The sequence below is a fragment of the Medicago truncatula genome, chromosome 8, assembly GCF_003473485.1.
Source record: "Medicago truncatula cultivar Jemalong A17 chromosome 8, MtrunA17r5.0-ANR, whole genome shotgun sequence".
In the NCBI taxonomy this organism is placed as follows: domain Eukaryota; kingdom Viridiplantae; phylum Streptophyta; class Magnoliopsida; order Fabales; family Fabaceae; genus Medicago; species Medicago truncatula.
The window spans coordinates 19091471-19235649 of record NC_053049.1 but is presented as its reverse complement, the minus strand read 5'-3'; the positions used below and the strand labels follow the sequence as shown (position 1 = coordinate 19235649).

The following is a 144179-nucleotide window of genomic DNA, read 5'->3' as shown; positions in this document are numbered from 1 at the left end:
ATAACTAAATCTAATATATGTTGTAGTGTAAGTCTGTTTAGTTAAAAGGAAGAAGTTATTACTTTAATATACAGTAATTTTATAATTCTCTCTTATTAGCATACCAAGTTAAACTGAATGATACTTGATCACATGCAGGCATGTTAACGGTAAAAAGTTGCAGTTCGATATTTTTTTTCAAAAAAACTTTCAAGATTGTATTGGTGAACAAAGAACAATGCTGGACACTTAACAGAATAATAATGTCTAAAATTTCTTAGTGCTTTATCATGGATGCTTTTTCATATGATGCTGCTGAAAAATTGGACATAACCAAGGCTTTTGGAAATTAAGAGTTGTTAAAGGTGTATGCTTCAATTTCCCTTTTGCACTTATAAGGGAAAATGAATATAATGTATTAAAAAGTGTTGTGAGAATATGTGATAAATAATGTATTAAAAAGATTTATCTTTGGCCACCAGATAAGGGGGCAAGTTCCACACACCGTGAAGAAGATAATCAGAGACAGTCATATCTAAACTGTGAATAATAGAATCAGGCAGATTCCAATAGTCAGCTTTGGTTTGTTAGCTTATTAAGTTAAACTGATTGATACTTGATTACATTCATGCATGTTAATTGCAAAAGTAGCGGTTCAATATTTTCTGCAAGAAAAACTTTCAGTCTTGTAGTGGTGAACAAGTGAAACAATGTTGTAAACTTCACAGAATATTGGAGCAATGTGACGAATACATAATAATGTCTAAAGCTACCTTGGATACTTTTACATAGGATGCTGCTGAAAAAATTGGACATGACCTAGGCTTTTGCACATGCTTCAAATTCCCATTTGCACTTATATTAATTTCATCTTGATAGAGATCCAAGTGAGAGCTTATAAGAAGTGGTGTGCGAATATGTGATAAATAATGAGTGGGGGATACCTTGGACGTTTTTTAAGGATTGGTTGTATAATTTGTTAGAGAGCCTTCTCCATCTATGAGGAGCTTGGCTATGAGGCAGTTTATTTTCTTCATCTATTGAATATTCAGATTTTGAAATTCTTGGTTCCCATCATATCTATTTGCAAAGAGTAGTAAAATGCTTGTAATATTATGCAAGTTGTTTTAAGAAAAAACCATCTATTTTCTCTGCTATTAATTCTCATTATACTTTTCATATAATATTCTGCGCATTTCATTTGCTTATAACTACAATGCATAACATAATTGTTCAAATACAGAGAAATTAATACAATGAAACAAATATGCCTTTCTGTTTCAGTTACACCACTAACATGTAATCTTGGATATAGGATGGTAATACACTAAGAATTATTTTTCAATCCATTTTCGAAGAGTCGTACATTATACTAAGAATTATTATTTCTCTGATATCATATTACTATCCCTGATAGAAGTCATTAAAAATAGAAAACTAGAGAAAAGTAAAGTGGAAGTAATATTAACTGAGTTAATATGAATTACATTAAGAACATTATCAAATTTGCTTTGTTAACTAACAGGCCTTCGGTTAGTTAACTAACATCTTTTTTTGTATGAGCTTTTCAATATTTTTAGTTAACTAAAAACCATTCTGTGTAAATTCTTGGTTGAGGAACAAATTCTGTCAATATAGGTCATGTCTTATGCTTCCATTTTCAGAGGCCTATCGATTTCAGGAACAAATTACTTCCCACTTGTTCTGTTGTAACATGTCATAAGCAAATGCTGTCCAATGTCCTCCTCTTCCATTATTTCCAAATAGTCCAATTTTCCAGCAGAAAAGGATGGATTATCCAATATTATCTCTGAATGTTGTCTTAAGAAAACGTATGTCAATTTTGATATAAGTGATATTTCATCAGAAGCTGTTGTAACATGATAGTCATGAAGCAGACGTTGTGCAATGTCTTCGTCCTCCCGTATTATCACACTGGATGAGCTTTTCAATATGCTTAGTTAACTCACACTTGTTGTAGATATTAGAAAAAATGTTACTGCCTAAAATTAAAAAAAATAAAATACAATCACATTCTTGTAAGTAAAATAGCTACTGAATGGTATCCACTAACTTTTTTATCTCCAACAGGTACACCAATTTTAAGTACTTCAGTTACCAACTTCTCATTATAAAATTCCTCAAAAGCTATAGGCCAAGTAATCATAGGTACTCCAGCAGCCACACTTTCCAAAGTTAAGTTCCATCCACAATGAGTCACAAATGCTCCAATAGCTTTATGTTGAAAAATCAAAAGTTGAAGAGGCCAACCTCTTATAATTAGTCCTTTTCCTTTCATTATTTTCTCAAATTCTGGTAGACCTTTTTCTCTATCTTCTCTCTTTTTCTTCACCACCAAAACTAAATCTTTCCACGATGCTTTGAGTCCCATAGAAATTTCTTTAAGCTGAGAGTTAAGGAAGTGATTTGTACTTCCAAAGCACACATAAACAACTAAGTTGATATCTTTTGTGTCAAGCCACTTTAGACACTTGTGTTTATTGATAGAGGGTTCTTTTCCGCGGTATGATGTATCCATATCTCTGTTGTAAACTGAGAATAGACCTATATGCCATTCTTTTTTTCCAATAAACTCTCTATAATAATCAGCATAAACACCGTCAAGCTCATAGAAGCTATTGATAATAACGCCATAACTCCTCACCTCTGATTCCCTGATTTCTGCATATAATTTCACGATGTTTTGGGTTATTGCATCAATTTTGGTGCATCAATTTTGGTGAATATATTTGGCAGCTGCAACCTTGTCATATTGATATTCCCAGTAGCATGGAATACAATCGTAGGAATACCAACTTTTGCTGCAGAATCAGTTGCCCGTGGAAAGAACATATCAGCAACAATGCAATGTGGTTTTTGTTGAAGCAGTAGTTCTTCAAAGGGTTGTTAAAGCAATGTAGTAGCAGTAAAGAATGTAGGAACCAGGGAAACTGTAGGGATTGCATTAACATTTTCACAGCCATAAGGTAAACCACCCTCTACACAAGGGAACTTGATGGTTTGGATATCGATGTTATTAAAATGGATTTTGAATTGTTCTATGGATCTTGAAATTGAAGGTTTGTTGAGGAGTGTGGTTTCTATTGTTGAGGGCATAGATGTTTACCTATCATTCTTATTGTCACACTGGATGAGCTTTTCAATATGCTTAGTTAAGTCACAGTCGTTGTGGATGTTGCAAAAAATGTTACTGCCTAAAATTAAAAAATACAAAATAAAATCACGTTCTTGTAAGAATAAGAGGAAAACTTACACACTAAAGCACATTGAAAATAACAAGCACGAAGTAAAATAGCTACTGAGTGGTATCCACTAATAAATCGACATACGTTGTAATTGTCATTTTGGTTTTTGGGACTAAAAGATGAGATCTAAAATGAAAATGAACCATTCATGAATATATCAAAATATACTGTAATTATGAGGTTAAATATTTATAACAGAACAACAAAAACCTATTGCATTGCACCAGTCATGGTCTAATATTTGTACCCTAAAACTGGCCTCTCGATTTTAGGAATAAATTACCTCCCACAGAGCAAGGACCAAAGAGCATCACAATCCTGGGTCAATGTCATGAAGAAATCTGCAACATATACTGATACGCAACATGGGACAGGTAGTGCTCGATGGATTAATCAAGGAAATCACACTTGTTGATGAAAAATATAATTTAAGAAATAAAATCATTCTTGCCGCTGTATCCCTATAGCTGGAGATTAATAAAAAACAAAAAATCAACGATTGAAGGAATGAACGAAAGGTTATAGAAAATTAAATCTCAGCTATATTATATATAGTTGTGTACTTAAACAAACTCACAACATCATCACAGCATCATATATTTGAGAATTGAGGGACTGAACGATTGAGTTGAGAATTGAGAGATTTTGTGACAGTAGAATAACGTGAATCATTGGAAATGGTTGATGAGCAGCTGCGGCTAGAGATCTCAAAGTCCCTATGAATGTGAGAGAAAGTTTGACAGAGGTTAGGGTTTCACAAGACTTCGAGAGCATTTATAACTAGAGTTGTCAATAAACCCCAAGTCACAAAGCCCAAACAAATAAGCCCCCACCAAGCTCACTAGATCACAAAAAATTGCTCTTTAGACTGCCAAGTTTTCTCTCAGACACCCGATATTACCTTTTTACCTGCAATGGTAGTTAACTCACATGTTACATTGTTCAGGCAACTTTCTTCCTCCTACACTGTTCACTCACCAACTTTGTTAGATTCTTTGCTATCTCCCTATCTATAATAAAAGTAGTTTTTTTTTTTTTTTTATTGCTAAATCTTTGTCCCAAATCATTGAAGAATGAATGTTAGAATATTTATACACATTTCACGTCAAGAAACAGATGTTGCATCTTTTAAACTATTTACATTTCTACCAAAAAAAAACCATTTACGTTATTGCTTTTTTCTTCCATATTTTTGTTGGTTCTTACGTGAAATTGTAAAGGTAGTTAACTACCATATAGATATATTTCTTTGTAATTATGTTTGATTAATTATATTGAAATTATATTTTTAGAGAACTTTGATAATGAATTAATCTTTTGAAAAAAATTTGAAAGAATAAATATATTAGAAGATTTAAAAGGACACAATTTTATTGTTTCGCACAGGGTATTAAAAATCTTAAAACCGGCCATGTTAACTACAATCGGTAACAGCGACAGTTATTAGTCATTGGAACAAAATATTTGGCCTTTTGCACTTTTTCTTTCATTTTGTTGCATTTAATGATTAAATTAAATTTTGATACTTATTTTTTTTATTTTTTACAATTATTGGATGTTTATTGATAGTTATGGTTGAAAATGCGGTTGATAATTCAGATGAGTCAAAATCAACTAATGTCGAGTCTTCCGTCGAATCAAGACCGTCTACGGTTGAAGCTTTCGTTGATGTGAAACCATATATTCTTAAAACTTTCGTTAATGTGAAACTTTATCTTGTTGGTTTTGTTGATGTTAAACCTCTTGTTGGTTTCACTAATGTGAAACCTTCTCTTGTTGGTTCCTATGCTTCCAAACTTCGTGATAATGAAATAAACACGACACCGTACTTTTTCTCTGTTGATACAATGGAAAGTTTGATATGATATATGATTAATTGGGTTCGTGGACAAGCAATAAAGGCGAAGTTTTCTTTCATTATATATATATATATAGATAAATCTAATTTAAAGAAACAAATGTTAGTGTTGGCTTGTAAAGGTAGTGGAGACTACAAAGCACCCCATGAAGAATTTGAAGCTTGAAGACACGGACTCAAGCAAATATGGGTGTCATATTAGGTGGAAACGGACCCATGAATTTTAAGTAGTTTTTACTATATATATAACATTTATTTTCAAAAAGTATAAATATACATTATAATTGTTCTGTATAGTTTTTTCATATTCTTGAAACATTGATGATTTTCAAATTTGCAATGTCAATAAAAACATCACTCACTATAAGTAATCTAACAATTTTCAGTTGTTACGGTTCTCACATTTAATATCAGAGACAACTCTAAAAACAAATATACCAACAAAAAAATAAGCACTATCCAAATTAATAACATAAATTCACTCAAATAAACACTACCAAAATAATTATATATATGTTGGGTTGTTAAATTATTAAAATAAATATTAATTCTATCCCTTACCCCTCTCTCTTTGTCGTGCCTTTTGTGTATATATTAATCTATATCCTTAAATTATAATATAGATTATAATGAAGGAAAAAAAAATCAGTAAAACATGCTTTACTTAGGAAAAGCATCATATGCTGCAGCATCTCTCCATAAGCTGACAATTCAATTCATTCAATTTATTCAATTTATTGGCAAATTGATGATATAGCATAATGCAAAAATTGAGCTATAAATGGATCTTTCTTGTAATAATGCTATCATAAATTAGAAGTGTGTAAAATGGCATCACTCAAAGCTGAGAAATCTGGTAGCTCTCAACCATGAAAGAGCCTGCTTGCACTTATCTAAATGAAAACATTATCAAATTTTTCTTGCAAACACTTCATAAGTCTCCAGCACACCATCTATTATATCATCCCAGTTTGATTGGAAGAGAGGAGTTAGTAGTAATACAAGCAAGAAACAAAAATGTATAAAATTAAAGCAAGTGGAAGACAAAATGAACCAACAAGTTATTCTTTTGTTACAATCACATTTATACATTTTGCAGCTAACATACTCTACAAAATAGTTTTTATATCTCATCACATTTAAACAAGTTGCAACTAACATAATTCCTATCAATGATGGATAACATGCTACACTGCACAGAAGATATTCATGCTCAAATTTGCACACATTGGAAAAGCACAGTTTTAATCTCCAATTAATTAACACAAATACAAGATAGTAATCTCCAGTAGCCATAACTTGTAATGCTAAGTGAAAAAAATATTATAAAATGCATTTGTACAAGTCTAATATAGTAGCGATTAACTTGTAATGTCATCTCTACAAGTCTCGACCAGTAGCCATAAACTGGTTATACCAAATAGGTAACCAAAAACTGATCTAACTGAAATTTACTGTAAACATGAATCACAAGCTATGACACCTCAACAAAGTGATTATGTTGTTTGATATACAGTTCCTACCAAGGTTTTGCAACTCGAGAGTTTACCTCAACTTGTTTTGTCTAGGTAAACTTGACTCGAGAACTCGCACGAGTTTACCTAAAATTAAAATTATATAAAATTTATTATGTGCAAGACATATATAAGCTAATATAATATTGTAAATAGGTCAATAGTGTAAAACATGACTAAATTACAAAGGAAAATTATACCAAACTACCATAATAAAACATTTTGCTCAACTTAGCATCAAAATACAAAAATTAGCACACAAAATCATAAGTCTCTAAGTTTCATATGTTGTTTGATATATAGTTCCTACATTTTCTGCTAAAGAGAGATTAAATGAATCGAAAGCTAAACCAACCAGATCTTATAAAGAATGCAAGATACATAATCAAATAAAAATATGGCAACAAATATTAAGCTCAAGTGTTACCAACCAGATCTCATTTGAAGCCTATTATATAGAAACCCGTTCAGTCACTGCAATTTTAATAAAATAGTTAAGATAATAGTTCAATAAATCACGAGCCTTAAAACAAACAAGAGATTTACCACTTGTGTTTATTCCAACATGTAAGATAACCTTGTACTGCGCCAACATATATCATGTACAAATGGAGAAAATTCTGCTTATAAACATCTCCTTTTCATTATATATTGTTAATTATGATGGACCAAAACAAATATTGTTACTTATAATGCTGCCTATTTAATGAATTAATATTTATAAGCAGAAAGTTTAGATTAGATTTCATGAACAATTTTGCTATGTTACTTAAAGAAGAATGAATATCCTCTGATGCTGAGATGGAATTGGAACATATTAATGTGAATTATACACTCATTGAAGGAAATCTGTTAAACGTTAATAATCACTCCAGTAAAAAACTGCATATAAAACAGTTACAATTTTTATGACCAAGATGCGATATAAAAAACTTTGTGGTCATAAACCAAGAAGTCACAAATTTATCAGTATTCTCATATTGCAACACAAGTCATGCATTTACTCTACCAATGGAAGACAACGAAATAAGTTCTTACAGTAAGTCCATTTAATTAAAAGGAAGGAGTTATTAGTGAAATAGACGGTAATTGTATGATTCTTTTATTAGCTTACTAAGTTAAAAAGCTTATCAGAATAATAATGTATAAAATTCTTAGTGCTTTATCATGGATGCTTTTTCATAGAATGCTGCTGAAAAATTTTGGCATAACCAATGCTTTTGGAAATTATAAGTTGTTATAGGTGTATCGTGTATGCTTCAATTTCCCTTTTGCACTTAGGGAATATGGATATAATGTATCACTACTAGAAACTCACGAGTTTCCTGCGGAATTTCCAGCGGCTTATACTTAAATTTCCGTAGGAAACCTGTTTTCTGCGGATTTTTCCAAGGATAGGTATTACCTTCGTGGGTAATTGTTTCCTGAGGATTTTAGGAACCGCAGGAAACTCACCTTCTGCTTATATTAAAAAGTGATGTAAGAATATGTGATAAATAATGAGAGAGTCTTCTCCGTCTAGGACGAACTTGGTTGTGAGGAAGTTTAGGATTCATCCTCTTTTACAAGTGTTTTTTCTTCATTTGTTGAATACAATCTATTTGCAGAGAGTAGTAAAAATCAGGTTGTTATAAGAAAAGAAAAAAAAGATATTTTTGAACCAAAAAAAAAACAAAAATATATTGATTCCTCTGCTCTAAATTCTCATACTTTTCATATATTTTTCAGCGGTGTTCATTACTTATAACTACAATGCCTAACATAATGCAAGGAAGCTAATATGCCTTTTTGTTTCACTTACACCACTAGCTTCCATGTAAACATGGATACAAAATGATTACTACGTTTATATCCATTTTCAACGTGCTTTGCCTTATTGTTCTCGGTAAACTTAAACACATAAGTTGTACTTGATGGTTCTTTCATCCAAATGAAGATCGATGCAGATAAAGTCATTACGGTGATTACAAAGTCTTAAATTAGCGAACTGTCACGACCCAAAACACTAATCGTGACCGGCGCACGAACTAGAACATTCTAGCTCGGCAAGCCTATTGATTCAACTTGACAAACTATAAAATAAAAACAATTCCAATTCGGTTTTCACTTCAATAAAAATATTTACTGAAACTTCGACAGAGTTTCCCCTGTAAATTCAACATTTCCAAGAATCAATCCTGTTTTAAAAACCTGTTTCATCATCCAGTATCTCAAATAACATTTTTCTCATACTTGTACAACTCAGAATAACACATCCTAGACTACCAAATAGCTGCAGATACATCAATGGACACTGAAATATAAATATACAAAGAGAAGCCAACCAAGAGGGCCTACCAAAGGTGACACTGCGAAAACTTTGAATCTGCTAGCAGCTTTCTACTTAGCTGCTTAGGAATCTGAAGAAAAAAATAATAGAAAATAAAAGAGTAAGTCACGAGGACTTAGTGAGAGACAACAACCACTACCAACTAGAAGGGAAACACCCAAGGGCACGATTATTTATTTTTCTCAAATCGAATTTTTAACTTACAAGGCTAGTAACTATATAAAAATATAATAAGTTCACAATCAAGTGTACCATGGAAATTCATAAAACTTTGTAATTTTATCAAACCAAATAAGACTATGTCAAAATTTCAATGTCGTCAAGAGGTGAAACCCAATCCACAACTTTAAAGAAAATATATAAATCGATTATAATGAAAAGGAATCGAGATAATCAAATCCAATAGAATATAAAAATCGGGCTTAATGAAATGGAATCAAAATAATCACTTCAAAGAAAATATAAAATCATATTCAATTTCATAATACCAAAATAATAAACTTTAAATAAAGTATAGAAATCTAACTTTGGTGAAAATAATCAAATGGGTGAATCGAGAACTAGCTCCATCTCGTTGATAGCCCTCTCCTCCTAATGGTGGCCTTTCCATGGGGCGGCTCCATCTAACGGATAGCTCTTTTCTCTCGACTCAAAACAAAGTGTAAAGCATTTTCAATTAGGGAGCTTACCTCTCATTGATAGCCCTCTCCTCCTAATGGCGGCCTTTCCATAGGGGCGGCTCCATCTAACGGGGTAATTCTACCTAATTGAAATCACATACTAGGTGCACCTAGGTCGTCGTCATTATAACCGTAATCTTCAAAACACCATTCTTAAAACACATGTCTAAAAGCATATTTCGGAACATAACGAAACTTATGTCAATATACGTTCACCAAAACTCAATCAAAAATCTACTACTTATCATCATAAGTAAATCCGAATTCAAATCCAAATCCAAATCGCGTACATATTAATTTCAATTCCTTTCAAAAGCGCATACTTTAAACCATGTTTTACAACATCGAAAACTAGTGCCAAGATACATGAAATAAATTTCAATTCTTAAATCCACTACTTTATAAATCATAAGACATAGGTCAATTGAAAACTCAAATCCAAATGGAGTGTATAATAGTACCAAAATAATTTTCAAACCAATAACATATTTCTCAAAACCGTATTTCTCCATATCTCAAAACTCACATCATAGTAGATGTAACCAAATATCGATTGCAAAACATTTGCTCAATAAATCACAGACAAGTTCAAAACAGAGACCATAATAATATTCATGACCTTAAACATCAATTTCAACGATGAGAAAAATGTTCAAAGGGTGTGCTTCCCGTTTTGAGAAATACTTTAACTTATAAAATCACCAAAATATCAATAATAGCGATAATTAAAATAAGTGATAATGATCATCATCAACTCACATCTATGTCGAATCAACCACATTTTCTCTCCAACTGCTCCCGTAGTAGCAAGCAAAGTATCAACTATCCAATCTGAGCATCAGTAATAATTTCAAGATTAAAATGAGTATTCTAAAACTTTTCTAACCATATGCAGTCCTAGATTCCTTTAATACCTACTCTAAACTCTAAAATAAGTTTCTAAATCAAATTACCCATGACTAGAGATGCCTTAATTGAGTTATGGGTTGTGTATTTACCTCAAAGAGTCTTACTTAATAAACGACTTTCAAATGATGGGTACTCTTCTCCTTCCATGAAGCAATAACCTAAATCCCAAAATTCTATCGTGTAATTGTAGAGATAGAGGTAAAATTCCTTTAATAGAGTTTGATTTGTGAATGGAATCATAACTTAAAATGAGAAGATGAATAGAAAGAGGATGAGAAAGAAGAAGGGAAGGATACGCTGGAAAAGAGAAATGTGAAAGGGGAAAGAGAAATATCTAGGAGGTTCAGTGGGTTTTCTTTTATATAAATAGTTATATATTTTATATTTGCTGATTTATTTATCTATTTTTTTTTTATTTTTTTTTTAAAAAAAAAATCTTAAAACGGTGGGTTTCACGAACGATTGTTGCGAAATTATTATCTCTCTGATTACACATAAGACTAATATACAAAATCAGAAGAACAACTAACTAGCATTTAAATAAAGGATTAATGCTAGTATCCTGTTTTGACATAAGTGATATTTCCCACTTGTTCTACGGGTAAATCCAATCCAAGTGATACAAATTTGATGATCTTCAATCATAATCTCCTAGAGAGAGGCAGAGGCTGATGATGTCTAGATACAACAAAACCGGAGCCCAAGTGGACCCATTATAGTAGAACCTCTTGATATGGTTTTCTGTGTGATATACTACACAGCCGCAAAATGTAATAGAAGTAAAGAACCCAGGGATTATATGTGACCCCTAACCTAATGGAAACGAAACATGTAAAAAAGGATCACTGTTACAAGAATAATTTGCATGTTAATAATTAAGCACTAAACATAGGTGTCTTAGTATCAAAATACCTGAATGAGACTTGAGAGGATAAGAACTAACAAAGCTCCAAACAAGAATGGACGTAGAAAGATGAATTAAAAAGTTATCTTGCACAAGTACATTCAAAGGTATACATTTGAGGGGAGAAAAATAGTTTTTCTCAGTCGACTATGCATTTGCAAACAAAACACTATTTTTTTCTGTCTAAAATTGGATCCACGATATAAATATTTAAGTTAATGCACATTGTAGCAAATCCTATGACGATATTCTCATGAATCAGGAATTGTATAGGATAATAATATCAACATCCACACATGTTAATTACATAGAATCTATAGTCACAATTCAAATGAATTCACCAATTTTGTACTTCATACACATTCACAGCAAGTACCCATATTTGGAAAAGATAATGTATGAACATTGTAATTGAAAATAAGAAAGGTGTATGTTCAATCCAACTTCCTTAATAAATATGCAACTTGAACTTCTTTTGTCAATGGCATGATCCAGTCACTATTATATAAATCAGCAACCTAGATTGGATTGATTTTGTACACAGACTCAGTTTTTTGAACCACTTCTTGTCCATAAGTCTTCATCGCCAAGAATTTGAATTTGATTATTTCACTGAACTACTGGAAAAAGATTATGGAACTCTAAGTGACCTACTGATTAATCAAGGAAATCACACTTGTTGATGAAAAATATAATATAATAGAAAAAGCCATTAGTTGCGGCTGAAATCCTAGAGGTGGAGATAAATAAAAAAACAAAAAATAAAATCAACAGATAATGGAAAGAACGAAAGGTTATGCAAAACCACATCTGATTACGAAGTGAAAAGGCAGGTTAAATGAACAAACTCATGGCATCTTAAATTTTAGAATTAAGAAACTGAATGGCTTCTTAAAACTTGAGAGTTAAGAGATTGAATGACTTGAGTTGAGAATTAAGAAAGTTTGATGAGCAGCCGCAATGATTTCAAAACCCTATGAATTAGGGTTCTGGTATTTCCCATGACTTGTGCTAGAGCATATATACTAGTATAATTCTGGGCTCTTTTATTTATTTGAGGGAAGAATTTGGGCCCTTAAAAAATACGCTAAAGTGCACTTTTCCCCCCCTAACTTTCAACAACTTGCAATTTTGGCCCCCTAAATATAAAAACTACAATTTTGGCCCCTTATGATTTAGCCCATTTGCAACTTTGATCCTTTTTGCCAATTTTGACAGGTCAATGCCTACATGACTGCCATGTGTGTAATTATTAAATTAAAAAAACCATAAAATCATTTTTAAATTAAATAAATGAAAAATTAAATTTAAAAAATAGAAAAAAGATTAAAAATAAAATTCAAATCTTCATTTTCATTTCATCTTATCATTCCAAATCCAATCCAGATCCTGTTTGCATACTTGGTATTGAACTATATGAGTTATGGTTCTCATTATTTGTTTTTTGTTCTCTTTGTTGATCAGAGAAGTTAATTACTACTGCAGGTGACACTTCCAATTGCCTTTTAGTATACCTGCATGAATGGAACACCGTTTCAGTGATAAGCATGCAAAATCTTCCAATTTTTGAAGTTAAAAGAGCAATTTTCTACAGTATTTTTTAGGTTTAATAGCACTTTTCCCCCCTAACTTTCAAAATCTTTCAACTGAGCAAGGAAGTCATAGAGACCACAAGTACAAAATTCATACACTTGATAGCTTCATCCTTATCATGTTCTGAAGTTCTTCAAACTCATCACTAAGAGTACAACAATTTTTAACTACACTGAAAGGAAAAAATTAGAATAAAAAGGGATTTAACAATTATCGCTTGAACGCTGAAGTATTAGAATGCATAAGGGTGTGCCTTTTCTTCGGTGAGATCCTTCTCAGATAGTAGTTAACTTCCTTTTCTATTTTTTTTTTCAAATTTTGTGATTTTTTTAATTTTCTAATTTATTTAATTTAGAAAATGATTATTTGGATTTTTTTATGCTGAATCTGGATTGGATTTCGAATGATAAGATGAAATGAAGATGAAGACTAAGATTCGAATTTTTTTTCTGATTTTTTTTTTAATTTAATTTTTCATTTATTCAATTTAAAAATGAATTTATGGTTTTTTTATTTTTTTAATTTAATAATTAGACACGTGGCGTGCCACGTAGGCATTGACCCGTCAAAATTGGAAAAAAGGATCAAAGTTGCAAAGGGGCTAAATCTTAAGGGGCCAAAATTGTAGTTTTTGTACTTAGGGGGCCAAAATTGAAAGATTTTGAAAGTTAGGGGGGAAAAGTGCTATTAAACCTAAAAAATACTGTAGAAAATTGCTCTTTTAACTTCAAAAATTGGAAGACTTTGCATGCTTATCACTGAAACGGTGTTCCATTCATGCAGGTATACTAAAAGGCAATTGGAAGCGTCACCTGCAGTAGTGTACTTGCAGAAAAAGTACGGTAAGGATTCTAGGGTTAAGAATCGTAGACTAGGGTTCTAATCTAGGGTTTTTTAGACTGAGTAATGGATCCTTTTAGAATGACCCCAAGGGGGTTATTTATAGCCTGCTAATGGGCTTTTTCCTGCGTGACTTAAGCTTTAAGAAAGCAGGGTTTTTAGTCTTTTTAGCTCACTTAGGCGGTTTAGGGCGACTTCTAGAGGTTTCTAGAAGCCGAGGTGGGCGGCGTCCTGAGGAGGGCGCGCCCAGACCTCCATCGTCCCTTCTATAGGGCGCCTAAACCCTTCTAGAAGGCTTTTAACCCTTAGGAATATTTATGACGGTCCACAGCCCCCCAAGCACGAGGCTTCGAACAAGGCGAAGTGATTAATAACGTGGATTTGGCCCTTCTGGAGGGCTTTAACCCTTAGGAATATTTATGACGGTCCACAACCCCCCAAGCACGAGGCTTGGAACAAGGCGAAGTGATTAATAACGTGGATTTGGCCCTTCTGGAGGGCTTTAACCCTTAGGAATATTTATGACGGTCCACAGCCCCCCAAGCACGAGGCTTGGAACAAGGCGTGGTGCTTTTAAAGCTGAAGAGTTCTTTAAAAATAGATTCAGGAAAGTTCTGAGGGTCTAAGTCCAACAGCTTTTGGAGAACCCTTTTAGGTCCTTTACAAAGGGCGTTTAGGATCCTTCCGAGGGTCTCTAAACTCTTTAGGAATATAATGACGGTCCATAGCCCCCAAGCACAAGTCTTGGTACAAGGCGTGGTGCTTTTGATTCTTTATGCGGTCTGGACGCTTTAATACGTTTGGGCGGGACGGTTCTGTTTATGAGAAGACTATCGTTTGTTCCCCGATTGGGCGTCCTTAACTTATAAGGGTTGATGAAGTTTAATCTTTATGGGCAATTTGTTCATACCATAAACGTTCGTTGGTTTCTTTTTATGAATTATCTTCTTTTCTCCCTTTCATGAATTTGCTGAATTAGAGCTCTTTATAAAGTTTTTAACCTTTTATAGGCGCTCTGTTGATGTTAAAATATCAGTCGCCTTTAAAAAGGTCGAACTTGTTGATTGAATATCAGTCGCCTTTAAGAAGGTCGGACAACTGTACTAATTTTTAAGTCTCAGCAGCCTTTAAGAAGGTCATACTGGCCGGGATTTTTAGTCGCCTTTAAGAAGGTCGTACTAATTTTTAAGTCTCAGCAGCCTTTAAGAAGGTCATACTGGCCGGGAATTTTAGTCGCCTTTAAGAAGGTCGTACTAATTTTTAAGTCTCAGCAGCCTTTAAGAAGGTCATACTGGCCGGGATTTTTAGTCGCCTTTAAGAAGGTCGTACTAATTTTTAAGTCTCAGCAGCCTTTAAGAAGGTCATACTGGCCGGGAATTTTAGTCGCCTTTAAGAAGGTCGGACTGTCGATACTTCCTCTTATAAAAAACCTGCAAAACAAATCTCAAATCGAAACTTCCTCTTATAAAAAACCTGCAAAACAAATCTCAAAGGTCGAAAAGGTTATTTTAGAATATAACTCCGCGTTTCATCTTTATGTTTTCCATGGCGGGACTATTGCATCCATGCTCATAACTCCGCGTTTCATCTTTATGTTTTCCATGGCGGGACTATTGCATCCATGCTCGTTTAATTATGGCGAGTTCTCTCCTTTTATTCATCTAGCCCTTGGCGGGCTTGTTAGTATCCCAAACTTGATTTATCTGAAATATAACAATTCTTCCAAACTTCCAAAGTAATCAGTATCATGAATAAACGAGTCCTTTAATCATATGCAATCATATTTAATAGAAACTAACTATTATTTAATTTGTTTTCTTTTATTTAGCTCGCCTCTACTTTTTATTAGATTGGAACTAAACATCCATTCCCGGTCGTTGCTTGTTGATGTTATCTTGGCCGTAACTTTGCCATCGGTAAAACTGATTGTCTACATATTATGCCAAAAAACTAGTCGAAAGATAAATGATATTCATTAAATTCTACTACCAAATTTCTCCACCAATTTGCGTATATAGCATTCTAGTATATCGAATTATAACAATGTCACCTGGATTGTGAGAATATTAATTTTGAAAATTGAGGAGGCACGCCACGTTCCATTTGACTTCTTCTTATGCGCTGATCTTTGTCTGGGATTGTTGGCCTTGAGAGAAAAAACAACAAACTCCTCTCTACTTACTTTATCATTGATTATTCAAATTCGTTACGATCCTGTATAATTCCTTGTCGTTAGCTTTCTTCTGAACGATGTTGCTCTGGCTATTCGGTTCTCGTTGTTTTGAGCATTTGTCTAGGCTCATTCCTCGTGGTGTGATTGTATATAATCTGACAGTTAAGTTCTTCGATCTGCTGCTTTATATATAAGTTGTGTTGACCTGAAACAAAACATAATATATCTTTTAGCCGGATTCGACTACTACCGAAGTGAATAGTTACAAAAATTTGAAAGTTTCCTTGTGAGTAGCTAGCATATATGCCTCGGCATTTTTGTAATCATTAAATATCCCTAATTATATTTATCACAATCAGCAGCCCGGATTATATCAGGGCTTATTCTATTCCAAATTGGACTTATTGCATGTTAATCATAATCTTTATAAGAATTCATTTGTTAAAGCCAGATTAAACAAATGAAGTCATGAATAAAAAACTTATAAAGAAGTAACATGCAGAGAAGTAGATTTTCATCAACTTTTAAAGTAATGATGTCCAAAAAACAGGCTAATGAAAGAAAGCAAAATCTGAATATATGGAAAATCTAAGTCCAATGTTCCTTCTCAAGCTAATAAAGCACATATAATGGGAAATTACTCAAAACCAGTACTAGAAATCCATAAAGAATCAATTTTGAATAAACATGTTTCTCTGAATAAACATGAGTCTATTTTCATAACAGTTGATTGTGTATGATTATACATATATTTGATTAAACCGGTGCAATATTTAAATAATAGAGGAACTTTTATCATATATATATGCTAATGTCTCCAAAATGTGAACGCATTTATTTTGAAGCTTTCCAAACATCAATGAACGACAATCATGATAATGAAGCGAAAACTTATCTGGTCTTTGAGTTTGATTGCTTGCGGCTTTCTTTCTAGCAGCGGCGATGATAATTATGAAACATACATCATATAGCATCAGTCTACACCTGTTCTTTCTAATTTATTTAGAAACTAAAAAACTAAATCATGAACCAGATTACAGCTGCATTAACAAGAACTGCTCAATATGCACCTATGCTTTCATTTTTGAAAAGCTGTCATGAACCAGTTAAAACATATGATCGTGATGCTATGTGTGGGATCCTCTTAAATTTTATGCAATAAAGACGTCAATGATTGTGCCTGGTGTTGTTTTATATAATACATCTCTCATGATCGTACAATACCCGTGCTGTAGTAGTAGTAATAGAATCAAGGATGAAAGTCCAACCTATTGTCTCCAAAATATCCATTATCATACTAGATTATTTCCAAAAAAACTATAAGCCTAGTGCATATATATATCCACCGAAAAACCAATGCAGATATGAAAACTAGTATTAGATTAAATATTGGGCATTGTATATCACGTAAATAATAATCTTGCTTTAGTTGAGCGAGTTAAAAACTAGTAGCGTAACTTAAACTTTATGACACATGTGCAATTAAAAAACCCAAGCATGCGATGAATAAATTACGAAAGCATCTGTATATGCATATAGTCAAATAAATGCCAGAGAACACTATGTTTATCAATTAAGAATTCCACCCCAAAAGAGGGACAAGAAAGTCTAATATGAATACGGCAATATCCATATGTTGGGAAATAGAAGTTAGAAACAAGTAATAGCACGGATCTTACTGATATTTATGGAGCCAATCGTAATTAACTAGCTTATTAACACTCATGGTATATCTATAATAGCACGGTTCTTACTGTTATGGATTGTAACAAGGATTAAATAACTAAAGATACAAATCTCCATATATATCAAACCGAATCGCATCACAGAAAACAATGTTTGAGTCACGTATCTCGAAGCTAGCCAAATTATATACATGTAGCACAAACGACGGACATAAAGTACGTGACTCAAATAATATAGGTCAGGAGCCAATCATAATCTTACGTTAATTTAAGAATTGCAACAAAAGGATGAACGGAGAGTAACAAAGTTACAAAGTAACAACCTGACACGGTATTACTGATATTTAGGCGACTTACGACAAGGCTGCCTTTCCTATCTATCTCGGCGGCGTCGACGGAGCAGGAAGGCCATGAAGCAGGGTTGGTGGCGTGATGGTAAACTTGAAAGTTGAAAGGAGGCGTGGTGAAACCTATGACGGTGGAGGAAAAATAACTTATCGGAGAGATGGCGGGGTTGGGTTCCTAAATCACCATGAGAGATGCGATTTAGGTTTTTAGGTTAAGGGTTTCCAAATCACGATTTTTCTTTAGAAACGTGGTCGAGGCTAGTTTTACCTCTTCCCACAGACGGCGCCAACTGTACTTGCAGAAAAAGTACGGTAAGGATTCTAGGGTTAAGAATCGTAGACTAGGGTTCTAATCTAGGGTTTTTTAGACTGAGTAATGGATCCTTTTAGAATGACCCCAAGGGGGTTATTTATAGCCTGCTAATGGGCTTTTTCCTGCGTGACTTAAGCTTTAAGAAAGCAGGGTTTTTTGTCTTTTTAGCTCACTTAGGCGGTTTAGGGCGACTTCTAGAGGTTTCTAGAAGCCGAGGTGGGCGGCGTCCTGAGGAGGGCGCGCCCAGACCTCCATCGTCCCTTCTATAGGGCGCCTAAACCCTTCTAGAGGGCTTTTAACCCTTAGGAATATTTATGACGGTCCACAGCCTCCCAAGCACGAGGCTTGGAACAAGGCGAAGTGATTAATAACGTGGATTTGGCCCTTCTGGAGGGCTTTAACCCTTAGGAATATTTATGATGGTCCACAGCCCCCCAAGCACGAGGCTTGGAACAAGGCGAAGTGATTAATAACGTAGATTTGGCCCTTCTGGAGGGCTTTAACCCTTAGGAATATTTATGACGGTCCAAGTAGTAATTAACTTCTCTGATCAACAAAGAGAACAAAAAATAAATAATGAGAACCATAACTCATATAGGATAGATCTATAGTTAGAATAGAATATATAACTATTAGATTCTATAATCTATATAGAATCTATATTCTATATAGAATATATATACTATATATCTTTCTATTCTAAATATACCTTATTTGTTTATATATCTATATATTGGTATATTGTTAATTTTTTTTTTGATATATTGTATTGTATCTATAATATAGATCTATATATTAATTAAATTAATAAAAAAAGTAGAATTACAGATTTCTAAGATATAAAAAATAAATTCAAATATATTCCCCTAGATAATAGGAATCCTATATTTTTCTATTTTCTTATTTTGACCCCTCCCATTAATAATAATGTTTTAGTTTTCTTTATTTGTGGGGTCTTATATATTCCATTTTCATTTTAATGTGCCTCACAACCCGAAAGAATTCGGGGGGGAGGGGTCATTTCGTTTTTTAATCTAGAATGAAAAGTTTCAAGAGATGAGAGAATTAAGAATACCCACTAGAAATACTAATCCAATCCATAATGATGTACCGGAAAATACAACATTTTTATTACTTGACCAACCATCAGGAGAAGCAAATACAACAGGTACACCAATCAATAAAATGGATGAAGTAACAATTAATGCAAAAACAGCTAATTGAAAAGCAATAGTCATGTTTCTAATCCTCCAATTTACCAACAAAAGAACTATACCATTTGATCCCCCAATCCCTTTTGACCCCTTAAAAAAAGAAAAAACGCATTATGGAGGGTTTTATCATTAATCCATTGATTTTAGATGACACCCCTTTTGAGGCGTGGATCGAGGGGTAGTTTTTTTTACTTCACAAAAGAGCATGCTGGATCATGCATATATATATACGGAGAGAGAGAACTAGACCAATTAAGTCACTTTATCATACATAGATAAAAAGGGGTATTAATTCGTATGGTCATGTTCTCTTGAGTGGAATAAAGATAAAATAGAAATTAGCTTTTGGAGAGATGGCTGAGTGGTTGATAGCTCCGGTCTTGAAAACTGGTATAGTTCGAAAGAACTATCGAGGGTTCGAATCCCCCTCTCTCCTTTTTCTTAGCGAATGTATTTTTGAATTTTATTGATTTAGGTTAGCTCGGTTTTTTCGGGCTCGACTATATCACCACTTAGCCGAGCCCGAAAAAAGATTAGATATTACATATAAATGAATTGAAAAAAAAAAAAAAAAATTTCAATATCATCTGCTCGACTCAACCCAATATGTATACTAAAACCAAAGTGATTCTTACGTCAAGCATTGTATTTCATGTCTCAATTAAGAGGAGTCATGAAAAGAACAGGCTCCGAATCTCGATCAATTCCTTTTTCAAATCCTGCGGCAGCTGCACGAGCTCTTCCCGCGTGTCATAAATGACCTACGAATAGGAAGAATCCTAGAACAAAATGAGAAGTAGCTAACCAGCTTCTAGGAGAGACATAATTGACTGCATTAATCTCTGTAGCTACGCCACCCACGGAATTTAAAGAACCTAAAGGAGCATGAGTCATATATTCCGCAGAACATACCAAGTATGCAAACAGAATCTGGATTGGATTTGGAATGATAAGATGAAATGAAAATGAAGATTTGAATTTTATTTTTAATCTTTTTTCTATTTTTTTAAATTTAATTTTTCATTTATTTAATTTAAAAATGATTTTATGGTTTTTTTAATTTAATAATTACACACATGGCAGTCATGTAGGCATTGACCGGTCAAAATTGGCAAAAAGGACCAAAGTTGCAAAGGGGTTAAATCTTCAGGGGTCAAAATTGTAGTTTTTGTACTTAGGGGGCCAAAATTGAAAGATTTTGAAAGTTAGGGGGGAAAAGTGCTATTAAACCTAAAAAAATACTATAGAAAATTGTTTTTTAACACCCCAAAAATATCAAAATACCCACCGCAATAGTTAATTGTCCTTCGCCTTCAACGACAGTTTACTGCCGTTGCATAAGCTGCCGTTAACTTTCGTTGGAAGCAGCGACACAATTTCTGTTTTTTATCACCAATACTTTCATTCAATCATTCACACATTCATTCAATTTATTCTCTAATTATGAAAATTATTGTTCAGTAAAAACACAATTTTGCTAATCTTAATAATTTGATACCTATGTAACCAAAAAAAAAATCATTTGATACCTGAACATATACTTACCATTTTGTCTTTTGTAACGAAAAAAATCCTATTTTGATAAGAAAAAAATAAACTGTCAAAAGATTGATGTGTTTTTGTAACAAAATATTTCATTTATGTTGCTGTATCTAACCATACTAAATTATTTGAAAAAAATTTGATTTTACTACCATAAACAAACTCAAAATAGATTTTGATTTTATAGAAACTCTCAACAAAAAAATAGTCCCCAAATTATTAAATGTCAAAATAAATTTTATTTTACTATGTAACAAACGGGCTCTATGAGGTTTGTTAAAAAAATCAGTTAACGAATATTGTATCTGTTTGTTATAGATTTTTAAACGATATGGATCAACGACAAAAATCTAAAAACAACTTCAAATGAAAAGATTTTATACCTAGTAGCTTTTCAAAAATATGTATAAGATCTATCCAATTTAAATTTGACACGACCATTGGAGAGAGAGAGAGAGCGAGCAAGGTAGAGAGAGAGAGAGAGAGAGAGAGAGAGAGAGAGAGAGGCGGTGGCCCTAAGCACCACTCAGGGCAACCGTGTCGGTATTATTTTTTGTCTGAAGAGAGGTACATCAAAAGGGAAGGGGTCCAAGAAGGGTTCATCTTTTATAGTTGTATCCAAACAAATTAAAATAATTTTTAAATAAGTGATTGTTATTACAATAAACAAACACCAAATCGATTATGCTTTTTAATAAAATCTCTAAACAATTACCTCTAAATTATTGAATGTCAAAATCATTTTTTTATGTTATATGAAAAATGAACCATATATTTAACTTACATTTATTAAAAATATGTATTACGATGATCATGGGCTTCTATCTCACACAGAGTCTATTTGATGCAATTTACTCAAATTGTTAACTTTCGTTGAAACCAACGACAATTAACTTTCATTGTGGTAGAACAACATCTTCATCATGATTTTTGTTTTTTTATCATCAACACTTTCATTCAATCATTTACAAATTAATTCAATATATTGTATAAAAAAAACACATCTTTTATAGTTGTATTCAAACAAATTAAAACAATTTTTTAAATAAGTGATTGTTATTACAATAAACAAACACAATCGATTATGCTATTTCATAAAATCTCTAAAAAATAATCTCTAAATTATTGAATGTCAAAATCATTTTTTTTTGTTATATAAAAAATGAACCATATATTTAACTTACATTTATTAAAAATAAGTACTAGGATGATCATGTGTTTCTATCTCACACTGAGTCTATTTGATGCAATACATCTACTTTTCAAAAATTTCATTTTTTAAGAATGTTTCTTTGTAAAAATAATTTGTCTCTGTCTTTTGCAATACATGGAGTCCATTACGATGATCATGTCTTTTTATCTCACACTGAGTCTATTTGATGCTATTCACCTCCAATGGAGGATTCCCTTGCAAGAGAGGATATTATCAAACACACGCTTTGAAATTCATTTTTGCAACCACCATCATTTTCTTCATCTTCTTCTTTGTTCAATTATTTGGCGCAGTCTCCCAACACAAATTCCAACATTACTAAATTACGGATTTCCAAGTCTAAAATAATCCACAACAAAGACAATATTTGAGATACAAACAACTTATGAAATAGAGAATCACCAATAAATAACTAGGCATCCTGGTGACGATTTCCAAGCCACTCATGATATTTCACATGTATTTGAACCCAAGCTATCTTGAGAACTAAATTTGTTCTCATTGTTGAACACAAACTTTAGATTTCAGAAGTGGTCTCTCCCATGTGTTCTTCAACATGTGAAGGCAATGCTAGAAGGCTTCTTTTTTTTGAAAACAGGGCCATAATGAATTATGTGCATTGCTTAAGGAAAGCTCATCTTTGGAAGACATCCTTGATGCTTCCATTATGACTAAATTCTTGGCACTTATTTTATCATGAGATGCAGCATCGATACTTTAGATTGAAAGTGTGTAAGTGTTGGTGGATTCAACTTGAATGTGTGGTTACATTCAATGACATCTATTTTCTCAAACCGGTACTAGTATTGATGTGTTCGGTGCATGTGTCAGTGCTTAAGTGACTTCTACTAGTTTCTTAACATAATTAAGTGAATTCTTCAAAGATCATTTCCACCATTAGGAAGAGAGACAAAGATAACATCAACCCCTCGCTCCACCTGCGCCAACCACTCCTTGTCTCTATCTACTTCCACCACCACTACATCGGGTGCTGCTACTACTTTCTCCATCACTCTTTGGGTTTGCTTACCACTGTATCCCGCTACTAAGTTGTGGTCTGATATGATCTAACACTAGTGAAATTGGCACGTAAGAACTGATATTGGTATTGGTCATTTTTGTAAGAACTGGATCCTGTGTATGAGGGTATGCATTGATTGTAAGCATCTCAAAACTTCAGTGATATATCCTTTATATTCTACATGTGCAGGAAAAACATAGACACTCAGATTAACATTAATACATTTGATGTTTTAATTATGTAACACAGATACTAAAATTGTTTGAAGTATTCTAATAGTATAAAAATAATGACAATTAATGTGCAAGCAAATAAGACACTTTATTTAATTGAAAATCAATTTTAGGTACCTCATATATTTCTGCAAATCAAGTTATAGAACCTTTTGACGGAATAATCTAGTTATAGAACCTTTTGCAATCATATAGAAAACCGTTCAATCACTGCAATTTTCAAAAAAAATCACCAGTGTTTATTCCAACTTGTAAGCATGTAACCTTTCCCATTTGATTCCAATGGTTTTTATTTTCAGCCATTAAGCACACATGGATCAGAGGCTTTGTTCAAACGTCTCCTTTTTGTTTTATACTGCTAATTACCATGTAACCAAAAAATAGATTGTTACTTATCTTAATGCTTCATGGTTAATGACTTAATCTTGACTAACCAAAATACACCGAAAGGGTTGGATGTGTATAATATTAATCTTTTAAGGGAATACTATGAAAGTGTTTTTAGACATTTTTAAGCAGAGATTGTAGATTAGATTTCATCGGTATTTCTGCTATGTTTTTAGCAAATCCAATTAATGAGAAGTATACACTCATTAGAGGAAATCAATTAACCGTTAATACTCGCTGCAATTAAAAACTGCATATAAAACAGTTACAATTTTTACTACCACAATGCCATATAAAAAATTTGTGGTCACAAACCAAGATAAACTCATTTAAACACATAACTTGTAGAAGATCGATGATCTAGATAAAGTCATTACAGTGATTACAAAGCCTTCAATTGGAGAAAGATTGTAGCGAAATTATTATATCTATAATATCATATTACTATTCCTCATAGAGTTAAATTGAAAATTATATTAATTATGAAATAATATGAATTACATGAAGGAATACACATAAGACTAATAAAACAAATCAGAAGAACAACTAACTAGCATTTAAATAAAGGATTAATGCTAGTATCCTATTTTGACATAAGTGATATTTCATCAGAAGCTGTTGTAACATGATCGTCATTAAGCAGATGTTGTGCAATGTCCTCCTCCATTGTTTTTGGATAGTCCAATTTTCCAGTAACAAATATTAGCTCTTGATAGACACGTGTCACAAACTGTTCAAACTGTATCACACGTGCTTACTAGTAGATAATCTGAAATAAGTGAATCCAAACAAGTTCTAAGTTCACACAAGGATATGCCAACAATTTCACATTTCTGACTGTGAAGGTATATACATAGAAAAATGTAATACTCAATTCTATAAATTACTTTATATTTTCTTGGTCTTGATACTATTTCTTAATATTTATGCAGCGATCTAGACATACTGTTCCAGAATATAAACCACAGGAAGCGTTGCACTTTTACCAACAATTTATAAATGAGCTGCCTATATAGGAACGCTGACATAATGACATCTTCTTTTCGACCAAGATGTGTATGAGAATCAAGCTTGACACAGCCAAATAGTCAATATTGTCTTCAACGAAGGAAATGCCTCGTGGACTCTTCAATCAAATTGGCAGAACCCGTTTGAAGAAAATACTGGAAAATCTCCAAACTGGATTGGAACTTTACAAAAAAAATTACTTTTGAACTTAAATCTCATTATTCCATTGAACTACTGGAAATTGAATATGGGACTCCAAACGACCGGCCGATTAATCAAGGAAATCACACTTGTTTGAAAAATATAATCTAAGAAATAAAATCATGAGCCGACAATATTTCTAAAGGTAGAGATAAAAAGCAGGTTATATAGGTATTTATATTTGTAGTTAAATATACAAACTCACGGCATCACAAATTTGAGAATTGAGGGACTGGACAAGTTGAGTTGAGAATTGAGAGATTGTGTGACAGCAGCAGAACATGAATCTTTGGTAAAGGTTGATTAGCAGACGTAGTTAGCGATCTCAAAACCCTATGAATGAGAGAAAGAATTTGAGAAAGGTTAGGGTTGTGGTACAATAGAATAATATTGGACCCTCATATTTTTTTTTTTAGGAAAGACTATGGTCCCTTAAATTTTTTTTAGGAAATGACTGCTCATGGTCTTATTTATAGGAGAAGGAAGCCAAAGCTGCCTTACATGCATGAAGACATTTGTCATTTTCCTTTCATGCAAATCACCAACTGTCCCTTGCAATGCATGCACCACACCAAGTGTCCCTTGCATGCACCAAAACATGTGTCACTCATACACTACACCATGTGTACACCATGCATCTTGCTACTTGTCATCACATACTACGTTCCATTTTGTCAAATACATGTTGGCCATGTGACAATGGCTGGACCCACAATAATTTCTCTCAAAAAACAAAATTTCAAAATTTTCTCTTTTAACACTCAATCACTACTACAATTTTAGTTATTTATAGTGCCACTTTAATAGCGCTTTCAATAACATGATCCTAGTAAAAAAAAATTGAATTTTTTGTTTATTGTTACAACTGGGTTTTATTTCTGTATGTTTAAAATTTACAATATTTCTTACCAGGTTGATAATACTAGCCATTCAATTGGTAGCTTAATGTCGGGATTAAATATCTATATATATGAAAATTGCTAGTTGTTTTTAAATACTAGTTATTCCTAAGTTTGTTTTGTTTTTGGATGGTAGCTTCTCTTGGTCATATGTGAGTATCATTTGGATAGAAATTATTTGTGTGGATGATATGTCCTATGAATTTAATTGATTTTTTATTTAGAGTATAAAAAGACTCCAGAGAGAAAGAGAGGTTCATAGTGGAAATTTGCTTGATTATAATTCATTGCATTTTCTTTTATTCAAGATGGCTACTTAAAGAGCCTTGATTTTCTACAATATCAGATCCTTCAATCTAGCTAAGAAACAAAACAAGAGGATTATATTTTGTAGCGGTAACTACAGCTACCATGAGAGCTGCTACTATGAGCTGTCATCCCATCATTTTGTAGAATATCCTTCCAACCAATTTGACATAATATTTTTGCAAGGTTAGTCCGATGTTCACCTAGTCAAATGTTTCAAGGAATTATATTTTTGCATAATTATTGCCACATATGTTTGCTAGCTTTGTTGTCAAAAGCGGTTGCGCCGGCCGCTATAGCGGAAAAATCTAGACCACCGCGCTAGGCCGCGTCGGTGCGTGCCAGAAGGGGAAAGCGGTCAAAGCGGACCTATTAATAGTAAAACAATAACTTGTACTAGTTGTGTATTTATAACTGGTATTAGCGATTTTCTATTTTGCTAACTTTTTTTATTTCATATTATGATTATTTTATGAAATTTGGAGTAATGTTGAAGGTATTTTTAGTATTTCTTTTTGAATAGTATGATATTAAGTATTAATTTATTAGCGGCCGTACCACCGAAATAACACCTGATACATGCCCTCCTCCCGCACCGTGCCAATTTTTAGGTTGGCTGCGCCGCGCCACATTTCCGCATCGACAACAAAGTATTTTAGTCTATTTAAGTCAGGCCAGCTAACAATCAGATCTAGCCTTTTGAACTTGTCTAGATTCTGATATTTTCCCCTTTTGGAAGACATGTTAGTGAGTGTTTGGTAAATAAGTGGGTTACCGCCACTTCACGTTTAAAGCTCTTTCCACGCAGTAACGTGACTTTTGAAAAAATTAAACAAGTACTTAAGAAATTAGTACTGATTCCTAAAATCGATAAATTATTGTAGATTATGTGAAAATTGTATGGCTTACCTTTCTTATGATAAGCTATAATACTAAAGAAATTATCCCACAATTTGAGGCTGTAGAATTATCCCACAATTGTGTATGACCACGTCCACTTTATTTGGTGAATCTCTGATATGCTATGAAGCACAGACACTCCTCGGATAAGGCGTGTCTCCGTGTTAGACAGGTGTCGTGTTCAACGCCGACACGACACACCGACACATATAATTACATTGAATTATGTGATTTTCTAAAAAAATTAGTTGTCTTGACGTGTCAGTGTCAGTGTCCGTGTCGTGTCTGGTGTCCGTGTCCGTATCTGTGCTACATAGCTGATATGTAATTCTTTAGACCACAAGAGTTAGTCTTTTAGGGATCAAAGACTACGGACAATTCATCCATTACATTCAAAGTAGGAGAGTCGTCGTAGGGAGTATACTTAGTCTTGCAAGTAATCAATATGAACACTTTATGGATTAACATTGTTAGTAATTTATTATTTAAGGACCTCGTTAGAAAATTCTTGAAATATGGTAAATTATGAACCCAATTAGACAACATGAATAGCAAGGAATAGAAATATACATGCTTTTTAGCTTCTGAACATGCTTAGTTTCATATGTTGGTCTCCTTCATGAAGTGCACATGCATTTGTTTCTTTGTTAACCTTTCACTTTGTGTCACGTGGAGAATTCTTCACTATATATGAATATTATATTGCTTAAGCATAACTAAACTTTAAGCTTTGGTTCATATTGTTATAGTCATTGTAATCAGAATTGAGATTCTAAGTAGGATCGGTAGGCCGGTGAAGGATGTAAACATGAGGAACGTAACAGCGGGAGGATTGGCTGGGTTTTGCCGACCACAGTTAACTATTACGAAGGCAGTCGAGGAACATTACAACTTAAGTCAATCTAACAACGACTGCATCAAGAAGGGAACCGGGAGTTTATGTGCTTATTATCCTAATTCTGAACTGCAACATGGCTGGTGTTTTACCTCTAACGTTGAAGCAGAACACTACTTTGAGGTTCTATCCAACCCTGCAATAAACAACTTCCTCAAGAATATCTCTTACTCCAATGGAAAAGGATTTTTGAAGATGCCTGTGGAGATTGCCACTTAATCTTGATATGTTCAAGAAACAAAATATCAACCATGCATTATATCATGCAGCTACATACTACTTTAATAAACAATATCTTTCTTTCCAACTAATCAGTTGGCTTTTAGATATCCTTCGTGAATTTCAATAAATGTAGCATGTGCATGGGGTTAAGTAATATTATGATTCTCGTTTCTCTTTTTATAATTCTTCTGGTATATATTTACTTTACTCTATGTTTTTAATTCAATTTAATTTCAATTCTATATGTTGTGAAACAATGATTTGAAGTGCATATTTGTATTACATACAACGAAAGAGGTCATGGAATTGAGAGAACATAAATGGTAGTTTTTTTTTTAACAAGCAAAAATGTCACATAATAAAACGCCGCAAGTGGCCTACCCTCCACAAGTTGTGCTAAAGTAGGTGCAAACAGTTAATACAAAAGTCGCAAGGTCATAAAAATAGCACAACAAACCAACCAACATGTAAGAATATAACCTTTCCTATTGAAAGCAGATTTGCATTTAATATAGAATAGTGCTGGATCAAGCGAATTATTTATCCCGAGGTTATCCCGAATACATTCCTATTGGCTACCCACCCGTGTTTTGTGCCCAATTCCTTTGATAACCGCCTCATGTATTTTCACAACCAACTCTCAGTGTGACATGTTGCTTTCGTGATTTCTCGGGACGGTTTTTGTCGTGGTGTATATAGTACTGTTTAATATATATCTAGCTCATGGTTGATGCCCCAAAATGCGAAGGACATCTATTAAACGTTAATAATCACTCCAATTAACTGCTGAAAATTTGGACATAACCAAGGATTTTGGAAATCATGAGTTGTTATTGGTGTATTCTTTAATTTCCCTTTTGCACTTATTTTAATTTCATCTTGATAGAGACCCAAGCGAGGACTGATGACTTATAAGGGAAACCGGATATAATGTAATAAAGAGTGTTGTGAGAAACTAATATGCCATTCTGTTTCAGTTACACCAGTAACATATACCAAAATGAGTTTCCATGTAAAAATGGATAAAACATGATGATACATTAAATTACTTTTACAACTCTTTTCGATGAGTCTCACTCTATCCTGGTTATCATAGTAATATCTTAATAGCAATACTTTCTTAATCCACAAGTCTAAATTGAAAGATTGTAGCGAAATTATTATCTCTTTGATATCGTACTACTATTCCTAACAAAAGTAAATTGACCTAGAAAGGATAAGAACTAACAAAGCTCCGAACAAGAATGGACCTAGAAAGCTGAATTAAAAAGTTATCCTGCACAAGCTGAATTAAATATTTTTTCTCAGTCCCACTATGCATTTTCAAACAAAACAATATTTTTTCTGTGTAAAAGTATATTTCCAAAATCATATGCGTTGTAAAAAATTGTGGGACGAGTAAAATTGGATCCACGATATAAATATTTGAGTTACTACACATTGTAGGGATTCCTATGCATCCTCACATGTTAATTGCATAACATGTGAATCATGAATTGAATAAGATAATAATATCAACATCCTCACATGTTAATTACATAAAATCTACAGTCACAGTTCAAATCAAATCACCAATTGTGTACTTCATATACATTCACAGCAAGTACCATTATTTGGAAAAGTTAATGTATGAACATTGTAATTGAAAATAAGAAAGGTGTATGTTCAATCCAGCTTCCTTAATAAATATGCAACTTGAACTTCTTTTGTCAATGGCATGATCCAGTCACTATATAAATCAGCAACCAAGCTTGGATTGATTTTGTACACAGGATCAGTTTTTTGATCCTTCAGATTTATAGCCACTCTTCTCTTAATTGATTCTTCAACTTCAGGATATGTTAGCAATTCCATCAATCTATCCTTGTCCTGCAAAATCATTGCAGCAAAAGAAAGTTCATCATGCAAAAAAATTCAGGTTACAACCATATATCACAAAAATGAAACCAGAAACAGTGTTATAGCTGCTGTCTGACGACATATTGTCCTAGGTAATGTACTAAATTTCGTGAATGTAGAAAAAATAAAAGGAATTCAATTTAAGCATGGCTCTGAGAGGTATTTGTACCTGTGCTACAATAGCAGCTTTGTATGAATCAGGAGCAGCTTGGCTCGGCTCTAAGTGACCTACTTATTAATCAAAGAAATCACACTTGTTGATGAAAAATATAATATAAAAGAAAAACTCATTCGTTGTCGCTGAATTCCTAGAGGTGGAGATAAATAAAAAAAACAAAAAACCAAAGGTTATGCAAAATCTTAAATCTGATTAAGTTTGATGAGCAGCAGTGATTTCAAAACCTTATGAATTAGGGTTCTGTTATTTCCCATGACTTGTGCTAGAGCATATATACTAGTATTTTGGGCTTTTTAATTTATTTGAGGAAAGAATTTGGGCCCTTAAAATATACTTCAGAAAATTGCTCTTTTAACTTCAAAAATTGTTTTCTAACACTCGAAAAATATCAAAATATCCACCGCGACAGTTAACTGTCGTTCACCTTCAATGATAGTTTACTGCCGTTGTATAATCTGCAGTTAACTTTCGTTGGAAGCAGCGACATAAGTACTGTTTTTTATCACTAATACTTTCATTCAATCATTCACACATTCATTCAATTTATTCTCTAATTATGAAAATTGTTGATCACTACAAACACAATTTTGGTCATCTTAATCATTCAATACCTGAACATATACTTACCGTTTTATGTCTTTTGTAACAAAAAAAAAAATATATCCTATTTTGATAAGAGAAAAAATAACTGTCAAAAGATTGATGTGATTTTATAACAAAAAATTTCATTTATGTTTTTGTATCTAAACAAACTAAATTATTCAAAAACAAATTGATTTTACAACAATAAAAAAACTCATAATGGATTTTGATTTTCTATAAAATCTCAACAACAAAAAAAGTCTCTAAATTATTAAATGTCAAAATAATTTTTATTTTACTACGTAACGAACGGGCTCTATGAGGTTTGTTACAACCTTTTTAAAAAATGACTTTAATGAATAAGGTATCTCTTTGTTATAGATTTTGAAAAGATATGGATCAACAAAAAAAATTTAAAAATAACTTCGAATGAAAAGATATTAAAGCTATTAGCTTTTCAAAAATATATATAAGATATATCTAACTTTAAATTTGACACGAGTATTGGAGAGAGAGAGAGAGAGAGGCGGTGGCTCTAAGAACCACTTAGAACAACCGCGTCAGTATTCTTTTTTGTCAGAAAAGAGGTAATGATGATGCCAATTTAACCATCAACCACCTTTCTGCTCTTTCCCTTGCTTCTCACTACATCATGTAGCTCCAGAAGTTTCCACCCAACTGATGTGTAAAATCCGTAAATGCACGGTTTACCGTTGTAGTAACAAAGAGTATCGTTCCGACAGAGAGTTATGAATTCAATTAACTTTAAATAATGATTAGATGAGAGTTTAAGATTAGAAAGTTTGGATTTTTAATTGAATGAAAATATTAATAATAAAAGCGTCTTGGGATTATTGGTTCATCTTGAAGACTGCTAAGTTATGTATTTCAACTTCTTCTTCTCTTTCCTTTCCCGTTACATAATCATCCAAATAGTTAGGATTCTTTCTTAATCTTGCAGGAGGTGTCTCATCATTATCATATGTCTCATTACTTTCCTCATTATCATGTTCATTACTTCAGGATTCACTACTGCTATTTTCAGCTATTTCAACATTCTCTTCATTGTTTTCACCATTTTCATCATCACCTTCAATTGTTATAACTTATGTATTGGATTTCACATCCCATTTTAAACCTCTATAGATTCTTCAAATACTACATCTCTGCTCACAATTATATTTTCTTCAACTGGATCATAAAGCTTATATGCTTTAGATTCTTCACTCATACCATGATGAACACACTTTATACTCTTATTATCCAGCTTTTTTCTATGCACATAAGCAATGCATACGATAAGTAAAAATTGATTCATTCAATAAATGATGTATGTGCTCTTTAATATTTACCACGTACATCAATTATTGAATGAACCTAAAATGTTAAATTTTACTTATAACTGTGACTGGAGGATGTAACTTTTTTTTTTTTTTGCGGTGCCCGGGTTTGAACCTCGAACCTTGCATATATTATGCATTATCCCTAACAATTGAGTTAAGCTCGAGAGGATATTGGAGGGTGTAACTAATAAGAAGAAAGTAGTATGATTCTATGCATTATTAATAATCTCAATGATCAATTTATAATTAATTTGAGAGTATCTTAAGGGGGATGTATTGGATTAGGATTCTATGAGATTTTAAAAGACTTTTTAATTATGAAAAAGTCTTGTAGTATTCAATCAAGACTTTTTGCAATTTAAAAAAAGTCTTGTGGTATTCAATCAAGACTCTTTATCATTTTAAAAAAGTCTTGAGGTATTCAATCAAGACTTTTCATCATTTAAAAAAAGTCTTGTGGTATTCAAAATCATTCAAATTTCGAAGGATTGTTTAATAAATTGGATTTTAATGGATTTTGTGGGATTTTGTAGTGTAATTTTAACAAGAAAAAGTCTTTCATGAAAAGATTAGATTTTTTGAGATTGTTTTTGTTTTAAAAGTTACTCTCTCTCTCCCCCCTTCCTATTCTCTCCTTTCTCTCTTCGTTTCTCTATCTCTCCATTATCTCTCTCTCTCTCTCGCTCTCTCTCTCTCTCTCTCTCATCTCTCATCCCCCCTCTCTCCCTCACTCTATCTCATAAAAAAAATAAAAAATCGTATTGAGAATATTATGATAGAGAGTATGTCGTAATCAATGTTCCGCAAATCGAGTGTTAACTCTCCGAGATTACCGAGTTTACATTTTTAGGTACAAAAATCGTGTTAACTCTGAGGTAAAATTGGTTTCTGGTAAAATTGGAAGGTTTAACAAGATTGACTGAGTTAACACTCGGTAAACTCGTGTAACTCGACCGATTTGTAATGGTTGACACAATATTTTTTTTTAAACATTTGTAAGTACTGGCATAATTTTAAATATGTACAATTGAATTTTGTGGGAATAACATTTTTAACAAATAAAAAATGTGTATTGAGAATAATGTGTTAGAGTGTTTTTTAGTCCCTTAAAATCTTATAAAATCCATAAAATTCTTAAAATTTGAAAATCAATAGTCAAAGAATTTTTTATTGGTTTTATTTTTCTTTATTCAAACGCTGGAATTTATTTGTTCATTATTTTTATCATTCACACTTGTAAGTTTGTTCTTTTTCCCCTAAAATTCATTGAATCCTTTGAAATTTTAAAATCATATAAAATCCTTTGAAATCCTTAAAAGTCTATATGATAAATCCTTTAAAATCTTGAGTGTATAAAGTCTTTTACATAAAAATTCTTTTAAAATCTCACAGAATCAATACAATCTCACACAGTCTTTTAAAATCTTAAAGACTTTTTTTATTAAAATAGTCTTTTAAAATCCTAATCCAATACACCCCCTAAATTTATACATATTTTTTAATAGTATCTTAAATTTATATTTATATAACTTATAATTATTATTTTTATTACGATAGATTTTTTTGTTTTTTTTTATAGAATAAGATTTATTATTTGTTAACTTAAGATTCGGTTCTGATTTTGATAGAATCGATATGTTTTTATTTACTTAAGATTTGGATTTGATTTATGTTTTAGTCTATACAATAAATAAAAAATTAGTATTCTCAGTCTTTAATTTATTTGTTGATCAATAGTTTAGTGGTAAAAAATTCATCTTTTTAAGGTGAATAAGTCACGTGTTTGAGATTCAAACTTCTACCCTTTAATATATTGGTACTATTATCACATCAATTTGGTTTTTTCTAGATTACCCTCTCTTATTTAGAGGGTATTTTACCCTCTCATGATATCAATCAATCAAAATGTAATATACATTGGCAACATTAAATATCATAAATGAGTTAATTTTTTCTAAAAAAATAATCAATTATAATCATAAGGTAACTTTTAATACTTTTAATTTTTATTTAATTATAGACATGATTACATTAGAGATCTTTTATCTTATTTATTTGTTACACTTGGGTCATTTATCTTTATTTTTTTCCGCTTAGGTCTTTTATCTCTTATAAAAGCACATATACATCATTTTTCTCATTTTTTTATTAAAAAAAATACATAATTTTATTTTTTAATATATCCTTTTATTAAAAATGAAACAAATCCAGAAATATGATGAAGATGTTCATCATCTTCATCTTATTCCTTTGAATCTTCATCATCTTCATTGAATCAAAAAAAATTCTACACAAATATATCTCCAAATATCATGAATTAATGTTATATTCACCTCAAATCTTCTTTTAAACACAAAAATCAAACCCCTATAGAGAAAGAGATTTAGTTTCATCACAAAAAAAAAAAAAAAAAATTAGTTATATAAATTGTCACGCTGTATATTATTATTTTTATTTTTATTTTCTAACTCAATATTCAATCCCGACATAAAAATAACCCCAAAATTGATAGCAGCTTTGCACATCAATTTTGTTGTTTTCAGAACAATCTTAACTTTCGTAAAGCCTAACCCTTCCGTCAGTGACTAAGCCTCCACCATCCACCTTGCAACATTTGTGAAATTAAGGTTTTGATTTTTGTGTTTAAAATAAGATTTGAGGTGAATATAACATTAATTCACGATATTTGGAGATATATTTTAGTAGAATTTTTTTTATTTTTGAATTTTTTTTCAGTTTTAATAAAAATATATATTTTTAAAAATAAAATTATGTATTTTTTAATAAAAAAAATGTATACGTGCTTTTAAGAGAAATAAAGGACCTAAACAGGAAAAAATAAACACAAAGGACCAAAGTTTTACAAATAAATAAGATAAAGGACCCATAATGTAATATTGCGTTAATTATATTTTGGTGTTCAATCTTAATTAATTTACACGACAAGACTGACTTAGAACAATTAAAATTTCACATCAAATTTCTTTCATCTGAATGTCCTTAAATTTATCAGTTATATTCATAAAATTTATTCCTCCCATTTTGATTGTTCAATTTTGTTGTTCCCAACTGCTGCATTTTTCAATTTTCGTGGAATCGTCATGATTTCAAATATCGTGAGAATTGTCGTTATTTTCCAGTACAACGTCAAGTATGATGACTTGTTTTTTCTTTTTGATTTGATTTTTCTTGGTTGTGAGGTAGTTAATTATAACAATTGAGTAAATCATCTGTTGTACTTTGAGCGCTGCTAGTAGGTGTTGCCGTTGTGATGTTGTGGGGGTTTGCTAGCATTTTTTTGGTTGTTGCTGAAATGGTTATGTGATGAGGCTTTTGTTCTTTTATTTGGACTTAAAGGCTTTTGCTGATAGTGAGACAGGTCTATGCGTGTTAACAGATTTTATTAGGTTGGCTGCTTAAATAAAAAAAGGGTCATGCTAACCGGTGCCCCCGGGGCATGGGTTAAGCATACAAAAAAAAAAAAAATTCTTACCATAAAAGGAAGTTTTGTTGACTTATTTATGGATTAATTAAACAATTTTCAATGCAATAATTAACATATAATTTCCCTTTTTATTATCATTAACCAGTGCCACGGGGGCATCGGTTAGCATTTCCCATAAAAAAAATTAAAAAAAAAGTCACGATACCTGACGCGGTTCTAGAAACAACGACAATTCTCACGATAATTGAAAATTGCGGCAATTTGGAACGACAAAATTGAACAATCAAAATGGGAAGAAGAATGAAAAAGAAACAAAAATTGATCAATATAGAAGAATAAAGAAGAAGAAATTTGAAAGAAGGAGATGTTTTTGTTCTCACTTTCGGGGTTCTGGAATAGAAGAAATTTTATGAATGTAAATGATGAATTCAAGGACATTCAGATGAAAGAAATTTGATGTAAAATTTTATTTGTTATAAGTCTTGTAGTGTAAATTAATTAAGATTGAAAACCTTAATATAAAAAAAAAAAAAACAAAATCATTTGTTGTTTCAAAAAAAATATTAAATAAAATTTAAAAGTATTAAAAATTAACTTATGATTAAGATTAACTCTCCTTAAAAAAAAAAATTAAGATTAACTCTTTTATTTTTAGAAAAAATCTACTCATTTATTTGACATTTAATGTTACCTATGTATAGTACATTTTGATTGGTTGATATCATGAGAGGATAAATTACCCTCTAAGCAAGAGAGTGTAACTTAGGCCTCACCGTTTTATTCAGTTTTGATTTGGTTTTGATTTATGTTTGAGTTGTATATCTATAAATAAATCTGCTGTTCTCATTCTCCTAAAAAAACTTGGTATTCTCGTTAAAATCTTCGTTACCAATTTTCCAATTATGTCTGCTTCTCCTCAAATAACCGTCACTTTGGTTGCCCTAATTCTACTCCAATACCTAACAGGTTCTTATTCCACAACATTCACAATTGCTAACAACTGTAAATACACAGTTTGGCCAGGAATTTTATCCGGTGCCGACACAACACCCTTCTCCACCACCGGCTTTGCTCTTCAACCCGGCGAGTCGAACACCCTCGCCGTACCCCCCAAGTGGTCCGGCCGTCTATGGGGCCGAACCCTATGCTCTCAAGATTCCACCGGAAAATTCTCATGTGTTACTGGCGACTGTGCTTCCTCCACCATAGAATGTGTTGGAGGAAACGCTCAACCGCCAGCAACATTAGCAGAGTTTACACTTAACGGCGCAGGTGGACTTGATTTCTTCGACGTTAGTCTCGTTGACGGTTACAACCTCCCGTTGTTGATCAAACCACGTGGAGCAACCGGGGGTGGAAACTGCATGACAACAGGTTGCATGGTGGATTTGAACACGGCGTGTCCAACCGAGTTGAAAGTGATGAGTAACGGAAGCAGTGTAGCGTGTAAAAGCGCGTGTGAAGCGTTTGGAGATCTGCAATATTGTTGTAATGGCGCTTACGCTACTCCAGATACATGCAAGCCAAGTTCGTACTCACAATTCTTTAAGAGTGCATGTCCACGTGCTTATAGTTATGCTTATGATGATGGAACAAGCACTTTCGCTTGTGCTTCTGCAGATTATACCATCACTTTTTGTCCCACAATTTCGAGCAACGCTAGGAAAATTAATTAGTAACTAGAAACAGAATTATGCAGGTAGCAGATTACATCAGCTCAAAAATTTTCTCTTATCATTAGATTTTATATTACTTATATGATTATTCCTTGATTTAGCTTTTTGTATCGCGTCGTGATGAAAATAACAAACAATTTCAAATAATAATTTAGGCACTTATATATTTTAGCAGAATTACTCCTTTAACTTACATAACAATATTAACGAAGTTTACTTCTTTTTTTTATAACTTCAGTCCAACTTAAAAAAAAATATAAAAAAATAATTATGTGGCTATTTGATTCAATGTAATCAATATTTTGAAGATCTATCAATTAGAAGTTAAAATCTGATTTATTACGCTCTGTTGTAAAAGTGATGGTATTTTTTTTTTAGATATGAATTGATCGTAAGTTGTAACTTGATAGTTTGTCATTGATAAACTTTGATCCAACTGCCACGGTTTTTTTGGTTTTCACAACAGTTTTTTCAACGTTTTCGTAGGGTGCAAATGTTGTAGTGGTCCAATGTTGAATAAAAAATTGGATTATGAGCAACAAAAAATTAATAAAACTCATATTTAAGTCTTCCATTTTTCGATGAAGATTTGGTATCATTCTCGCTTGTGTGGTTTCTCTATCTACAATGTGTTGAATCACATCAATGTTGACTCCCTAGAAGGCCCAACGGTGGTATCGTATCCCGGTTCAACATTGGGTGGGGGGAGAGAGTGCTTCCTGGTTGTGGATCACAGACACGGAGATTCTATTAATGGAGAAAGGTTGTTAATGTGTCAACTGTGAATTAAAATTTGACATTGGATGCAAGAGTAGATGTTGAAAAACATTTGAGGGAGATTATTCAAAAACTTAATGCTTTAGGACTTTGGGTGAAGAAGTGATATCGATCTCACTTGTATTGTTGCTCTTTGACCAATGATGATACAACCCATGTAGTTCCCATAGAAATCACAACATTATAATAATTTGTTTTGTTAGCTTTTGAATGTCATTTTTTTATTTTTTTTATCTTAAATCTTAGCCGAGGATGTCATTCCCTTTAATGCATATTTGTTATTCAATATCTGTTATTTCAAATTCCTTAACTTTAGTCTTTCGTATGACCAGACAGTAGAACAATGTAGACTTGTTTTGCTTAGTTGACAAAATACATGTTTATTAGACATTTTAATTTGATGTGACATTTTTTGATTGAGTCTGTTATTTTGGTGGCATGATTATCCAATAAATTCTATCTCCTTCACAAATTCATAAATTATCGGCAGCTCGTTCTATTAATTATTTTGTTAGAGTAAAAATACATTCTCCTTTCCTTAGTTTTTCTTCTTATCATTCCTCTCATGTTCAAATTCCTTTTTCAGCTTCTTTCTTTTTCTAATTTACTTTCTATATTCTCATCAAAGAAAGGAACAAAGACAACCCTCTATGAAATAGTCACTAAAAATATTGGCACGGTAGGGGAGCTGGGCGTGTATCGGGTGTTATTTCGGTGGTGCCGCCGCTAAAAAAATAATACTTAATACCATACTATTCAAAAAGAAATACTAAAAATACCTAAAACATTACTCCAAATTTCATAAAACATTCATAATATGAAATAAAAAAGATAGCAAAATCGAAAATTGCTAATACCAGTTATACACAACTAGTACAAGTTATTCTTTTACTATTGATAGGTCCGCTTTGACCGCTTTCCCCTTCTGACACGCGCCGACGCGGCCTAGCGTGGTGGTCTAGATTTTTCCGCTATAGCGGCCGACGCTGCCGCTTTTGACAACAAAGCTAGCTAATATATGTGGCAATAATTATTCAAAAATATAATTCCCTGAAACATTTGACTAGGTGAACATCGGACTAACATTGCAAAAATATTATGTACAAAATGGTTAGAAGGATATTCTACAAAATGATGGGATGACAGCTCATAGTAGCAGCTCTCATGGTACCTGTAGTTACTGTTACCATCAAGACCTTTAGGTAGCCATCTTAAATTCTTTCAAAAAAAAAAAACAATGAATTATAATCAAGCAATCTCTCTTTCTCTCTGGAGTCTTGTTATACTCTAAATAACAAATCAATTAAATTCCTTGGACATATCATCCACACAAATAATTCATATCCAAATGAGATTCACATTTGACCATGAGAAGCTACCATCCAAAAACAACAAACTTAAGAATAATTAGTATTTAAACACAACTAGCAATTTTCATATATATAGATATTTAATCCCGACATTAAGCTACCAATTGCATGGCTAGTATTATCAACCTTGTATGAAATATTGTAAATTTTAAACAAAAAAATCAATTTTTTTTACTAGGATCATGTTATTGAAAGGGCTATTAAAGTGGCACTATAAATAACTAAAATTGTAGTAGTGATTGAGAGTGTTAAAAGAGAAATTTTTGAAATTTTACTTTTTGAGAGAAATTATTATGGGTCCAGCCATTGCCACATGACCAACATACATTTGACAAAATGGAAGGTTGCATGTGATGAAAAGTAGCAAGATGCATGGTGTACACATGGTGTAGTGTATGAGTGACACATGTTGTGGTGCATGTAAGGGACACTTGGTGTGGTGCATGCATTGCAAGGGACAATTGGTGATTTGCATGAAAGGAAAATGACAAGTGTTCTCATGCATGTAAGGCAGCTTTGGCTTGTTTCTCCTATAAATAAGACCATAAGCAAGCATTCACGACAAACCACAAGAGAAGAACAACAAAAATCAAGAGAGAAAAAGAGTCTTGTTTAAGAGAAAAGTCATCCTCGTAGAGAGTTTTCTCTTGAGGGAAATAATGAGCCAATTTGTGAGAGTGTTCCTTACAAATTGAGAGATAAATTATAGTGAGATCAACCTAAGGGTGAAGTTGTTGTATTCCCATTATCATTATAGTGGAAGTTTTAAGAAGCCCAAAGGTCTCGTGGTTTTTTCCCTTTCTCACATTGAGAAGGTTTTCCATGCTAAAATTCTGTGTCATTACGCTTATATTTCATGTTTCCGCTAGTGCCTATTTTGAGTTCACGGAGGAGGCAAATTATGCAGGCATTTCCTAAAAAAATTTTAAGGGCCCATAGTCTTTCCTAAAAAAAAATAAGAGGGCCCAAAATTATTCTAGTGTACCACAACCCTAACCTTTCTCAAATTCTTTCTCACATTCATAGGGTCTTGAGATCGCTAACTACGTCTGCTAATCAACCTTTTCCAAAGATTCACGTTCTGCTGTTGTCACAAGATCTCTCAATTCTCAACTCAACTTGTCCAGTCCCTCAATTTTCTCAAATTTATGATGTCGTGAGTTTGTTCATTTAACTACACATATAAATACCTATATAACCTGTTTTTTATCTCCAACATTAGAAATATTGTCGGTTCATGATTTTATTTCTTAGATTATATTTTTCAAACAAGTGTAATTTCCTTGATTAATCGGCCGGTCGTTTAGAGTCCCATATTCAATTTCCAGTAGTTCAATGGAATAAGGAGAATTAAGTTCAAAAGTAAATATTTATGTATATACCTTCACAGTCAGAAATGTGAAATTGTTGGCATATCCTTGTGTGAACTTAGAACTTGTTTGGATTCACTTATTCAGATTATCTACTAGTAAGCACGTGTGAGACAATTTTGATACTGGAAAATTGGATTATCCAAAAACAATAGAGGAGGACATTGCACAACATCTGCTTAATGACGATCATGTTACAACAGCTTCTGATGAAATATCACTTATGTCAAAATAGGATACTAGCATTAATCCTTTATTTAAATGCTAGTTAGTTGTTCTTCTGATTTGGTTTATTAGTCTTATGTGCATTCCTTCACGTAATTCATATTATTTCATAATTAATATAATTTTCTATTTAATTCTATGAGGAATAGTAATATGATATCATAGATATAATAATTTCGCTACAATCTTTCTCCAATTTCAGGCTTTGTAATCACTGTAATGGCTTTATCTAGATCACCGATGTTCTACAAGTTATGTGTTTAAATGAGAATGATAAGGTAAAGCACGACGAAAATGGATGTAAAAGTAATTCTTAATGTATCATCATTTTGTATCCATTTTTACAAGGAAGCTAGTTGTGTAAGTGAAACAGAAAGACATTAGTTTCTTTGTATTATGTTAGGCATTGTAGTTATAAGTATTGAACACCGCTGAAAAATTTATTAAGAGTAAAATGAGAATTGAGAGCAGAGGAGACAGAATATTTTTTTTTTTTATAAATAGATGTATTCAACAATTGTAAAAGAGGACACTCTCTCTCTCTCTCTCTCATTATTTATCACATATTCTCACAACACTCTTAAATACATTGTATCCATTTTCCCATATAAGTCCTCACTTAGGATTCTATCAAGATAAAATTATATAAGTGCAAAAAGGAAATTGAAGCATACACCTATAACAACTCATAAATTCCAAAAGCCTTGGTTATGCCCAATTCTTTCAGAAGCATCCTATGAAAAAGAATCCATGATAAAGCACTAAGCAATTTTAGACATTATTATTATGTTAAAGTTTTTTTAAAAAAAACAATATTGCGGTTAACATGCCTGCATGTGATCAAGTATCATTCAGTTTAACTTAGTAAGTTAAAATAGAATAATACAATTACCGTCTAGTTCAGTAATAACTCCTTCCTTTCAATTAAACGGTCTTACTGTAAGATTTTATTTAGCTGTTTTCCATTGATAGAGCAAATGCATGAGTGATAAATATGCTGCTTCTTGGTTTGTGACCACAGTTTTTTATATGGCATCGTGGTAGTAAAAATTGTAACTATTTTATATGCAGTTTTTAATTGGAGCGAGTATTAACGGATAATTGATTTCCTCCAAAGAGTGCATACTTCTCATTAATATGTTCCAATGTCATCTCAGTATCAGAGGCTATTCATTCTTCTCTAAATAACTTAGCAGAATTGCCGATGAAATCTAATCTACAATGTCTGCTTGTAAATGTCTAAAAACACTTTCATAGTATTCCCTTTAAAGAGTAATTTTATACACAATCCAACCTTTTTAGTGTATTTTAGTTAAGATAAGTAACAATCTTTTTTTTAGTTACATGATAATTAACAGTATATAACAAAAAGGAGACGTTTATAAGCAAAGCCTCTTCCATGTGTGCTTAAAGGCTGAAAATAAACACCATTGGAATCAAATGGGAAAGGTTACATGCTTACAAGTTGGAATAAACACAAGTGAAAATTGCAATGACTGAACGGTTTTCTATATTATTGGCTGGAAATCGAGGTCATCAAATTGAGGAAGCCTTGTAGAACCAAAGACAGTAGTTTGAATGCTAAATATGATGAAACTAAGGTATTTGTAACATCTGCAACACATTTCTGTGAGCTATGCAACATCAACACTTCAGATCGATGCCATGTCCGGTATGCATCAGTGTCTGAAACCAACATGACATTATCACATTTACGTTCAATTATTAATATTTTCTAAAACTATTGCGTGTATCTCGTGTTAGTATATGTGCTGTGTCAATTATCAATATCTATATTAGTGCTTAACTGCTTCGTAGTCCACAAGAGTAGGACACTATATATTTTAGAAAAATCAATAGAAGACGCAATTACTATAAATTTAGTTGCATAAAACACACATTTCTTAAACTTGCAACGAAATTCGACTTTATACTTCAAAAATCTTAATAACTAAGTTTCTTCATTTCTGTTTATAAATAGTCATCAACCCTACTCCACTTCCACCCTTTTCCTTCTCACATGGAACTAATGATATAATGTATTGCTCTTTCTGATGGTCATGAAATTTGATGCACTGGCCGATTCTATGGAAGTAGAGTGGAAAATAAATTGAAAAAGAGAAGAAATTGCTCGATAAATGGAGGGTTCGTCAATAAAGCTGGATGATAACAAGAAAAACAGAAACACAAATTATTCCGCCAAAAGGTTCTATAACTTGTTTTGCAAAAATATATGAGGTACCTAAAATGGATTTTCAATTAAATAAAGTGTCTTATTTTCTTGCACATTAGTTGTCATTATTTTTATACTATTAGAATACTTCAGACAATTTTGATATCTTTGTTACATAATTAAAACTTCAAATGCATTAATGCTTTTCCTGCACATGTAGAATAGATGTCATTGAATGTAACCACACATTTCAAGTTGAATACACCAACACTTACATGCTTTCAATCTAAAGTGTCGATGTTGCATCTCAAGATAAAACAAGTGACAAGAATTTAGTCATAATGGAAGCATCAAGGATGTCTTCCAAAGATGAGATTTCCTTAAGCAATGCACGTAATTCATTATGGCCCTGTTTTCACAAAAAAAGAAGGCGTCTAGCATTGCCTTCACATGTTGAAGAACATATGGGAGAGACCACTTCTGAAACCTAAAGTTTGTGTTGAAGGATGAGAACAAATTTAGTTCTCAAGATAGCTTGGGTTCAAATACATGTGAAATATCATGAGTGGCTTGGAAATCGTCACCAGGATGCCAAGTTATTTGGTGATTCTCTATTTCATAAGTTGTTTGTATCTCAAATACTGTCTTTGTTTGTGGATTATTTTAGACTTGGAATCCGTAATTTAGTAATATCGGAACTTGTGTTGGGAGACTGCGCCAAATACTTGAACAAAGAAGAAGATGAAGAAAATGATGATGGTTGCAAAAATAAATTTCAAAGCATGTGTTTGATAATATCCTCTCTTGCAAGAGAATGATCGACATAATTTGCTTGTGAACGAGTAAAACTTATCCTAAAGTTCGGTAAACTTCTCAAAAGCGATCTACAAATTCAGTTCGGGTTGTAGTGTTATCTGTGATACCATCGACAGCTGATTACAAATCCAGCTCTATAGATATCCATGACATGCCCAGTTCTAGCACTACCATATTAACATTGGATAAATTTAGTATAATTTTAAAAGAATACGTGTAATCCAAACCATTACTGCCTGAAGCCAACGAAAGTTAACTATTTGAGTAAATTGCATCAAATAGACTCGGTGTGAGATAGAAACACATGATCATCGTAATACTTATTTTTAATAAATGTAAGTTAAATATATGGTTCATTTTTCATATAACATAAAAAAAATGATTTTGACATTCAATAATTTAGAGGTTATTTTTTAGAGATTTTATGAAAAAGCATAATCGATTTTGTGTTTGTTTATTATAATAACAATCACTTATTTAAAATATTATTTTAATTAGTTTGAATTTTTTGATACAATATATTTAACTAATGTGTGAATGATTGAATGAAAGTGTTGGTGATAAAAAAAAAAATTAACTATAATGATCAAGATGTTGTTCTACCACATTGAAAGTTAATTGTCTTTGGTTTCAACCAAAGTTAACTGCAGCTTATGCAACGACAATAAACCGCACTTGAAGGTGAATGACAGTTAAGTGTTGCGGTGGTTATTTTAATATTTTAGGGGTGTTAAAAAACAATTTTCGAAGTTAAAAGAGTAATTTTCTAAAGTATATTTTCAGGGGCCTAATTCTTCACTAAAAATAACAAAAGGTTCCAAAATTATACTTGTGCAAGTCATAGGAAATACCACAACCCTAATAAATTGGGGGTATTTTACCATAAATAAGATTCAATTGTGAAATAAAGGAGATGAAGATCATGTTGAATGAAGAAGATGAAGAAATTAACGTTTTTGAGTAAATTGGGGCTCTTTCCGTCGTCGCGATGTCACCTCAAACTAATCTCCCCCACCCCCAAGGTTTGTGGCACCCTTCTTGGACCCTTTCCCCTATGATGTACCTCTCTTCAGACAGAAAATAATACCGACGCGGTTGCCCTAAGTGGTGCATTTTTGAAAAGCTACTAGGTATAATATGTTTTCATTTGAAGTTTTTTCTAGATTTTTTTCGTTGATCCATATCGTTTAAAAATCTATAACAAACATATACAATATTCATTAAAATGATTTTTTTCATTGCATACTTTGTTTTTTGCTTCATCTTCATCGTTGTTCCTTTCACCATGCCCCTTCGTGCTGCTCCAAATAATATTCAGCAACCTAACACTGATTCCATTTACTATGTACATCCTAGTAAATGACCGAATTCAGTTAAGGTTACACCTCTCCTTACTGGTTCCAACTACCTCGCATGGAGTTGTTCTATGAAACGCGCTCTTGGAACGAAGAACAAATTTGCTTTCGTTGATGGATATGTTCCGATGCCTCCAATGTATGACTTGAATAGAAATGTGTGGGAACGTTGCGACAATCTGATTCATTCTTGGATCATAAACTCGATTTCACCACAAATTGCTCAAACTATTGTGTTTCATGAGTACAACATTGATGTTTGGATTGAATCACAAGAACGTTTTTCGAAGGTTGATCGAATTTGTGTTGCTTCACTTCGTTCTTCAATCAACAATTTGAAACAGGGTGATAAATCTGAACTTGATTACTTCACAGAGATGAAATCCCTTTGGGAGGAGCTTAACTCTCATCTCCCATGCCTATGTGTACTTGTCCTTATCCATGCCGTTGTGAATCCATGCGTACTGCTCGCAATTTTAGAATGGAAGATCAAGTGATTCAATTTCTCACTGGTTTGAATGACAATTTTTCAGTTGTGAAGACTCAAGTTCTTCTCATGGATCCTCTTCCATCCATAAACAAAGTGTATTCTATGGTGGTTCAGGAAGAAAGCAAAAATACTGCACCTACTTCACATGTTTATACTGAAGATTCTAGTATTTTGGTTAATGCTTCAGATGCAAGAAAACCTTTTATGCGTGGCAAATCATCTGGCGCTCCTCAATCGAAAAACAACTCTAGGTATTGCACCTTTTTCCATAGAAACAACCATATTGTGGATTATTGTTACCAAAAGCATGGTTATCCCAATGCGAATAAACCTGTTGCCTCTTCAAATGTTGTTAACTCTGAGCATGCTATGGATTCTACTACCTCTAGTGAAGGAAATTCTTCTATTTCCCAGACTGGTTTGACTTAAGAGCAATATGTTCATCTTGTATCTTTGCTTCAGCAACTACCTCTAACCCTGCTAGCACCAATCATGTTGCTACATCCTTCCCTTCTTCAATTGATCATATTTTCTATAGTCCTTACTTCATTCACTTAATTATGCACCCCTTTAGAGGTATACCCCAATTATATAAACACTACTAATGTGTGTGTTCCATCGGATGTGAGGCTTCCACAAATGTTCCAACAATAATAATAATAATAATAAGCCATCCAAACATAAAAAATGGTAGAGTTTCATGTGATCTATTACATATGTGAGCATGTGTCAGGATATAGCACCTATATAATTTGGAAAGCTTTCTAGATGATTTTCTTACAAAGAGATAGAAGAAGAGCTACTAACATGTTTTCAAATTTGAATTTTTTATTTTTTTTGCTGAAGGTGAATTTGTTGTGGTTCACAATGGAATCTAGTGGCACTCAAGAAGATCTTGATTTCTCAAGGGAAGTTCACGTTGAGTTGTGCACATTACATAAATGTCCTATTTTTTTAATAGGATTTTGTTCAACGAGAAATGTGAATATATGTATATTAGTCTATGAATATATAATATTTCCTTTAAGCTATTAACACAAAAAGTACAAACTTAATGTTGTACATTTGAAACACAATAATTTGAATGTTAAGAAATTAAATGGTACAATACAATTCAAATATACTAAAAATGGTTAATGGTTTCAAAATTAAACGGTACAATACAATTCAACTTGTTTTTTTAATAACATTGAGCGGTAACCATGAAACTTGTCTCATATGATTTAGAATTCTTTTGGATGAATTTTTTTTAAAAGAACAAACTACTCCAATTGTTAAAAATTAATAAAAATAATAAACTAATTATATTAAATGTTTTTAAATTAAACAATGTATATTAAGGATAATAGCGTTAAATATTTCAGTATTAGGTATCTTTTGTTTACAATAAAGACCAAGGTTTGAAACATGATTTTGTTTATAATAGTGATTAGATGAAGTATATTCTTCGTGTTATGCACATTTTCATGTCATAACCACTTGGCTTCAAACTCGATATACAACTTCAAAATTTACGTTTAAAAATTAATTTTCAACTATATATATTTAACAACCATCAAAATTGAATATAGAATTACAATATACAAGACAAGGCAAGCATGCATACCCCCAACTAATTTAATTTAGCAAGAAAATTGATGATAATTTGTGAAAGGTCCTCAAGGCTTGATTAGCATAGAGTTCAGCAATGGAGAGATATCAGTGGCCATTGAAGAGGAAATGAGCTTGTTGAATAACAGCTCCATGAATGTGTGGTAAGTGTTGACTTTCTAATGAAGAAGGTAACATCAAAAGTGTGGTAGTAATACAAAGATCTAAATGTATTAACATCTATGGAGAGGAGCCGGGTATAAGTCAGCTGTGCGATAGTGTATATCATCGTTATGCGGCAATGGTCCGTCCTGCATTGGTGAAAATGTAAGTACCAGAATGTTTGAAGATAAAAGATGATCATGTTACAAAGGAGTTATGTGGAGGAAAACAGTTACAAGTAAGGAAGATCATAGAAAACCAATTGTACAATGCAGACTCATAATTTGCATTAGAAAACCAATTGTCAATGGCATAATTACACTCACAATCCCAAAAAAAACAAGCAAATAACCGAATCAACAATCATTTTCAACCCCTCAAAAAATGAATGAACAAAGCAATGGCTTGATTTGGGCTTATCGTCGAAAATATCAGCATATGTATTTTTGTTGCACCAAAATATAACAATGCCGAATGGTTATCCATTTAAATAAACCTTAAGATACTCAAATAAATAAATGGTGAAAGTACCTCTTCGCAGTCTACTTGGAATGGCTTCACAAAGTCGTCAAACATTACTGGAGACAGTTGTTTCATTTTTTCTTCAACCTCCTGTCGAAACATAGCTTTCATAAGAGAAAAGGATAGAAAAAGAAGTGATATAATAAGGCCAAAAGCATCAAACTATAACTGAAGGGAAAAATAGGCTTTGATTTGGTCATAAGTTTGATTATTGGCACTCCCTTTTTCATAACTACATTTAAATTTACACCTGAGGTAAAGTAGGAATATGCATAATTCTCAAGCCTCCATTGAACATCTTATAAAACAATTGTTTATTTTAAACCCTTTCGGATAGCTTAGTGTTTTTTGGTCGTGTCCGGGGTTTGAAACCCGGACCATGCATATATTATGCATTATCCCTACCAACTGAGCTAAGCTCACAAGGACGAGTAGTTTAGTGTTTAACATAAAGGAAACATAACTTACAAATCCAGTTATTCTTGACTTCTCCAATAGTTCTCTTGCAACCATGTCCACGATGTGCTTATTGTCCCTCAAAGCATTCATTGCAAGTTCTTCGGTTTCTTCAATGTACTGTCACGGCATATCAAAAACTTCAAACCATTGTTTATGTAATAAGAAATAATTGACGTATGGGGATCACATAAGTGTTCCAATTACATGCATGATAATATTTGTGTCAACATCTTATAACTAACACCATTTGCATAGAGCACGAGGCTTTATTAGATTCAAGAATGAAGAATTTGAAAAAGAGTAAATAGAAATAGAGTAAATAAATATTACCCTTGTCAACTCCCTTGTAAAGAGCTCAGATAACTCCACTGACATCTTTGTAGGAACTACTTGAGGATCATCCCACTAATCATGATTGTAAAATAAAATCAAACGTTAATTTGAGTTCACAGAACAACAAAGAGTGGTAAACACGGAACAAATTTCTGTTTCAAAAAGGGATTTACTCTATATTTTATCAAATCATCATCTGAAGCATCTGGTTGATCAGCTAAGCCAACCCTTTTAGTTAAACCTATTAACCCCAACCGTTTATTTTGAGGGCTGATTACCATCTCCCGAGCAATCTGAAATTAAATTTAAGAGAAAGAAGTGAACTGATTAAATCCATCTTGCGTATATTACAAATGCATTTACATACCATGATTAAAAATTAATTTCATTTGATACATTTGCAACTTTAATTATTTACTTGAGGTAAACAAACATATCTTAAAACAACTGTAAAGCCTATTTTGCACAAATGGATTAGGTCTTGCACCATACATAAGCTTTTCTACACCATTAGATGAATAAGTCCCACCATATTTATGATACACCCTCTACACCAAATCATCTCCCTCTTCCTCCTCCCAAACAATCCCACCATCTTCCACTAAATTTTATCCTACACCCTTTCTTCCTCCCATAACTACACCTCTTTTTTCCATATTTTTGAGTCATCGGTTTTTATTTGCTGTTGATTACCCTCTTTTCTAAGCAAAACGAAGATCTCAAATGTTTTATCATGATGGCCTTGGGTGTAGTCGTCATTGAGGTTTGATGATTATGTTGGAAGCATTGAAGTGGACAACCACGCTGGATAAACCCATATATATGGTGATTGGCATTTTGTAAAACAAACCAATACTTATGATAAATTTTCTTTCTAGATGTGGTGATTGGTTTTTTGTTTCCCCGAAATTCCAATTGTTGGTTCATCTGCCAAAATGATAAATCACAAATTGCCACTGGTAAAATTGTAGCGTAAGCTGGGTCTTAGGGTAAGAGAGAGGGGGATTGTTATCTTTTGGTGGAATTTTTTTATCTAAGGGTTGAAAAAGGTCTTGCAAGGTGCAAAACCTATCCAATTGATACAACATATAATGAGCCATAGTGTTTACCTTTGTTATCTTTTCAAGATCATCCCTTCCTCCATCAGTAATATCCTCGCCAAATATAACATGTTCAGCACATCGACCACCATGAGCCACTACCATTTGCATCTTCAAGTAACCAAAAGTTGTATAACCTTGGTCTACCATATCTTCTCGAGGATTGAAAACAGATATTGCAGTTTCCTGCTTAATTCAAACAGAAGTTCAAACAAAGCCATGAAAACAGTAATCAAATACCGTAACATTGTGTATTGCTATGACCAGATATCTAATCATACCTTACCACCGGGCAGGAGCTGTGAAAATGCATGCAAATCAAACCTAGGAAACAAGTGAGCAAGCACAATATGACCGGCTTCATGTACAGCAAGCAGTCTCTTTTTTTCAAAAGATACCTATAGCACAGCAAAATAAATCAATGCATAATTTTTCACTATGTCAAGTCCACAGTCAAAATAACTAACAAAGATAGACATACTCTTTCTTCAGACTTCTTCTGCTCATCCTCAGTGATAAGGACACCCATACCCTCAAGCAGTTGTTTATCTAATACATCAGTAATGTCTTGCTGGAATATTTTTGGATGCCCATTTCTCACCTGAAACCAACAACTTTGTATGATTAGTAATTTAAAAGGAAACATAAACGCTATAATTTTAATTTCATGTTTCGTCGTAGATTACTTCCAAATTAACAATTTCAAAATGTTTTCCTTGCCAAAATGAATGTAAAATACTGAAAGTGTTATGCAAAGATTTCTAGTCACGCAGATGAGATGGCATATACATAACTACCATGTAATTGAAATTCCGAACTGTATTTTTAAAATTATTCAGAAGATGTATATTTTTTCATTTATAAAAAATTAAGTAATCCTGAGAAACATCTTAGTTAAAAGAGACTAAGAAATAGTGCAAGGGCGGCAATAAATTGTGAAGTGAAGATATAAGAGAGCAGTTTTATGCAAAAATATGCTATTGGTCAAAAAAAGTGTACTGGAAATTATAGCAGCAGCTCTATGAAGAAAAGAAGTTTTGCATGTAGGTTCCAACTCAATATAAACAGGGTGAATCATCCACTCACAATTCTGTTGTCAGCAAAGAATATATTGTACCAGTTAACAAAAGAAGGTCACCTTGTTGTACCAGTTAACAAAAAGGTCATTGAAAGAAGACAAGAGAGCAAAAATAGAAGGTTAAATATATTGATCGAAGACATGTATATGTTTTTTATTCCAAAGAATAGTGTTTTTTTTCCTTCCAAGTTCTACCCACTTATATTTTTATTTTCATTATTAACATTTAAAAAGTGTGTCTATGGTCCCTCACTGTGGACTAAAAGTATATCATTTTTGTATTTGCATTTATTAGAACTAAGAATGAACAAAATTCAAATAGAATACTGGTAAAACTTATATTGCAGCATAAACTTACCGACATTATTGCTGCTTCATTGACAAGGTTTCTTATATCTGCTCCAGAGAATCCAACAGTGCGGAAGACAAGCTGTTCAGGGGCAGAGAAAGAGGAGTCAGGAAAAAAAGATCAGGTACTGTTGTTTGTTACTATTGTATGGATAATTCGTGTATGGTCACAAAAGCAAATATAAATCTCATGGGCACACTGCCCAAATATTAATTCTACCAAATTGCTTAAAGGTCAATTTATTGAATATTAATTCTTATAAATCTCTTAGGCACACTCACAAAATATCCGATAGAAAGCACTGCATGTGATATCCAGAAACTTATTCGAAACTAAACTTTCTACTGTATATACTACACTATTGCTGAACGCAAACATCTTTTAACAGCCCTTTTTATTTTATTTTGAATGGAGGATACCTACCTTAAGCATGCTTACCTTGTAATATTTTTCATAAAGTACGTAACCTAACTCTAATTTATACTTCGTTTTCTTTTAATTAACTAGTCTATTTTTATGGACTTTGTTGAACATAAATCTCGATCGTCATAGTATAGGAATATTGTATAGGCAATATTGTATCGTATCACATCATGTGAATAGGAATTGTTAAAGAGCCACACATCGGTTGAGAGATGGCCTGAATATTGTTTATAAGTGGGGGCAATCCTCACCTCACAAGCTGATTTTGTGAGGTTGTGTTAGGCCCAACCACCATTTCTAAGAGGAATAATATCTCCTATATTTTTTATTTATTTATTGCCTTGAGCCTATATAAAAACCAACTCCGTTGTGTAGTTGAGACACATGGTTTCACAATGTTATGCCTCTATTGTCTTTTATACAACAGACTTAAGTACTCCTCTAAATGATGATGTGTTTATTTAGAAAAGATAAGAAATCAACTGAGTTCAATTCAGAGAGGAAGAGAGATAGCGGTGAACCAAATATACAGATAACACATATACCTTCGTGAAATTCACATCCTCACCAAGTTGCTTTCCAGAACTATGAACATCAAAAATTTTGATTCTTTGTTCTGCATCAGGCAAACCAATGTATAGACGACGATCAATTCGTCCAGGTCTAACAAAGTCAAGATCTAACTCATCTGCTCTATTTGTGGCACAGATAAATATGACCGCTTGTCTGAGGGATACACGGTCAATACCGGTTTTTTCCTTCCTAAAGACAAGTACAAAAGTCATTAACAAGAAGATATAATCAAGATAAAAAATTGTGCTTAAAATGGATCTTTGTACGAAATGATAAGACGGAAATACAGGAAATTAAGATGACATCACATATACAGGGTGGATTAACTAGTTGCCAAATGGATGTTTCTTCGACACATAGACCTTCAAGAGTTACTTAAAATGGTAACAGCTATGAGAAGTATGTAATACCATAGGCAAAAAAAACCAAATAGGGTGTAACAACATCTACAAGGATTAAATCTTCATGATATTATAAAATACCAATTCTATTTTCCAGGTTTAACAAGGAAAACAAAATGAACTTTTTTAGAGAACAAAATGAACGTAACTAATAGTAATAGAAAAATAGTCAGAAATCTTGTTGGAGGCGCCATCACATGCGCGGAGGTTTTTTGAAAATGATGACACTTGAATTTGGTAGTGTGTTTGCAAGCGGTTCAGCAGGCCTCTGAACCTGAATCTTCAATGTAAGGTAGGCCAGGAGATTCTCATAGGAAAAAAAATCCAGCAATAGAAGGGGTAGAGAACAAATCGGTAAGTTGTAACAAGGTGGAAACCAAAAAGGAATCACGGTTGCTGAAAAATTGTCATCAGAGAATAGTGGGTCCTCCAGGTAGGCACAGTTTTTACGATTTCCTATGTCAGGTTGAAGATACCATGTTCAATGAGATAAAATAAAGGCACGTGTGTCGAAAGTGTGACTCTCAACTACAAATCAGAGTTTGTTTTATATAGACTTGCAGCAATAGCAATTACAAAATAAAATATTGGAGATTTATTCCTATTTACATATTATGATATGACTATATTAAATCCATACAATAATTACAAATTTCAAAACATAGTAATAACTTACTCTCCATCAAGCTGTGTAATAAGAGCCTCAAAAGTTGCCTTTCTACGTGGATCCTTCCTAGTATGTCTTCCAGCAATGGCATCTATTTCATCCACAAATACAAAACAAGGTGCCTACCGAAAGAAAAAGAAAGAAAAAAAAAGTATATTTATAATCTATCTTGCTCAAAACAGCACTCATTGAATGAAATGACAAGAGCTTAGAGTGTTAGGCATTATATATGTTGAGGGGAGTAAAGTGTCAAATTCATTTTCCTATTGATGCAATATTTAATTACAACTTATATTTAGGGATATTTACAATAGTCAACATTACCATTTTCTGGCACAAGGCTTTAGTGGGATGGACTCGGGGCAAACAGTTAAAAAATATGTATTCATATTTTCGAAAAACATGAGCATAAGATCTTTCATTTATCAGACAAGAAAAAAAAAACATTTAAGTTTCATTTATCAGACAAAAAAAAAACTCAACATGAGCATCTCTAAACAAGATTAAGCAAAAACAAAATAAATGAAAAGACCATCATTGTCTTTTGAAATTGCATTTGTATTAGAAGTGGCAAGTGCTTAGTTTCTTACATTTCTCCTAGCAAGGGAGAACATCTTATTAATCTTAGCTGCTCCACTCTTTTCACTATCTGTGAACTCAGCGCCAGAAGCAAAAACAAATGGCAATCCACTTTGTTTTGCAAGTGTCCTTGCAAAAAGTGTTTTTCCTGTTCCTGGAGGTCCAGAGAGTAGAACACCCTGCATGTGTTTGTTCATTAAACAACTTATCTAGTATTGTACATCACTTCAAAAAATTGTCGACAATGATTGACCATGCAAAGATCAAATATTTTACCCGAACAAACTTCACATCCCTTTCATAGAACTGCATAGGATTTCTCATATATATCATCAACTCATCAAGCAGATCCCAAACATCACCTCCCAACACAACTTCCTTGGACATAGATTTTGTTTCACCAACATCTCCAACTGGCTGACAAACATTAAAATAAATTAGTAATGGAACATTTATAGAACCAGATACTGAATTTAAATTTGGATTTCGTGCATCAGCCTTTAAAACTTAGGGGGGCAACAGTATTAATACAGAAATTGAAGTAAAAAATATGTATCTTGCCAACAGAAAAGAACACTACATTAATACATAAATTGAAGTAAATATGTATCTCTTTCTAATCTTAAACATGCGTTTCTTTTTCCACTAAAAACACTCTTCTGGACATGAAACCACGGTACATTGATAGTACTTAAAAATATATTTTAAATGGCTAAGATGAACAAACAAGGGACACATTTTATGAAGAAAAAAAACAACTAAATGCTATAATTTTGATTTGTGATCTATTCCGTAAAGTTTAATAGGTTTCAAAAGCTTACCAGAATGAAATTTTCAGCATAAGCCATATCGAAGAGTTGATTATACTTCTTGTAAAGAAAACGACTGGAAGTGAGGTGCAGAATGGCCAAAGACTGCTTCATAAGAATTAGAATTAGTATTCCAGGTAAAAATGCAATCGCAACCTTCAAAAAATAATGGATTTGTTGCTTTTGAAGGAGATCTACTTCCACTCCAGAACTCGAAATAATCTCAAAAAGATAAGGATCAAGAGGAATATCAACCTACAGAGAAGAATCGTGTTACAACATATTCTTTATAGATTTGATATTTCTAATCAGCAGTATCAACTTGTAAGTAACTTACAACATATTCCAATGGGAAGCCTTCTTTCATTGTCACGTATAATCTTTTCATGTCTTCGGTAAAGATAACAGCTTCTACCTGTCCAAAAGAATATTGCTTAGCAATTGTCTCCTAACCTAACTTGTTGAAAACTTTGTGCATAAGACTTAACTAGATATAGGATTCATATGTTTGTTAGAAAACAGGAACATTGCACCTCAACTTTCAAATGTATAGTCAAATTCATTATAATTACTAATGTGACTTAAAATCCTAAGAGTTTACTGTGGCAGAGTTACTTGGTTCGTGCAGCCTATGGTGTCTATTAGTTTCATATTGTTGAGCTTGAGCTGTGTAACAGGATTCGGTTATGACAGAATCCAGACATCACCTGCAGATATTGGTGGATACATAGCTAAGAAGTATCAGAATTATTCTTTTTACTTTTTAAAAAATATTTCACCTGATACATATGAGATACTTCATGGATACAATCGGATATGTATCCTATGAAAGATAAGGGTATAAGATGAGACTAGGTTGGTGGAGTTGTTTCTTGATGAACCAAACTTACAAGTCATGCTTTTTATGAATGATGGTAATGGGGACAAGAGACTGAATCAATTAGAAATATACAAGATTTGTTTTGAGTTTTTTTAATAATGCTTTTGTTGATATCTTAATGTAGGGATTAAAATATATAATGATTATATGAAAACTCTACAATTTGTGTTTTGATCACAAGTATTGTTTTTTATAAATTTATGTAAATGAAGAATGATCAATGCATCTTTCTATTGCATGTTTGGTCCCTTATGTTTATTTTAGGTTTCATGTTGGTCCCTTATGTTTTAAAAGTTTCAAGTTGGTCTCTTGTGTTTTAAAAGTTTCAAGTTGGTCCCAAACGTTACTTTCATTGGAATAAGTTAGTTCCTCTGTCACTTGGCCATTTAGAGATCTGGGTTGAGAATACGAGTGTGCAAATATAACATAATTACAAAATCAGTTTTAAAACAATTTTTCTTTTATTTTTATTAAACTCAATATTATATGGCAGAAAGTACCAACTTGTTTCAAGGTGAGTAACATTTTGAACCAATTTGAAACTTTTATAACATAAGGGACCAACTTAAAAGTTTTAAAACAAAAGGGACCAACTTAAAACTTAAAATAAACATAAGAGACCAAACATGCAATTAAGCCTAATTACTATTTATAAAACGTATCTAGGCCATATTGTATCCTAAATTTTAAAAATTCTCGCGAATCTGCGTATCTGTATTGCATCATATCGCACCCATACTGTATATCCAGACTTTGTTTAAACCTAAGACCACTTTCACTATTGAAACCTTCTTGTTCATTGCCCCCACATAGGTACATCTTATGATACTCACTAACTACGGTTCTTATGTAGTTAATTGCTGTAAATATGATATATGATTAGCCCTTGATCAGCTCATGTGCCTAGTATAAATATAACCGGATCCATGTACATACACCATTTCTCTAAAACCTTTTCTGTTTCAAAGACTTCCTATCTACCCATGGTAGTGATGATATAGTGTTTCTTACATGAAGAAAATAATGATTAGTCATATGAATTAATCCTTTCCCAATTCATCAGTTCACCTAAGTATTATAGAGGTTGTATTATATAGTTCAATCCATGTTTTTCATATACTCAAACTTGAACGAATGTATACCTAAAAGCCTAAGATTTTAATTCACTTTCTTATTACTTTGTACATGTCATATACTCATGCATGGTAACTACCGACCCTCACCACCATTAGACTTGAACTAACTCTAATTGCATGCATACTACTTGGAAACTAAGAGGACCAAATTATACACAACAGCCTATTCATACTGTTTGGTCAGATGATATATAAATATTCTTGTAAGGAAAGAGAATATAAAGGGCAATAGAATTATATACACAAACCCACCTCCGAACTATCAAGTTTGTCAAGAAAGTAATTATAAGGAAGTTTAGGACGATATCTCCACCATCTCTTAGCTATCCACAGAGCCCTTGTTCCCTGAGTGGTTCTCACCTTTTCTACAACTTCTTTGCGAAGACTATTTTCAACCTCTTTCATGTCAAAATCAACCTCATATTTGGCATTTAAGGAATTTAATTGCTCAACAAGACGTTCTTTTCCAAGGATTTCCCTCCATTTATGAAGTCTCTCACGCCATGTGCCCTCAGTTTGAACTTCGCCTGCTTTGGAACATGAAAATGTACTTCATTAAGAATTTAAAAAAAAAATCCAATTCCCAATAGAATTGCTGTATTTGTATTATGACCATAACCATCCTAGTGATATGTAAGTAACCTCAGTAAGAAGAAATTTAGAAGGGATACATGCAAATCCTGACAAAGAGAGGACTAGGTCAACCTCAAAGATAAGGTCATTAACGGTACTCCAATCCAAAAGACCCTATCTCACATGGTGGATTCATCTAAATGGATCAAATGAAGTTAAGGAAGTTCTACATTTTGGTAACCTAAGACAATTGTGCAAATGTAAATTGATATTGCAGTTCATTCAGGAAAATTGCATTATCAAGTAATCAAATAATATTTTTGACACAGATATAATCATCATGGTTTACAACTAGAACTTCCCACAAAACAAGGTTTAATGACCTTTTCTACGGTTATTCCAATTTTAAAATTATGTGGCAAGTCAGCGGAGTTGATTGTATAGTCTCGAAAGAAGTTTGTTAAATACCAGTTTATGTTTTGTATGTGAAATCAAACTACAAGAAAGACGATGATAGTCCAGTACTTGCAGCATACACTTTTATCGGTATCATCTTATCTTAATACAGAGGACACGAGGAAATAAATTGTTATCAGTAATTTTTTTTTTGAGGGAAAATTGTTATCAGTAATGAAGTTGTGCAATATTACATCTCTAAGTCATAATAACAACTTCTCTATATATCCAAAATGAAAAACACAGATCATGAGACAAAGTAAAAAAATAAAATAATAATAATATAAAAAATGAAAGAGTAAAAATTGTATAAATTAAAGAGAACCTGAGATGGCCAGGTCTTTGGTTAATTCGTTCTTCTCTTCACTGTTTAACCTTTCTTCATCCCCAACAATTTGTTTTACATGTTCATCAGAAGATTCCTGATCATTCTCCCATGCATCCTCTCCAACAAAAGTGGAATCATGAACAAGTGTTCCATCAGGTCTTTCAATAAACTTTTTAATTTTCAGGCCTTTTGGCATTGTCTTCCTCCACACGACCTTCTTGAATCTACAATTAAATGATGAAAACCTTGGTTAAATGCATACAACACATTAAATGATTCAGTACATGAAATTGATTTCAATTTAGTATTCAGATAGGTCAGCAATTGTTTGAACAGTGGCGAGAAGCTTTTGGGGGTTTTAAGGGCAATGTCAAAATTATACGCAAGAAAATTCACAGATAATGATTTATAAGTACTAGCATCATTAATGTTGTAGTATTGTTTAGTTCATGGAGAAGTTGTGGTCATAGCTTTAAATTAAATTACAGTTGAGGTTACATACTAGATTTTTGGTCACTGTAATTGTAACTGCTGCAGGGAGCAAATACAATGCCAGTTACTGTCAAAACAGCTTCGAAATTTTTCAAGCTTCTGGCCATGAAATTTTATTTTTGAAATAAAAAATACAGCATTATTTCTATAAGCTGGTGCAGTCGCCGCAAATACATAGTGGATGATTTTTTTGAGGATATTTGAAACCCCCCACAATTCGACATGATGCCAAATGCCATGCCTCAACTACTATTTTTTTACAGGAAAATGTTATTATAAGTAAATTAGTGGTTATGTTAGTTTCCAGTGTTTGAACTCTAGACAAGCTGGTTATAACTCCTCGACTACTATTATGGCTGCATTAAATAGCACAGTCCTCAATTTGAAACCAAGGGTGTAAATACATCATCATTCATGAAATGTCAAGGCCAAGAAAATGGAACACTCAACATCAAGCATGTCTTGGTCAAATCAACAAGACAGCATGTAGTTCAAAGAGACGAGCTACCCACATTCTCTTTTGAACACTCTCTACTATTGTCTTGTTTTAGTAACTAGAACTCTATTGAGTAGGATTTAAGTAGTGAATGAATATTATACATTCCGAAAGAAGAAGAAAAAGTTCGATAAATGAACAACTTAATTTCTAAGAGAATTATAACCAACAATTTGATATGTCAAAAGTGTATATAACATATGAATGCCAAACATAATGAATAAACGAGGCTTGACTTACTTTCTGATGTTAGTCGGGGTTGGCGCGGGAATTAACACTTCCATGTAGGCTTCAGTCGACTCTTTCCTCTGGTGGTTTAGGAAAGGTGCTTGAATTGCTACAAATACTCCTCGACAAGCAAATGCTACAACAAATATATACAGAACTAAAGCACCGATTCGCCTAGGTTCCCAGTTCTTGACATTCTGGTATAAGAATAAACTACATTGTTTTAGTTCATATTTAAAAAGAAATAGATAATAACAAAAGTAACTGGAGCCAATTATACGAATAAAGCAAGTAATCCACTTCTGCCATGCTGATCCAACAGTTTATATAGCATCTCTTTCGGTCAAAACAAATTTATCAGGACACAAATGGTTCTAGGATAGAAAATACATAAATGCCAACAAAGTCGATCCCATTCATTAAACAAATGCAATGCTATCCTGTCCTATCAATCCTATCAGGTATGTAAAGAAAATGAGAGATATTATGTCCCTGTTTAAATAAACAGTTTAATTAAGTGTTTAGATCAGAAGCGTGAATCATACAAGAGCTTATGTATAAGCTACCTCTATAACAAAAGATAAAATCAAATCAAAAATAATTTATATAAGCTGTAAGCTGTTTTCATAAGCTATCCTAGAGAACTTGTTGAAATAAGTCGAAAACAGCCTATAAATATATCATAAGTTTCTTCCATAAGCTCTCTTAAACAGTCTCTTGAGTGCTTATGTCTATAGATAAGCTCAAATAATCTACTCCCACTCATCAAACAAATGCAATGCTATCCTATCATATCATATCCTGTCAAGTATGTAAAGCGATGTTGTCAAACACTAGAAGTGGAGAACTGCGGGTTCGAACCTGCACCCCCGAATGTCAAGTGTCCCTGCACCCTTTTACTATTTAAGTTGTACTTACGGAACTATAACTATCATTTTTCTAGTTTCACTTATAATTACAAAAATGTCACCTTATTTCCTATTCACATTTTCATGTTCAATACAACAGATACTGAAAATAAAATTTGTAACTATCGGTAAATTAACAGTCCCTAACAAGTAACAATTATACCAAAACTCAAACATCATCCCAATGAAAACGAAACAATCTTAACAAACCAAACACTAAATGGTCTGTTTGGATTGACTTATTTGAGTTTACCTAACGGCATGAGTTTTGTGAGAACTTACGAAAACAGCTTATGACCAATGTCTGGTCATAAGCTGTTTTCATCTTATTCTCATAAGTTCTCGAAGATAGCTTATTGAAACAGTTTACAGCATATACAATAACAATTTAACTTTCATTTATCTTTTGTTATATAACTAGCTTATACATACGCATTTGTGCTATAAGCTGCAAATAAGTTGCTTATCCAAGCACGGCCTAAATTCTATCTCGTATCACCTATGAATAAAACTAACAACAAAAGTAAAAATCTCATTACCTTCCAATTCTCGAACCGGTTCCAATCAACAAACTCATCCAAACTCGGAATTCTCAACTCACTTCCAACCTTCCTCACACCATCCACAAACTCACCAACCTTCCCAACCCCATCTCCCAAATCAACACCCGTCTCTTTCTTCACCATATCTCCAAATTTCACCAAAAACCGCCTCGAAGCGCGGTCCAATGACTCTGACCAAGATGACCCATCAGCTCCATTTGGGTCTGCTGTAGATGAAGCTCGAAGCTTGAGCTTTCTGCGATGGTTACTGAAGTGTAGAGTGAAAAAGTTAGGATTTTGAAGAGATGGGGTTAGTGGTGATGATGAAAGAAGAAATGGGTTTGAAGGGTTTGGAAATTTGAGAGCCATTGATGGATTTTTCTACATGGAGCAGGAGGTTCTTGGTTTCATTTCTGTAGTAAAGATGATTTTGGAATTTTGGGGTTTATGTTACGTTGAGGATGAAGGGGTTTATCCATCATCCTTTGTTTCATTTATTTATCTAATCATATAAAAAATGCAAAATTACATTTTTAATCATTTAACTTAATTTCAGATAACAGTTTGGTCTTTTACCTTTTTTTTTTTTTAATTTGGTCTTTTTGTCCATTTTCATATACATTTTCAAGTTTCAAATCTAAATTCTTATACAAACATAGACGAAGATCATAGATTTAAAGACTGAAGGACCATAAGAAAATAAAATCATGAATTTTAAGTTTAAAAACTCATGAAAATAGACAAAAAGGACCAAATTGAAATGAAAAAAAGATAAAGGACCATACTGTTATCTGAAATTAAGTTAAGGGACTAAATGTGTAATTTTGCCTATAAAAAATAATTAAATTGATAATATTTTAAAGGTTTAATAGCAGTTTTGACACTCTAAGTATCACAAGGTTGCGATTTTGGCATCTTAACAAAATAAAATCCAATTATCCAACCCCCTAAATACCGACCTTTTTGCAGTTTTGGCACCCCAGACCAATTTTGACCAAGTCAATGTACAAAAAAAAATTTAATTAAAAAATAATTTTTTTATTTTTTTAATATAAAAATAAAAAAGTTACACAAGTGGGGTCTACATCAGCATTGACTTGGTCAAAATTGGCATTGGAGGCCAAAACTACAAAAGGGAAATACTTAAGGGGCTGGATTGTATTTTATTTTGTTAGGAGGTCAAAATCTCAACTTTTTGATAATTAAGAGGCCAATACTGCTATTAAACCTATTTTAAAATGTTAAATGAAAATTATCTACAATTTTGGTTCCTAAATTTAAATCAATTCATGTGTATCATTTATATTTTTGGGTTAAATATGTTTTTTAATTCCTCTACAAAATTTCTTTCACTTTTAATCTCTTAAAAAATTTCAATTTCATTTCTTATTTTTTTAATGAAAATCTTTAGGAATGTTTAAAATATTATAAGAATATGTCCCAAAAATAATTCTAATTTTTTAACTGAACATAAATTAAATATAAATTTTTTATTTTTTAATGTTGGTCATCGAGAAACAACTTCACCAACCTTGTCTCACCTTATGCCCTTATCTTTCACAAGATGTGTATTTGGTTATATTCGTGAAGTAGTATTTCATAGGTATTTGTTGAAATATTTTTTATAAAGTAAAAAGAATAATTATGATACTTCTTAGCTATGAAGCTCAGATACTTTAAAATAGAGACGTATTCGTATCGGATATCAATATTATACTCGTGGATACGTAAGCACAAAGTATCGGAATTAATTATTTAAATTTTTTAAAAAATATTTTGTCGGATACTTATATGATACTCCACATATACACAATGATACTTATAAGATACTTTACATATACTTATCCTAGAAAATATGAGGAGTAAAAAATTGAGACAATGTTGTAAAAATTGAATTGAGATGTATATGATTCAATTTTAGATATGCATCAGTAGAATTGTTTCTCGATGAACCACTTAAAATTATATTTTTTGTGGGATGAAGATAACGAGAGAGATGTGATTCAGTTAATCAATATTAAATAAAATTTGTGTTGAGTTCTTTTAATTATGCTTCACTCGATATCTGAACATATGAAAATATAATATGGTTTATAAGAAAACTTTACATTTTTTTATTTTGATCACATGTATTATTTTTGTAAAATTTTGACTTTTATATTAATATAATAATAAAGAATAATCAATGTTTACTTCATTCAAGTATTTTACATACATTTAAGTTCTAGTATAAATTTTTTATTAATGTGCCGTATTGTATCCTACATTTAAAAAAGTTCATATATCCGTGTACCCGTATCGTATCGTAATCGCACTTGTATCCTTATCCGAGCTTCATAGCTTCTTTGCTATGTATCCACCAATATATTCTTATGCCCAAAATTTTCAATTTATGTATTAATTTAGTGTTCTTTTCTGTTGGCAAGGGACACATGTTTATTTCACAGATAGTGAAAAGAGTAGAGCAGCTAGGAGAAATATAAGAAACTAAGCACTTGCCACTTCTAATATCAATTGTAATGAGATGATTGTAAATATATGTGTTGAAATTTGTAATTATTGTATGGATTTAATATAGTCATATCATAATATGCAAATAGGAGCAAATCTCCAATATTTATTTTGTAGTTACTATTGCTGCAAGTCTATATAAAACAAACTCTGAAGAAACGATATATGAACAAAGAATTAGTATGTATCTTATAATCCAGAAACCAGTCTAGATTATAAGCTATTTTCTGGAGAAAATTAGTATGTATCTTATAAGTTGCAATTAAGTTGGTAGAAGTCACAAGTCATAGAGGTATGACGAGCCATTTGATGTTTGACTATTCTCTACCCATCAAAAGTTGTTACTCCACAGTGTATGTTTAATTATTCTTTGAGAAAGTAATGCATGAACTTGCTATCATCATTGGTAAGGTTACCAGGAAACAAGTAATTGCATGATACGTTCATGACTTTAGTAGATACAAGAACACAATCTAATAGCTAAATATCTGTTAGGATTTTTTTTCTATTTACTATGGATTTACCAAGAACAATTTCCCTAGAAAATTTGTCACTCAATTAATGCTACTGCCAATTCAATAGGTATTCTGTAGCAAACTTCTAGCTAAGGTAGTTTGCTAGAGAGTTGCTACAAATTTAGCTGCAAAAGTCTTCGTAGCAACAAGTATATATTGTTGGAAGGGATAATGTAAGTGTTCAAAATATGTTCCAACGGTTTATTCATTACATTTTAAATTTTACATAATATAAATAGAATTTCACATGATAGTCCAAAATGATCTACATTTTTATATAAAAAACTAACATGCTCTTGTCACGGGTCATTTATGCTAGTACTTATGTATATGTGAGACTATAGAGAGTATTTTAAATTTGACAAAAATGTCAAAGGCAGAAATTGCTCGAAGGAAAACTCATTTCTCAACATTCGTAGTAACAAAAGCATTCAGAAGTAAAAAAGCCTTCACAAGAACCAGATACTGCATCCAAGTCCGAGTCGATGCACTTTGCATAGCACACTGAGTCAATACATGGGCTTGACAATGTTCTATTTGGCTTACCACAAAGTTTTGCTTCCACCTCTACACATAAAATTAAAAAATAATAATAAAAGAAATTAAAAAACTAAAAAATAAAAACTTAAACAAGGCATAGAATTAAAGAAGCACGTGCAAATAAATATAGGTTTATTAGTTGATTTTTACCCCATGTGAAAATAAGGAGAAATACAAGACAAAGCAAGATCAAGATGAATATGGTGTAGAATTTACTAAGAGAGGAAGTCATGGTTTATAACCCTAAATGTTGTCCTCTACAAACTGTGCCAACAAAATGTTTGTGTCTATGTGTATGGAAAAATTAGTTGAACTTTTTAAGTTTTATTTTTTAATTTTTAATTTATATTATCTATCTACTTTAATTCACCCATATATTATGTCTAGGAACCAAGGCATCGAAAAGTTTATAGGGAAGAAAATCCAATTTTCAATTATTATTATTACCAATCAATTTTGATTCACCCATATATCCCTTTTAGGAACCAAGACATGGAATTGTTTATTGGGTAGAAAATCAAGTAATTTAGAGGCGACATGTGTCATAACGAGTAATTTTGTCTAGATTTTTATTCATGTAAGTTGTCAGTACAAAATAAATGTATAATGTAAATCAATTGTAATTGTTAGAATAAAAATGAATTGATTTTAATTATAGCTGCTTCTTTTTAAAATTTACAATAGAATTAAAATATGACTTTCAAGTCAACATTCTAACTTTGTTATATATTACTATGAGTAAAGAAGAAAAACTCTATCCCCGTGACCTTAGCTCAATTGGTAGGGATATCGCATTTTATATGCAGGGGCAGGGATTCGAACCCCGGACACTTCACTTCTCCACAATTAAATTGTGTGAGCTCTAGCCATTAGACTACTTGACCAAAAAAAAAAAAAAAACTCTGATGCTCAAGAGAAGCTCTGACAGCAAAGCTATTATTTGAAGGATGAAGTCAACATTCAATGCTTTGAAAAACATCTAACCAGTTTTGTCTGGAGAAATGTCATTGTCCATGTTCAGCAGTACGTTTTGTCATTGATGGTTAAAAAGAAGATGTGTTTTAATTAGAAACGAACAAACCTATGTGCAGATAAAGTGGATACAACAGATCATTCAGAAAGAAGCAAAGAAATTTGAAGTACACTATTGAACAAATTATATTTTTTACTATCTTTTCAGTTTACGAATAACAATTTAAGAATAATAAAAGGAACATTTTAATTGAGAATATTTTCACATCTCTATGAAAATATACTAATACTTTTATACCATTTTTCAGATTTATTTTCAAGATATTTATATATGTGATTTTTTATATTAAATTGGGGAAGAGATATTTTAATTTTTTTCATCCAAGTGAGTAGAAAGAAGCTACCTCACCCAACAAAAAATTAACCAAAGAAAATTGATTAAAAAAAAGAAGGGGGACAACTCCAAAACCTTCTCAAGTGTGAGTTAACCTAAAATTAGGCCAACCAAGTCTATTTTTAATTTTTAATGTAATCACTCATAGCTTCTAAAGGAATAGAAAAAAAGTAAACAAAAGAGATCAAGGACAAGCCAATAGTGGCTAAATCATCACCATAAGTGCTACCCTCTTTGTAAATATGTGTCACTAAGAAATTCTTGCTAGAAATTAAAGTAAGACAATTAGGCCATTTTTTCTTAACTACCAAGGCACCACTCAGATGATTTGAAAGCAAAATAACCAAAGATTGTTCCAATTTTTAGCTTTTGCAAATTCTATTGCCCTCATTACACTAGAAATCTTAAAACAGCCTACGAATTATGCATCTTTGTTTTTCCACCACAACAATGGACAGTATTGAAGCTTAACAAACATGAGTTTTTCTTTGAATACAAACCTGCTTAAATTATTTTCCAGACAGTATTGTTGATGATTCTTTATGGATAAGTGACACTCTTCATTTGAAGTAGAATTCTCTAACCATTGCCAATTTTCTCAAATGAGTAGTCGAGATCAGCCGATGGTGTCATCTCTACATATCTGAGCACAACCATGGAGAGGAAAAGAGATTCCCACCTCCACACAATAGATCTGTTGGAATCGCAAAGGAGATTGGTGGAGCAAAGTAGTAAGTTTAAGTTCATGATCCAATTGAATGTGAAAATGAGGATTTGGAACAAAATTTTAGTAATCTTTCATTATTTTGGTATATGATTTCATTTATAATGTAATACTTTTTTTGGGCATATCACTAGTAATTAATCCCTTCACTTCAATAAATTTGAACTAGCAACCTAATAAGATTTGATCAGTGTATAATTATTCTTTGAGAAAGTAATGCATGAACTTGCTATCATCATTAGTAAGGTTACCAGGAAAAAAGTTGCATGATACTTTCATGACTTTAGTAGATATAAGAACACAATCTTTTAAGAGAGTATTATTTGTGAGCATAATCAATCATATTGAAAACGCTAGAAACGATATATGAACAAAGAATGAAGAAAATCAATGCTCTTTGTTACATTATTACTTAGAATGATTTTATTTTTCTTTGATATTTTTTCTCTGTTAGCAATTCTAATTGATATTGTGGTTTCTTTATTACTTAGAATGACATTGATGTGCTCGGAAATAGTGATTCTTTATTTGAACAACAGAAAGCTGCACAAGTTGATTTAGAGTTAGCCTTGGATAAAGAGGAAGATTTTTGGAGAGAAAAATCTAAGGTAGCTTGGCATGCTAATGGGGACAGAAACACTCGATACTTCCAAAGACTAACCAAAATCAAAAACACCTCTAAACTCATCACTTCCATTAAGGATGGGGATAACATGATTACTGAGCCAAATTTAATATCAAGTCACATTACAAACCACTTCAAAAATATTTTTTCAACTAATTTTTCTGTGCAGGATTTGCAGGTTCAGGAGCTATTAGATGGAACAATTCCCAACATGATAAATGAGGAGATGAATCAGTTACTCACCAGGCTTCCTACTCAATTAGAGATTCACAAAGTAGTGATGGATATGAACAAGGATGGGGCACCTGGCCCCGACGGCTTTGGGGCAGTTTTTTATCAATCCTTCTGGGACATAATCAAATTGGATGTCACTAATGCAGTTTTAAAATTTTTCAAGAGAGATTGGATCCTACCAAACTATAACGCTAACACAATTGTTCTTATTCCCAAGGTCCCTGATGCGTTATCTGTGGGACAATATAGACCAATAGCCTTAGCTAATTTCAAATTCAAGATTATTTCTAAAATATTAGCGGATAGACTAGCTCCTTTAATGAAGAATCTCATTTCCCCGGAACAAAGAGGTTTTATCCAAGGAAGGAATATTAGAGATTGTATTTGTGTCACTTCTGAAGCTATTAACCATCTTCATCATAAAGCTTTTGCAGGTAACTTGGCTTTCAAGGTAGATATTTCTAAAGCTTTTGATACCCTAGAATGGAAGTTCCTTCTCAATGTATTGAACAAATTTGGTTTCAACCAGCAATTTTGCTCATGGATTCAAACTATTCTAAACTCTGCTACTCTATCTATTTATGTGAATGGTAAACAAAATGGCTACTTTAAGTGCAAAAGGGGAGTGAGGCAGGGTGACCCTCTTTCACCGTTATTGTTCTGCATGGCTGAAGATGTTTTAAGCAGAAACATTACCAAACTGGTGGAGCAAGGCAAATTGGATCTCATCAGAGGCTCTAGATCAGTCAACGTACCTTCACATTCGCTCTATGCAGATGACATTATGATTTTTTGTAAGGGTAGAGTATCTTCAATTCAAGCTCTTATGGATCTTTTCAACGCATATGCTCTTGCATCTGGCCAGATAATCAACCCTGCTAAGTCAACTGTCTATTATGGTTCTATCTCCACTACCAGGATTGATCATATCTCTCAATTTATTGGTTTTAACAAAGGCTCTCTTCCTTTTGTTTATTTAGGGGTTCCTATTTTTAAAGGGAAGCCTAAGAAATCCCACCTGCAACCTATTGCAGACAAGATAAAGATCAAACTCTCAGCTTGGAAAGCCTCTCTGTTAAGTATGGCTGGTAGAGTTATCCTTGTAAAGAGTGTTATCCAAGGCATGCTAATTCATTCCATCTCCATTTATTCTTGGCCAAAACAATTATTGAAGGAGATGGAAACTTGGATTAGAAATTTTATTTGGAGTGGTGATGTAGCCAAAAGGAAGCTGGTGACAGTATCTTGGAGAAAAACTTGTAAACCAATATTGGAAGGTGGGTTAGGTATCAGATCTCTTTGCACTCTAAATGAGTCGGCTAATCTAAAATTGTGTTGGGATTTTATCAATTCATCCGAAGATTGGGCTAGATTGTTGAGAAGCAAGGTCTTGAGAGGCAGAAGAGCAATTTCTCACCACATTTACTCTTCTCTGTGGAGCAGTTTCAAATCAGAATTTAGTATCATTCAGGATAATTGCAATTGGATCATTGGTTCAGGAACAAATATTAACTTTTGGCTGGACAATTGGTGTGGAGAATCTATTGCTAAATATCTCGATTTCCCTCCGCACTTTCACTCTAACCTCAATGCTATGGTTTGCGACTTTTTAGATAACTTTGACTGGCGGTTCCCACATGATTTTTTTGATGTTTTCCCAACTATTAGGCAGCTTATCTCTCAAGCAATTCTTCCTTTGGAGGATAGACAAGATAGAATGGTTTGGAAACACAGCAGTACAGGTGAATTATCTTTCAAAGACTCATTTTCTTTCAAATATGGAATAGGTCAAAATATTCAATGGGCCAAGTATGTTTGGAGTCCGGACATCCCTCCTTCTAAGTCACTCTTTGTTTGGAGACTTCTACACAACAAAGCTCCCACTGATGAGAATCTAATGCTTAGGGGCGCTTCACTAGCCTCAATGTGTTCTTCATGTAACTCACAACCGGAATCTTCCAACCATTTGTTCTTCGAATGCCCTTTTGCTCTGAAGTTATGGAACTGGTTAGCTTCAATCCTGCACATGGCCATTCCTCTTACATCTTGCTCTAACATTTTGAAAATTTTAGATAGAAGGTGGTCTCCTCAATGTAAAGTTGTTATTCAATCTTGCTTGATTAATCTCATCAACACGATTTGGTTTAACAGAAACCAAGCAAGGTTCAAAGATAAGAAGAGTTTTTGGAAATCAGTCGTTAATGAAATAATTGCAAAGGTCGCTTTGTCTGGCAACAATAATAACAAAGCAGCTGCAGGTGATATGCTTGAATTTACAATATTAAAAGCCTGTAAAGTGAATGTCAAGCCTCCAAGGGCTCCAAACATCAAGGAAGTTTTATGATCCCCTCCAATCAACTCTTGGATCAAGGTCAACACTGATGGAGCCTCTACAAAGAATCCTTGCAAAGCTTCTGCCGGGGGAATATTTAGAGACTCAGAGGGTAATTGTATTGGTTGCTTCACTCAGTTTCTTGGAAGTGTCAATGCTCTTCATGCTGAACTAGTAGCTGCCATGACTGCCATTGAGATTGCTTCATCAAAAGGATTCACAAATCTTTGGTTGGAATCAGACTCCCAGTTGGTGATTTTAGCCTTTAGATCCAACTCGGGGATACCTTGGTGCCTTAGTAACAGGTGGAAAAACTGCCTTCTAGAATTAGAACAATGAGATTTTTTGCCTCTCATATTTACAGGGAAGGGAACACATGTGCTGATAGTATTGCTAACATTGGTCTTTCTTTAGCTTCTTCTATTTTGTTTTGGTCTGATGATATCCCTGATCTTACTAGGGGGGAGTACATAGGAATAGGTTGGGAATGTCCAATTTTAGATTTAACACCTTTTGAAAAGGTTTTAGCGTAGTCCCCCTTTTCTATCTTGTACTTCTTTTTTGGTTTATTCTAATGAACTGATGCCCTTTGCATCTTTCTCAAAAAAGAAAAAAGATATTGTGGTTTGTGTTTAGTTTTGTTGTACAGGTACGACTTGAAGTTGGATTTATTGCATTTCAAGTTTCAAACTGGCTTATTAACTAAACCAATGACATGTCCTTTATTTTTCCTACATAATTGTTGTCCTTGACAAATTGGATTGTAGTTGTAATATGAAGAATCTCAACTCTTGTTTTAACATGAAGAGTCTAGTGTAGAAATTCATACTTGATTAATATTGTATGACTAAATTTCTTGTGGTGTATTCAATTAAATTTGCTCATTAGTTGATTGATAGTATGTGCTTTAAATATATATTAATTTATTCAAAAATAAATAAATCTCCTGAAAAAGTTTAGTTGTGGATTTGCTACAAATTTGCTATGCTAAGTTTAGTTGTGGATTTACTTCAAAATTGATGTGATAAGTTTAGCTATGGATTTTCGTTCAAAAAAAAGGTGTTTTGCTATGGATTTACTGTAAATTGCTATGATGAGTTGTAGTTATGTTGCTACGGAAAATACATTTTAAATAATAGTTTGGTGTGAAATAACTAAATATTTGCTGGGATTTGTTTCTATTAACTATGGATTTACCAAGAACTATTTCCCTAGCAAATTTGTCTCTCAATCCATGCTACGGCCAGTTCATAGGTATTCTGTAGCAAATCTATTAACTGGGTTTGCTAGAAATAAGCTACGAATTAGCTGCTAATATCGTTATAGCAAATCGTATATTTTCTTGAAGTGACAATTTAAGTATTTCAAAAATGTACCAACAGTTTATTAATTACATTTTAAATTTTACATAATATAAATAGAATTTCACACGATAGTCCAAAACGATTTACATTTTTATAATGAAAACTAACACACTCTTGTTACGGGTCATTTAAATAGAATTTCACATGATTGTTCAAGACGATCTACATTTTTAAGACAAGAGGGAGTATTTCAAATTTGACAAAAATGTCAAAGGCAGAAATTTCTTGACCAAAAACTCATTTCTCAACATTCATAGTAGCAAAAGCAATCAGAAGTAATAAAGCCTTCACAATAACCGGATACTGCATCCAACTCTGAATCGATGCACTTTGCATCGCACTCAGAGTCAATACATGGCCTTGACAATGTTCTACTTGGCCTACCACAAAGTTTTGCTTCCACCTCTACACGTAAAATTAAAAAATAATAATAAAGAAAATTAAAAACTTAAATAAAGCATAAAATTAAAAAATACAAGAGAATAAATATAGGTTGCTTAGTTGATTTTTACCCCATGTGAAAATAAGGAGAAATACAAGACAAAGCAAGATGAAGAAGGTGTAGAATTTACTAACAAAGGAAGTCATGATTCATAAATGTAAATATTGTCCTCTATAAAATGTGCCAACAAAATGTTTGTGTCTATGTGTATAGAGAAACCAATATAGGTGGAGATGGAAAAACTAGTTGAATCTTTTAAGGTTTTGCTTTAAAATTTTCAATTTATATTATCACCCATATATTATATCTAGGAGCCAAGGCATGGCAAAGTTTATAGAAAAGAAAATCCAATTTTCAAATTATTTATTTTTTGATAAAATTTTCAATTATTATTACCAATCAATTTTGATTCACCCATATATCCCTTTTAGGAGCCAAGGCACGGAATTGTTTATTGGGTAGAAAATCAAGTAATTTGCAGGCGACATGTGTTATAACGAGTAATTTTTTCAAGATTTTTATTTTGTTAGTTCAGGACAAAATCTATATTATGTATAAAGAAAACAACTTTTTTTTAACTCTTTTTGGTTGAATTTTTCTTTTCAAAAATGCCCTTAATTTTGAATTTAAAACATGTAACAATTAAATAAGAATAAATTTAAATATTAAAAAAAATGAAAGATCGTCTACAATGGGGAGTCCTTCCCCTATTTAGGCATCATGCTAAATAGCCAGCCCCATTGTGACACCAATTATGGTGCTTATAAGAATGAGTGTTTTTATAGGCACTTTCTCTCTCTTATTACTCATGGGTCTCACATGTACAATTAATTCTATTTTTTTTTTCTATTCAATTGTTGTATTATTTTAATATTAAAAAGTAAATTATATATTAGTTGCAAGATTAATATTTAATCAATCAACATTAAATTTTCAACAATTTTTTTTTAAAACAACAAATAATTTACCCATCTAAATGGAAAAAAAAAACATACAGTAATTGTATTTAAACAAAATAACATATAATTTACCATCATTTATTTTATATTTTATTTTCATGTTTTACTATTTTTATAATTTATAATTAAATTACTTCAATATTTTAAAATTATATAATTATGAATAAATATATAAATTATTGTTAAAATTTAATGATATAGAGTTATTGCAAGGACCCAATTAATAATTATTTTGAGGTGTTGGGTTGGAGAGATTGAGTGTTTATTAAGTATTAATTATAAAAACGAATGACGTGTACAGTCGGGGCCGGCTTAAGCACCCAAATGGAGTGTTGCATTGTGCATGGTCTAACAAACACGATATGAATATATTTTTATTTTTTTGAAGGAATGAATATATATATATATATATATATATATATATATATATATATATATATATATATTTTATTTTTTCTTTTATCATTTAAAAAATGTAACAAATTAGATGAATATATTTATACTTACTTTTTCATTATCCCAATTATACACCTTTAAACAATTTTTTCTATAATAAAGATCGTTGTTGATGTCATTAAAAAAATAATTTAGATTATATTTTGTTTATATTGTTGGAGTCATTGAAATAAATATTCATGATTAGTTTGATTTTTTTTTTTGTGGTGATGATTAGTTTGGTTTGTTATAACGTGAAAGCAACAAACACTTATATTTTTTGTTTTAATCCAAATCAAAATTTCATAAATAAAAAACACCGTTAATAATTTTCAAACATTATCGCAATAAAAAGAGAAAGATGGTTTTCGCAAGTAAATGTATAACGTAAATCAATTGCAATTGTTAGACCGATAAAAGAAAATTAATTTTAATTATAACTATTTATTTTTAAATTATACATATGATTGATCGTGATTTGTAGAAGTTGTATCATAATTATACTCTTCTTTTAATATTATAATAGTTTTGATGTTTCTAGAATTTTTTAAGATATGTAATATTTGTCTATTCTAAAAATGGGTTGATCTGCATTGGTTTTGACAGGTTTAAAAGTTAAAACTAGTGGAATTGGCATAATACATTTTTTGGCTAGAAACATAGTCATACTTGGAAAAAAAAATTGGTGTATCGTTCCATACACAAAGACACATAGACTAATAATAAAAAAACAATTTGTACTCATTAACACAACATGAAAATAAAATCATTCTGATATTTAAATATTTTTCATTACAACAAAACCGTATGTGTATGTTACCAAAACATAAGAATACCAATATACAACAAAACATCAAAATATATCAACACAACCAAGATAGGTCATTACCAAAACATGAAAATAAAACTCTATTTATTGAGTGGCTTTGAAACTCCCCATTCTAAGTCTCAATCGATATTAGGTGGTATGGTTTATGTGACAAAGTCCTGGAGAGTAACATATTGTGCACTCATATTCACTGCATTCAAAGATATGGTTTGAATCCTCGTGTATATCTCCAAAGCATCAACAATGTCATTTCGTTATCATGTTGTATGAGAACCTCTTGATATCTTGGCCTTGGAGTATCTTCCTCTACATCATGTATTAGCATGGGATGGGAGACCTTATAAAACCACTTATTGTAACCAAGCTCGACTTGTCTGTCAGTTGCCACAAAAGGCCCCCCACATTTCTTCGGGTATAACGTGTAACAAGTAATCCTGAAATGCATGATCGATCTAATAAACTTTTTGCTATGATGTCTTGAACCAAGATGGGTTTTAGAACGAAGTCTCTAAGATTTTGATGATACAATGTATAGAAGAACAATTGAGCATTCTAATGTTTGTTCAAGTGTGGATGACCATAGAATTAAAATAATATGAATCTGAAGTCAACATTCTAACTTTGTTATATACTGCTATGAGCAAAGAAGAACAACTATGATGCTCAAGAGAAGCTCTGACAAAAAAGCTATTATCTGAAGATTGTCAGCAAAACTCAAGTTATGAATGAGTATTTATCAATTGTTGAAGTTGAAGATCTGATTTGAAGGATTAAGTCAACGCTCAATGCTTTGAAGAACATCCGACCAGTTTTGGCCTCTTCTGGAGATATGTCATTGTCCATGTTTAGTAGAACGTTTTGTCCTTGATGATTAAAAAGAAGACACATTTTAGAAACGGACAAACCTCTATGAAGACAAAGTGGGTGCAACGGATCATTCCAAAAGAAACAAAGAAATTATGAAGTGTTGTTCAACAAAATTATCCTCAAGAGGCAAAGATTTCAAATATAAAGAAAACTTCTAAAGGAAACTTGATGCGTTGGCACTCTCTTCAAACAACGACTCTATTCAAATCTCCAATAAAAGAACCTTTGAGTGTTTGAAGAAAAATAGAGAACTACACGCTTTCAAACTATGGCAAAACTCATATCAAATCTCTAGGGCAAAAACACTTAGAAAAATGTTTACAAAACTTCAATCTTAAAATTTGTAAGTGTTTAGGAAGATTGTGTGCTTAATTCAGTTTACCACCCTGAGTCTCAAGAGTAAACAACATCAAATTATTGTAAACCCTTAGGGGGCGTTTGTTTTTGGGAAACACAAATTATTCCGAGGAATAACATACCTGGGAATGAAAATATGAAAATTTGATTCTTGGGTATTTGTTAAAAAAAGTGTTTGGCAAATAATTTGACATTCCTGGAAAAATTGGAAGTTACAATTTTTATTTTTTTTAAATCTATGTATAATATCATGGGAATGCACATTCCCATCTCTTTACATGGGAATAAATTCATGGGAATAATGGAAGTTATGGGAAGTTACTCCATTCCCAGGAACCTTTATACCCAGAAATATTTTTTTCTCAACCTCATAACAAACATGGGTATAATCATTCCCTAGCCATGTATTCCCGGAAATGTCATTCTTAACCTTGAAACAAACACCCCCTTAATACTGTTGGATTGTAGGAAATCATCAAGTCGGGGTAGTAGCTCTGAAAACACTATGTATTTTCATAAGTCTTACTAGTGCAAGTATACATTGTCTAAAGGAATAGCATAAAAGGATCGAACTTAAAGAGATTAGGGTGTTATGGCTTCCTATAGCTTTTTAGCGATACATTGATTTGCACGCAAATAAAATAAATCATTTGGTGTCACAACAATAAAAATAAATATTAAAACAATACCAACTTAGGAGAGAAAGTGAAAACACTTAAAAGTTCTCAAAGATGAAAATGTGGTTTAAACAATAAATTAGTTATGACAGAACTTTGCTACGATGTAGAGAGATATAACTTTCTATGGCTTCCCGAAAACCTGGTGGTCTTAGGGGTCTTTCAACATAACCATTATGTTAAGCATGGGACAACACACCATTCGGGGTACACTGAGAGTACTTAACATGCAACATTACTAGGTTAGGTTATTAATAGCTTTCCATCCCGGGAGAGGTTGAGCTTTGGCCTATGACAAGAATCCTCGATAGATCTTTGTGCAACTCTGGGTGTTTCAAAGATCTTTTTTAAGTTCAGTGAGTCTTTCTTGCTCTCGTCTCCTTTTGGTACTTCGTTAAGTAACTCATATTAAACAAACATTTTCATTCGCATCTTCTTTCATTCAAAGGGAATTTAAAAATAAAAATAAAAAGTGGTGATTTTTTTCTTTCAAAGATTAGCATTAAAATAATTTTTTTAAAAAGAAGCATGAAAACATGTCTAAACCACGAAAGGGTTTTAGCTCACGGTGAGCTTAACCATGAAAACATAAAATAAATAAGAAATAGAGGAAGACATGAAAAGATGAATTAATAGATAAATAAGAGTTATAATAGATTACACTCCACAAAGGAAAGAGTTGAGCTTATGTAGCACCCAAGTAATCCTAATTCTAATTCACTAAGAACTAAAACTCATGCTCATCTATGAGAATGATGAGATGGAGTGAGAACGCCAATGGTTGATAACACTAGCTAGAACTTGGTCGCGCAATTCTATCTAGCAAAATTCGGACCCTTGGCAGCTAACACACGGTTGTCATTTTATAGTACAAGTCAAACCACTAGAAGTTGTTTCCTTTGGTAATTTTCCATATGATGTGTCCTTATGTTATCTGCTTAGCACATAACATGTTCCTTTATTCCTTGTACTGCAATGATAGGCACCGGCTCATTGGACTTAGCCTTTAAGCAATGATAGACAAGGGTCCCAATAGTTTGTATAATTATATGCCCGTATTGGGCAATCCACAACGATATATCTCCAGATATACTCCCTGCAATGTATATTCATGGCTAAATTGCATTTTTGGTCCCCTAACTATTTAGGTAGCATCGCTCTTGTCCTTTAATTAAAATTCGATTTATTTTGGTCCCTTAACTTCTCTCTGTTACACATTTTGGTCTTTTCCGTTAGTTTTAATTCAAAAACGTTAGATTTTCTTCTGAAACTTTTCTAGAATTCTTGTCGTTGAAGGTTGATGGAGATGATACGAAGATGAAAAAGAGGAGAAGAAGATGAAAAAAACCTAACATTTTTGAATTAAAACTAACTGAAATGACCAAAATGTGTAACGGAGAGAAGTTAAGGGACCAAAATAAATCGAATTTTTAATTAAAGAACCAAAGCGATACTTTTAGTTAGGGGACCAAAAATACAATTTAGCCTATATTCATTCATCGCCATCTTCCTTTTTACGCCATACCTTTTTTTTATTATTATTCTTTAATAATCAAAACAACCACTATAACCTGTGACTATCATACTCGCGCCTGTTACATCAAATCTGTCATTCCTATATCATGTTCTTTTCCATTAATGGTTTAACCTAGTAGAAATGTCAATTTATGTGAGAAAACATTTGGTTATAATCTTGCTTAGGGTATACATGTGGAAAGGTGATTTCTTTTATTGAGTCATAGCTTTTGATGTTAGCCCCCTTGAGTATAGTTCATATTTAAAAGTATAATAATTTGCCTAATGATTTACCAATAGCTCTTCAATGCATTTTGTTGTCATTTCCATTTACCGGCCACATTAAACTACATTGTACACAATAGCTGTATTCCAAAAAGGCAAAACCATCTGAAACAATTAAAAATATTACACAGAATTGACATTATTCCGCACACCACAAACAAAAGGGAAAATGAGGGAAATAGAGACATGATACAAAAACAGGATGATTCATGTTTTCCTGGAATCAGCAGGGTCAGCATAATTCTATCTAAATATGTGAGCCATGATACAAATACAAATGCACATCATTGCAAGCAATGAGAGGGAGGTGAGTGAGAATGGAAGAAAACAATAACTGTATATATTAACACATTTAAGCAATATTACAAAGCAAAGACTTGTGATGGTGTCATAGCTCTGAGAGAATGGCAGGAATGTAATGTGATAACTCTGCTGTTAGAGACTGAAATCCATTTACAAGTTGGGTATGGAAATCCTGATCTTCCTCACCTATTAATCTGAAATGTACCCGGATGGCTCGTTTGCAAACGGCCATGAATTCAAGAAGGGCGGCTATCAGTTGCTGAAGTTCCTGTGACCGCAATCTTGTAGCTGGCTCTCCAGACAAGAAGGCTGTGCAAACACTCAAAACTCCACTATTTACCTGCACAAAAACCATTGTTATGTAAGAATCGAGAGACTGGAAGTAAAGCACATACTGTTGATAATGGAGGCCAGAAATACAGACTGAATTCATGTAAGCAAATCAAAATGAATGCAAAGAAGGGAATATGATAGCGTAATAAGAATCAATACTGAACATACTTGTACTGCAACGCTGCCTTGGAGGATTCTTTGTAGACTTTGAAGTCTTGGAAGTTGATCCCCTTCAGAACTTCGAGGCTCTTCAAGCTCATTTCTTAATGCAGCTGTTCGTGTTTCAATCATTCCAATGGCATTTTCTACAGGTGAAAATTCAAGAGACTCGGATTTGATTACCAATAGCCTATTTACTAAAGCTGGAAATGAACCCTCAGTCTGAAGAACAGTGCGTCGCTTCCATTGATCTTCCAGTCCACCTTGATTCTTGCCATTTTTTGTAAATGGGGTATCAAACAAAAATCGGTCAAACACACGGGCACGAACACTTCCAGTAGAAAGAGAGAAAATTCTCTCTCTTCTACTTCCTAAATCCTCATCTTCCATGACTGCATCAACAGCAGTAATCTGAAGGTAGCAGACACCAGGCTGCAACTCTTCTGCCTTCACTTGTCTAGAATCTGGAATAATATGCAAAGTGTGATCACCATCCATTCTGGACTCATATATGTGACTAAGTTTTTCCATTATGTCCCCAAGACGTACATCACGAGGTTCACGATATATATACTCCTTTTTGTCAAGTTTTCCAAATCTATCACCATAAAATCCAACCCTATAGTATGTTGCATCAGTGAAAGGAATCGGACTAGATTCCTGTTCAAGTATTGATTCGTAGATATTAGTAAGTAAAGTATGACATTTAGCCAGCTGTCCATAAGCCCGTCTGCTCTTGTTAACTGGGATTACGAGTTCCAGAATGCTTGCACAGAAATGAAATAGCTCAGCTTGTGAAAAAAGCTTATTAGCAAGCTGCAAGTATTTCACAGCAGAGTCAACTGTCAGTTTTGATGCACCATATCCCTCTACCTCTGCAGCAGATGCTTCACACGTGATCTCACTGCTAACCATAGGACAAATCTTACGTAGAGCAGCAACATGGTCTCTGTTCCAAACACCATCCTTTCTGGCAACAAGGGCCTGCATCAAATTCAATAATAGTGCAAGCACAAATTAGTTGCAACATAAATTAGTGGATATTCCAGCTCTCTCCTCCCCCTCCTCCTCCTCCTAGAGAGAGCCGGCATAAAATAATATGAGAATGTCGCCTAAAAGGATGGCTAGTTAGTGCTTACAACAAATATTGCACAATTGTTCAGAGTCAAAATGTGAATACAATTTACTTATATTAGAAGTCAAAATTGGCTGTACTTTTGGTTTTTTACACTTCAGATAACTAACTTAATGTTAGGCAAGAATTGAGAAGCATATTGGCACGAAAAAGAAAATAGGCTCTAATTGAAAATGTAGGAAAGCAATAGAGACTGGAGTTATAGTTTAACCTTAAATTTTTCCTCCATCAGTTCCTATAGTAACATAACATTAGCATATAGAAGTATGCTTGTACTTGGTGTTATTTGTTCAAGTTGAAAAGTTTACTAGCAAGACCACACATTAAATCTATTTAAAAAGGGGGAAAACTATTTATTCTCGTTTAATAGCTAAAGCTTGAATGAAATGCAGATTTTAGGAGCATATAGTAAGATATAAAAAGGAGAAATAAAAAGGAAAAATATGCCTATTCGTATTTTGGATATTGATAATTAGGGATGACCAGTTGAGAATTATAATTCATCCATTGAAGGAAGTTGCAGGAATAAGATAAGTTGTCTATTTTCTTTTTGAGGTAGCGATAAGTTGTCTATTTGATTTTTAGTCCCTACCTTATAAAAAACGGTGCAGGGACTAAAAGCACCCGTTTTTATAAAAGTTAAGGACTAAAAGTTGATAAAAAAAATTGGGCATAAAATCAAAACATGGACATTTTATAGGGAATTAAAACATAGAAATATTGGTAGAATTGGCCAAGTTAAGACATATTATGGAATAAAAGACAGAAATATTGCATTCCCATCTTTATATCGAACTAGCATGGATTCAAATATATTAATTTGTCTTTATAGTTTATATTGCAACCATAAGCCTGTATCTACTTTGATGCATAACTGGGCTGGTCACAGTCCACCCTATCAATAAAGAATATCCAAGAAGCAAGCAACCATGCTTTGAGAATCATGAATGCATACTGAGTAGATGAAAACCTCAATAAGTATAGATCACACTGACATTACAATTCATCTGAGCCTTGAATATACATAGATAAATCACGCCTTTACCTGCATTACAACACCAGCAACGGCAACGGCGCATTGAGCGGCTTCAGCCCATGACTGCATTTCCTGATGTGCATCACATAGATGAAGTAACCACATTATGTGAAGATCAGGGACTGGAGCAAATGCCATTGCCAGTTTATAGAAGCTCTCAGCTGCCGCATATCTATCCATAGTCATTACAGGGGCCTGAAACAAGATTATAGTTAGTAATAAACTGAAGCCCATTAAACTGGTTGTAATGATCAGATTCGGAACCAAGCCATAATAAGATAAAGATCCAAAATGAGTAGTTCATTCCAGCTACATATGATCAAGTTATAAATAAATTACCAAAGACTTTATCCACTATGTAAAGTCAGCTATATATATCAAGTGATGCCATAATGTTATGTAAATCGTGTCAAATTACAAAATTAAAATAAAATCAAAAACCCTCTTTAATAATTTGTTCACTTCTAAATATAACATTATCCTTCATCTCCTCTACCCTAACCATTGGTGTTAGATCAAGCGATGCCATAACGTTCTTATGTAAATCATGTCAAATGACAATTAAAATAGAAAAATAAAATCATATTTCATGGTTTGTTTACTTCTAAATATAACATTATCTTTCATTTCATCTACTCTGACCATTAGTATTCCTACAGGACTTCGCCATGTACAAACCTCCTATAGAGAGATTGTCTCTTGTTTCTAAAGCAGGTGCAACCTCAAATTTCTCTCTAATGCTTGCATTCCTGATCCTACTTTGTCTTGTGTAACTACTCACCCATTGTATCAGTCTCATATATAACATTTAGCTTGCTTTTAATTGGATCTTTACAACCAACATTCATCGAGACAAATTACATGTCTTTATAATTGTAGAATTAAATATTCAATTAAAATTAAGAATGATATCTTTTAATCACAAATTACACCTGAAGCATTTCTTCATTTGATTCAACCTACATGAATTTATATCTCTCAGAACAACATGAACTTGTGGGATATTGGTATGTTGCAATTTTCATGTGTAAGCTAGATACTCGTGTGGCTCTTGTTTAACTTATACTCCATATACAAAGGGTAAAATCAGGTGCTACAAAAACACGTCTCCACAACTTCCCATTTAAGTCTTTTCCACTCTCCAAACAAGGACCGTACAAAAAGCATATACCATGGCATTGGATCTTGGATATGTTTAATGACCACATCCAAAACCACGAAAAAAGGATAGGCGTTCAAATGAAAAGAAAGCAGAGAGACAATCAACTCTACATATGTATTATTATCAGGAAACTTAATGAGAAGCAATTCCTCATCCACAAAAAAAAAAGAAAAAAAAAATCAGAATAGAATTCATTTGGTACATATATATTCAAAACTTACCAATAGTGCATGTTCCAAGCTACCATCCAGGGCTAAGAGAAGACTGTCAGAGAGATATTTCACCTCTGACCAGGACCATCTATTCTCTGCCTTTTTTTCTGGTATGGCTACAAGAGCATTCTCAAGTAACCCACACTCCTCCAATAGGAAAGAACTTTTAGTTTCATCTTTCATTTCCTCTAAGGATTTTCTAAGTCTCCGTGCTTCACCACTCTCTTCTAGGCTACCATCAGATCTCATTTGAGTCACTTGCACATCAGACATTAACTCCGATAAAGTGATGATCAACATGACTCTTAACCTTGCTGTCTGTGTAAAGTGATGAAATGAACACTGCACAAATTGGATAAACCAAAACAAAGGTTTAGATCAATATGATATAAAACCGAATCCAATATCAAAACTTTCAATAAAAATTTAAATAGATGAAAACATACCCTCACAAGTATTTGAAGCCCAACAACTGCCCTTTTCCTGATGTTGTCGTTTCTGAAAACTGCAAGCCGGAGGAGATGGAAAGTGACTTGCTTTAGAAAACGATCATTTTCTCTTGCCATTAGAGTTGCCCCATGTAAATCAAACACACTGTTAAATACAGGAAAAAATGCTTTCCAAAAAGACAATGGCTGATTTCTAGATAGAAAGCTCATGAATACAGCCGTGATGCAATCAAGTTTTCCAACATCAGTAGCAATGCTCTGTGATGCTGCCATCACTGAAAACTTTTTAGTCACTTCCAAGACCTGAAGACTGACAGAAGCGCTCAAATTTTCTTCCCATAGCTCCTACAATATACAGGAACCCAAACCAAATAGAAGTTGATACAAATGTCAGTTACCAAATGTAAATAAACAAACACACGAAAAAAACTAAGGAGTAGATATTTCAAATGAATGGTGCATTTATCTATGTTAAAAGATCTGTTACAGCAGTTGAAGACTAATTTGGGGAATAAAACATGCATTTCTTAATCTGCAAATTAGGGTAACAATTGAAGCCCATGGAAGAGAGTTTACAGCAGGTATTTATACAAAAAGAATCGGCAAAAAAAAAAAGGTACACTATCAACTGACGAAACCATCTTAGAATTATTATAAAAAATAACATTTAGTTAAACAAGATAAAAATTACCAATTTTTGCCTCAAAAGTGGGTGCAAAGATTCTCGAAGTGCTTGAGCAGAAGCTCCAATCCTAGATGACTGTGCTTGGGCAAGAGCTTCTCTCAAGGAATATGGCTGGCTAGGAGAGCTTAACTGGGAATTTACTCTCTGCCATAAATATCCATTATCAGGTGTTCCCTGAGGCTGCCAAGCAAATATTAAAGCCATTACATGCAAAAAAAATAAAAAATAAAATAAATGGATTCACCTACATCAAGCATTCAAGCCTAGTAGTACAAGGAAGCAAATCAAACCGTAACACAAAAATATGCTAGAAATAGCTAAGCAGAAGTTGGCTCACCCTGACTTCTTGCCTTGAGGCCTCAGATAGATAATTGTTGATTGCGGGAGAAAGTCTCTCAGAGTATTTGGGGGAAGCAGGTGTCTCCCCTACGGGATTGCGAGAACTAGAGCCAAGTAACATGCCATCAGAAGGTTTTTTGTGCTGTAAAACACACTAGTGTTAACAGACAATTATGACAATTGATAAAAAGAAGTATACCAACTACCCTAATAAATAATTATAACATTTGACAAAAAGCAGAGTAAACTTAATTGTCAAAATAACGATAAATGTCTAGGGACTATCTTGTGGGTGCTAGCATCGTGGTGATTCGCTGGCTTTGTAACCCAAAGAAACAGAGTTTGGGTCCCTCTAGGGAATGTATGGCCTAGCCTAGTGCCTCCCCACTACCCTAATAAATAATATTCCCCTCCCCTAACTTTAAAATATAAACATTCAGCATCTTCAAAATTTATAAATCAGATAAACCAATCAATCACAAAAACTACTGTACGAAGAGTAACCTCAAATAGCAGTAAGCATTCCTCCATGAGCTTGAAAAACAATCTAGTCCGGGCAACGTTTTGCTGCCATGCCTTCACCAGTGATGCATCATCAAGATTTCGAACTATTTCTAGAATTACAATGGAAACTTCACGCTTCTCAACAGAATTCAGGTTGTAGAAAACAGGCATCTCATCTAATATCTGAAAAGACAAACAGAATTCATTAGAGAAATTGGAAGTCAAAAAATAATAATTTAGAAAATGAGAACAAGATTTAATATATAAATCTTAATTTTTTACATCTCGTAAAATAAATGTTAACAAACTAAAGTTTAAATTTACAGCATTTATATATGTAAACTATACTTAAATCTAACTAATACACATTAAAATATTCCTTTACTGAATAATAATTTAAATATATTCAAATTAATTGAAAACAATTTCTTTTGAACATTTGCATAAAATCCTAACAGATTATGATCCATTACTTTATATAAAGTGGCCAAAAAGTAATCAATATAATCCGTTTATCAGCCAAAAACACAGTAATTGCATGGTAAAAAGCACACACCCACAAAAAGTTTCAATAACAAAACAAGAAGAAAGACCATTAAAATTAAAATGATATTATGCACCTGTCCAATAACCGGCAAATATAGCTGAGCAATATACAACTTATCTTCAGGCTTTTGGTATCTCACATCAAACTCATGTTTGCACAAGAGCACTACCAATATTCTTGCTGCCTGCAGATGGATACACAAGGAGGGTAATATCTAATAAAAAAATGTTATGAATCATAAATAATACAACTTTCAGGAGGCAAAAGAAAATCAAGATACTCTATTCCAACTAAACTCACCTTTGCCCGTAGAGACAAATCTTCATGATCCCAAGTAACAAAGAGTTCTTGTATCAAGACAGAGGAAAGATAGTTCCTGTAACAAGTATATATATAGACAGTCAAATATGCGTGTCATTGTTTATAGATGAAATTTCAGAATTTTTCCTGGTTCACACTGACCATTTAATTAGATATCACAAGTCATATATGAGGTAACATTATCCCATAAGTTCCAGTATGTTTACTTAAAAGTTTAAACCCCCTCAAAGTTCAACAAAGTATAGCAAGGTTTCATGTCAATGAAATAAAACAATCTAATTAGACAGATTAACCAATGGTTATTGAATGTCATCCAAAGAAAACAAACAACATCCAAAGTAGGTCAAAGGAGATAGTTATCATAAGCTAACAATATTGACAGGAGTATAAAACGTGTAACATAGTTAAGAGAAAACTAAGCTAAAAATCTCACTGCATAAAATATGATACTTTCTAAGTAAATATCTGTGCCCAGGATGGTAATATGATATAAATAAGTAATCAAACAAACACTATATCAATACAGTACCTATCTGAAGGGTCTCTCCCAGGCATTTCAACAAAAAGATCATGGTCACAGATTATTTGAAGAAAGGTAAGTTTGCACTCGTGAAGAACTGATTGACATACACCAGAGAACTTATCGAGATATAATGATACCTGCATAGACAATAAACTTGGCATGAAGTAAGAACCATAGCATGGAAGCAATGTCAAAATCGAGATTTGGACTAGGATTGAAAGGGGATGACAGATTGTGAGTTGTACCATGGATCGCAAGATCCTACATAAATGTTGAAATTTGGGGCCTAACTCATCCTTACAAAACCGGCTTGTAAGGTGAGGAGTGCCTCCTCTTTATAAACTCTTCTCAAGAGTGCTATCTATCCGATGTGGGACTAAATCCACCCCCTCAAAGCCAACACAATAAAGGTGTTGGAGGCTGCAATTAAGGCTAACCAAAGGTCGCAAATTAGGCGACTAGGGGCGGACCGCAATTAAGGCGGAATTTCCAACAATAAAATGTCAAACTATACCTACGCATGCATATTCATAAAATAATAATATAGATAAGGAAAATAATCATTAAATCAGATTAGTTAAATTAAAAATCTGTAGCCATAAGATTAAATACAATTCAAAACCAGTCACAATTTCATGAAGTAAGTTCAAAACATAAGTTCAGCACTTCACTTAGGAGGATAAGACCATCTAACATCAATTTTTTAACCCCTCGCTGTTTTCTCTCGACAACCAAACGAGAACCAAAAAATGGTATATTTCTCTCATTTTTGCTCCTTTCAACTTCCCTTACCGCATTAGCCATCGAGACAAACAGAGGGAAACTCATTTTCTATGGAGACAAAACACAAGGTAACAATCCATGCATCTATTCATTAGTTGCTCTATTTTCTCCACATGTGGACAAACAAACTAAGGTGAGAATCTACCATATTTTCAAAAAGGTGCTATGCATTTTTTTCTTATATGCATTCATTGCTACCCCATCTTGTGTGATTACCCATTGATTGTAACGTTCATACTTCTGTAATAGCCTAATAGGGAATTGGGTATTATGGGGTGCTGTTATGGGATGCCCAAGTCCACATTGAGTCATAAGATATTCTCAATGAAATATTTATGTGGCCTTTGGTTCTTCACCCTTGATATGTAGCTTTCAGGGAAGGGTTCCCCAAGTGCTTGGGTACTTACTATTGGTGTCAAAGCCTGATTGCCGATGACTCGGAAAGGGATACCTACAGAGGGGGTGACCAGAAAGGCCATGTAAAGCGTCGTAGAGTGCAACTGCCAGGGCTTCAGCTCTTGGGGAGAGTGGAGAATTTATTGGCTTAGTCCTTCCCCATTGATAGCTAGCCTTTACAGGAGGGTTCCCCAAGTGCTTGAATATTTATCATTCTGCAACACTGAATTTATATTATGTTTGGCTATAACCACCCAATATTCAATCTCATACCAACATCTAGCTCCCAATTATCCCTTTAGCTTGGGTAGTACATTTCTATCCTAAAAATAATACCCAGAGCATTCTTCATTTCATCGATCTTGCAACCTTCTGGAATCGTATGGTTTACATGTCTCCATTTTCCCTTCAACAAAAAGAGTCCTCCATTGCAGAAAGTATCCCATTTTATAATTAGTATGCAAAAACCCTCGAACTATAAGAAAAAGAACATTCAAATATATTGAACCCCCCCCCCCCCCCCCCCCCCAAAAAAAAAAAAAGGAGATTCGCATAAAACAACATACCAACTCAAAAACTTGTCGTGGCTCAATAATTGATAGAAGGTCATAACAAAAGAAGGCCAGACTACTGTTCAAGCGCTTTGCCAAGCTTAAACCCTTCTTGCAGCGCTCGTGCACCTCAGTGAGAAGGCAATCATACAACTGCATTATGCATCTGAATACACCGTCCTTCAACTGCATCGGTGGGATATCTTCACCTTAAAAGTAAAAAACAAGAGAAAGATTGAGATCAAAATCAACGTCAGAATATAAGCCAACTCAAATATTATGAATTTGATGTCTTCGTTTGAACTTTGAACACTATCCATTTTGAAAGAAGGGAAAAAAGAAAAAACCCTCTGCTGAATCAAATACATATAAATAGCAACAAGCAGCTAAACAAAAAACATGTTTGGGTAAATAGCTTAATTAAGTGCTTACTCATTCAGCTATTTTATAAAGCTTAAGAGCTGATTTACAAGTTACCCAAGAACTTACAAAAATAAGCTGAAAACAATCTATGGAAGATGTATTAAGTTAATTTTTAAAGTGTATTAACACTGATGAAAGTAATTACGGGATAGATCCAAATTAGCCCAAATAAGCTCTTCCAAATGTCCCTAGAGGCCTCCTTCTCCACTGTGAACTTCGCTTTTAGGCAGAAAGTAATATGAACAAGTGTGGTGAGTCAAATAGTAGAATCATGGAGTTTAAAAAATTGGCGAATTTCGAGAAGAGGTAGAAGAAGACCCAAAGCAACTCTAGTGAAACTACTCAACTTGACTTAAATCTAAACGAACTATCTCAAAAATTGACTTGGCTTTTGACATAACAAAATGAAAGCATTTCATCTGTGTAGCAAATCTACTTAGTGAAAAAGGCTTTTGTCGTACTATTTAGGTAGACACAACAGATAATATATTCATGTGTGTTTACACTAGAGACACATGTTTGCCCATTAACCATATTTAGAAATTATGCATTGAATAGCTCAAGATCATTTCCCAACTATATTTAAAGTTGAAAATTAATATTCATGATAGATAAAATAACAATAAAAAACTAATTGTTCGAGAAATTAGAAAGGATTGAAATTTAATAAGTCATAGAATGTTTGGATGATCAGATCAAAAGCTTTTATAGGTACCTATTGGAAGGCTATGATAGAAGAGGCGAGTCTTCTCCAATGCCATTGATTTAACAATCAACTCCAGAAAAAACCATGCCATTGCCAAAACATCATCATACACTGGTCCAACACGATACCCTTTAGCCTGTAACATAAACTCATTCTATTCACCAACTAGAAGGGTGGAAAAAAACAGGCAATTGAAAATTCATGCTAATGAATTGGTTTTGCTTGTAATTATAATACAACAGCATGAAATTCATTCAATAAGAAGGTCAAAATAAGGTATCACATTTTGAATAGAATAGAAATGAAAAAGTATATGGATGCAAAGTCAAATTGCCTAAACAGAAAATTATGGATGATTATATCAGAAACTAGGATCTGTTTCCTTTATTTATGCCACATCCTTCGTTGTGAAAGTGATTCTTGAACCATTATTTATTGACAGAAAATTCAGCTTATCGGGAAGAAATTTATGAATTATATGTCATGAATCTTCTAATAATTCAAACTATTTGTTCTCATCTGGTCACAATCCAAGTCTTCATTGAAATCTATTCAAACTAGTTTTCCAATAAAATTGTAAATAAATGGTTAGAGAAGGAAGCCTTTCCCTTTGGTTTATGTGAAGGTTAAGCACTAACGAAAATTGAGATTGGAAGAAAGTGAAGGATAAAAAAATATATTCATGTATGATTAAGCCACCTGTAAATAAGTAGTTAAACACATGAAGACAACAGCAATGGCAACAGTTACGTCTTTGACCAAATAATATTATGTGTTTAACTTGAAACAGGATCTAAAAGTTGAGATTATTGTCAAACATTCCACTATGGGAACTTCCTACTTTCACTTAAAACATCAAATCACCATATGCATGCACGTGAGAAGTAGCCAATTTCTAATGCATGGTGAAGACTCGGATAGATGATTATGGATACAACATTATGACAAACATGGGAAATAGCAATAGACAAATGATAATGAACATCTCAGTACCTTACTTCGTGCCAGACTTCCCCAAACAGTAGATAACCCAGGATATACTGGTGGTTGACGACCCCCAAAGTCATCGAAAGCACAATCAACATAGTTGACTAGAAAATGATTTCTTTCAGCATCGTCAACCGACTCCTGCTGCACCCTACAAATTAGACTTGCATATCACAACGATAACTCAAAGGGAGGTTACAAATTCAAAGAACAAATTTCCTACATGTCAAAGACATACACAACCACGTAAAGGTCTAACAGCTATGCATTCCCAAATACATTTTAAGTTGAGCAACACCCCTACCACAAAGACACAACGGAATGAGGAGGGACCGAAAAGAACATAATACACATTTGATTTGAGATCATACATGTGTCAAGCTGGTTTTGACAAGAAGAGTGTGGCATGTAGCGGATAAGGGACAAAGAATGACATCTTTCTGCCCCAAAAGCATAGTTCACAGTACATGATTCAACCACATTATATCCCAATCCAACATATCTTCTCTTATTTTCGAATTTTGTACCAGGTTATAACAAAAAGTGTAGCATATGAATACACACTTCCTGAGAATATAGATAAAAAGCATACCTAGTTACAATATTAACCATAGCCCGGAAAGCTGCAACCTGAAAATAGTTGTGGAAAGGTGAATTTAATGTGAAAGAAGCAAACCCACACATGCAAAGGATTTGGGGGGAGTACTGAACCAACAAAATATAATTTACAGAGAAAATATAACAGTAAATGCCGCAGCAACGCTCTGTTTACAAACAAATGACAAAAAAGAACAAATTAATGAGCAAACCTGGAGTGTTTCTCCACCATTGCCAATAAGATGAAGCAGCATGTTAAGAATTGGGTGAAGAAACTGAAGTAAAGCAGTAGAATCAACGTTCTTCAAACTATTAATAGCCTGCATTCCAGAATAAGTGAATCTTAATTTAGTACTCCAACTAATGATATCATATAATCAGCGTACAATATATACAAACCATAGCCTTCAAATGATTACAAACATATAAAGTGAAACCCAAAAGAAAACAACAGGTAAGGATTGCACAATAAGAAACCATATTAGAAAACAACAGGTAAGGATGTCAACAATAGCTAAAACATAACTACTATTTAGACAATTAGACATAATAATGATCATCTCATACAATAAAATGTAGGGTGAGCTACCATGGAAGGTGCCTCACTCATGTCCATGAGGCATTAAAATTACCCAATACTTCCAATTATCCCACACCCAACAGATGAAATAATATGAATTTGAGAAACAAAACCACAGCTAACCATATACCACTGCCTTCCCAATCATAAGCCACAATGCTCAAGCAACAGACCCAAACACTAGTTGAAATGCCATCTCTGTTCTCTTGGATCAAGCTTCTCTACGCTGAGAACATTATTGAATGGCACCAACTATTTGATGCTCACAAGAAGAAACTGTTGGAAACTTCCCCTTCATTGTGGTCCGCCCTTAGCCACCTAATTGCGCCATTTGGGGCCATCATTGCAGCCTCCGATACCTTCACTATGTTGAGTGTGAAGGGGTGGATTTAGTCCGTGTAGTGTTTATAAAGCTTGGGCATCCCTCGCCTTACAAGTCAGTTTAGTAAGGTTGAGTTAGGTCCACCCAAGAAGGGACCATCTTAGAATTTGGGTTGGGAATTACTCAACCTTACATAACCGGCTCAATATGTGCCTCATAAAAAATGGAAGCCACAGATCAAGCCGGTTTAAGGTTGGGTTAGACCCAACCCAAATTTTAGGAGAAACATATTCATCAGCTTGAGTAATGCTTGTTTGATTCTCACCACACAGGTTCCACTTTTGATGTTGTAGAGGTGAAAACAACAGAAATAGTGATGGGTCTGATGAGACAGTGGTGAGGAGTGTTAGATACTAGGCTTGAAGTGTTGTTGGATTGTCGGGCAATGTGGAGGTGAATGAGACCACATAGATACATTACTAATGGCGATGGTAACTTGGTGACAGTCATTGTATTTCGCACTCTTCACCTTTACCTCACCACCACAAAACCCATTATTTGCAAATTGCAATGGGGTAGGAGGAGCACCCTATTCTCCCTTTTGCTCTATTCCCAAAATTACAGCTGTCTAATTGTTGAATAATATATCTGAAAATTTGGAATGGTGATTCAGCAGCTTCACTACAAAGTAACCTATCACCGTACCTCACCGTAATATCCACACAAAAATATCCATGTTAAAAAAATCTAAGACACCCTTCCAAGTTCAGGGGAAATAAAAGGAAGTCCTCAACAATGAGATCAAAACAGTGTTGTTAAATAGCGCGGCTATAGCACTATAGCATAGCAGAATTCGAATAGATCTCTATTCTTTCGCAATAAGCTATTTATTACAAAATGTTGTCAAATAGAGGCAATATAGCACTGTTGTGTAGCGGAATTTGAACAAACTACTATTTTCTGCGATTTGCAATTGACAATATTTGTTCAAAATATAATACGAGTACAACATTGCCTATAGAAGTCCAAAATATACAATTAAGATAACTAAGAGGGCCCAAAATCATACTAAAAATAAAGCTGGACAATAAAGGTACCTCTAGCAGTTCAGAACCCCAAGGTGGACTTGTTCGAAGAGTGTGTCGATCATATTCGAGAAAAAAGTCTCTAATACGTTCATTGATAGGGTATAAAGAAGAACATAACCGTAAACGCAGTCTGAAGACATTTTTCCCATCTTCCAAATAATCCAATCTCTCCTATCAAAAAGAAAGAAAAACAAAACATAAAATGACTCGAGCTCAAACACATAATGAAAAAGAATCAAAAAAAATATAAAGTCACATGAAGTAAAATATAACACATACTAGACCAAGACAAATAACCATCAAAACAAAAATGAAAAGGAAAGAGAACAAGAGGCTAAGAATCAATTGCATTCACTGTCTTTAGATTTTTTTTTTAATAAAGAAGGCTAATGGGGTGCAAAGGCATTCACTCTCCTTGGATGCTTAGAATCCTTCGTCATAAAGGAGGGGAGTAGAAGATCATGACATGATCTATCATTTTATAAAACTCTTAAACGAGACAACAGTTTTAATTAAATTTTCCCTTTCCACCCAAACATACAAAAGCAACACATGAACATTAAGATATAAAGGTGTGCATAAATATTATAAACACGTACCCGTCCTGCATCCTGGAGATAATGCGGGACCAACTCTCTCAAAATCGGGAGATTGATTTCCGAACGCAACCTGAAAACCACAAGAAAAAAAGTTTCCACAAATCAAGAAAAGTGAGTGAATGATTGGTAACGAGTTTTTTCGGGAGACAACCACTTTTTTTTAGAAGGTCATTAAGGACCCTGCTAAAAACGTTTAGGCCTTAAAATTGTTAGAATAATTGATCAAGTACTTAGTGGAGATATTGAAAAGTTGTGACTGTTTAGTTTTAACTCCACTAGTCATTGTATTGATTGTATTGATTAATCTTCCTTATTAATTAGGGGTTAACTAGAAGACTCCTACCTATATAAATGTACACTCTCACCACATAATATGATATAATAAACATATTTTCAGTTCTAATAAAAATATGCTCAACATGCAGACATAAAAAGTTCTTTCAGTATTAAAGCATAATAGAGAACGGAAAAATACAAATGAAGAGGTATTATGATTCAAGATACAATTTAAGAGTTCAAATGCAGCATGGGGACTGATTTACTTTTTTTGTACAGATTTAATTGGGTTATACTTCTTAAAATGTAGTTTCCAGTTCCACTGTATTGAACTCAAATTTCTGCTAATTAGTTTACCTATGATCCACCCATTACACGTTGACAAACGCCAAAGGCTAAACAATTAGCAGAAATTCAACAACAGAAAAACTAGACCACTTTCCATCACCATTATGATCTTAGGTTTGTAATTGAGGTTTCTATCATGTGCAGTCTATATTTGTTTGACTGACCAAGAGCATTAAAGCACCAACTACCATTAATAAATAAAATAGACATTTCTTATGTCTAATCAGATATATAGATATCAAATCAAGAGAACATACTGAGCATGTGACGATAAAGGAAGTGCTGCATATCCAATTACCACCTGTGAAAAATTAACAAGGATAATCAATTCAACAGAATTAAAAAGAAGCCCCAGACTCCGAACCATAATAGCAGGAATAAAAAATACTAAAAAGAAACTAAGTGGAACAGATAAATAAACTTACTGGCTTTGGTGCTTCCAATTTCGTTTGCAGATCAACGTGAAATAAAGTAAAAAGAAGGTGGTGCATTGGTGTCCACATGGCAGGAAGGGAAAGTTTAATTTCGTCATGGTAGCAAGCAACCCTAGCCCCAACAGCAACTTGGGTGTGACCCCATTTCTGAAATGATGTCTCAACACCTGGATCTCTAGGATAAATTGCCTGGACAGATTAGCCGCACCAAAAAAAATAAATAAGACAATTAAGAAATTATAGCACAAGCCAAGAGTGTTTATAAGAACAAAAAATGAAGGTCAATACCTCCAATGGCTGTCTGCGAATATCACCATCGTCCTCTCTGAGTTCAACCCGTATAAACAAATTTCTTTTCCTACCCAAACTTACAGTCAACGGATACACATAGAGACAGTGAAAAAGTTGCAAAAAAGGCTCGTTTCTTGTTGTTGTGCGGAAGTCAAAAGCATGGAACTATATGTTAATCAATATAGAGCATATTAGCACTGACATGGCATATAGACATAAAATTAACTTATAATTACAACATCAAGATATATCCTCATCACTGAAGCAAAATTAAACATTATTGATCTTTAATATCTTAACTAAACACAACATAGACGATTAAAATTCAAAGATCCATTCAAAGTGATCACTATTCAGCAAGAGAAGTCACAATTAAAAATCCCTAAAAAAGTTGACTATGTCACTATCCTTGAAAAGGTGTGATAAGTTACTTTTTGACCTCCCATAATTAAGAAAGGAACCTTTTAAAAAAATGAACCTCTAGGGTTGGATACTTTCAATTTTACGTAATATTGCATGTACCCCACAACCTTTAACTAAGCATTTCAGTGTACATAGGAACAGTTCTTTTTTTTTTTTTTTTTAAGAAGCTAAATATCCCACCTAAATTGGCACCAGGAAGAATCGAACATGAGACCTTGAGGAGGAGCACACTCTAAGGTCCCAAACCAACACCACTAGGCCAACCCAAGTGGGTTTATAGGAAAAGTTCATTATTTATAGCAGGTAGTTACTTCAATCTCTAAAGGATTCACAATTATGAATCCCTATGTGTGAAACCCTTTTTTGACATAGTATAGAAACAAACCATTTTAAAAACAAACATCCACAATTGCATATGTCCAATGTCACATAATTCTACTTTGTGCACCCGCACCCTGCACAACCTTATCTATGCATTTCAGTGTAAAATTGGAAAAGTTCCTTGCTTATAACAGCTAGTAACTCCATCTTAAGCTACTCAGTAATGATAAATTTAACACCAAGGTACACCATAGAGCTATTCTCTTTACCATAAACTAAAGGCTTAATTGCAGTTTTGGCCTCCTAAGTATCACAATCTTGTGATTTTGGCCTCCTATAAAAAAACAATAACAAATCAGCCCCCTATTGCACTTTTGGCCCCCTGACCAATTTTGACTAGGTCAATGCATACGTGGCACCTATATCACTTTATTTATTAGGCTTGATTGCAGTTTTGGCCCCCTAAGTATCACAATCTTGCGATTTTGGCCCACTAAGAAAATAGAAAGTCACACGTGGCACCTCACTTTAAGTGATGTGGGTGCCACACATGCATTGACTTGGTCAAAATTGGTCTGAGGGACCAAAAGTGCAAAAGGGGATAAACTTAGGGGGCTGATTTATTATTGTTTTTTATAGGGGACCAAAATCGCAAGATTGTGATGCTTAGGGGACCAAAACTGCAATTAAGCCTAAACTAAAATATCCACGTCTTCTTTCCAGACACCATAAAGAACCTATCGATAAGAACACTCGGGTATAAAATGCAATTTATTTAGTAAAAAAACTGTTTCAATAAATCCCTTTAAACATTAACTTCTGCTCTAAGGAATCAACCCAACAGGTAAATATAGGCTGTCAACTCAGTCATAAGATATAATACTTACATCATCAGCATTAAAATCCGAGTTTCCATGATGATTTGCTCCATTGCCAAAAACTTCTTTTGCATCACTGATGTTCCACCTGGAGATACTACCCTGAGGATCATCACAACCATTACTAGGATACTTTCCAGACATGGAATCAGCGATGCGATCCCCGGGATCAACAGAATCATTGGTTGCACTGCCACATTCTGATATGTTTTCCAAATCAGCTTGAGAAATCTGGTGCTTTTCAATTTCCAGTCTCAGAACTCCTTTGACAGGTTTATGCACTTTCCGCTTGGGATCCTTGTCATTTTGTTGACAACCAAAGAGTATCAAGTCAACACACTTATGTTGAAATCATAGCACACATGAAATTTTGACTTCACAAGAATAGAGAAATGCAATTAAGAACATAGTATTAAAAATAAGACAAATGTACAGATGAGTTCCTATCAAGGAACTTGGGAAGATGTTTTGGTTAATTTTTTTAAACCCAAAAATTAAGAACTTAAAATAAGTTTGAATTTCATATTGAAGAAAATAAAATTATCAGAGAATAATGCGATCACGATTTAGCATTTAGCTGTAAACAGGAAATTGAAACCAATATGATAGTAAAAGTTCAATAAATACATATATTCAATGCATACTAAATGATTGCAATATAAGTTGTCTAATATAAACAGTTTAAGTCATTAATAATACTTTGAAGTGATAAAAATAGCAGCAAACTTTAGCCTGAATTATTATACCTTCAATTTAGTACTAAGAACATAAAAAAGTATCCATCAAAGGAACCCGGTGAACATACCTGAAGTGATTCCTCAGTATAGCTTTCTTTGACTTTATTTAAGTTTGAAACCTCAACTACAACAGAATTTCCATTTGAGTAACTCAGCTTTCCATCTAACGAGACTTTTGTATTAGTCTCGAAAACACCTTCATGCGAACTTGAACCAGATACACTTGGAGCAAGAGGGCTGCTTGGGGAAGCAGGCCCTACCGAAGCTGCACCAATACTGCCATCAAATAGCGACACAATGGCCCATGCGAATGACTCTTTGTAAGGCATGATTTGAGACCACACCTGCAATTTTTGCTTCTCTCTCTCAGTCAAATGCACCTGTCATAATGAAGAGAAATCAATTAACGGTTTTTCAGACAATATATCATTTCATGCACAAATAGCCCTGCAAATTATATACTATAAATAGTCAAGCATCCATAGTTAGAAAACCAATATTCAGATAAGATATATATTTCTACGAGAAAATTCAACTGGAAAATGCATCTCTACACCCTGCTTCTCATTTATGATATGAATTAACAATTTCAAAAGATGTAGCAAGGAATTAAGAGAACAGATCCATTTTACTGAGAAACAAAAGACAAACTAACATCTTGTGAACTGTGTTTTACAAGGTTATCCTTTTATTTTCCAATTTTTCATGTTGAAAAAGTAGAAAAATATCCCTAACTAAAACAATGTCTTGGCCATTTTCAGTTGTATCCAAACCCACAGAATAATACTTGCTAAAAAGTAGAAGAAACGAGAGAAAAGGATAGTTGAACTGTCTAGGCTCGCAGCATTGTTTCTAAATTTGGTTTTCTTGTTAAGATGTCTAGGCTCATTAATCTTTCAGATCCCCCATAGTATAAATATATAGTCTATACACTTCTACTCTCCCTTTACACTCTTTCGCACTCTCTTTCATTTTTTTTAATATATAAAGAATTGATCCTCCAAATTTCTGTTAGGCATCAAAAAGAGCCCAAAACAGAGGATAGAGTTATGCAGGTTTATTATAGGAAAAGGGGGAAGGTTGCAAAATAATAGTTAGTTAAGTTAGTTATCTGGTAGTATGTTTGTTAGTTAGCTATTTTTTATTCTATTTAATTTTGTATTCTGTTCTTTGAATCATTAAAATCTAAGGGCGAATAATCCCATTTCCCTATCGGTTGGTGATCAACCACTGTTAGTTCCCTAACTATCGGTCCATAAAAATAGGCTTACATGCTTAATAATATTTCTAGGTGTAAAGCTTGAGTAATTTAAGTAAATAAAAATATATATCTTTTAAAGCAAGCAACGGCAGGCTGCTCATTGAGATTTGATTTGAGAGTTCAGATCTATCTTTGCAATTATGCTAGAATCTTCTCATTTATATCCTATCCTAGTGAAATAAAATTATAAAAATAAAAAACAAAAGTAAATGAATACATAAATTATACAACAATGGGAGAGTCATCCCAAATCCAAAAGGTGCTTCTACATACTACATCGGCATAAAAAAGAAACAGCGGTCTATAATTCCTGTCTAAAGCATAAAGTAAAAACCATCCATAACAATAGAAGAAAAACATTGATACGTACCGAATCTTTACGAGAATAAACAGAAGGAGTGACTCCGCCTTCTTCAGTAGCATGCTTCTCCAACTGAATTAACAAACAAACTGAAGCAGATGGCGCATCTAAGTAAAAAATTGCGCGGGGTTCACAGGTAATTTTGGCCTAGAATTTGATAAAAGGGAATGATCATCGTCAGTATGAAATCATCAACTGATTTGATGAATTCAAAATAAATAAATCATATCCAAGAAAATTTGTTAAAATTGGTCTTGTATAGCTTACATCTTGCATTTCGGTTGGTGAGATATGAAAGTAAAAGTCTTCCGATAATTTCTCTCTTCTCTCCCTATTGTATAAGCAAATTGTACCGTAAAAGGGCTCTACAAAACATGAATTCAAAAACAGAACTTTGAGTCAGACACTTGAACCTGCTCTCAGCATAAAAACTAAAATTTAAAAGGCATTGGCAGTGGCAGCTTAATGAGAGAAAGCAATCCATCAAAATTGTCCAGTCAATAACTACAGCATAACACTCACCAGACAATCCTGCCTGAAATTGTAAAGATTGAACCTTTACGGAAATCTTCATTCCACTGAGATGCCCGGCGGAAAAGGGATGACAAAAAAAATTCAGTTGGGCCAAAACAAACAGCAAAGACAGACCAAAAAAAACTCTACTAGAAACATCTCACAATTTCCATACTGTGTTATAGGAGTTTCCGGTATTCTTTGCCCAAATATCAATGACCTCTCATTTTCCCAATCAAATGCCGGCTCATAAGCAGGAAGGGGAGATTGACCAAAATGCTGCACAATAAACATAAACAAAAGAAAAAATAACCAAAATCAGCATTGATGTTGTTTGAAAATATATATAATAAAACCACAAATACATGCGCAACAGAAACATAACTAAAGCCCATTAACCTTTGGAACATCTGAATGTTCACCATCTGCAGCTTCCATAAACTGCCTTCCCGAAGTACTAGGGATGTCATCTTCGCTAATGTCTTCACCCTTCGTTCTTCTCGCACCAGCAAGCCGCATTTCTGCATAACACCATTAAAGTTTTTTACCCAAAAGTTTAAAAATTAAAATAAAATAAAACGGCTACAATCACTAATCATTACTATCTCTGTTTCTTACTAATTACCTCTTCAACGTTATTTACACATGCCAAAAAAATCAATAAAAAAATCTCCTTTCAATGTAATTATTTCTCTTTTTCCTATAATACCCTAACTATTTATCATCTCATTCAACTTATATCTCTCTATGCAATACATTTTGTTCATACTACTATAAACTTAAAAAACGACAAATAAAATGAAACAAAAATTTCTTATTAAATTAATAACCACATTCACAGCATGCACCCTCCAGAACCTAAAGACTTGCAGTCAGTGCCATTCCAGTAAGTGTCTGTTTTTTTTGACAAAGTAAGTGTCTATTTGGCAAGTCGCATTTTTTAGATTGTAGAACATAAGATCAAACGACTAAAAAAGACCTGTTTCGTAACCGTCATTTTCACACGAGCTTCCAACTTATATTTACTAGCTTATAGCGCTTTCTGATAAGCTAATTCAAGTAGCTTATATCTTAACATTTTATATTCTCTCAATTTCACCCATGTAATCTTAATTAAAAAATAAATAAATATTAATTAAATATATATTTTTTATGTCATTTCATATTTACAAGATACTTCAACCGTTCAAACATACAAAATTCAATCGGCTAGCTAATCCACAATCACCTATAGGCTATAAGCTAGCTCATTATTCTCTATTTTATTTTTACCAAACAGAGACTAAATAAGCACATTCACAACATGCACATACTAATTCTAACAAGCACATTCACAGCATGCACATTCTAAATCTAAGAAACACATTTTTTCACTAAAAAATTATAATTAACATAAAATATTCCAAAATTAGAAGCAAAATGCATAGAACACTATATCATAAAAAAAATATCAAAATTGAAATAATACCAGTTTCAATGTCAGTATCAGGCCCCTCATAAATCTGATTAGAAAACGACGGCGTTCCAATACTCTCATAATGACCGTATTTGTTCTCATCCTTAACCCAATCCGTAGTGTAACAATGTACAAGCTCATTCAGATGCGGCCATTGCTCCAAATTCTCATCAAACTACAACACAACACAACACAACAAATTCCATCAAAACGCACCGTTTCACGCAAATTTGATCTAGAAATGAATACTACATACCTTGTTCCGCCATTTTGTAGTGGCCGGAGTAGAATCACGACGGTGACGGAGATGAAGCATTGCGGATCTAGGTTTTTGCGCGAAGGTAGAAGACAAAACGACGTCGTTTTGGTGTTATGCGTTAGGTGGAGAGTGAGTTAGGTAGAAGATTTGATAGATCTGGAAATTGAAGAAGAAGCATTGCGAGGATTTAGAGAGAAAGAAAGAAGAGAGAGTGAAAAAGAGTCAAAAAAAAGTCTTGAAAATCTAATTAAGAAAGAAAATGACAAAGGGTATAAGATAGATTGAGAAGGGAAAGTGGTGTTGGACCCAATGTCACTTTCTATCAACTTGGACTTGTTTTAAGTTTTAGCAATCAAATTAATGACTAAACAAAGATTAGCAATTAATATTAACTCATATTTCTATTTTTTAACTTACATTTTGTAAAATAGATAGGAGGGAAAAATAAGATAGTGTTGAAATGGAAAGTATAATATTTATTATTGTGGTTAGTTAATTTCCAAAAATAAAATGTATAAGGGTATTTTGGATAGCTTACCTAAGACACTAAATTAGACATGGAGTTGGTAGTTTTTATTTATTTATTTATTTATTTGTAAAGGTAAATACTATGTAATTGGTATGTTATAAAATAGCCGTCCTAATTTTTTAGTGAGAGAAACTTTTCTTCTTTTTAAGTTTTCTTCCTCTTTCACTTATCGAGAAGGGGTGATTTTAGGTCAATTTTTGACCTAGAATCACTCATCTGCATCTTTTTTCCCCTTTCTTTCAATCTAAATAAGTGATTTTCACATGCATCAAGTTTTTCTTTTGTGTTTTTTCGTGATTTCGTCGTCTTAGTGCGACGTTGTGTTGTTCGTCGTCTTGTGCGACGTTGTTTGATTTCGCATTTTTTGTTGTGTGGTGTTCGTTTGGTTCGTATTGAAAGATCAGCTTCAGACAATCACAAATTCAATCAATGATTTGGGCGTCAACGTTGCAGATCCAGAAACATAGGTATTATGGTGATTTAGATTTTATCATATTATTTGTAGGCATTTTGTCGTTGTATGCTATTAACTTGGGTGCTGTGAGTTTGTTCGCAGATTCACCCTATCCGTTTTTAGCGATATTAATCATGTTATTGTCTCTGATGTATTCTATCAATTTGAATGAATGAATATCCTTTGTTGTTGTCAAAAAAAAATGTAATTGGTATGTTAGAAAAAATATCGTTGTTAGATGATAATTTTTGAGCAAATTTTGAAACAATTATTTTATTTTAACAAATTTTTAGTTTTTATAAGGAAAGATAAATTTCTAGTTATTCAACTGTATATGTATAAGGTACATTCCTTAAAAGAAAGTATGAAGCATTATATATACTATTTGGATTTTGAATTACTTTTTTCTCACTTCATATCACATCAACAGTTATAAATGGTATTTTTATTTGATGTTGAATATAATTATCAATTTTCTATGTTCAAGTAAGAAATATGAATTTTAGTTTATAATTGATAATTTTGTAGGCCAGTTGAATATAATTTAATTAATAACCAAAATAATATGATAATTTAACTGTAAATAAATAAAATATAAAATTTCATGGTTATTAATTAATTTATTTAAGAATCAGAAGAAAAGAATATATTAGAAAACTATTTTAAGCACGAGATGTGCCGACAACAACAACAAAACCAAAATGCAAAACCATCCAAGAAACTAAAGTCATCAAGAATCAAAGTTAGTACAACATCTCAACAGAGTAAGTTATCATCGATTCAAATCATAAGAAAAAATAAGAATACAAACTTTAAATTGCAACCACATCAAAATTTTAGTGTGATCAATCAATCGTAGAATAGTTGAATTTTCATGATCAAAGATCATAGTGTTTCTTTGTTTTCTAATATTCTAGGCGCAAATCATTCAAATCACATGTGCTCAAGCATGAAACTCCTTTTGCCAGCCCAAAAGGAGCAAGAGGGTTTTTTTGTTACAAATGAGCAAGAGATTATTCAGATTAATCTTAATAGATTTGACATTAATTCAACTCTTCTCCTCCAAAATCAAGGTATGGTTATTAATTATGATAATGAAAGTTATTTTGCATCTTTCTTTATAAATATATGGTATTTCTGACACAACATATGTGAGAAGTTAATATTGCTAAATCTCGTTCAATTTTGGCGTCATCGGAGTTTAGTGGTCTTGACGTCATCAAAATCTCATGTGTTTGGGTGTCGAAACTTGGTCCCTTCAGCACCTTGCTTGTAACATAAATAATACGATAGAGGTCATAAGCAATAGCTTTCCTTCTATTTTTTTCTAGTGCTATTGATAACCGCTACATCAAATGGAACAACGATAACTACTCGTGTTATCCTAAATGTAGATGGAAGTTGTCATGATACTCCTACTAGAACTTGTTTTGGAGGGGTTTTGCGCAATAATTCTAGTTTCTTTCTAGCCGGTTTTTCAGGGTATATTCTAAGAACATATGATATCTTGCTTGTTGAGCTTTCTCCTATCTATCATGGTCTGATCATAGCTAAGAATTTGGGTTATGTGGATCTAGCTTGTTACTCTGATTATCTTGTTTGCATTAATTTGATTAATGGCTCCATTGAGAGGTACCATGTCTATGTGGCCCTTATTCAATACATAAAAAATTTGCTTCTTCAAAGTAATATCACGGTTTCTCATACGCTTAGAGATGGGAACCAAAGTGCAGATTTCATGATGAAACTTGGAGCTTCTTCTGATGTTGGCCTCCTTCTTCGTGAGGCACCCTCTACTGGTCTAAATACCCTTCTCAGAAGCGATACCACCGACACTTTCTACCTTCGAGAATAGTTAGCTTGCTTTTTTACCTTTTTTTTTCTTTTTGATTATCTTTGTAACAAAAAAAAAACGTTCAATTTGAAAAGTGAGAAACCTTAATTATTTATTTTTAATTCATGATTTGATGATAGCATATAATTTTCTTTCTGATGACTAAATTAAAAATATATATAATTGAGCAATTATTTAAAATTATTTCGGTCAAATATCAATCAAGTTAAATTTATCAACGGTGATTAAGTCAGATGGTAAGGATTTGGTCCCTTAAATAAGTGGTCAAAGTTGATTCTTAAATCTTTACGTATGGAAAAAGTTTAATTGAGATGGAAAATTTATCAAATAAGTGGTCAAGTTTGATTCTTAAATCTTTACGTAAGGAAAAAATTTAATTGAGATGGAAAAATTCATCTTGCATACAATATAAATTCTCAAAGAGATGTAGACTACCAATAACATGGTAACTATAAACAATCAAATTAAACTAAACTTAATGTCCCGACAATCATTACAATATGTTAAATATATATATTATTTTCAAAATAAATGTTTCTTAAGCTTGATAATGAATATTTTTGTTACTAAGACGATAACACTGGTAAAAATAAGAGAAAAAAAATGATAAGTTATAAACTTATATGTTATTTGAAATAAATAGCTTATTTAAAAAATTTATAAGTCAGTAAAAAAAACCTTTTACTCAAACCAATCTGGCTACGCAACGTAAAAAGTGTTGCAACTTTAAGTTCGTGAGAAAATATTGTTATCAAGCATCTACATTTTGGTTATATAAACTATTAGTTATTCGTTTTTTTTTTTTTTAAGGAGAACTATTAGTTATTCATTATAAACTTAAAAATTTGTCTTGTTAAATAGAATTTGATTTTTCGCTTATACTTGAGTACTAGAAAAATTATCTATAACAATATAAAAAGATAACACATGATTATTTTTTGGGATGAAGTTTTAATTATTATAATTATACCATCAAACAAATTTTATTTTTTTTTTGTCAAAAAGTAAATAAATTTGCTTCTAAGAATGCTATATTATTGGTGTTATCACTACAAGAATTTCCCGATTTACTAACCAATTCAAAATTGCATTACTTAGGGATTTAGACCTTTAGTAACTACTGCCGGAATAAACCTACAGTAACATAAAAAACCCTCAATAACGTTACTGACGGAAAATAAACCCTCAATAATTCGGCAAGTTCCATTATTGACGGATAAATATGTCAATAATATCATTGAGGAACCTGCCGATAATGAGAAAGCACATGCCTTTGCATTACTGACGGATATAAATCTGTCAGTAATGTTATGACTGAATAAATAATCCGCCAGTAATTAAAAATATCCGCCAGTAATACTGTAATTTTAGAATCCGTCGGTAAAAGATAAGAATTATATTATATTCGTTATATTACTGGTAAAAGATAAATATAGTTTGTTACTATTTAAAAGTCACAAACATCTATACATATAATTTTAATCAAAATCAAAATTTCATAAAAAAAATTGTTTAAAATTTACACACGTTAACGCAATAAAAGAAGCAGACAGACGAGCACCGAGTGTCCGTCTGAACGCTAGTTAACTATAAAGAAAAAGGTGTGTATAGCTCATTTAGATTGATTGGTTTGATGATGCTTCTCTCAAGGTTACAAATTTGATTCTTGTCAACAAGTACGATGGACTAATACATTCAGAACTTTGCTCTGATTTTAAAATTATTCCCGCAAGTGGACGGTGGAAATCAACCCTCAAATTAGTTGGTAGGCTCGATACCGAGTTAAAAAAATAGTGTTTATCGTTGGGTTCCTTTTGAAATATTATGGCTTCATATTTTAATTTTGAGAAATGGTATTTAAACAACCATTTTGTTACAATTTTTATGACAATTTTCTTTCTCAGATTCACATTGTATAGGTTCTCTATTTTATTACTTTAGTATTTGTGTCGATACTACATTTCTTTATATATGTTGGTTGTCTCATAAGTTGTCCCACAATATATTTTGAGGGAAAGTTATCCAAAAAAATGGTTGTTCAAATAAAAATACTCTTTAATTTTACTTTACAATTTTCTAACCAGCTGTTTTCGACATCTTTTTGCTTGAAAGAAAAGCGATTATTATGGTGGAGCAATAGCCTTTTTAAATTATTACTATGAAGGATAAACGAAAGGTACTGCTAAAAAATGAACTAAGCATTGGATATGTTTATTTTATGATTTATGTGTCACTTTGTCTTGCATTAAAAGGGAGGCATTCCTTTTATATATAAAAAAAAGGAGGTATTGTTATTTATTTTCTTACAAAAGGAGGTATTCTTATTTCGATGTTTCTTGTGATCCTAGGTTGTGTGAACACTAAATTTAACATTTCTAGAGAATATTCAAACTATGATTAATTGAAATTTAAATTGTGATGGGTTCTGCAAGATCACAATTGTTTCGGTGGTTGAAGGAGATGCAAATGTTGTCTTCCCTTCAGTTAACGAAATTGTAGCATCACTATCATTTCACTTTTGTCTTCGTCTTTTCGAGTAATTTCTTTCTCCGTTTTAGTGTTAGGATTTGAGATAAAAAAATTTCAACTTTATAATGTCTTAAAAGGTCTTTTGAATATTCATTTCATGTCTTCCAAACTTTCACTTAGTGTCTTGTTTTGCTGTACTACATGACTTTTCACTAGAAGACTAGAACACCTATAAAATTGTATGGTTTAGGGAAGAAACGAAATTACATACATGATTTAAAAACATTACAAAATGTCTCTTAAACCATGAGCAAATTCTCTAAGACTTCTATTTAATGACTCAAATAACAACTTGTCCTCAAGTAACAAATAACTAAAATTTTAAATATTGCACAAATTTTCAAAGAACATATATTTCCGAAGAGGTTACTCGGATCATCATCCATTCCACTTCGAGACATGACTAATTTACCACTTACATGCAAGCGGAACAAACTTAGAGAAGATATTTCATACTTTCAATCATGTTCTTTTTCAAGATACACATATGTATCTCTTAAAATCGACGGGGTTGTGTTATGATCTCAACGGCTGAGAATAACCGAAATTGAGAGTTTAAGGGAGATATGGCATGTGATCCACAAATGAAGGAGTTGGGGAGAGTCAGCTAACGGAAAATATTTCTCCATGCTATAAGAGGCAAATCAAATGATTGGCAAAGGGGTGAAGAATTTGATGAACCTACCTTCTCTCTATTGGACTGTTGTACTAAGCTCTCTGCTAGTACTCGGTATTTCTTCTTATACGTAGTATAGTTCTCCCTAGTTTAGCTTTATCCTTCATAGTAGGGATTCACTGTAATTTTCAAGTACTTTCTTTAATGAAAACATAGAATTCATGATCCATTTGTCCTCTTTATAATTCCAAACCATTACATTGGTGTTTTCATTGTCACCATGGCAACATATGTTGAATGGGTTTCCACAGAGAAGATCGATGGATGCAAATGAAAGCTGAGCATAACGCATGATGGACACAACTGGCTTATTTGGATGGACCTGGTTACACAATTTGCAATCGAATGGAAGTTAAAATGGATATGTGATGCCAGCACTTGTCCATAAGCTCTTCCCATGGTGTTCTAAACTCAATTGAGAAGACCATGCCACAACCGTGCTCGTCTCGTCTCGTCTAATATATTCCATGGTGTTCTCTTACTCTAAATCATCAATCAATTCTCTAATGCATGAGTGAATTGCTGGAACCATAAATCTGTAAAATCCTGTTAAGAGATATGCTTGGTGTGATTGTGCAATACACATCAAGGAACTTAAAGTATCCTGAAGGGGGTTCACTGGTCATTCCCATTGAATCCAATCTACAGTAATTGGTGGGGGCGAATCGAACCTAAATGTTAGTGTGGCAACCCCATACGTTTTGAGTTTTATGTGCATAACCGTTAAACTTTTCAGATTCCAAGTGCAACATCCTTTTTCAAACAATCAAGATATATAACAGAAAAGCCCAATTTTTCAACCTAGATCCACTTGGAAATCAGTCTGTAAATACAACTCCTCTCATTCGCAATTATTCATTCAGATTCAAGAGGAAGACACATGATAGGAGCATTAAATTGGAATCTATCCTTAACCTTTGTCTCGTATCTTTTATTTGTTTGTTGGATCAATTTAATTCAAGTCTTTTATTCAATTATTTTATGAGATCTATCTAATTTTTGATATGCAAATGTCTTAATGCCCTTATCATAAGGAGTGTGACATACATAGGAATCACAATCGAACATAGAAACAGGGGACATAGACAATGATCCTAAGGATACCCATGATCAATACTCTTTTCCGAACGTTGCATTATAAACTTTATTCTTTCCCCTTAGTAAGGTAGACAACATAGTGCTACCTATTTTTAGAACTATTAAAGTAAGAAATGGTATGTGATGTGTTGAAAGAAAAATTCTCTTTTGATGTTTTAAAGATAACAAACAAATTTTATCTTGTTATCTACTAATGAATTTTGTGAGCATGTTTCATAAGAATGATCCTGAGAACGTTCTTGCCTCACAAAGTGTTTCCATCAAAATATCAAAAGCAAGAAATAGACAAATGAGAACTTTTGTACACATTCAATATCTGCATCAATGGAAATTGATTCTCTTTGTCTCACTAAAAGTGGAAATAAAAGATCTTTAGGATAAAGACTCTTTTAAAGCTCTTAAAGGCAAAAAATAAATTAGTGCAATCATAGACAAATATGTGCACATGAGCCACAAGACTACAAAGGAATAAAATCTGATTAGGGCCCATGTGATTTTCGACCCATTAAGGAATAAATGGAAAAAGATCCATTAAGGAAAGTTTCTTCAAATAATACTTTCACATGACATCATCAAAGGAATCATCCTATGACATCATACAATGACATCACAACTACATCATCTCAAGTGGCCTCCAAGTTTCTGAAGAAAGGCAAACAGCTCATACACACCTTGCAAAAACGTGTTGCTTCATACCCAAGTTTTGGTTGGATCACTGAAAAACGTTCTTGAGAACATTCTCTGAAGACAGCTTGCACACTTGTTCCCCAAGCAACTTTTGGAGCGCATTTTTCAGTTTGAAATAGATTCAAACAGCTCTTTTGTGACCTGTCCTCAAAGGCTATCCGTGCTCTATAAATAGAAGAGGTCATTGAAGGTTAAAAGCAAGAGTTTTGAAATACAAAAGCAATTATCTCTCAAAAGCAATCAATCTCTCAATCATTCTCTCAATCAAAGCTCTTCCACAAACACAATCAAACTCCATAAGCTCTCACTAGATTTATTGTATCATTATCTCTTTGAGTTCGTGTTTGTAAAAGTTTCATGTGTTGAGATATCAATATCAACACAAAACCAATCACCATACAAAGAGTGATCTTAGTTCTCAAGTCTATTGGGCTGAATAGTTTGAGATAGAAAATTCCAACCTTTCTTTTGCTAGTGCAAAGAATTGTAAGAAGCCTGCTGAGGTTGATAATACAGAGGGTACGAACTGATCTGGTGTGATCAAGACTTTATAGTGTTGGTTAGAATTTTCTACCAACTGAATACTATAGTGGATAATCTCACACGAAGTGTGGGGACTGGAAGTAGCCGGATTTGGTGAACCAGGATAACTCTCCTGTGTTTATTTTTTTCTTCCTTACTCTTTGCTATTTATAATCCAGAGTGCTCTGGTCCGAACAACTAATCTTTAAAATCATCTTGTTAATTAATTTAAATACTCTCCAGAATAATCTGGTCCAAATTAATCATAACCATATTAATCCAGAGTTCTCTGGTCCTTATTAAATTATCATTTTATCAATTATAGAACTGCTTCCAGAATATTCTGGTCCAAGATTAAACAATTAATTAATTACTTAAACTAAAGTTAGAATCAAATTAAAACTTAATTTTTTCTCATTCTGCTTATATAATCATTCTTCAGATTATATATTACTTGTTTGAACTAATATCTTAACCAAGAACATTCTTGAGTATATATACTTGATTTAAAGTTTCAGGAATAATTTTAAAAAGGGTCACAATTCAAACCCCCACTTTCTTGTGACGATTAATGCTACTTCATGATGTACTTATAAGATTCATAGATGAAGTTGAAGCCTTTAGATGACAATTTGGGAATAATAATTCTTTTTTGTTTCAATTACCTTTGAGAGTAAGGTCCAACTCTAACAACTCTAACAACCTTACCTTTGACAGGAACACAGATGCCTACGCCACTACCACGCCCCACCATTCACCCCCAAACCCAAAGAATGCAGGTCGACCACCTTTGCCATTTTGTTCTATTCTAATTGATATAACCTATTGAGCCTAACACATACGATAAAAAAATTAATTTTTCCTTTCGGTGGATCCTTTTGAATGGTCATATGATTAAGAATTAAAGGATCACCTCTTGTAGCACATAACCTTTGAAGTCGAATTTGTGAGAGTCAGCAGGGAAGCTAGCAAAAAAATTACGTAGGGGCCAATTAAAAAGAAAAAATAATTTTTTTTTAAAGAAAAAAAAGTTTTAAAACCAACATATTAAATTTAAGGATAAAATATATTTTTAGTCCTATAAATTCTAATTTTTTAAGTTTAGTCCTAAAAAAATTTATTCAGTTTTTGTCTTCACTTTTTAAAAATTTTACAAAAAAAACGTTTTTTAGTCTAAAAATTAAGGACTAAAATTTAAAAATTGCTAGTGTTGTATAGACTAAAAACAAAATAATCCAAAAATTAGTCAATTCATGAAAGTTAGCTTGTAGCAGCAACAAATGATAAAAATTGACAATAACTATTTAGAAAATTTGGACAAAATGATTTCAAGAAGGCAATTTTATCCATAATTGATTGTTTACAAAATAGATTAATAATGTTTTTTCCAATGTAAACAAATAGGTTATTTGCAAGAAACTCATTGCCCATTTAATATGTTTATGACTATTGTTCCCTAAAAAAAAATGTTTATGACTATTGTCTTGATAATTTTTAGGCTAAACAACACTTTTCGCCCCCTAAGTTTTATAATGTTGCAATTTTGACCCCCTATTAAAAAAAATGGCAAAAGTGACCCATGTTTAGGGAAATATGCTATTTTGAGCTTCTAACATAAGGGAAATACGCTCTTTTGACCCCTTATCTTTACAAAAAGTTGCAATTATGACCCCTTATTTGGGACACTTGGTGTCTTCTCAACAATTTTGGGACGAAGGGGGCCAAAATTGCCATTTTTTTAATAGGGGGCCAAAATCGCAACATTTCAAAACTTAAGGGTCGAAAAGCGCAGTTTAGCCTAATTTTTATTATTGAAAAAGTTTTCTCTATCGTTGTTATTGAAACCGGAAGTTCCAAATCAATACAAATGAATTTATATATCAATCATGTAGTAATTGTTTAACTTTCTTATCTATGCTAATTTTCAGCAACCAAACTTATTTGAGGTAGTTCAATGTTTATTATTTGGTGTAGCTAAATATAAATACATATCTATGAAAGGTGTATTATCAATATAACAAGTACCTTTGATCAAGCGATCCCCGTTCTCTGTCTGTGTACCAGTCAAAGCAAAAACTCTACCAGTAGCCGGCGCCTTCTTAGGCTTCTTGCACTGTGAACCAATGTGACCCTCTTCATTACAATTGAAGCATACTATATCATCATGTTTGCACTCAGCTAGTGCATGACCCTTCTTTCCACAGTGAAAACATCTCTTGGTATCCCCAGGACAAGCATTACTCTTGTGGCCTTTCTCACCACAAGTAAAACAGACAATTTTTGCAGGAGCATCCTTCTTCTTAGGCCGTCTATCTTCGACCATTCTCTGTTTGCCCTTATCAGTAGGGGCACTGTAAGGCTTAGGGCGACTCTGCTGACCCTTAGTCTTCCGCTCATTCACTATCTTGTAATGAGCCTTAGTATCCTCCTCATAAATCCTGCAATTGCTCACCAGCTCAGAAAATACACGGATCTTCTGGTAACCAATTGCCCTCTTTATCTCAGCTCGCAAAGCATTCTCAAATTTGATACACTTTGAAAACTCAGCAGTCTCTGGAGTGTAGTGCGGATAAAACTTTGCCAATTCCACAAACTTGGCAGCATACTCAGTCATGGACATGTTTCCTTGCTTCAGCTCATGGAACTCGATCTCTTTCTTCCCACGAACATCTTCCGAAAAGTATCTGTTTAAGAACTCTCTCCTAAACACAGCCCAAGTAACCACATCACCGTTTTGCTCTAAGGTAGGTAGAAGACTCACCCACCAATCATCAGCTTCCTCAGCTAGCATGTGCGTACCAAAACGCACCTTCTGAACCTTTGAACACTGCATCACGTGGAACACTCTCTCAATCTCTTTGAGCCACGTCTGGGCTCCATCAGGGTCATATCTTCCCTTGAAAGTATGAGGATGATTCCTCAGAAAGGTCTCTAGCATCCTCGCTTCAGCACTTGCACCAGCATTTGCATTAGGCTGTTGTCCCACAACTTGAGCTACAGCTTGTAGTGCAGCAGCTAACGCAACATCGTTTCTTCCAGCCATCTCTTAGTTTCTACACAGCAAGCAACATCAACATAAGATAGTAATACAACTATTACTAAAACTCGACACGACTCTTCTAATTGGCCGGACGGACCGACCTGATCTGATACCAATTGTAACACCCCGTTTTTCCAACTTAAAAATTTCATAAAATAATCAGAGTAAAACATCACATAAACGGGATATCACACTTCTTAAAAATCTTAAATAGATAAATAATAATTTATCCTTCATCAACAAAATAGCAGCAGAATTAATTCAACATCATAAAAAGTCTTGGCACGCAGACCTCATCAAAATATCTCATAAATCCAGTTAAACAACTTATTCATAAATCAAATACGTAAAGGAACAAGAAATGGCCACAAAAGATCCCATCCCATTACGTATTAGAGCACCTAAAGGACACAGTGAGGGATAACCACTCACGACAGCAACTCCAGCTACTTAAGCTTGATCACCTGCAAGTTACTCATACGAAGAGCAACATTTCCAAGCAGAAGGGGTGAGATTTCACAAAACAATAATATTAAGCATATAATTCAACAATTATATTTAACAACATAAAAACATCTCATTACTCATCATTGATAATAATATATCATAAATCACTTCATTCATAATAATCGCAACTTCACAACTTATCATTTTCGACTCAACAATGCAACTATGCAACTTAGACCTCTTATATGCATGTGGTACCAATACAGGGCATCAAGCCCCCATCGCTATTTGAGTATTAATATACTTCCAGGGCATCAAGCCACCATCGCTAATTGAGCTAAAGCTCCAACGTGTTGAGTACAAAGCTCCAGGGCATCAAGCCCCCAACAATGAAATGCTAATGCATGAACTCGACCTCTTAAACATCTTAATGACAACCTCTTATATAATCCAATAATTTGGAACATCATCATCTTCATCAACTTAGACCGACTCATGCAGCTTAGTTAAATAACAACAGCAACATAGGCAGTATACAAAAACAACATAATAATATCAATTGCAATTCATCAACATCTTAAATATTCAAATATTCTTCAAGTAATGCTCATAACATTATATCACATCATAATCAACATCAGCACATCTTATCAGCTTCACAGATTATAGTTAACATCATCATTAAGTCTTGATGCTATCCCAAGGTTCAACTCTCGACAACTCGTGCAACAAAGGCCGCAAAATCTAACAAGGCACTCTGTTTCTGGGTCACTCGCGAGGCGAGAGCCTCTGCTCGTCTTGGCGAGTTCAGGTCAGAATCCCACAAGTTTCATTCTACAATCTTTCCAGGTTCAATCTCATCCTACATTCTTTCCTAATCATTATTAGACATGTTCAGGCACTCAAAAGCATCTAAGGATCAACTCAAAAGTCAAAATCACGAAATCTTGCATGCTCTCTGGTCAAGCTCGCTAGGCGAGTTCATCTGCTCGCTATGGCGAGCTGCGACGTGCAACTCGCGATGCGGGGAAAGGTTGCTCGCGAGGCGAGCGATGAAGTTCATCACTCGCCGTGGCGAGGATCATAGCTCGGGAGGCGAGCGATGAATGTCGCTACGGGCAGAAGTGCAGTTTTTGTGAATAATCACTAACTCTCATGGTTTTAAGCCTAATCTTGATTCCAGAATTCATCATAAACATTATCTAAGGTCTAGGGACAGTTTCTACATCAATCTAACAATTTTTCACCGTTTAATCATCAATCCTACCAATTTGACCTAATTTCTGATTCCTCTTAAACTCATCCTAATTCATGTTAAATGCAACCGTTGATTCACAGACTTAATAGAATTGCAAAGTTAGTCTCACCCTTACCTTATAGATGAAAATCGTACGTACGTTATGTTTTTCTAAACTAGGTTTCCCTATTTATATCTCCTCCAATTATCTTATCTTATTTCTCTTTCTACCCCAAAACTCTCTAAAATCTCAAAACAACCCCTAAACTCAATATTTATTTTATTTTCAAATCTTATTTTATTAAACAATAAAATAAGTCACAACTCCTCATAAAATCATATAAAACCACCTCAATCATATAAACCTCTTAAATCTCACATATATCATATAAATATAATATAAACTCATCTAAATAACTTCTAGACTCAATTAAATAATTAAATAATTCAAAATGGGCGTTACAGTGAACAGAGTCATTCAGTCACAGTGCTAGCTGATTCGAATGAAGACTTAACGAAAAGGGTGCAATATAGGTTTAAAAAATTTTAGTGTTCCTTAAAAGTGAATGAAGTTAAAAATATTTTACTTCAGTACAAGCGTTCTATATGTGTGTCATTCATAAAATAAAATAAAAAACAAATTGTCATCCATAAAAAAACAAAAGCTAAACAATTTTTAAAATAATTAATATTGTAACTTATTTTATACTCAAGAAAAAAAAAATCAATAACTAAACAAGCAATCAGATCTTTTGTCATCGGGATTTCACATTTAATTAACATTCTTTGTTTTTACAAGTTAATTGACAGCTATTGACAACAAATCAACGGTTGGGATAACTTAGATATAAAAAAGATTTAGCAAAAGAATAGAAAAAATAAAGAAGTAACGGGTCATAAAATATAATAAGCCCATCTACTTTTCTCTATAAAAAGCATACATGCCCTAACCCTAAACATATTCACAACACACTCACTCTCTCTTATTTGTGTTCTACTTCTCTCTCTCTCTCTCTCTCTAAAGATGAATCGTAGTTTGAGGCATGCGGGAGGATTCATGATACCGTGTTCCAACATAGACAATGTTCTTGTCCTTGATGATTCCTTTCTCACAAATAGCTTGTTGTCTTCTTCATCAAGAACAAGACTTGTGAATCATCGTCCAAATGTTTCTGCTGCTTCTTTGAATCATATTAATGGAGGAGGCATGATGCTAGATGATCATATTCTTCTATTTGATCATTCTTCTCTCGGCAGAAACAATATGGGTCACCACTTTCCTTTTGAATTGAGTCACGCTACTCATCAAAATTCTACTCGACAACATCATGAAACAACAACAACATGGTCTTCTGAAGCAGAATCAATGTGCTGTATTTGTCTCAATGAGTTGTCCAATGGTTCGAGCGTAGTTCAGATGCCACAACACTGCTGCTCACATGTGTTTCACAAAGATTGTATTCGGAAGTGGATTGGTGTTCGAAGCACATGCCCTTTGTGTCGAAGGAATGTGTACTGACTCTATTGTATTTGTGATAGCAATTTATCTTTATTTGATAATGCTCTTTTTTATTTTTCTTCTCTTTATTTGATATATCATTGTAGTGCAACTTGTTTCAACTCATGAGTAGACATATAATATTTCAATAATGGTTTTGTTGGTGTATGATCTGTTTTGTAATGGTATTGGTGGTTATTCACTTTGCTATATCATGTTAGTTCTTTTGCAAGGTCATAAATTGTATTTTGTATCATAAATAGGTTCTTAAAAAGGATACCATAGGCAGAAGCTTGGACTGTTAATGAGAGTAATTCTCTTTGGCTGTGTAAGTTCTACATAATTTTGAAGCTTACATAGTGGGGGAAATTAGTTTTGTCAATGATGTTCCAAACACATTCTTTTTGAGTAGGTTTGCATATCTTGTTTGGTCTTTGGCAATGTACGTTTTGGGTTTGCATATTTTGAATAGGTTTGCTTGCTTATGTTGTTTCAAATTGTGTATTATGTAAACTAAAATGCATAAAGAACTCCGATGTAATTATTGTTGTTTTTGGATTTCCAAACTGCTGTATTTGGATTTCCAAATTCTATTATATACCGAAGTTGTTACTAGGTTGAGTCACGACCAGGTCGCTCTTTTAAGACGTTTCGTGGCACTGCCCAAAATTGTGCAAGACAGACTATCAACCACGCCGCCTCCAGGATAAAACAAACTCATCTACAACTGTGCGGTTAACTACTGCACTGTAGAAAACCGTTCGAGAATTACACCCTCAAATATGATACTAATACCACTCTTTAATATTGAAACCACCTTAATATGGTGTTGAGACCACTCAAATATGTTGTTGCCACCATTCTAACTTTAATTTCTCCAAAACATCAATATGGCACTACAACCACTCAAATATGGCGATACCACAATTTCTGCTCAAATAGAAAAAAATTGAAAGAATATTTATATAGCGTTAAGATCATTCTTAATTCCGACGGGACATTATTATTCCAAAAGGGACTATGATCTTAATATTACTCTTTATTCCGAAGGGACTTATATTATCGGAGTGACTATGTTTTTAAGACCATTCTTAATTTCGAAGGGACATTAAACCGAAAAGGGACAATGGTCTTAAGAACACTCTTAATTTCGAAGGGACAGAAAAAGGAGATGAAGAGAAGAAAGATTCGTCAACACAAGTTAAGAAAGAGAGAAGAGAGAAAGAGTTCCCGACAACTCAATGAAACTCTATGGTGTGTTTATTGAACTGAGTGGAGTCCTCTATTTATATAGAGATTCTGTAACTGTTTTACAAAAATTGCGACATTAGTTACTCTAATGAATAAAATTAAAATGGAGTTTATCTATTAATCAGTTCAACAACACTTGTGGATAGGATCAAAAGAAACAAATCCACTTTGTGGAGGAAACAAACTATTGGATATGAATGAAGGAAATATAAGAAATTTAATTTAATTCTTATTCATATCACAACCATCATAAGTTAAATTTATGGAAAATGATATTCTCGAATAAAAACAATAATTACTATTATTTGTATCATTATCAAGTATTTAAAATTAAATACCGCAATTTAAACACTACTAATATGTGTGTTCTATTGTATGTGGGACCCCTACACACTATTTTTTCAATTCACACAACATTAGATCAAAATTTAATTACTCAGTATTTAATCTTCCAATTTTTCTTCCAACATCACTTCCAACAGTATAACACAGTTTCAATTTCTCAGTTTCTTCACATTTCATAACACAGTTTCATTTTTCAGTTTATGTGATTTAGATAAACTAGTGTATTTGTGATAGCTTTTTTGTACACATAAATAAATAAATGTTTTTTTTTTCTTCTTCTCTTTTTTGGGGTACATAACTCTCTTTTCTCTATTTGATGTGTAATGTTGCACATGTTCAATTATTGGAGTGACCACGTATGTCAACTTTTCATCACTTTCTTGCTCTTATTAGGTGCCAACTGTCTTATTCCCTACATGTGGTTTTCCACCGCAAAAAATAAGTTATTAATTAAATAATATAATGAAAAAAGTATTAAAGATGCTAATGTTTTCATATATAAAGGTCACTATTATTCCAAAAAAGAAAAGCAAATTTATCTAAAAGTCTAGTTCTTTCCAATTCTCTCAGCTCAGTGATTCCCTTTCACAATGGCAGAAGAGTTGATATTATTGGATGAATGGCTTAGTATGTTTGGTATGAGAGCAAGGATAGCATTGGCTGAAAAAGGCATAAAGTATGAATACAAGGAAGAAGATCTTGAAAACAAGAGCCAAATGCTTTTGAAAATGAACCCAATTCACAAGAAGATTCCTGTTCTTATCCATAAGGGAAAACCAATTTCTGAGTCCATCATTATTGTTGAATATATTGATGAGGTTTGGAAGGATAAGGTCCCATTTCTACCCTCAGATCCTTATCAGAAAGCTCAAGCAAGATTTTGGGCTGATTTTGTCAACAAAAAGGTAAGTTTTGTTAGGTACCAAAGTTTGTTGTGTCCCATTCAATGGTTTAACATATTTTTACCAATCAGGAAATAAATAAAAATATCTAATATCTTTCTTGTTAGTAGTAACTTTTGATTCAAAGTTTTCCTTTTTCTTGTATTGTTTTTGCTTTTGAATGGATCAAGATTTGTTCATGAATTAAATAACATGATGGTTACCTTCTTTTTTATTGTTTTCTCTAATATTCAATGGATGGAATTTTTTTTGAAGGATTCAATGGATGGATAATTATTAGTTAATCAGACATCATGAATATTAAATAATAGGTGAAATACATCTAAATGTCCGTTTTTCGTTTTTTTCAAAGTGATCCTTTAAGTTTCAAAAGTCCCAAAGTGGTCCTTTTAGTTTTTGAATCGTTTCAGAATCATATTTTCCCTTTGAAAGCTAGGCAACAATGGTCTATGAATAAATTCTTCTCCATTACCTTCTTCACTTTGTTCAGTTGGTTGAATTTTGATATGAGGATGTGATCTAATCAACTCATGACCATAATCATAAAGCCTCCTAAACTGCTCCTTAAATGACAGAAAGTATGATTCTGAAACGATTCAAAAACTAAAAGGACCACTTTGAGACTTTTGAAACTTAAATGACCATTTTGAGAAAAACAAAAAACTTAAAGGACCTTTAAATGCATTTCACCTAAATAATACTTGTATCCCTTCCTTCCTAGTGAGATATGAGTATAGGAAACATTCTTCATATTTCATCAATGGATGGATTTATCATTCATCTTATTGTTATTATATTATTAAAGACTAGGTTGTATTAATGTGCAGGTTGGTGATGTTGGAGGGAGGATATGGGCTGGAAAGAGAGATGAGATTGAATTAGCAAAGAAGGAGTTGATTGAAGGCTTAAAGGAATTAGAGAATGTGCTTGGAGACCAACCTTATTTTGGTGGTGACACATTTGGGTTTGTTGACATTGCTTTGATCCCTTTCTATAGTTGGTTTTATACTTATGAGAAATTATGCAACTTCAAAGTTGAGGAAGAGTGTGAAAAGCTGATTGTTTGGGCAAAGAATTGCAAGCAAAAAGAGAGTGTTTCCAAATCTATTGCTGATGAGAAAGAAGTGTATGATTTTGTTGTTAACTATAGGAAGAGGTTTGAGTTGGATTGAGAAGACACTTTGGACTCTGAGAAATTTGTTGTTAACAACCCAAATCAACAAATTCATTTTCTTTTAAGGTAACCGGTTAATAACGCATATGATTTTTTTTTTTTGGTGTGAAAAAAAACAATATAATTATTTTCCCTTATTTTTTATGTGAAGAAAACAATATAGCAATTTTTCCTTAATTAATATGATAGTCTTATTCATATATATTTGACTGTATCTATATATGTATATTTTTATCGTATCTATTTATATCTTCAAAATTCTTAGATCGAACGTCATGATCGAGAGTTGAATCACGACTTCTCTACATAATTGTTTCAGTTTCCAATATGACTATTGTTATCTCCTCTATTTAAACAAAAACAACAAACGAAACGGTTAGTAAAAACAAAGAAGTGGAACCTGAGTTAGCTTAGTAAAATATATAATTAGAATAGGTCGAGTATATTTTATATCATAATTTTCTTCTTAGATGTAATTTTCTTCCATTAGGAAATAGTTATGAATCAAGTACAAACATTAGGGTGGTAGATAGACCCATATCTAGAAACGAAGTTGATGAAGATATTACTAGTGAAAAAAACAAGTTAATTACCGACGACATACTTATATATCCATTCCAACGCAGTATGTAACGTTATATGCTTATAGGACCTCGAGTTGTGTCAACATTTGCCAAAACCTAATAGACAACAATTATATCAGTGCCCTTAAAAACAAGAATTTGCCAGATTATTAAAATTTTCCTTTAATTTCATTGTAGTAATTGAAATGTCCTAAAACTAATTTATAATTAAGTTGATAGGAAATGATTATAATACATACTGTGATTGTTGATGCACAAAGCAACAGTTATCCTCCTTTCAAAAGAGTAGCAGCCACAACTGCATCCACTGATTGTCCCCCATTCATGGAGAACATCCATCTCAATCTTAGATCATCACAATTGTTTGTGTCAATTTTGAATATTATAACATGATCGAATTATGGCAATAAAGTACGATTGAAAAGAGTGAATTCAAGGTATGATAACATGATATGATAGTATAATTGTAGATGATCATAATATAATATAATCATTTGCTCAAACTGATAGAGATGAGAATGAATTTTGAGGGCTGAAGTTGAAAAGCTTCATTGTGATGTTACTGCGTATCAGAAGGCCTTATACTTCATGCAATGTTTGTGGAAGTCCATTTACAGATTGGAGAATGCTCCTTAAGATATGATATGGGGTACATGTTTTCTTAAGGGATCATTCTCCAACCAGCTGAATTACTGCTCATCATGGGACATTTGACCCATGGTAGCTAGATGTCCACAAAATTTTCATGAAGTACATATATGACCCTCTTGTACGTATTCTTCTCACCATGAAGCTTTTCAATCTCAACCTTAAAATAATTTATTCTCTTCTCGTTCAGTTTGAGCCTAGATGTGAAATGATTATGTTATATTATGGTCACCTACAATCTTGAAAATAAAAATATAAAGTTCTGGTCAAATTAAGGCAAACATACTAGAAGAACAAATGGACATGTAATTTTTGATATAAAAATTCAATGAGCGAAGGGACATTGAGTGTAAGGTGTAATTGCATTGAAGAGTGTTGCTTTGAATATATAGAGATGTGGGCTCATGCTAATGGTTTGTCTATGCATTTATTAGATCATGATTTCATTTAAGGTTTCATTCATTTCACAACCCTAGTGAACAAACTCCTTTTCTTTCAAGGTAGGTAATTAATAACACATATAATTATTTTTCCTTTTATTGGTATGAAAAAAACAATATGATTATTTTTCCTTATTTTTGGTGTGAACAAAACAATATAACTATTTTTCCTTATTTTTGGTGTGAACAAAACAATATAACTATGTTTCCTTAATTAATATTATAGTATGGTTTTTATCTTTGACCCTATCTATGTATGCTTTGAGGATAATAACAAGTTGAACCGCCTTCCATAAGTTGTGGCTCAACTGATAATTTTTTTAAAATTATTACATCGGGTTTCGTGATCAGTATTCGAATCCGGACTCCTCTACTTGGATGTTTCAGTTTCCAATGACTATTATCATTTCGTTTATCTAAAAAAAACTAATAGAACCTTTCATGAAAATAAGAAATAAAAAGTGGAACTTGAGTTAGCTTAATTAGTACACTATATGATAAAAACATGTAGGCAGTATTTAATATCGCAATTTTCTTCTTAGATGTAATTTTCTTCCATTAAGAAATAGTCATGAACTAGGTACAAACATTAGGGTAGTAGTTAGTCCCATATCTGGAAATAAAGTTAATGGCGATATTACTGATGGAACAAATCGGTGAATCAACGATGATGGACTCTAAGATCCATTCTAACGCAATATCTAAAAAAAATGTAATAACTCATTGATTATCCCTTCATAATTAATGATTTAATTTCAAGGAACAAAGATAACAAAAGCTTCATTGTTTTGCGAAGTAAGTAGCGAAGGGGGTGTCAGTTGTAAGGAAAGCGTTTAATTAGAAACAAATATTGATTCCATTGTTACTAAAAGAAGAAAGAGATTTTGTTGTGAATCCGGTTGAAACTCACACCAATGAAAACAAAGATGTGTGGAGCAAGAGATAATGGTAATCTATGAGTTAAATGGTTTCCAAGCAAACAACAAAAAACGCCCTAGACTTGTTTAGAGCAAAACCACACAAAGAGATACCAAAGCAAAACAAGATAAGCAAGAAAGGAAGAACAAAACACCAAGAAGATTGTTGACCCAGTTCATCCAATATGGCCTAATCTGGGGGAGAGAGCAGCTCTCCAATCCAATATAATGAAAGTGTTACAAAAGGGTTACAAGAAACAATAGCATTCAAGCTTACACAAGAACAAACCCTAGATTCTACCCTTTGGTATTTCCCCACTCTCACAATATGAACCCTAAAAGAGAAGACACTAGAGGAAGCTTTAGATCCTTCCAACTAATGAACTCCTCACTACCCAAGGTGATTACAATGTTTTTCCCAACCCAAGAGACACTCTCAACAAAGACACTCAACCCTTTGGTTCCCTCCTTTGTTATCCATGTTTCTCTCTCTAAGCTCTTCCAAGCTCTCCTTCAAAAAAGCACAAGAACACAATATATACTAGTCTTTCTCTGAAGCAATCGTGCCACGATTTTCAAATCGTGTCACGATCTGCGTCTGACCCAAGGTATGACCAGTCCTTATTAGTGATACTTAACGAGCAAGTTTCTGAATCGTGTCACGATTTCCCAAGATCGTGCCACGATTTGGCGTCCTGCAAACTAGCTCACGACATCTTGAAATCGTGTCACGATGCCAAAATCGTGTCACGATTTCTCTGTTCTTCCAGACCACAAATTTGAAGCCAATATCAACATTTCTCCACATTGACTTCTAATTTGGTGATGTCAGTTTAACCATCAACCACCATGCTGCTCTCTCCAAAAGGGAATTACTCTTCGACAAATTTGATCAAGTCCAAGCAATGCTTGAATCTTGATCTAGGTAATGACTTGGTGAACACATCCGCCGGATTCTCCTCCGATGCCACTTTCTCAACCACAATCTCTTTTGATTCAATCATGTCTCTAACAAAGTGCAGGCGAATGTCAATGTGCTTTGTCCTCTCATGATACACTTGATGATTTGCCAAGTGAATGGCACTTTGACTATCACAATGTATCTTCACACATTCTTGAGTAATTCCTAACTCACCAATCATCCCTTTCAACCATATGGTCTCCTTCACACCTTCAACAAGTGCGTTGTACTCCGCTTGAGTTGTAGATAATGCCACCACGGATTGTTGATTTGCCTTCCAACTAATAGCCGTGCCATAAAGAGTAAACACAAAACCCGATAAGGATTTTCTAGTGTCCACATTGCCCGCATAGTCCGCATCAACATACCCCTCCAATGCGTCTTCATCTTGAGCTGCCCTTGTGTACTTCAAACCGCCCTTCAAAGACCCATTCAAATACCTCAATACCCACTTCAAAGCTTGCCAATGCACAATACCCGGATTTGCCATAAACCGACTCACAATGCTAACCGCATAAGCTAAGTCCGGTCTACTACAAACCATTCCATACATGATGCTTCCAACCCCACTTGCATAGGGAGTACCTTCCATCAATTGCTTCTCATCCTCGGATTTAGGACATTGTTGTATGGACAACTTTGTGTGATGACCCAAGGGAGTGCTCACGGTTTTAGAGTTTGACATTCTAAAACGCTCCACCACCTTCTTCAAATAACCAAGTTGAGATAAGAAAAGTTCGCCTTTGTCACGATTCCTCAAGATATCAATTCCAAGAACTCTCTTTGCCGGACCAAGATCTTTCATCTCAAATTCACCATTTAACCTTTCTTTGAGCTTCACAATCTCATCCTTGCTAGAGCTTGCCATCAAGATATCATCCACATATAAAAGAAGATAGAGAATGACTTTCTCACTCTTCTTCAACATGTACACACAAGAATCATATCCCCTTCTCACAAAACCGGTCTTCAAAAGAAATTCATCAAACCGACGATACCATTGCCTAGGGCTTTGCTTCAACCTATACAAAGATTTCTTCAAAAGACACACCTTGGACTTGTCCTCCACAGAACCTTCCGGTTGCTCCATGTAGATTGTCTCTTCAAGGTCACCATGTAAGAAAGCGGTCTTCACATCCATTTGTTCCAACTCAAGATTGAATTGATTCACAATAGCCATAAGTATCCTTATGGAACAATGTTTCACCACCGGTGAAAAGATCTCGTTGTAGTCGATCCCCTCCACTTGAGTGAAACCCTTAGCCACAAGTCTTGCTTTGTACCTTGGACCTTCAACACCCGGAATGCCATCCTTTTTCTTGAAGATCCACTTGCATCCAACTACCCTTTGGTGATTAGGTAGCTTCACAAGTTTCCAAGTTTGGTCCCTTTCCAATGAATCCATCTCTTCATTCACCGCCTTCAACCAATACTTGCTCTCTTTGCTCTCAAATGCTTCCTTGAAGTTTCTAGGCTCCGAGTCTTGCACATCTTCAGCTACATTTAGAGCAAAACACACCAAGTCCGCATAACCGAATCTCTTAGGAGTCGTAATGGTCCTTCTCTCTCTATCTCTAGCCAAGAGATACTCCGGATCCACTACTGGTTGAGTTCCACTTGTATCTGATGTTGAAGCTTCATCTTCTACATCTTCTTCTTCTTCATTTGGAAGCTCCACCTCAAACTGAGTTTTCTCCACCATAGTTTCCGGTACTAAAGTCTCTAGGTCTTTACACTTCATCCCCATACGGGTCTCATCAAAGGTAACATCCCTACTAATCAAGACTCTTGATCCTCCACTAGATTCCAATTTCCACAACTTGTACCCCTTCACACCTTCCGGATAACCAATGAAGACACATTTCAAAGCTCTAGGCTCAAGCTTGTCTTGCTTGATATGCGCATATGCCAAAGCTCCGAAAACATTCAAAGAGGAGTAATCTGCCGGTTTCCCACTCCATACCTCCATAGGTGTCTTGAAGTCTATTCCCGTTGATGGACATCTATTGATCAAATAAGCAGCCGTTGTCACTGCTTCACCCCAGAAACTCTTAGGTAACCCAGCTCCTAGAATCATACACCTCACACGCTCCAAAAGAGTCCTATTTATGCGTTCAGCAAGACCATTTTGTTGCGGTGTTCTCGGTACGGTTCTATGCCTCTTGATTCCTTTCAACCTGCAAAACTCATTAAACTGCTCTGAAACAAACTCCAGGCCATTGTCAGTTCTTAAACCTTTTAGTTTAGTTCCCATTTGATTTTCTATGAGAGTGTGCCATTCTTTAAACTTTTCAAATGTGTCACTTTTGTTTTTCAAAACAAAGACCCACACTCTCCTAGAATAATCATCAATGATAGAAAGAAAATAGGAACCTCCCCCATGAGTAGGAGTCTTAGAAGGACCCCAAAGATCCGAATGCACATACTCAAAAGGCCTACTAGAATGATGCATGCCACTTCCAAACTTCACCCTATGTTGTTTTCCTAGTATGCAATGCTCACAAAATTCTAGCTTGTCCAATTTATCTTTCCCTAGCAAACCTTGTTTAGCTAGTTCAACTAAACCCCTTTCACTAACATGCCCCAACCTCAAATGCCACAATTCAGAATTATTATGAGATGCAACACTAGCTACCGATGCATTACCAATTACTATGGAACCATCTAAAATATATAAACCATTCATTCTAGACCCCTTAACCGTAATCAATGCACCATGCGAAATTTTACAAACCCCATGCTCAATTCTAGTGCAATAACCTAGATTATCAAACATGCTTAGGGAAATTAAATTACGCTTAAGTTCGGGAACAAACCTCACATCCCTTAAAAGGAATTCACGGCCATCAAACATCTTTAGACGAACGTTGCCCATGCCTTGGACTTTGCAAGCTTTGTTATTTCCGAGTCGAACAACTCCTCCTTCTTTTAGAATCAAAGTCTCAAAATATTCCTTTCTAGGACACATGTGATAAGAGCATCCCGAGTCCAAAACCCAGCTCTTCTCCGGTTCCCAACTTGTAACCACTAGTGCACCTGCACTCTCATAACCTTCTTCATTTGAAGCCTCCGCAACTTGGACCGAAGGACTACCATCGCCCCCCTTATCTGGACAATCTTTCTTGAAATGACCTTGCTTGTGACAAAGAAAGCATTTATACTTTGATTTGTCAAAGCCCTTGGACCTCGACTTCCCCTTGCCTTTTCCTCTATGCTCATTGTAATGCCCACTTTCGTTAATCGTTTATTTAATCGAGTTTAGGCGATTATATTATATTTATATAATATATGCATGATTTTGATATGTTTTGATGATTTGCGATGATTTTGGTGATTTGATTGATGATGTGATAAGTTATGAGTTTTGGAAGATTTGATAAGATTAAGGGATTTATTTTATTGTTAAATAGAATAAAGATTTGAAAATAATATAAAATATTTAGTTGAGGGCTGTTTTGATATTTTAGATAGTTTTGGGGGAGAAAGTGAGATAAAATAAGTATTTAAGAGGAGATATAAAAAGGTTAGACCTAGTTTCTAGAAAAACATTGTTGTACGTACGTTTTTGGAGAAAAAGGGAGAAAAAGCCAAGAGAAGAGGAACCAAGAGAGAGGGCTGCGATTTCTTCATACAAGGTAAGGGTGAGACTGATAATTCAATAACGTTGATTGTTGTAATTCTGATGATTAATTGACAAAGTTAGGATTGATTTAGAAAAGTTTTAGAATTAGGTCAAAACCCTAAAAATTGATGATCAAACGGTAAAACTTGATTAGATTGATGTAGAAACCGTCCTATAACCTTAGAACATGTTTAGGATGGATTATGGAATCAAAATTAGACTTTGAACCATGTTATTTGATGGATTTTCGAGAAAACCCGTATTCTGCCCGAGCTTCTGTTCATCGCTCGCCTTGGCGAGTGGTGATCCTCGCCTCGCGAGTGATGAACTTCATCGCTCGCCACGCGAGCCCTTTCCCTTCGCCTCGCGAGTGATTCTGGTATCGCTCGCCACGGCGAACAACCCTTCCTCGCCTCACGAGCTTAGGCAGAGAGCATGTTAGATTTTGTGTTTCGACCTTTTTAGTTGGACCTTGAGTGCCTTTGAGTGCCTGAACATACCTAGTATTGATTAGGAATGAATGTAGGATCAGATTGAACCCAGAACAACACTAGTTTGGGAGATGAGTGGTACTCGCCATGGCGAGTAAGAACTCTCGCCTCGCGAGCACAACCAGAATGTAGTTGCTTGAGTGTTTGTGCGTTCTGTGTCGCCCGTGCTGATCGAGAGGGAACCCCTAATTGGTAATGAAACCTAGTGATGACGTTTAATGTAATCTGTAAAGCCTTTTAAGACATGTTGTCATTAATTGAACATGAACTAATGTATTGTATATTCATGCAAGATATGAAAGTTTAATTATGATGCAAATGATTTGCTATTGATATAATGATATCATCTTGTTATGTGACTTGTTTATGCTGCTTCCGTTATTTAACTAAGTGCATATGGTATATGATCAAGTTTAGCTCCAAATTATTGGATGCATGTTGATATGTTGATTACGGTGTTTTGTTGTTAAGAGTCCATGCATAGCATATCATTGAGCTTAGTCCTCACCACGTTTATTAGGAGCTTTGTCCTTCGCACGTTTATTAGGAGCTTTGTCCTCCGCACGATTAAAGTATATTAATACTTATGATGACGATTGGTACCACATGCACATAAGGAGTCTAAGAGCATTGTCACATTGTCATGATTAAGATGCCTTGTTGATAATGAATGAATATGTGATTACGTGATAAGTGTTTATCAATTATGTTATGTTGTTCCTGATAATTGGATATATGATTACGTGATAACTGTTTAGCAATTATGCAATGTTGTTAAAGAAATGATTATGATGTTAATTTATGATTCGCAATTACATTGATTAATGTTATTTTGTTATGAAATCTCACTCCTTCTGCTTGAAAATGTTGCCTGTAACACCCCATTTTCCCAACATAAAAATTTCATTTAATAATCCAAGTTATTCACGTAAACGGAATGCTACACTTCTTTTCATAAAATCATAAACTGAATAAATAACTATTTATCCTTTAAAATTCAATAACAAAATCTTTAATACTTCGCAGCGGAATTTATTCAATAACTAAAACCAGTCTTTGGCACTAAGGCCTCTTTACAATTATGTCATAAAAATCCATTCTAAAAACATAGTCATAATTCTTCAAAAACAATACGTAAGGAATAGAAAGCAATAACAAAGTTCTCATCCCGTTACGTATCAGAGCACCTAGAGACACTTGAGCCACCACTCCTACTAATCATTAATACCTGCAAGTTACTCATACGAAGAGCAACATTTTCAAGCAGAAGGGGTGAGATTTCACAAAACAATAATATCAAGCATATAATTCAATAATTATATTTAACAACATAAATAACTTCATCTATTAGTAATAATAATTCTTCATGTAATAATTCTTAATAGTTCAACCAACTTCTAATTATCATTTACTTCATATTCATCACATTATAAACATCATCATATAACACATAATAACCAAATCATAACCAACATAGATCATCACATCATAGTTCATATACAACATAACAACATCTTTAATTCGTAATAATACTTATTCATCAAACATCTCATTATCAATTCATGAATAAAAGACAACTTATCAATTTAACATAAACATCATCAAGTACACTTAACAACTCATAGATATCATCATCACTAATAACTTTAAAACAACACAATGTAATCAACATCTCACTATAATAATAATCATATATGACACAACATAATCATCGCTTAATAATAATAATCATATACAATACAACATAAATCATCATCTTATAACGACATGAACAACACATATTAATCATCTTAATTATATAATAACAACATATACATCATCTCGTCATAATATAATAATATAACAACAATATATTCATCTTCATATAATAATATAACAACAACAACATATTCATCATCTTATCAAAATATAATCAACACATACTAACACCATAATCAACATCATAAATCTTCAACATAAACATCTTAAACATAATCATCTTAAACATAATCATCTTAAACAATATCATCTTAAACATCATAGCATCTTTGACAAACAATTACCAAGTAATCACAACATTCGATCATCATCAATAACATAACATAATATTCACTTAATAATATTAATCATATATAGAACAACTCATCACTTAATAATAACACTTATATACATCACAACATATAGCATCATAATAACATCATATAATCAACATCGTAAACAACATCATAACATTATAATCAGTATCATATACAACATCATAACAACATAACAATATCATAATCAATATCTTAAACAACGGAGCAACATAACAGTATCATAATCAACATGTTAAACAACATAGCAATATTTTAGTCAACATCATATAATTCACATCGTAAACATCGTATAATCTTCATAGGTACTTCTTTAACAACACATGGGTAGAAGACAACTCGACAACTCATAGATGATAATTCATCGACAACTTAACAACTCATGGATGATAATTCATCAACAACGACTTTGACTCGACAAATGCGACAATGCAACTTAGACACTTATATGCATGTGGTACCAATCGTCATCATAAGTATTAATATACTTTAATCGTGCGGAGGACAAAGCTCCTAATCGTGCGGAGGACAAAGCTCCTAATCGTGGTGAGGACAAAGCTCAATGAATGCTAATGCATGGACTCTATCGACAAGACACCTTAATCAACTTATCACTTATACATCCAATAATTTGGAGTTCATCATCAACTTATTCATACTAATAATCGTGCGGAGGACAAAGCTCCTAATATAATTCAATAATATTTCGAGTAATGCATTTAATCATTAAATCACATTATAAACAACTTAGCAGTTCATAAAAGCAACAGAAACAGCACAAGCAATTCACAACATAACAATATTAATATAAAGTATCAACAACTTAAACATCATACATCTTCCACATAAGTCATATAAATATTTCACATAACCAACAACAACAACATAGGCGACACGTAAACATCTCAAGATATAACAATATCAAATGATAATCAACAACAACTCATGCAACTTAGTTTAACAACAATTGCAGCATAATCAATTCATATCAAGCTTAATAACAATTCATTTCAACATCTTGATCATTCAATAATATTTCAAGTAATGCATTTAATCATTAATTCACAGTATATAATATTCTCTCATTAATCATATCATCAAAGTAAATCATATTCATCACAACAACAAAATAGCATCAATCAATAATGATAATCATCATATATAACAATTACAAATGCACGTCATCAACATCTCAATCATCAAACATAATTCATGCAATATATATCTAATTATATAACATTATAAATATCATCAAATCATCTTAATCACTATCTAAGGTCTAAGGACAGTTTCTACATCTTTTTAACAAGTTTCCACCGTTTATTAATTAATTCTACAATTTTAACCTACTTTTCAATTCCTCAAAAACTCATCCTACATCATGTTAAACCTAACCATTGATTCACATACTTAATAGAATTGCAAAGTTAGTCTCACCCTTACCTTTGGATTGATCGACGAAGGACTCTACTGCTTTCTCTTATCTAAAAGGATATTAAACCGAAGAGGGATTATAGTCTTAAGAACACTTTTAATTCCGAAGGGACAGAAAGGAGTAGAAAAAGAAGAAAGACTCGTCAACACAAGTCAAAAGAGGGAGAAGAGAAGAAAAGCACAGGAAGTATCAACTGTGAATTTCGGTGTGTAGAATGCACTGTGTGAGTTCTCTATTTATAGAGATAATTTACAACTAATAAGTGAGAAACAAGTAATGCACCTATTAGATCTAGTAATTAAATATATCAATTGAGTACCAAAATATATCATATTAAGTACAAAAATATATTATTCAGTACAAAAATATATTAGATTGCCTACCAAAATCTCAATATTCTATTCTAATATATATATAAAATATTTATACAACAAATAACAATTATATCTCTATAACAAATATATTTCTATAACATATATATATTTCTACACCAAATAAGAAATATATTTCTACACCAGATAACATATATTTCTACACAAAATAACATATATCTCTACACAAATTAACATATATTTCTACAACAAATCATGTGTATTTCTACACCAAATAACATTTATTTCTATAACAAATCATGTGTATTTCTACAACAAATAACATTTATTTCTATAACAAATCACATTTATTTCTGCAACAAATCATATGTATTTCTATAACAAATAACATTTATATTTTTAAATCAAATAACATTTATATTTCTAAACCAAATAACATATATATATATTTCTAAATCAAATAACATTTATATTTTTAAATCAAATAACATTTATATTTCTAAACCAAATAACATATATGTTATACTAATAAATACCAACATATATCATAACAAAATATCACTCATCAAAATAAATCATATAAATTATACAAATCATATAAGTGCATTCTAAACTCATTAAAAATATTCAAATAATTAGAGAGGGCGTTACATTGCCCTTCGTATGGGTAACTTGCAGGTGATCGTGCTTAGTGTGCAGTTGCCGTCGTGAGTGGCCTTGTCTTCTCTGTGTCGTCTAGGTCGCTCTGATACGTAACGGGATGGGGTTTAATGTTATACATGCTTCATTCTCTTACGTGATTAATATGTTATTTTTATCATGTTATTGATTACGATATGAACTGTTTTGATGGGCCTACGTGCCAAACTGATTTATGATTTCCGAACTAATATTCCGCTGCTATGTTAAGATATTATGTGAAAGTTTAAATTATTATTTAACTGTTTTTGGATTACCTTTCTTTGTGATATCCCGTTTATGGTTTTTACTCTGATAAATGTTTAAGAAATTTGTATATTGGGAAAACGGGGTGTTACAATTGGTATCAGAGCAGGTCGGTCCGTCCAGTCAATTAGAGAGTCGTGTTGAGTCTTAGTAATATTTATATTACTATCTTATGTTGTTGATTGCTACTTTTGTAGAATATCAGAAATGGCTGGAAGAAACGATGCTGCGTTAGCTACTGCTCTACAAGCTGTTGCCCAAGCTATGGGACAACAACCTAACGCAAATGCTGGTGCGAATGCTGAAGCTAGGATGTTGGAGACGTTCATAAAGAAGAACTGTCCAACTTTCAAAGGACGTTATGACCCTGATGGAGCCCAGACGTGGCTTAAGGAGATTGAGAGGATTTTCCGGGTTATGCAGTGCACTGAGGATCAGAAAGTGCGGTTTGGTACTCATCAGCTAGCCGAGGAAGCCGATGACTGGTGGGTTGCTCTTCTTCCTACCCTTGGGCAGGAGGGAGCTGTTGTGACTTGGGCTGTTTTCAGGAGAGAGTTCCTGAGAAGATACTTTCCGGAAGATGTTCGCGGGAAGAAGGAGATCGAGTTCCTTGAGTTGAAGTAAGGAAATATGTCTGTGAGAGAGTATGCTGCCAAGTTCGTGGAGCTGGCGAAGTTCTACCCGCACTATACTGCTGAGAATGCTGAGTTCTCGAAATGCATCAAGTTCGAGAACGGTTTGAGGCCCGACATCAAGAGGGCGATTGGGTACCAACAGCTGAGAGTTTTTCCGGATTTGGTTAATAGCTGTAGGATCTATGAAGAGGATACGAAGGCTCACTACAAGGTAGTGAATGAGAGGAAGGGCAAGGGACAGCAGAGTCGTCCTAAGCCGTACAGTGCCCCCGCTGATAAAGGGAAACAGGGGATGGTCGATGATAGGCGGCCTAAGAAGAAGGATGCTGCAGAGATTGTGTGTTTCAATTGTGGTGGGAAAGGCCACAAAAGCAATGTATGCCCTGAAGAAATCAAGAAGTGTGTTCGGTGTGGCAAGAAAGGTCATATTGTAGCTGAATGCAAGCGTACAGACATTGTGTGTTTTAATTGCAATGGAGAGGGTCACATTAGTTCACAGTGTACTCAGCCTAAGAGGGCGCCGACTACTGGTAGAGTCTTTGCTTTGAGTGGTACTCAGACAGAGAACGAGGATCGCTTGATCAGAGGTACTTGCTATATTAATAATACTCCTTTAGTTGCTATTATTGATACTGGTGCTACGCATTGCTTTATTGCTTTCGATTGTGTTTCTGCTTTGGGTCTTGATTTGTCTGATATGAATGGAGAGATGGTTGTCGAAACTCCAGCTAAGGGTTCGGTGACTACTTCTCTCGTATGTTTGAAATGTCCTTTGTCTATGTTTGGTCGTGATTTTGAAATGGATTTAGTTTGTCTACCTTTGAGCGGTATGGAAGTGATTCTGGGTATGAACTGGTTAGAGTACAACCACGTTCTTATTAATTGTTTTAGCAAGTCAGTACATTTCTCTTCCGTCGAAGAGGAAAGTGGTGCAGAGTTTTTGTCAACTAAGCAGCTGAAGCAACTGGAACGCGATGGTATCTTGATGTTTTCATTGATGGCTTCTTTATCTGTTGAGAATCAAGCAGTGATTGATAGGCTACCGGTGGGGTGTGAATTTCCTGAAGTTTTTCCAGATGAGATTCCTGATGTGCCTCCAGAGAGAGAAGTTGAGTTTTCTATTGATCTTGTTCCTAGAACGAAGCCGGTCTCGATGGCACCTTATCGTATGTCTGCTTCCAAGTTATCTGAGTTGAAGAAACAGTTGGAGGACTTGCTTGAGAAGAAGTTTGTTAGACCAAGTGTTTCACCTTGGGGAGCGCCGGTTTTGTTAGTAAAGAAGAAAGATGGTAGTATGCGGTTATGTATTGATTATCGGCAGTGGAACAAGGTAACTATCAAGAATAGGTATCCACTTCCGAGAATTGATGATTTGATGGATCAGTTAGTGGGTGCACGTGTTTTTAGCAAGATTGATTTGAGATCAGGTTATCACCAGATTAAAGTAAAGGATGAAGATATGCAGAAGACGGCTTTCAGGACGCGTTATGGTCACTATGAATATAAAGTTATGCCTTTTGGTGTTACCAATGCACCTGGAGTGTTTATGGAGTATATGAATCGCATCTTCCATGCATTTTTGGATCGGTTTGTGGTTGTGTTTATCGACGACATTTTGATTTACTCCAAGACTGAAGAAGAACATGCTGAGCATCTGAAGATTGTTTTGCAAGTGTTGAAAGAGAAGAAACTTTATGCTAAATTGTCTAAGTGTGAATTCTGGTTGAAAGAAGTGAGTTTTCTTGGCCATGTTATTTCTGGTGATGGTATTGCTGTGGATCCGTCTAAAGTCGAAGCGGTATCGCAATGGGAGACTCCTAAGTCAGTTACTGAGATTAGAAGTTTCTTGGATTTAGCTGGTTACTATAGAAGGTTTATTGAAGGTTTTTCCAAGTTAGCTCTTCCGCTAACGCAGTTGACTTGTAAAGGTAAAACTTTTGTGTGGGGCGTCCATTGTGAGAACAGTTTTAGTGAATTGAAGAAGCGTTTGACGACTGCTCCAGTGTTAATTTTGCCGAAGTCAGATGAACCTTTTGTGGTATATTGTGATGCGTCCAAATTGGGTTTAGGAGGTGTGCTTATGCAAGAAGGTAAAGTGGTAGCTTATGCTTCAAGACAGTTGACAATTCATGAGAAGAATTATCCTACGCATGATCTCGAGTTGGCGGCCGTAGTCTTTGTATTGAAGATATGGAGACATTACTTGTATGGTTCGAGATTTGAGGTGTTTAGTGATCACAAGAGTTTGAAGTATTTGTTCGATCAGAAGGAATTGAATATGAGACAGCGAAGATGGCTTGAATTGTTGAAAGATTATGACTTTGGTTTGAATTATCATCCAGGTAAAGCTAATGTCGTTGCAGATGCCTTGAGTAGGAAGACTTTGCATATGTCCGCTATGATGGTCAGAGAGTTCGAATTGCTTGAACAGTTTAGAGATATGAGTTTGGTTTGCGAATGGTCACCTCAGAGTGTGAAACTGGGTATGCTGAAGATTGATAGTGAATTTATGAAAAGTATTAAGGAAGCACAGAGAGTTGATGTCAAGTTTGTAGATTTGTTGGTTGCTAGTAATCGGACTGAAGAAAGTGATTTTAAAATCGATGATCAAGGTGTGTTGAGATTCCGAGGAAGGATTTGTATTCCAGACAATGAAGAGATTAAGAAGATGATTCTAGAAGAGAGTCATAGAAGTAGCTTGAGTATTCATCCGGGAGCTACGAAGATGTATCATGATTTAAAGAAGATTTTCTGGTGGTCTGGTTTGAAACGAGATGTGGCACAGTTTGTGTACTCCTGTTTAGTTTGTCAAAAGTCGAAAGTTGAGCATTAGAAACCTGCTGGAATGATGGTACCTTTAGATGTGCCAGAATGGAAATGGGATAGTATATCCATGGATTTTGTGACAAGTTTGCCGAATACTCCTAGAGGGAACGACGCAATTTGGGTTATTGTGGATAGATTGACGAAGTCGGCTCATTTTCTACCTATTAACATTAGTTTCCCTGTTGCCCAGTTGGCAGAGATTTATATCAAGGAGATCGTGAGGTTGCATGGTGTTCCTTCGAGCATTGTGTCAGATAGAGATCCAAGATTTACTTCTAGATTTTGGAAAAGTTTGCAAGAGGCCTTGGGTTCGAAGTTGAGATTGAGTTCGGCGTATCACCCGCAGACAGATGGTCAGTCGGAGAGGACAATTCAGTCGCTAGAGGATTTGTTGAGGATTTGTGTTCTTGAGCAAGGAGGAACTTGGGATAGTCATCTTCCGTTGATCGAGTTCACATACAATAATAGGTATCATTCTAGTATTGGAATGGCACCTTTCGAGGCTTTATATGGTCGGAGATGCATAACTCTGTTGTGCTGGTTTGAGTCAGGTGAAAGAGTCGTCTTAGGACCAGAGATTGTTCAGCAAACTACTAAGAAAGTTCGGATGATTCAAGAGAAAATGAAAGCGTCGCAGAGTCGACAATTATTATGAGATGCAACACTAGCTACCGATGCATTACCAATTACTATGGAACCATCTAAAATATATAAACCATTCATTCTAGACCCCTTAACCGTAATCAATGCACCATGCAAAATTTTACAAACCCCATGCTCAATTCTAGTGCAATAACCTAGATTATCAAACATACATAGGGAAATTAAATTACGCTTAAGTTCGGGAACAAACCTCACATCCCTTAAAAGGAATTCACGGCCATCAAACATCTTTAGACGAACGTTGCCCATGCCTTGGACTTTGCAAGCTTTGTTATTTCCGAGTCGAACAACTCCTCCTTCTTTTAGAATCAAAGTCTCAAAATATTCCTTTCTAGGACACATGTGATAAGAGCATCCCGAGTCCAAAACCCAGCTCTTCTCCGGTTCCCAACTTGTAACCACTAGTGCACCCGCACTCTCATAACCTTCTTCATTTGAAGCCTCCGCAACTTGGACCGAAGGACTACCATCGCCCCCCTTATCCGGACAATCTTTCTTGAAATGACCTTGCTTGTGACAAAGAAAGCATTTATACTTTGATTTGTCAAAGCCCTTGGACCTCGACTTCCCCTTGCCTTTTCCTCTATGCTCATTGTAATGCCCACTTTCGTTAATCGTTTATTTAATCGAGTTTAGGCGATTATATTATATTTATATAATATATGCATGATTTTGATATGTTTTGATGATTTGCGATGATTTTGGTGATTTGATTGATGACGTGATAAGTTATGAGTTTTGGAAGATTTGATAAGATTAAGGGATTTATTTTATTGTTAAATAGAATAAAGATTTGAAAATAATATAAAATATTTAGTTGAGGGCTGTTTTGATATTTTAGATAGTTTTGGGGGAGAAAGTGAGATAAAATAAGTATTTAAGAGGAGATATAAAAAGGTTAGACCTAGTTTTTAGAAAAACATTATTGTACGTACGTTTTTGGAGAAAAAGGGAGAAAAAGCCAAGAGAAGAGGAACCAAGAGAGAGGGCTGCGATTTCTTCATACAAGGTAAGGGTGAGACTAATAATTCAATAACGTTGATTGTTGTAATTCTGATGATTAATTGACAAAGTTAGGATTGATTTAGAAAAGTTTTAGAATTAGGTCAAAACCCTAAAAATTGATGATCAAACGGTAAAACTTGATTAGATTGATGTAGAAACCGTCCTATAACCTTAGAACATGTTTAGGATGGATTATGGAATCAAAATTAGGCTTTGAACCATGTTATTTGATGGATTTTCGAGAAAACCCGTATTCTGCCCGAGCTTCTGTTCATCGCTAGCCTTGGCGAGAGATGATCCTCGCCTCGCGAGTGATGAACTTCATCGCTCGCCACGCGAGCCCTTTCCCTTCGCCTCGCGAGTGATTCTGGTATCGCTCGCCACGGCGAACAACCCTTCCTCGCCTCGCGAGCTTAGGCAGAGAGCATGTTAGATTTTGTGTTTCGACCTTTTTAGTTGGACCTTGAGTGCCTTTGAGTGCCTGAACATACGTAGTATTGATTAGGAATGAATGTAGGATCAGATTGAACCCAGAACAACACTAGTGTGGGAGATGAGTGGTACTCGCCATGGCGAGTAAGAACTCTCGCCTCGCGAGCACAACCAGAATGTAGTTGCTTGAGTGTTTGTGCGATCTGTGTCGCCCGTGCTGATCGAGAGGGAACCCCTAATTGGTAATGAAACCTAGTGATGACGTTTAATGTAATCTGTAAAGCCTTTTAAGACATGTTGTCATTAATTGAACATGAACTAATGTATTGTATATTCATGCAAGATATGAAAGTTTAATTATGATGAAAATGATTTGCTATTGATATAATGATATCATCTTGTTATGTGACTTGTTTATGCTGCTTCCGTTATTTAACTAAGTGCATATGGTATATGATGAAGTTTAGCTCCAAATTATTGGATGCATGTTGATATGTTGATTACGGTGTTTTGTTGTTAAGAGTCCATGCATAGCATATCATTGAGCTTAGTCCTCACCACGTTTATTAGGAGCTTTGTCCTCCGCACGATTAAAGTATATTAATACTTATGATGACGATTGGTACCACATGCATATAAGGAGTCTAAGAGCATTGTCACATTGTCATGATTAAGATGCCTTGTTGATAATGAATGAATATGTGATTACGTGATAAGTGTTTATCAATTATGTTATGTTGTTCTTGATAATTGGATATATGATTACGTGATAACTGTTTAGCAATTATGCAATGTTGTTAAAGAAATGATTATGATGTTAATTTATGATTCGCAATTACATTGATTAATGTTATTTTGTTATGAAATCTCACCCCTTCTGCTTGAAAATGTTGCCCTTCATATGGGTAACTTGCAGGTGATCGTGCTTAGTGTGCAGTTGCCGTCGTGAGTGGCCTTGTCTTCTCTGTGTCGTCTAGGTCGCTCTGATACGTAACGGGATGGGGTTTAATGTTATACATGCTTCATTCTCTTACGTGATTAATATGTTATTTTTATCATGTTATTGATTACGATATGAACTGTTTTGATGGGCCTACGTGCCAAACTGATTTATGATTTCCGAACTAATATTCCGCTGCTATGTTAAGATATTATGTGAAAGTTAAATTATTATTTAACTTTTTTTGGATTACGTTTCTATGTGATATCGCGTTTATGGTTTTTACTCTGATAAATGTTTAAGAAATTTGTATATTGGGAGAACGGGGTGTTACACTCATTCCTCCCTCTTGTAACATTCAAGCCTTCACCACCTTCATCAACCTTCAAGTCCTTGAACTTGGTCAATTCCTTGGTTCTCAAAGCCGCTTGGACCTCCTCCAAAGTAGTAGTGCCCTCCTTACCATAAAGGATGGTATCCCTGAAATGCTCAAAAGACTTTGGTAATGAACAAAGTAACAACAAAGTCTTATCCTCATCTTCCATGTTAACTTCAATGTTGGCCATATCATCAAGAATCTTGTTAAATTCCGCCAATTGCTCCGAGATCGATTTAGACTCCACCATCTTGAATGAATAGAGTTGTTGTTTCAAGAGTTGCCTATGAGCCAAAGATTTCGTCATATACAATGACTCCAATTTAGCCCACATCGATGCCGCGGTTGCTTCTCTCGCGACATCCCTTAAGACCTTATCTCCGAGACATAAAACAATAGCACTCTTTGCCTTGTCTACCATCTCACGCTTCTCCTCTTGTGTCAAAGTTGCCGGCATAGCCGCTTCACCCTTCAATGCTTCTAAACACTTTTTTTGTGTCAAAACCGCTTGCATCTTAACCTTCCACAATCCGAAATCATTACTTCCGGTGAACTTCTCGATGTCCCACTTTGAACCCATGATACCAACTACCAATAACGCCTATGCCCCACGGTGGGCGCCAATTGTTGTGAATCCGGTTGAAACTCACACCAACGAAACAAAGATGTGTGGAGCAAGAGATAGTGGTAATCTATGAGTCAAATGGTTTCCAAGCAAACAACAAAAAAAAACGCCCTAGACTTGTTTAGAGCAAAACCACACAAAGAGATACCAAAGCAAAACAAGATAAGCAAGAAAGGAAGAACAAAACACCAAGAAGATTGTTGACCCAGTTCAGCCAATATGGCCTAATCTGGGGGAGAGAGCAGCTCTCCAATCCAATATAATGAAAGTGTTACAAAAGGGTTACAAGAAACAATAGCATTCAAGCTTACACAAGAACAAACCCTAGATTTTACCCTTTGGTATTTCCCCACTCTCACAATATGAACCCTAAAAGAGAAGACACTAGAGGAAGCTTTAGATCCTTCCAACTAATGAACTCCTCACTACCCAAGGTGATTACAATATTTTTCCCAACCCAAGAGACACTCTCAACAAAGACACTCAACCCTTTGGTTCCCTCCTTTGTTATCCAAGTTTCTCTCTCTAAGCTCTTCCAAGCTCTCCTTCAAAAAAGCACAAGAACACAATATATACTAGTCTTCCTCTGAAGCAATCGTGCCACGATTTCCAAATCGTGTCACGATCTGCGTCTGACCCAAGGTATGACCAGTCCTTATCAGTGATACTTAACGAGCAAGTTTCTGAATCGTGTCACGATTTCCCAAGATCGTGCCACGATTTGGCGTCCTGCAAACTAGCTCACGGCACCTTGAAATCGTGTCACGATGCCAAAATCGTATCACGATTTCTCTGTTCTTCCAGACCACAAATTTGAAGCCAATATCAACAGATTTCTTTTTAATTGTAATTCTAATTCATCGTAAGCTCTATTATTTTAAATTATTAAAAGGCCAAATAATTTTTATATAAAGAAAAGCAAATATGATTGGTACTACACCACGACAAACTTACAGTAGGGACAAGAGTATATCATCACTCTCACACTCTAAACAATTGCACCCAACAAAAAAAATCTATAGTAGCTGTATGCATAAAACCAACACAAGATACTACTTAAAATTGGCTTCAAATTATAACTATAACCCCAATAAGAATTAAATAGTAGAATTATAATTGTAAGAAACTCACGAGAACCCTCAAACAAGCTTACACTAACATCACTTATGTTTTGCCTATCCTAATAGACATTATACATGTATTATCCAAACATTTATGTTACATAGTAGGAACGTTTGCAATTTTTAAATGGTTGATAGCATTCACATGATCTTGGGTTGGATTTCCATCATTCCTTGGAACTAATGACTATAAAACATTGCAAAATCAATTATTTGTTTCTTATTTACATAGTTTGTGTATGAATGGTGACTATAAAACATTGCAAAATCAATTATTTGTTATCAATTATTTGTTTCTTATTTACATAATTTGTATGAATGATGCCTATAAAACATAGCAAAATCAATTATGTGAACTTTTAGGGTAATATGTGACTATGTCAGAGGATGTCGTATGGAACTACAAATTAGTAAACTCAACATCTATCGATGTTTAGAATAATTTGTATGTCCATTAAATTTGTTTAAATTGTAACTTTTCATGTTGAAATTCTAGGATAGAGCAAGATGTGTTCAAACTGATGCCTATTTAATGTACATAATAGACATATATTTGCATCTTAATTATTGACAACTATTGCAGATTCAACCCATATTTTTATGGTCTCAGAAGCAAATTTCGACGCCCGTTTTGGTATGAAGCAGCTAGAGTTTGTGTTCTGCTGCTGATGTTCTAATCCATATATTCTGTAAAAGCTACACGTTGTAATCTTCTCCTGTCCTAATCCATATTTTCTATAAAAGCAATAGCTGTTATCAAGAATATAGATTAAACATGCAACATCTCATGTTCTTTTGTATTATGAATTTCATTTTATTTTTTTGAAGGAATGAATTTCATTTTTAACTTGCCAATACATATAAAGTCTCTCACTGAGGGATACTTTGAATTTGGGTGGACTTCATGAGTTTAATTTCATCACCTATTACTTTTCATGATGGGGACGTAGAATTATTGAAATCCATATCTTTTTTGAACATTTTTATATCATTGTCTTTATTTGACGCTTTTTTGGACATTTTTATGTCATTGTATCTTTTTTTATGCATTTTATATCATTGTATCTTTTTCTTTTTGGAACACCTTTTGAACACAATTAATGCTTCTGGTATCTCAATAAGACTAAAAGTTGGAGTTCATCTGATGTTAAGGAGAAATTTCGACCCAACTACACCTATGTAATGGAACTAGGTTGTTAATCACAAAGATGGGGCAATTTGTTCTTGAAGGAAAGGTGATAACAGGAAGCAACATTGGTGATAAGGTGTATATACCTATACTATCTTTGACATCATCTGATACAAGAATTTCTTTTAAATTCAATGTAGACAGTTTCATATATCTGTGAGTTTTGCAATGACCATTAACAAAAGTCAAGCGTAGTCACTAAAACAAGTTGGTATATACCACAACCAGTGTTGTCACATGGTCAACTTTATGTAGCAATATCAAGGGCTACCTAAAGAAACGGTCTGAAAACTTTGCTAATGAAGACGATGTTTGCATTGATAGTTCTTCGAATGTAGTGTTTAAAGAAATTTTCCAAAATGCGTAGACATAAAAGACTTCAATTACTATTTAATTTAAATTTATGACATTTAAATATAAGTTGGAACTATACAATGTAATTTTGCTTTTCCCTACTACATTTACCGCACGGGTGAAAAATCTAGTTTCTCCAAAGGTAGTAAACTGCTAAAGTTAAGAGTATTCTAGGTTCTAATTTTTAATGTCTCACATAATGGTATAAATAAAGTCTCGCATAATGGTATAAATAATGGTTGTCTACATTGGTAGTATGTTCTTAATATCTATAATGTTATTTTTGGTAAAAAAAGAGGTCAAAGTCCGGAGACCAAAAAATTATGAAAATTACTAGGCATGTAATGCCCTCCAACATGAAACTCTTGTGATCATAAGACGCAAAAAACAACATCTATAAAAAAAACAAATCAATCCAGCATTTTCATTAGACTCCATAAAGAATTTGAAAACATGGTAAAATTGGAAACTTCAACGTTCAAAACATTAATTATCAAATAGTAAAACCTAAAATGCTCTTCTTATTATGATATCATTTTCGGAAGTCCAACCAATATAAATTTGGAAGTAAAACATATCATTTTCTCCCTTGTTCAATTTAAACCTATATTATTTGGTAAAAATAGATCGCAATTATGCAGTCTGGCCCACCAAATCATCACTCGCCTATGCAAAAATGTGAGCAGGTGTGTACAACGGTGCATGCAATGGAAGAATAAATTTTCAAACTATAGTTCTTTGACGGTAAATACTTATAGAAGATTTTTCCATAATAATAGGATTGCACCAACGGTCAACCTTAATTCTTTATCTTTTTATTTTAGTTTTAGATATATTTACGGAACACACCCAACAATTAGCACCAAGATGTATGTTTTTTTTTGCAGATGATGTAGTCTTGTTTGGAGAGTTGAAGGAGGAATTTAACGGTAGGCTAGAGACTTGGAGACAAGTCTTACAAGCGTAATGTTTCCACTTGAGTAGAACCAAGACAAAGTATATGGAATATAACGTCAACAAAAGGTGAAGTAGTTATGCCTTAGAGGTAAAAATTGGAGATCATATCATACCCCAAGTTACACGGTTTAAATATCTTTAGTATAAAGTGACGGAGAAATAGAAGCAAATGTAAATCATCCAAGCTGGGTGGTTGAAATGGATAAGAGTCTCCAGCACCGCTTCCTTCCTCGAACTTCCTCTACTTCCTCCACCACCGTTGTTCTACTTCTAAGAAATTGTAAATCATCCAAGCTTTGGACTCTAAGAAATGTACCACGGTTTAAATATCTTCAACTTGTTGGTCTTGTTTTCTTGAAAATGTAAACTAAACAATTTGGTTTTTCCTATTAGTGCTTTGGTCAAATATAGTTATGCAAATAAGTGCTTCTTCAAAACTACTGACACTATTTCTTACATAAATGAAATATCTGTACATGAAATTTTTCCAAACTAAACATTTATGTGACATAGAGGATATGTCTTGCTAATATTAAGTCACTAATTAGTACAATATTTGTGAAATACATGAAACCAAGATTGAGAGACATTCCCAATTGTTGAACCATTAGACAACTCTCCAAGACATATAAGACGCACATAGTCATTGTTGTTTCATCAATTGTGACATGTTGAGTAGAATTTTGATGCATTCCAAAAGCTCTAGTACGATTAACCCCAACACTAACTCCACCATTGTTGTATTGGTGGTGACCCAAAGAATCAATGGAAACACCAATATCTATCATTGACCATTACATCATGCGACCTCTAGCATTCAAAGCACCTATATATGTTTATGTCACATAGTTCTAGGCCATTTGCACCTAAAGAAAATGCCCCAGATAATGTAAGTGAACCTAGTCCTTCCATGAGTGAGGATATCATAGAATCATGGGCAACAAACCAAAATTCTAATAATGACTCTTTGGAACCTAAAGATAATCAAGAATTAATTCAAATGTCACTACATGAACATCCTTATAATGAAACAGAAAGAAAGTTTGGAGAAGGCGAAGGAACTTGGAAATGAGTAATTTATGAAAGAAGGAACCATGATAAGGTAGTAGAAAACTTGATTCCTCAGCACAGTCATGAATCTGAACTGAGGGAGAATCAACCTACAAAAACAAACAAAGGTAAAGGTAAAAAATTTCATGATTTTCATGATCCTATTCTTGATGTTCCAATAGCTCATAGAAAACCAGTTAGAGCTTGCACCAAGCACCCCATGTCTAGGTTCATATCATATTCAAATTTATCCTCCTCTTTTATGCATTTACCTCTCATTTGTCTTGTATAGAAATTCCAAAGAACGTACAAGAAGCTCTAAATGTTCCGAAGTGGAAGGAAGTAGTGTTTGAAGAGATGAGAGCTCTTGAAAAGAATAACACTTGGAATGTTATGACTTTACCGGTTGGAAAGAGAACCGTGGGTTATAAGTGGGTGTTTATTGTAAAATACAACTCCGACGGTTCAGTAGAAAGATATAAGGCAAGGCTGGTTGCTAAAAGGTTTACTCAGACATATGACATGGACTACTCATAAACTTTTGCTCCTGTTGCAAAGTTGTACACTATTAGGATCCTCTTATCTCTTGCTTTGAATTTGGATTGGCCTCTACATCAATTAGATGTAAAAAATGCATTTTCTAATGGTGCAGCAGTATGACCAGCCTCCTCAGCAACAACAGTATTAGCAGCATGCAGAGCTTGGTATGGAGGATGAGGATGGGGGTTTTTCAGGGGGGCCTTATGAGTTGTCACTTTTACCGAACTTCAGTAAACACGTGGCATGCAAGCTTTGGAACGATAAAATAGTAAGTATAATTTGCTTTATTTAATTTAATGATATTTTACTATTTATTTTATTAATTATTTTTACTTATAATATTTCTAGTTTATTTTACGTATTATTTTTTAACGATGTTTGTTAGAATACATGACATTTATTTTTTACTTAGAATATCTTCCATTTTCCATTTTCCATAGTAATGCCAAATAGACACTAAACAATAGGCTATCTTCTAGTACCATTTTTCTGAAGACTTGGTGTATTATTTGTATCAAAAAGGAAAGTCCACAACATTAAAACTAGGCTTAAATGCTTAATTAGTCCCTTAACTTGATTTCAAGTATCAGTTTTGTCCCATAAGTAATAAAAAGTCTATTTAAGTCCCTTAACTTTGTTTAAGGTAACGGTTTGGTCCCTTATGTTAATTCAATTCAAAGAAACGT

The 144179-nt window shown here is 33.5% G+C and overlaps 7 protein-coding genes, 1 long non-coding RNA gene and 1 other non-coding gene across 10 annotated transcripts; 5 read left to right on the top strand and 4 right to left on the bottom strand.

Moving 5' to 3' along the window:
- Nucleotides 1-2008: 2008 nt before the first annotated feature.
- LOC11408431 (UDP-glucose flavonoid 3-O-glucosyltransferase 7) lies at nt 2009-2880 on the bottom strand (the record flags this gene model as incomplete). The annotated part of the gene is made up of 2 exons (XM_024772938.1): nt 2009-2680; nt 2716-2880. Coding segments are annotated over 2 exons (837 nt in total), but the record flags the coding sequence as incomplete, so codon positions are not given.
- Nucleotides 2881-19951: 17071 nt separating this feature from the next.
- TRNAS-UGA (transfer RNA serine (anticodon UGA)) lies at nt 19952-20040 on the top strand. The gene has a single exon. It is a non-coding gene; the product is annotated as a tRNA-Ser (tRNA).
- Nucleotides 20041-36780: 16740 nt separating this feature from the next.
- Nucleotides 36781-37554, top strand: LOC11411886 (pathogenesis-related thaumatin-like protein 3.5). The gene has a single exon (XM_003628348.1). It carries the CDS (start codon nt 36781-36783, stop codon nt 37552-37554), a length of 774 nt encoding a protein of 257 aa, XP_003628396.1.
- Nucleotides 37555-47529: 9975 nt separating this feature from the next.
- Nucleotides 47530-61701, bottom strand: LOC11407282 (ATP-dependent zinc metalloprotease FTSH 12, chloroplastic). Of its 2 annotated transcripts, none has more exons than XM_024773624.2 (19): nt 61212-61701; nt 59777-59961; nt 58546-58772; nt 57444-57721; nt 55513-55590; nt 55188-55430; nt 54643-54783; nt 54378-54545; nt 53797-53909; nt 52692-52908; nt 51733-51804; nt 50778-50897; nt 50578-50694; nt 50306-50482; nt 49370-49489; nt 49194-49268; nt 48873-48980; nt 48414-48494; nt 47530-48031 (listed from the first exon to the last, which is right to left on the bottom strand). In XM_024773624.2, exons 1-19 carry the CDS (start codon nt 61581-61583, stop codon nt 47954-47956), a joined length of 2970 nt encoding a protein of 989 aa, XP_024629392.1. In that variant the 5' UTR covers nt 61584-61701; the 3' UTR covers nt 47530-47953. The 2 variants fall into 2 exon arrangements, with proteins under 2 accessions (XP_024629392.1, XP_003628399.1); XM_003628351.4 differs by having other exon boundaries at nt 57444-57718.
- Nucleotides 61702-64429: 2728 nt separating this feature from the next.
- On the bottom strand, nt 64430-65079 carry LOC11405304 (uncharacterized). Its single transcript, XR_003007701.2, has 2 exons — nt 64931-65079; nt 64430-64807 (listed from the first exon to the last, which is right to left on the bottom strand). It is a non-coding gene; the product is annotated as an uncharacterized lncRNA (long non-coding RNA).
- Nucleotides 65080-77854: 12775 nt separating this feature from the next.
- On the bottom strand, nt 77855-100340 carry LOC11405306 (guanine nucleotide exchange factor SPIKE 1). The gene is made up of 30 exons (XM_003628354.4): nt 100087-100340; nt 99843-100005; nt 98774-98895; nt 98550-98653; nt 98384-98439; nt 98129-98226; nt 97871-98008; nt 96308-96619; nt 95512-95799; nt 93878-94045; nt 93581-93778; nt 93413-93456; nt 92532-92601; nt 91942-92103; nt 90155-90262; nt 89938-89975; nt 89352-89496; nt 88368-88494; nt 87245-87438; nt 85506-85636; nt 84956-85031; nt 84729-84839; nt 84109-84291; nt 83603-83746; nt 83272-83445; nt 82578-82925; nt 82141-82473; nt 80767-80952; nt 78596-79570; nt 77855-78434 (listed from the first exon to the last, which is right to left on the bottom strand). Exons 1-30 carry the CDS (start codon nt 100144-100146, stop codon nt 78180-78182), a joined length of 5511 nt encoding a protein of 1836 aa, XP_003628402.3. The 5' UTR covers nt 100147-100340; the 3' UTR covers nt 77855-78179.
- A 1681-nt stretch (nt 100341-102021) lies between these two features.
- Nucleotides 102022-102927, top strand: LOC120577480 (uncharacterized). The gene is made up of 2 exons (XM_039829033.1): nt 102022-102145; nt 102404-102927. The coding sequence occupies exons 1-2, from the start codon at nt 102022-102024 to the stop codon at nt 102925-102927; spliced, it is 648 nt and encodes a 215-aa protein (XP_039684967.1).
- An 11260-nt stretch (nt 102928-114187) lies between these two features.
- On the top strand, nt 114188-114682 carry LOC11413416 (E3 ubiquitin-protein ligase RNF181). The gene has a single exon (XM_003628355.1). It carries the CDS (start codon nt 114188-114190, stop codon nt 114680-114682), a length of 495 nt encoding a protein of 164 aa, XP_003628403.1.
- Nucleotides 114683-116759: 2077 nt separating this feature from the next.
- Nucleotides 116760-118533, top strand: LOC11407798 (probable glutathione S-transferase parC). The gene is made up of 2 exons (XM_003628356.4): nt 116760-117162; nt 117987-118533. Exons 1-2 carry the CDS (start codon nt 116848-116850, stop codon nt 118329-118331), a joined length of 660 nt encoding a protein of 219 aa, XP_003628404.1. The 5' UTR covers nt 116760-116847; the 3' UTR covers nt 118332-118533.
- The last annotated feature ends 25646 nt before the right edge of the window (nt 118534-144179 follow it).

What these genes read in the sequence shown, in the direction of transcription:
- LOC11411886 (XM_003628348.1), top strand. Translation starts at nt 36,781, where the DNA reads ATGTCTGCTTCTCCTCAAATAACCGTCACTTTGGTTGCCCTAATTCTA.
- LOC11407282 (XM_024773624.2), bottom strand. Translation starts at nt 61,583, where the DNA reads ATGGCTCTCAAATTTCCAAACCCTTCAAACCCATTTCTTCTTTCATCA. An exon ending in ACAAACTTGATAGTTCGGAG is followed by an intron (nt 55,591 to 57,443) that starts GTGGGTTTGTGT and finishes TCTTTTGGACAG; the next exon opens with GTAGAAGCTGTTATCTTTAC. An exon ending in GCTTCCCATTGGAATATGTT is followed by an intron (nt 55,431 to 55,512) that starts GTAAGTTACTTA and finishes TCTTCTCTGTAG; the next exon opens with GTTGATATTCCTCTTGATCC.
- LOC11405306 (XM_003628354.4), bottom strand. Translation starts at nt 100,146, where the DNA reads ATGCTTCATCTCCGTCACCGTCGTGATTCTACTCCGGCCACTACAAAA. An exon ending in TTTATTCTCGTAAAGATTCG is followed by an intron (nt 96,620 to 97,870) that starts GTACGTATCAAT and finishes TCATTATGACAG; the next exon opens with GTGCATTTGACTGAGAGAGA. An exon ending in TTCGCAGACAGCCATTGGAG is followed by an intron (nt 93,779 to 93,877) that starts GTATTGACCTTC and finishes TAATCTGTCCAG; the next exon opens with GCAATTTATCCTAGAGATCC.
- LOC120577480 (XM_039829033.1), top strand. Translation starts at nt 102,022, where the DNA reads ATGAAACTCCTTTTGCCAGCCCAAAAGGAGCAAGAGGGTTTTTTTGTT. An exon ending in TCTTCTCCTCCAAAATCAAG is followed by an intron (nt 102,146 to 102,403) that starts GTATGGTTATTA and finishes ATTTTTTTCTAG; the next exon opens with TGCTATTGATAACCGCTACA.
- LOC11413416 (XM_003628355.1), top strand. Translation starts at nt 114,188, where the DNA reads ATGAATCGTAGTTTGAGGCATGCGGGAGGATTCATGATACCGTGTTCC.
- LOC11407798 (XM_003628356.4), top strand. Translation starts at nt 116,848, where the DNA reads ATGGCAGAAGAGTTGATATTATTGGATGAATGGCTTAGTATGTTTGGT. An exon ending in CTGATTTTGTCAACAAAAAG is followed by an intron (nt 117,163 to 117,986) that starts GTAAGTTTTGTT and finishes ATTAATGTGCAG; the next exon opens with GTTGGTGATGTTGGAGGGAG.